A 144,179-nucleotide genomic window follows, 5' to 3' on the forward strand; every position below is an offset into this window, starting at 1 on the left:
TGATAAATTGGAGTACGTATACGATACAGCACCACAACATGATGTAAATTTAATAATTGGAGATGTAAATGCCAAAATAGGAAAAGAAGACATTTTTAGAAAAACAATTGGCAAAGAAAGTTTACACTGTGAAAGTAATGTTAATGGACTACGTATAATAGACTTTGCCGTAAGTCAAACAATGGTGGTTAAAAATACTCAGCTACAAAGAAAAAACATAAAGAAGGAAACCTGGATTTCACTAGATGGGGAGACAAAAATCCAGATAGATCATGTGATAATAGATGACAGACACTCATCAGATATAACAGATATCAGTAGCTGCAGAGGGGCAGATTGTGGATCTGACCACTTTCTAGTCAGAATCAAATATAGACAAAGAATCGCCTGTTATAGAAATAGTAAAGGAAAGAAACAGGAAAAATATGTTACAACGAAGGTAATAAAAGATAAAAGATAGAGTGTAAGATATAAAGAGACATTAAAGAAGAGATTGGATTAGAAGGAAGAGGAATGGCAAGATTCTGATATAGAGGGAAGATGGAAAGCAATAAGAGACAGCATTCAACAACCTGCATAAAAGGTACTGGGTAAGAAGAATGCAAGAGAAGAAACGATTGGTGGGATGAGGAATGCTATAAAGCTATAAAAGAAAGAAAGGACGCAACATTAAAGACTATAAACAGAAATACAAAAGGAAATAGACAAGTGTTCAAAGAGAAGAGAAGTTTGGCCGATAAAATGTGCAGAAGAATGAAATGAGAGTACGACAAGCAAAAATTAGTAGAGATAGAAACAACATGGAAAGTTAAGGAAAAGAGAGATTACTTCTTGAAACTGAAAGAAGAGAAGAAAGGATTTCAACCTAGAGTTGCATTTTGCAAAGATAAGGAGTGCAATCTGATAGGAGATAAGGAAGGTATTTTGAACAGATGGGCAGAGTACTTTAGTGAACGTTTGAATGGAGATAAGAATGAACTAGATAAGGAGAATGAGGATATGGGAGATAGAGTGGAAAAAAGAACCTTGAGGATGGAAGAGGAAGATGAAGCTGACATGGAAATGGAAGAGACTACTAAAGATTTGATTAAGCCCCCTTCAAGGCAAGAGGTTAAAGAAGCAATTAGAGAACTAGCAAACAATAAAGACTTAGGTGACGATATTATAAATGCAGAACTATTGAACTTAGGAGGGAACATTGTAGTGGATAAATTAGAAGAACTATACAAACAAATATGGGAAGAAGAAAGAATGCCACAACAATGGGGAAGAGGAATTATATGTTCAATACATAAAAGTAAAGACAAAACAGTATGTGAAAACTTCAGAGGTATCACACTCCTCAATATGGCATATAAAGCATTTGCTAAGATACTAGTCGGGAGACTCACACCACTAGCTGAAAAGATGATTGGAGATTATCAATGTGGTTTTAGGAGAAATAGGTCAACTACAGATCAAATTTATTCAATTAGAATGATAATGGAAAATGCTATGAATACAATATAGACCTGCATCAACTTTTCATAGACTTCAGACAGGCATATGACAGCGTCAAGAGAAACAGACTCCTAAAAATCATGAAAGAAATGAAAAATACCAATGAAATTATTTAAATTAACAGGAATGACATTAAGCAATACAACAAATAAGGTAAAGATTGAAGGAGAACTTTCAAGAGATTTCCAAATAGAGAGAGGAGTGAAACAAGGAGATGTTATGTTAACCCTGTTATTCAATATAACATTGGAAAAGGCAATTAGACATTTAAGCATAAATCCAGGAGGTTCAATCTTTAACAGGATGAGTCAGTGCCTAGCTTATGCAGTTGATATTGATCTCATATCACGAAAAAAACAAAAACAGAACTAAATAACGAATTTAAAAACTAGTAGAGAATGCAGAGAATATTGGATTACTAATCAATGTACAAAAGACTAAATACATGCTTGAATCAAGAAAAGAGACCACAGCTTATGAAAGAACGAAAAAAGGTAGGAGATAAAGAATTTGAAAAATGTGATAAGTTTAAGTACTTAGGATCTATAATAAACAAAACAAACAATGTATCTGAGGCAATTAGGGCAAGAATAGCTGCAGTCAATAGATGTTCACTGGGACTCAAGAAAGTCTTCTCCTCCAAAGATATAAGCAGAAAAAACCAGATTAATATATACAAAACAAAACAATTGTACGCCCAGTAGTGACATATGGGTCAGAAACTTGGACGTTAGTGGAAAAGGACGAGGAGTTGCTAAGAGGATGGGAGCGGAAGATTTTGAGAAGAATTTTTGGGCCGGTGAGAGAGGAGGAGTTTTGGTGGATGAGAACAAACGATGAAATACAAGAACTATATAATAATTCAGATATTGTAACAGAGATCAAGTGTGGACGAATTAGATGGCTGGGACATGTATGGCGAATGGAAGATTGTAGAGTGCCAAAGACGGTGTTAACAGGAGGACCAGGTGGAAGAAGAGGAAAAGGAAGACCTAGAAAAAGATGGCTCGAAGATATAGAGGGAGACCTGAGAAAACTGAAAGTCCGGAGAAGGAGGAGGAAGGCGATGGATCGAGACGACTGGAGGCTCGTCGTGGAGGAGGCCAAGGCACTGCAAGAGCTGTAGCGGCAAGGAGTAAGTAAGTAAGCCAGAAATAATTTTGATAAAAATGTTGTATTATTATGATTTTCAGAGCCTAAAAAGCATTTTAATTCTGACATTTCGCCTATAGGATTCGTGTTCAATGCTGATACTCGTTTGAAACTCATTTTCTTTACAGACCAAACCAGAGATGATTTTCATAAGATTGTTGTATTTTTATGCTTTTCAGAGCGTGAAAAGGGTTTTAATTCTGACATTTCGACTATAGGATCAAAACTTGATTTTTCGATAAATTCACGTTCAATTCTAGTACTCGTTTGAAACTCATTTTCTCTACAGACCAAGCCAGAGATGATTTTCTTTAAAATGTTGAATTGTTATGCTTTTCAGAGCCTGAAAAGCGTTGTAATTATGACATTTCAACCTTAGGATCAAAACTTGATTTTTCGAGAAATTCACGTTCAATTCTAGTACTCGTTTGAAACTCATTTTCTTCACAGACCAAGCCAGAGATGATTTTCTTTAGAATGTTGAATTATTATGCTTCTCAGAGCCTGAAAATGCGTTTTAATTCTGACATTTCGACTATAGGATGAAAACTTGATTTTTCGATTAATTCACGTTCAATTCTAGTACTCCTTTGAAATTCATTTTCTCTACAGACCAAGCCAGAGTTGATTTTCATTAAAATGTTTAATTATTATGCTTTTCAGAACCTGAAAAGAGTTTTAATTCTGACATTTGGATAATAGGATGAATACTTGATTTTTCGGGAAATTCGTGTTCAATGCTGTTATTCGTTTGAAACTCATTTTCTCTACATAACATGCCAGATATGATTTTCTTAGAAATGTTGTATGATTATGTTTTTCAGAGTCTGAAAAGCGTTTTATTTCTTACATATCGTGTATAGGTTAAAAACTTGATATTTGAAAAATTCGTGTTCAAGTCTGATATTCGCTTGAAACTCTTTCTCACTATAGGCCAAGCCAGAGAAGATTTTCTTGTAAGGCCGACACCCTTACCTTGTAAAAGAACAATCTGATGAGAAGCCAATAGGCGAGCCTCGAAACGATGGCTTTATAAGAAAACGACAAGGACAGACCAGGAACCTGAGAACGGTCAATAAATAAAGGACAATTAGTATCGCAACATGGAATGTACGCACCTTAAAGAAACCAGGGGCACTGAGAGTAGTTAAAGAAATTGCTGAGAAATATGGGATCAATATAATGGCAGTGCAAGAGAAAAGGTGGAAAGGACAGTCCACTTTCAGGTCAGAAAACGACATAGTGTTCAACAGTGGTGGAAACGGAAAGAAATATGGAACAGGGTTTATCGTAGATAAGAAAACGAAGAATGCTATAATAGACTTCACACCAATAAATGAGAGAATATGCACCATGAGGGTCAAAGGGAGACTGTTTAATATCACAGCAATCTGTGTTTATTCATCAAATGAAGAGACTGATGACGAGACCAAAGATAAGTTTTATGATAAATTGGAGTACGTATACGATACAGCACCACAACATGATGTAAATTTAATAATTGGAGATGTAAATGCCAAAATAGGAAAAGAAGACATTTTTAGAAAAACAATTGGCAAAGAAAGTTTACACAGTGAAAGTAATGTTAATGGACTACGTATAATAGACTTTGCCGTAAGTCAAACAATGGTGGTTAAAAGTACTCAGCTACAAAGAAAAAACATAAAGAAGGAAACCTGGATTTCACTAGATGGGGAGACAAAAATCCAGATAGATCATGTGATAATAGATGACAGACACTCATCAGATATAACAGATATCAGTAGCTGCAGAGGGGCAGATTGTGGATCTGACCACTTTCTAGTCAGAATCAAATATAGACAAAGAATCGCCTGTTATAGAAATAGTAAAGGAAAGAAACAGGAAAAATATGTTACAACGAAGGTAATAAAAGATAAAAGATAGAGTGTAAGATATAAAGAGACATTAAAGAAGAGATTGGATTAGAAGGAAGAGGAATGGCAAGATTCTGATATAGAGGGAAGATGGAAAGCAATAAGAGACAGCATTCAACAACCTGCATAAAAGGTACTGGGTAAGAAGAATGCAAGAGAAGAAACGATTGGTGGGATGAGGAATGCTATAAAGCTATAAAAGAAAGAAAGGACGCAACATTAAAGACTATAAACAGAAATACAAAAGGAAATAGACAAGTGTTCAAAGAGAAGAGAAGTTTGGCCGATAAAATGTGCAGAAGAATGAAATGAGAGTACGACAAGCAAAAATTAGTAGAGATAGAAACAACATGGAAAGTTAAGGAAAAGAGAGATTACTTCTTGAAACTGAAAGAAGAGAAGAAAGGATTTCAACCTAGAGTTGCATTTTGCAAAGATAAGGAGTGCAATCTGATAGGAGATAAGGAAGGTATTTTGAACAGATGGGCAGAGTACTTTAGTGAACGTTTGAATGGAGATAAGAATGAACTAGATAAGGAGAATGAGGATATGGGAGATAGAGTGGAAAAAAGAACCTTGAGGATGGAAGAGGAAGATGAAGCTGACATGGAAATGGAAGAGACTACTAAAGATTTGATTAAGCCCCCTTCAAGGCAAGAGGTTAAAGAAGCAATTAGAGAACTAGCAAACAATAAAGACTTAGGTGACGATATTATAAATGCAGAACTATTGAACTTAGGAGGGAACATTGTAGTGGATAAATTAGAAGAACTATACAAACAAATATGGGAAGAAGAAAGAATGCCACAACAATGGGGAAGAGGAATTATATGTTCAATACATAAAAGTAAAGACAAAACAGTATGTGAAAACTTCAGAGGTATCACACTCCTCAATATGGCATATAAAGCATTTGCTAAGATACTAGTCGGGAGACTCACACCACTAGCTGAAAAGATGATTGGAGATTATCAATGTGGTTTTAGGAGAAATAGGTCAACTACAGATCAAATTTATTCAATTAGAATGATAATGGAAAATGCTATGAATACAATATAGACCTGCATCAACTTTTCATAGACTTCAGACAGGCATATGACAGCGTCAAGAGAAACAGACTCCTAAAAATCATGAAAGAAATGAAAAATACCAATGAAATTATTTAAATTAACAGGAATGACATTAAGCAATACAACAAATAAGGTAAAGATTGAAGGAGAACTTTCAAGAGATTTCCAAATAGAGAGAGGAGTGAAACAAGGAGATGTTATGTTAACCCTGTTATTCAATATAACATTGGAAAAGGCAATTAGACATTTAAGCATAAATCCAGGAGGTTCAATCTTTAACAGGATGAGTCAGTGCCTAGCTTATGCAGTTGATATTGATCTCATATCACGAAAAAAACAAAAACAGAACTAAATAACGAATTTAAAAACTAGTAGAGAATGCAGAGAATATTGGATTACTAATCAATGTACAAAAGACTAAATACATGCTTGAATCAAGAAAAGAGACCACAGCTTATGAAAGAACGAAAAAAGGTAGGAGATAAAGAATTTGAAAAATGTGATAAGTTTAAGTACTTAGGATCTATAATAAACAAAACAAACAATGTATCTGAGGCAATTAGGGCAAGAATAGCTGCAGTCAATAGATGTTCACTGGGACTCAAGAAAGTCTTCTCCTCCAAAGATATAAGCAGAAAAAACCAGATTAATATATACAAAACAAAACAATTGTACGCCCAGTAGTGACATATGGGTCAGAAACTTGGACGTTAGTGGAAAAGGACGAGGAGTTGCTAAGAGGATGGGAGCGGAAGATTTTGAGAAGAATTTTTGGGCCGGTGAGAGAGGAGGAGTTTTGGTGGATGAGAACAAACGATGAAATACAAGAACTATATAATAATTCAGATATTGTAACAGAGATCAAGTGTGGACGAATTAGATGGCTGGGACATGTATGGCGAATGGAAGATTGTAGAGTGCCAAAGACGGTGTTAACAGGAGGACCAGGTGGAAGAAGAGGAAAAGGAAGACCTAGAAAAAGATGGCTCGAAGATATAGAGGGAGACCTGAGAAAACTGAAAGTCCGGAGAAGGAGGAGGAAGGCGATGGATCGAGACGACTGGAGGCTCGTCGTGGAGGAGGCCAAGGCACTGCAAGAGCTGTAGCGGCAAGGAGTAAGTAAGTAAGCCAGAAATAATTTTGATAAAAATGTTGTATTATTATGATTTTCAGAGCCTAAAAAGCATTTTAATTCTGACATTTCGCCTATAGGATTCGTGTTCAATGCTGATACTCGTTTGAAACTCATTTTCTTTACAGACCAAACCAGAGATGATTTTCATAAGATTGTTGTATTTTTATGCTTTTCAGAGCGTGAAAAGGGTTTTAATTCTGACATTTCGACTATAGGATCAAAACTTGATTTTTCGATAAATTCACGTTCAATTCTAGTACTCGTTTGAAACTCATTTTCTCTACAGACCAAGCCAGAGATGATTTTCTTTAAAATGTTGAATTGTTATGCTTTTCAGAGCCTGAAAAGCGTTGTAATTATGACATTTCAACCTTAGGATCAAAACTTGATTTTTCGAGAAATTCACGTTCAATTCTAGTACTCGTTTGAAACTCATTTTCTTCACAGACCAAGCCAGAGATGATTTTCTTTAGAATGTTGAATTATTATGCTTCTCAGAGCCTGAAAATGCGTTTTAATTCTGACATTTCGACTATAGGATGAAAACTTGATTTTTCGATTAATTCACGTTCAATTCTAGTACTGCTTTGAAATTCATTTTCTCTACAGACCAAGCCAGAGTTGATTTTCATTAAAATGTTTAATTATTATGCTTTTCAGAACCTGAAAAGAGTTTTAATTCTGACATTTGGATAATAGGATGAATACTTGATTTTTCGGGAAATTCGTGTTCAATGCTGATATTCGTTTGAAACTCATTTTCTCTACATAACATGCCAGATATGATTTTCTTAGAAATGTTGTATGATTATGTTTTTCAGAGTCTGAAAAGCGTTTTATTTCTCACATATCGTGTATAGGTTAAAAACTTGATATTTGAAAAATTCGTGTTCAAGTCTGATATTCGCTTGAAACTCTTTCTCACTATAGGCCAAGCCAGAGAAGATTTTCTTGTAAGGCCGACACCCTTACCTTGTAAAAGAACAATCTGATGAGAAGCCAATAGGCGAGCCTCGAAACGATGGCTTTATAAGAAAACGACAAGGACAGACCAGGAACCTGAGAACGGTCAATAAATAAAGGACAATTAGTATCGCAACATGGAATGTACGCACCTTAAAGAAACCAGAGGCACTGAGAGTAGTTAAAGAATTTGCTGAGAAATATGAGATCAATATAATGGCAGTGCAAGAGAAAAGGTGGAAAGGACAGTCCACTTTCAGGTCAGAAAACTACATAGTGTTCAACAGTGGTGGAAACGGAAAGAAATATGGAACAGGGTTTATCGTAGATAAGAAAACGAAGAATGCTATAATAGACTTCACACCAATAAATGAGAGAATATGCACCATGAGGGTCAAAGGGTCACAGCAATCTGTGTTTATTCATCAAATGAAGAGACTGATGACGAGACCAAAGATAAGTTTTATGATAAATTGGAGTACGTATACGATACAGCACCACAACATGATGTAAATTTAATAATTGGAGATGTAAATGCCAAAATAGGAAAAGAAGACATTTTTAGAAAAACAATTGGCAAAGAAAGTTTACACTGTGAAAGTAATGTTAATGGACTACGTATAATAGACTTTGCCGTAAGTCAAACAATGGTGGTTAAAAATACTCAGCTACAAAGAAAAAACATAAAGAAGGAAACCTGGATTTCACTAGATGGGGAGACAAAAATCCAGATAGATCATGTGATAATAGATGACAGACACTCATCAGATATAACAGATATCAGTAGCTGCAGAGGGGCAGATTGTGGATCTGACCACTTTCTAGTCAGAATCAAATATAGACAAAGAATCGCCTGTTATAGAAATAGTAAAGGAAAGAAACAGGAAAAATATGTTACAACGAAGGTAATAAAAGATAAAAGATAGAGTGTAAGATATAAAGAGACATTAAAGAAGAGATTGGATTAGAAGGAAGAGGAATGGCAAGATTCTGATATAGAGGGAAGATGGAAAGCAATAAGAGACAGCATTCAACAACCTGCATAAAAGGTACTGGGTAAGAAGAATGCAAGAGAAGAAACGATTGGTGGGATGAGGAATGCTATAAAGCTATAAAAGAAAGAAAGGACGCAACATTAAAGACTATAAACAGAAATACAAAAGGAAATAGACAAGTGTTCAAAGAGAAGAGAAGTTTGGCCGATAAAATGTGCAGAAGAATGAAATGAGAGTACGACAAGCAAAAATTAGTAGAGATAGAAACGACATGGAAAGTTAAGGAAAAGAGAGATTACTTCTTGAAACTGAAAGAAGAGAAGAAAGGATTTCAACCTAGAGTTGCATTTTGCAAAGATAAGGAGTGCAATCTGATAGGAGATAAGGAAGGTATTTTGAACAGATGGGCAGAGTACTTTAGTGAACGTTTGAATGGAGATAAGAATGAACTAGATAAGGAGAATGAGGATATGGGAGATAGAGTGGAAAAAAGAACCTTGAGGATGGAAGAGGAAGATGAAGCTGACATGGAAATGGAAGAGACTACTAAAGATTTGATTAAGCCCCCTTCAAGGCAAGAGGTTAAAGAAGCAATTAGAGAACTAGCAAACAATAAAGACTTAGGTGACGATATTATAAATGCAGAACTATTGAACTTAGGAGGGAACATTGTAGTGGATAAATTAGAAGAACTATACAAACAAATATGGGAAGAAGAAAGAATGCCACAACAATGGGGAAGAGGAATTATATGTTCAATACATAAAAGTAAAGACAAAACAGTATGTGAAAACTTCAGAGGTATCACACTCCTCAATATGGCATATAAAGCATTTGCTAAGATACTAGTCGGGAGACTCACACCACTAGCTGAAAAGATGATTGGAGAATATCAATGTGGTTTTAGGAGAAATAGGTCAACTACAGATCAAATTTATTCAATTAGAATGATAATGGAAAATGCTATGAATACAATATAGACCTGCATCAACTTTTCATAGACTTCAGACAGGCATATGACAGCGTCAAGAGAAACAGACTCCTAAAAATCATGAAAGAAATGAAAATACCAATGAAATTATTTAAATTAACAGGAATGACATTAAGCAATACAACAAATAAGGTAAAGATTGAAGGAGAACTTTCAAGAGATTTCCAAATAGAGAGAGGAGTGAAACAAGGAGATGTTATGTCAACCCTGTTATTCAATACAACATTGGAAAAGGCAATTAGACATTTAAGCATAAATCCAGGAGGTACAATCTTTAACAGGATGAGTCAGTGCCTAGCTTATGCAGTTGATATTGATCTCATATCACGAAAAAAACAAAAACAGAACTAAATAACGAGTTTAATAACTATTAGAGAATGCAGAGAATATTGGATTACTAATAAATGAACAAAAGACTAAATACATGCTTGAATCAAGAAAAGAGACCACAGCTTATGAAAGAACGAAAAAGGTAGGAGATAAAGAATTTGAAAAATGTGATAAGTTTAAGTACTTAGGATCGATAATAAACAAAACAAACAATGTATCTGAGGCAATTAGGGCAAGAATAGTTGCAGGCAATAGATGTTCACTGGGACTCAAGAAAGTCTTCTCCTCCAAAGATATAAGCAGAAAAAAACAGATTAATATATACAAAACAATTGTACGCCCAGTAGGGTCAGAAACTTGGACGTTAGTGGAAAAGGACGAAGAGTTGCTAAGAGGATGGGAGCGGAAGATTTTGAGAAGAATTTTTGGGCCGGTGAGAGAGGAGGAGTTTTGGTGGATGAGAACAAACGATGAAATACAAGAACTATATAATAATTCTGATATTGTAACAGAGATCAAGTGTGGACGAATTAGATGGCTGGGACATGTATGGCGAATGGAAGATTGTAGAGTGCCAAAGACGGTGTTAACAAGAGGACCAGGTGGAAGAAGAGGAAAAGGAAGACCTAGAAAAAGATTGCTCGAAGATATAGAGGGAGACCTGAGAAAACTGGGAGTCCGGAGAAGGAGGAGGAAGGCGATGGATAGAGACGACTGGAGGCTCGTCGTGGAGGAGGCCAAGGCACTGCAAGAGCTGTAGCGGCAAGGAGTAAGTAAGTAAGCCAGAAATAATTTTGATAAAAATGTTGTATTATTATGATTTTCAGAGCCTAAAAAGCATTTTAATTCTGACATTTCGCCTATAGGATTCGTGTTCAATGCTGATACTCGTTTGAAACTCATTTTCTTTACAGACCAAACCAGAGATAATTTTCCTAATAATGTTGTATTTTTATGCTTTTCAGAGCGTGAAAAGGGTTTTAATTCTGACATTTCGACTATAGGATCAAAACTTGATTTTTCGATAAATTCACTTTCAATTCTAGTACTCGTTTGAAACTCATTTTCTCTACAAACCAAGCCAGAGATGATTTTCTTTAAAATGTTGAATTATTATGCTTTTCAGAGCCTGAAAAACGTTGTAATTATGACACTTCAACCTTAGGATCAAAACTTGATTTTTCGAGAAATTCACGTTCAATTCTAGTACTCGTTTGAAACTAATTTTCTTCACAGACCAAGCCAGAGATGATTTTCTTTAGAATGTTGAATTATTATGCTTCTCAGAGCCTGAAAATGCGTTTTAATTCTGACATTTCGACTATAGGATGAAAACTTGATTTTTCGATTAATTCACGTTCAATTCTAGTACTCCTTTGAAATTCATTTTCTCTACAGACCAAGCCAGAGTTGATTTTCATTAAAATGTTTAATTATTACGCTTTTCAGAACCTGAAAAGAGTTTTAATTCTGACATTTGGATAATAGGATGAATACTTGATTTTTCGGGAAATTCGTGTTCAATGCTGATATTCGTTTGAAACTCATTTTCTCTACATAACATGCCAGATATGATTTTCTTAGAAATGTTGTATGATTATGTTTTTCAGAGTCTGAAAAGCGTTTTATTTCTGACATATCGTGTATAGGTTAAAAACTTGATATTTGAAAAATTCGTGTTCAAGTCTGATATTCGCTTGAAACTCTTTCTCACTATAGGCCAAGCCAGATAAGATTTTCTTGGAAGGCCGACACCCTTACCTTGTAAAAGAACAATCTGATGAGAAGCCAATAGGCGAGCCTCGAAACGATGGATTTATAAGAAAAAAGACAAGGACAGACCAGGAACATGAGAACGGTCAATAAAGAAAGGACAATTAGTATCGCAACATGGAATGTACGCAACTTAAAGAAACCAGGGGCACTGAGAGTAGTTAGAAAAATTGCTGAGAAATATGGAATCAATATAATGGCAGTGCAAGAGAAAAGGTGGAAAGGACAGTCCACTTTCAGGTCAGAAAACGACATAGTGTTCAACAGTGGTGGAAACGGAAAGAAATATGGAACAGGGTTTATCGTAGATAAGGAAACGAAGAATGCTATAATAGACTTCACACCAATAAATGAGAGAATATGCACCATGAGGGTCAAAGGGAGACTGTTTAATATCACAGCAATCTGTGTTTATTCATCAAATGAAGAGACTGATGACGAGACGAAAGATAAGTTTTATGATAAATTGGAGTAGGTATACGATACAGCACCACAACATGTTGTAAATTTAATAATTGGAGATGTAAATGCCAAAATAGGAAAAGAAGACATTTTTAGAAAAACAATTGGCAAAGAAAGTTTACACAGTGAAAGTAATGATAATGGACTACGTATAATAGACTTTGCCGTAAGTCAAACAATGGTGGTTAAAAGTACTCAGCTACAAAGAAAAAACATAAACAAGGAAACCTGGATTTCACCAGATGGGGAGACAAAAATCCAGATAGATCATGTGATAATAGATGACAGACACTCATCAGATATAACAGATATCAGTAGCTGCAGAGGGGCAGATTGTGGATCTGACCACTTTCTAGTCAGAATCAAATATAGACAAAGAATCGCCTGTTATAGAAATAGTAAAGGAAAGAAACAGGAAAAATATGTTACAACGAAGGTAATAAAAGATAAAAGATAGAGTGTAAGATATAAAGAGACAGTAAAGAAGAGATTGGAAGAGAAGGAAGAGGAATGGCAAGATTCTGATATAGAGGGAAGATGGAAAGCAATAAGAGACAGCATTCAACAAGCTGCATAAAAAGTTCTGGGTAAGAAGAATGGAAGAGAAGAAACGATTGGTGGGATGAGGAATGCTATAAAGCTATAAAAGAAAGAAAGGACGCAACGTTAAAGACTATAAACAGAAATACAAAAGGAAATAGATAAGTGTTCAAAGAGAAGAGAAGTGTATCCGATAAAATGTGCAGAAGAAAGAAAAGAGAGTACTACAAGCAAAAATTAGTAGAGATAGAAACGACTTGGAAAGTTAAGGAAAAGAGAGATTACTTCTTGAAACTGAAAGAAGAGAAGAAAGGATTTCAACCTAGAGTTGCATTTTGCAAAGACAAGGAGTGCAATCTGATAGGAGATAAGGAAGGTATTTTGAACAGATGGGCAGAGTACTTTAGTGAACGTTTGAATGGAGATAAGAATGAACTAGATAAGGAGAATGAGGATATGGGAGATAGAGTGGGAAAAAGAACCTTGAGGATGGAAGAGGAAGATGAAGCTGACATGGAAATGGAAGAGACTACTAAAGATTTGATTAAGCCCCTTCAAGGCAAGAGGTTAAAGAAGCAATTAGAGAACTAGCAAACAATAAAGACCTAGGTGACGATAATATAAATGCAGAACTATTGAACTTAGGAGGGAACATTGTAGTGGATAAATTAGAAGAACTATACAAACAAATATTGGAAGAAGAAAGAATGCCACAACAATGGGGAAGAGGAATTATATGTTCAATACATAAAAGTAAAGACAAAACAGTATGTGAAAACTTCAGAGGTATCACACTCCTCAATATGGCATATAAAGCATCTGCTAAGATACTAGTCGGGAGACTCACACCACTAGCTGAAAAGATGATTGGAGAATATCAATGTGGTTTTAGGAGAAATAGGTCAACTACAGATCAAATTTATTCAATTAGAATGATAATGGAAAATGCTATGAATACAATATAGACCTGCATCAACTTTTCATAGACTTCAGACAGGCATATGACAGCGTCAAGAGAAACAGACTCCTAAAAATCATGAAAGAAATGAAAATACCAATGAAATTATTTAAATTAACAGGAATGACATTAAGCAATACAACAAATAAGGTAAAGATTGAAGGAGAACTTTCAAGAGATTTCCAAATAGAGAGAGGAGTGAAACAAGGAGATGTTATGTCAACCCTGTTATTCAATACAACATTGGAAAAGGCAATTAGACATTTAAGCATAAATCCAGGAGGTACAATCTTTAACAGGATGAGTCAGTGCCTAGCTTATGCAGTTGATATTGATCTCATATCACGAAAAAAACAAAAACAGAACTAAATAACGAGTTTAATAACTATTAGAGAATGCAGAGAATATTGGATTACTAATAAATGAACAAAAGACTAAATACATGCTTGAATCAAGAAAAGAGACCACAGCTTATGAAAGAACGAAAAAGGTAGGAGATAAAGAATTTGAAAAATGTGATAAGTTTAAGTACTTAGGATCGATAATAAACAAAACAAACAATGTATCTGAGGCAATTAGGGCAAGAATAGTTGCAGGCAATAGATGTTCACTGGGACTCAAGAAAGTCTTCTCCTCCAAAGATATAAGCAGAAAAAAACAGATTAATATATACAAAACAATTGTACGCCCAGTAGGGTCAGAAACTTGGACGTTAGTGGAAAAGGACGAAGAGTTGCTAAGAGGATGGGAGCGGAAGATTTTGAGAAGAATTTTTGGGCCGGTGAGAGAGGAGGAGTTTTGGTGGATGAGAACAAACGATGAAATACAAGAACTATATAATAATTCTGATATTGTAACAGAGATCAAGTGTGGACGAATTAGATGGCTGGGACATGTATGGCGAATGGAAGATTGTAGAGTGCCAAAGACGGTGTTAACAAGAGGACCAGGTGGAAGAAGAGGAAAAGGAAGACCTAGAAAAAGATGGCTCAAAGATATAGAGGGAGACCTGAGAAAACTGGGAGTCCGGAGAAGGAGGAGGAAGGCGATGGATAGAGACGACTGGAGGCTCGTCGTGGAGGAGGCCAAGGCACTGCAAGAGCTGTAGCGGCAAGGAGTAAGTAAGTAAGCCAGAAATAATTTTGATAAAAATGTTGTATTATTATGATTTTCAGAGCCTAAAAAGCATTTTAATTCTGACATTTCGCCTATAGGATTCGTGTTCAATGCTGATACTCGTTTGAAACTCATTTTCTTTACAGACCAAACCAGAGATAATTTTCCTAAGAATGTTGTATTTTTATGCTTTTCAGAGCGTGAAAAGGGTTTTAATTCTGACATTTCGACTATAGGATCAAAACTTGATTTTTCGATAAATTCACTTTCAATTCTAGTACTCGTTTGAAACTCATTTTCTCTACAAACCAAGCCAGAGATGATTTTCTTTAAAATGTTGAATTATTATGCTTTTCAGAGCCTGAAAAACGTTGTAATTATGACACTTCAACCTTAGGATGAAAACTTGATTTTTCGAGAAATTCACGTTCAATTCTAGTACTCGTTTGAAACTCATTTTCTTCACAGACCAAGCCAGAGATGATTTTCTTTAGAATGTTGAATTATTATGCTTCTCAGAGCCTGAAAATGCGTTTTAATTCTGACATTTCGACTATAGGATGAAAACTTGATTTTTCGATTAATTCACGTTCAATTCTAGTACTCCTTTGAAATTCATTTTCTCTACAGACCAAGCCAGAGTTGATTTTCATTAAAATGTTTAATTATTACGCTTTTCAGAACCTGAAAAGAGTTTTAATTCTGACATTTGGATAATAGGATGAATACTTGATTTTTCGGGAAATTCGTGTTCAATGCTGATATTCGTTTGAAACTCATTTTCTCTACATAACATGCCAGATATGATTTTCTTAGAAATGTTGTATGATTATGTTTTTCAGAGTCTGAAAAGCGTTTTATTTCTGACATATCGTGTATAGGTTAAAAACTTGATATTTGAAAAATTCGTGTTCAAGTCTGATATTCGCTTGAAACTCTTTCTCACTATAGGCCAAGCCAGATAAGATTTTCTTGGAAGGCCGACACCCTTACCTTGTAAAAGAACAATCTGATGAGAAGCCAATAGGCGAGCCTCGAAACGATGGATTTATAAGAAAAAAGACAAGGACAGACCAGGAACATGAGAACGGTCAATAAAGAAAGGACAATTAGTATCGCAACATGGAATGTACGCAACTTAAAGAAACCAGGGGCACTGAGAGTAGTTAGAAAAATTGCTGAGAAATATGGAATCAATATAATGGCAGTGCAAGAGAAAAGGTGGAAACGACAGTCCACTTTCAGGTCAGAAAACGACATAGTGTTCAACAGTGGTGGAAACGGAAAGAAATATGGAACAGGGTTTATCGTAGATAAGAAAATGAAGAATGCTATAATAGACTTCACACCAATAAATGAGAGAATATGCACCATGAGGGTCAAAGGGAGACTGTTTAATATTACAGCAATCTGTGTTTATTCATCAAATGAAGAGACTGATGACGAGACGAAAGATAAGTTTTATGATAAATTGGAGTAGGTATACGATACAGCACCACAACATGTTGTAAATTTAATAATTGGAGATGTAAATGCCAAAATAGGAAAAGAAGACATTTTTAGAAAAACAATTGGCAAAGAAAGTTTACACAGTGAAAGTAATGTTAATGGACTACGTATAATAGACTTTGCCGTAAGTCAAACAATGGTGGTTAAAAGTACTCAGCTACAAAGAAAAAACATAAAGAAGGAAACCTGGATTTCACCTGATAGGGAGACAAAAATCCAGATAGATCATGTGATAATAGATGACAGACACTCATCAGATATAACAGATATCAGTAGCTGCAGAGGGGCAGATTGTGGATCTGACCACTTTCTAGTCAGAATCAAATATAGACAAAGAATCGCCTGTTATAGAAATATTAAAGGAAAGAAACAGGAAAAATATGTTACAACGAAAGTAATAAAAGATAAAAGATAGAGTGTAAGATATAAAGAGACATTTAAGAAGAGATTGGATTAGAAGGAAGAGGAATGGCAAGATTCTGATATAGAGGGAAGATGGAAAGCAATAAGAGACAGCATTCAACAACCTGCATAAAAGGTACTGGGTAAGAAGAATGCAAGAGAAGAAACGATTGGTGGGATGAGGAATGCTATAAAGCTATAAAAGAAAGAAAGGACGCAACATTAAAGACTATAAACAGAAATACAAAAGGAAATAGACAAGTGTTCAAAGAGAAGAGAAGTTTGGCCGATAAAATGTGCAGAAGAATGAAAAGAGAGTACGACAAGCAAAAATTAGTAGAGATAGAAACGACATGGAAAGTTAAGGAAAAGAGAGATTACTTCTTGAAACTGAAAGAAGAGAAGAAAGGATTTCAACCTAGAGTTGCATTTTGCAAAGATAAGGAGTGCAATCTGATAAGAGATAAGGAAGGTATTTTGAACAGATGGGCAGAGTACTTTAGTGAACGTTTGAATGGAGATAAGAATGAACTAGATAAGGAGAATGAGGATATGGGAGATAGAGTGGAAAAAAGAACCTTGAGGATGGAAGAGGAAGATGAAGCTGACATGGAAATGGAAGAGACTACTAAAGATTTGATTAAGCCCCCTTCAAGGCAAGAGGTTAAAGAAGCAATTAGAGAACTAGCAAACAATAAAGACTTAGGTGACGATATTATAAAAGCAGAACTATTGAACTTAGGAGGGAACATTGTAGTGGATAAATTAGAACAACTATACAAACAAATATGGGAAGAAGAAAGAATGCCACAACAATGGGGAAGAGGAATTATATGTTCAATACATAAAAGTAAAGACAAAACAGTATGTGAAAACTTCAGAGGTATCACACTCCTCAATATGGCATATAAAGCATTTGCTAAGATACTAGTCGGGAGACTCACACCACTAGCTGAAAAGATGATTGGAGAATATCAATGTGGTTTTAGGAGAAATAGGTCAACTACAGATCAAATTTATTCAATTAGAATGATAATGGAAAATGCTATGAATACAATATAGACCTGCATCAACTTTTCATAGACTTTAGACAGGCATATGACAGCGTCAAGAGAAACAGACTCCTAAAAAACATGAAAGAAATGAAAATACCAATGAAATTATTTAAATTAACAGGAATGACATTAAGCAATACAACAAATAAGGTAAAGATTGAAGGAGAACTTTCAAGAGATTTGCAAATAGAGAGAGGAGTGAAACAAGGAGATGTTATGTCAACCCTGTTATTCAATATAACATTGGAAAAGGCAATTAGACATTTAAGCATAAATCCAGGAGGTTCAATCTTTAACAGGATGAGTCAGTGCCTAGCTTATGCAGTTGATATTGATCTCATATCACGAAAAAAACAAAAACAGAACTAAATAACGAATTTAAAAACTAGTAGAGAATGCAGAGAATATTGGATTACTAATCAATGTACAAAAGACTAAATACATGCTTGAATCAAGAAAAGAGATCACAGCTTATGAAAGAACGAAAAAGGTAGGAGATAAAGAATTTGAAAAATGTGATAAGTTTAAGTACTTAGGATCTATAATAAACAAAACAAACAATGTATCTGAGGAAAGTAAGGCAAGAATAGCTGCAGTCAATAGATGTTCACTTGGACTCAAGAAAGTCTTCTCCTCCAAAGATATAAGCAGAAAAAACCAGATTAATATATACAAAACAATTGTACGCCCAGTAGTGACATATGGGTCAGAAACTTGGACGTTAGTGGAAAAGGACGAGGAGTTGCTTAGAGGATGGGAGCGGAAGATTTTGAGAAGAATTTTTGGGCCGGTGAGAGAGGAGGAGTTTTGGTGGATGAGAACAAACGATGAAATACAAGAACTATATAATAATTCAGATATTGTAACAGAGATCAAGTGTGGACGAATTAGATGGCTGGGACATGTATGGCGAATGGAAGATTGTAGAGTGCCAAAGACGGTGTTAACAGGAGGACCAGGTGGAAGAAGAGGAAAAGGAAGACCTAGAAAAAGATGGCTCGTAGATATAGAGGGAGACCTGAGAAAACTGGGAGTCCGGAGAAGGAGGAGGAAGGCGATGGATCGAGACGACTGGAGGCTCGTCGTGGAGGAGGCCAAGGCACTGCAAGAGCTGTAGCGGCAAGGAGTAAGTAAGTAAGACAGAAATAATTTTGATAAAAATGTTGTATTATTATGATTTTCAGAGCCTAAAAAGCATTTTAATTCTGACATTTCGCCTATAGGATTCGTGTTCAATGCTGATACTCGTTTGAAACTCATTTTCTATACAGACCAAACCAGAGATGATTTTCATAAGATTGTTGTATTTTTATGCTTTTCAGAGCGTGAAAAGGGTTTTAATTCTGACATTTCGACTATAGGATCAAAACTTGATTTTTCGATAAATTCACGTTCAATTCTAGTACTCGTTTGAAACTCATTTTCTCTACAGACCAAGCCAGAGATGAATTTCTTTAAAATGTTGAATTGTTATGCTTTTCAGAGCCTGAAAAGCGTTGTAATTATGACATTTCAACCTTAGGATCAAAACTTGATTTTTCGAGAAATTCACGTTCAATTCTAGTACTCGTTTGAAACTCATTTTCTTCACAGATCAATCCAGAGATGATTTTCTTTAGAATGTTGAATTATTATGCTTCTCAGAGCCTGAAAATGCGTTTTAATTCTGACATTTCGACTATAGGATGAAAACTTGATTTTTCGATTAATTCACGTTCAATTCTAGTACTCCTTTGAAATTCATTTTCTCTACAGACCAAGCCAGAGTTGATTTTCATTAAAATGTTTAATTATTACGCTTTTCAGAACCTGAAAAGAGTTTTAATTCTGACATTTGGATAATAGGATGAATACTTGATTTTTCGGGAAATTCGTGTTCAATGCTGATATTCGTTTGAAACTCATTTTCTCTACATAACATGCCAGATATGATTTTCTTAGAAATGTTGTATGATTATGTTTTTCAGAGTCTGAAAAGCGTTTTATTTCTGACATATCGTGTATAGGTTAAAAACTTGATATTTGAAAAATTCGTGTTCAAGTCTGATATTCGCTTGAAACTCTTTCTCACTATAGGCCAAGCCAGATAAGATTTTCTTGTAAGGCCGACACCCTTACCTTGTAAAAGAACAATCTGATGAGAAGCCAATAGGCGAGCCTCGAAACGATGGATTTATAAGAAAAAAGACAAGGACAGACCAGGAACATGAGAACGGTCAATAAAGAAAGGACAATTAGTATCGCAACATGGAATGTACGCAACTTAAAGAAACCAGGGGCACTGAGAGTAGTTAGAAAAATTGCTGAGAAATATGGAATCAATATAATGGCAGTGCAAGAGAAAAGGTGGAAAGGACAGTCCACTTTCAGGTCAGAAAACGACATAGTGTTCAACAGTGGTGGAAACGGAAAGAAATATGGAACAGGGTTTATCGTAGATAAGAAAACGAAGAATGCTATAATAGACTTCACACCAATAAATGAGAGAATATGCACCATGAGGGTCAAAGGGAGACTGTTTAATATCACAGCAATCTGTGTTTATTCATCAAATGAAGAGACTGATGACGAGACGAAAGATAAGTTTTATGATAAATTGGAGTAGGTATACGATACAGCACCACAACATGTTGTAAATTTAATAATTGGTGATGTAAATGCCAAAATAGGAAAATAAGACATTTTTAGAAAAACAATTGGCAAAGAAAGTTTACACAGTGAAAGTAATGATAATGGACTACGTATAATAGACTTTGCCGTAAGTCAAACAATGGTGGTTAAAAGTACTCAGCTACAAAGAAAAAACATAAAGAAGGAAACCTGGATTTCACCAGATGGGGAGACAAAAATCCAGATAGATCATGTGATAATAGATGACAGACACTCATCAGATATAACAGATATCAGTAGCTGCAGAGGGGCAGATTGTGGATCTGACCACTTTCTAGTCAGAATCAAATATAGACAAAGAATCGCCTGTTATAGAAATAGTAAAGGAAAGAAACAGGAAAAATATGTTACAACGAAAGTAATAAAAGATAAAAGATAGAGTGTAAGATATAAAGAGACATTTAAGAAGAGATTGGATTAGAAGGAAGAGGAATGGCAAGATTCTGATATAGAGGGAAGATGGAAAGCAATAAGAGACAGCATTCAACAACCTGCATAAAAGGTACTGGGTAAGAAGAATGCAAGAGAAGAAACGATTGGTGGGATGAGGAATGCTATAAAGCTATAAAAGAAAGAAAGGACGCAACATTAAAGACTATAAACAGAAATACAAAAGGAAATAGACAAGTGTTCAAAGAGAAGAGAAGTTTGGCCGATAAAATGTGCAGAAGAATGAAATGAGAGTACGACAAGCAAAAATTAGTAGAGATAGAAACGACATGGAAAGTTAAGGAAAAGAGAGATTACTTCTTGAAACTGAAAGAAGAGAAGAAAGGATTTCAACCTAGAGTTGCATTTTGCAAAGATAAGGAGTGCAATCTGATAGGAGATAAGGAAGGTATTTTGAACAGATGGGCAGAGTACTTTAGTGAACGTTTGAATGGAGATAAGACTGAACTAGATAAGGAGAATGAGGATATGGGAGATAGAGTGGAAAAAAGAACCTTGAGGATGGAAGAGGAAGATGAAGCTGACATGGAAATGGAAGAGACTACTAAAGATTTGATTAAGCCCCCTTCAAGGCAAGAGGTTAAAGAAGCAATTAGAGAACTAACAAACAATAAAGACTTAGGTGACGATATTATAAAAGCAGAACTATTGAACTTAGGAGGGAACATTGTAGTGGATAAATTAGAACAACTATACAAACAAATATGGGAAGAAGAAAGAATGCCACAACAATGGGGAAGAGGAATTATATGTTCAATACATAAAAGTAAAGACAAAACAGTATGTGAAAACTTCAGAGGTATCACACTCCTCAATATGGCATATAAAGCATTTGCTAAGATACTAGTCGGGAGACTCACACCACTAGCTGAAAAGATGATTGGAGAATATCAATGTGGTTTTAGGAGAAATAGGTCAACTACAGATCAAATTTATTCAATTAGAATGATAATGGAAAATGCTATGAATACAATATAGACCTGCATCAACTTTTCATAGACTTTAGACAGGCATATGACAGCGTCAAGAGAAACAGACTCCTAAAAAACATGAAAGAAATGAAAATACCAATGAAATAATTTAAATTAACAGGAATGACATTAAGCAATACAACAAATAAGGTAAAGATTGAAGGAGAACTTTCAAGAGATTTGCAAATAGAGAGAGGAGTGAAACAAGGAGATGTTATGTCAACCCTGTTATTCAATATAACATTGGAAAAGGCAATTAGACATTTAAGCATAAATCCAGGAGGTTCAATCTTTAACAGGATGAGTCAGTGCCTAGCTTATGCAGTTGATATTGATCTCATATCACGAAAAAAACAAAAACAGAACTAAATAACGAATTTAAAAACTAGTAGAGAATGCAGAGAATATTGGATTACTAATCAATGTACAAAAGACTAAATACATGCTTGAATCAAGAAAAGAGATCACAGCTTATGAAAGAACGAAAAAGGTAGGAGATAAAGAATTTGAAAAATGTGATAAGTTTAAGTACTTAGGATCTATAATAAACAAAACAAACAATGTATCTGAGGAAAGTAAGGCAAGAATAGCTGCAGTCAATAGATGTTCACTTGGACTCAAGAAAGTCTTCTCCTCCAAAGATATAAGCAGAAAAAACCAGATTAATATATACAAAACAATTGTACGCCCAGTAGTGACATATGGGTCAGAAACTTGGACGTTAGTGGAAAAGGACGAGGAGTTGCTTAAAGGATGGGAGCGGAAGATTTTGAGAAGAATTTTTGGGCCGGTGAGAGAGGAGGAGTTTTGGTGGATGAGAACAAACGATGAAATACAAGAACTATATAATAATTCAGATATTGTAACAGAGATCAAGTGTGGACGAATTAGATGGCTGGGACATGTATGGCGAATGGAAGATTGTAGAGTGCCAAAGACGGTGTTAACAGGAGGACCAGGTGGAAGAAGAGGAAAAGGAAGACCTAGAAAAAGATGGCTCGTAGATATAGAGGGAGACCTGAGAAAACTGGGAGTCCGGAGAAGGAGGAGGAAGGCGATGGATCGAGACGACTGGAGGCTCGTCGTGGAGGAGGCCAAGGCACTGCAAGAGCTGTAGCGGCAAGGAGTAAGTAAGTAAGACAGAAATAATTTTGATAAAAATGTTGTATTATTATGATTTTCAGAGCCTAAAAAGCATTTTAATTCTGACATTTCGCCTATAGGATTCGTGTTCAATGCTGATACTCGTTTGAAACTCATTTTCTATACAGACCAAACCAGAGATGATTTTCATAAGATTGTTGTATTTTTATGCTTTTCAGAGCGTGAAAAGGGTTTTAATTCTGACATTTCGACTATAGGATCAAAACTTGATTTTTCGATAAATTCACGTTCAATTCTAGTACTCGTTTGAAACTCATTTTCTCTACAGACCAAGCCAGAGATGAATTTCTTTAAAATGTTGAATTGTTATGCTTTTCAGAGCCTGAAAAGCGTTGTAATTATGACATTTCAACCTTAGGATCAAAACTTGATTTTTCGAGAAATTCACGTTCAATTCTAGTACTCGTTTGAAACTCATTTTCTTCACAGATCAATCCAGAGATGATTTTCTTTAGAATGTTGAATTATTATGCTTCTCAGAGCCTGAAAATGCGTTTTAATTCTGACATTTCGACTATAGGATGAAAACTTGATTTTTCGATTAATTCACGTTCAATTCTAGTACTCCTTTGAAATTCATTTTCTCTACAGACCAAGCCAGAGTTGATTTTCATTAAAATGTTTAATTATTACGCTTTTCAGAACCTGAAAAGAGTTTTAATTCTGACATTTGGATAATAGGATGAATACTTGATTTTTCGGGAAATTCGTGTTCAATGCTGATATTCGTTTGAAACTCATTTTCTCTACATAACATGCCAGATATGATTTTCTTAGAAATGTTGTATGATTATGTTTTTCAGAGTCTGAAAAGCGTTTTATTTCTGACATATCGTGTATAGGTTAAAAACTTGATATTTGAAAAATTCGTGTTCAAGTCTGATATTCGCTTGAAACTCTTTCTCACTATAGGCCAAGCCAGATAAGATTTTCTTGGAAGGCCGACACCCTTACCTTGTAAAAGAACAATCTGATGAGAAGCGAATAGGCGAGCCTCGAAACGATGGATTTATAAGAAAAAAGACAAGGACAGACCAGGAACATGAGAACGGTCAATAAAGAAAGGACAATTAGTATCGCAACATGGAATGTACGCAACTTAAAGAAACCAGGGGCACTGAGAGTAGTTAGAAAAATTGCTGAGAAATATGGAATCAATATAATGGCAGTGCAAGAGAAAAGGTGGAAAGGACAGTCCACTTTCAGGTCAGAAAACGACATAGTGTTCAACAGTGGTGGAAACGGAAAGAAATATGGAACAGGGTTTATCGTAGATAAGAAAACGAAGAATGCTATAATAGACTTCACACCAATAAATGAGAGAATATGCACCATGAGGGTCAAAGGGAGACTGTTTAATATCACAGCAATCTGTGTTTATTCATCAAATGAAGAGACTGATGACGAGACGAAAGATAAGTTTTATGATAAATTGGAGTAGGTATACGATACAGCACCACAACATGTTGTAAATTTAATAATTGGTGATGTAAATGCCAAAATAGGAAAATAAGACATTTTTAGAAAAACAATTGGCAAAGAAAGTTTACACAGTGAAAGTAATGATAATGGACTACGTATAATAGACTTTGCCGTAAGTCAAACAATGGTGGTTAAAAGTACTCAGCTACAAAGAAAAAACATAAAGAAGGAAACCTGGATTTCACCAGATGGGGAGACAAAAATCCAGATAGATCATGTGATAATAGATGACAGACACTCATCAGATATAACAGATATCAGTAGCTGCAGAGGGGCAGATTGTGGATCTGACCACTTTCTAGTCAGAATCAAATATAGACAAAGAATCGCCTGTTATAGAAATAGTAAAGGAAAGAAACAGGAAAAATATGTTACAACGAAAGTAATAAAAGATAAAAGATAGAGTGTAAGATATAAAGAGACATTTAAGAAGAGATTGGATTAGAAGGAAGAGGAATGGCAAGATTCTGATATAGAGGGAAGATGGAAAGCAATAAGAGACAGCATTCAACAACCTGCATAAAAGGTACTGGGTAAGAAGAATGCAAGAGAAGAAACGATTGGTGGGATGAGGAATGCTATAAAGCTATAAAAGAAAGAAAGGACGCAACATTAAAGACTATAAACAGAAATACAAAAGGAAATAGACAAGTGTTCAAAGAGAAGAGAAGTTTGGCCGATAAAATGTGCAGAAGAATGAAATGAGAGTACGACAAGCAAAAATTAGTAGAGATAGAAACGACATGGAAAGTTAAGGAAAAGAGAGATTACTTCTTGAAACTGAAAGAAGAGAAGAAAGGATTTCAACCTAGAGTTGCATTTTGCAAAGATAAGGAGTGCAATCTGATAGGAGATAAGGAAGGTATTTTGAACAGATGGGCAGAGTACTTTAGTGAACGTTTGAATGGAGATAAGAATGAACTAGATAAGGAGAATGAGGATATGGGAGATAGAGTGGAAAAAAGAACCTTGAGGATGGAAGAGGAAGATGAAGCTGACATGGAAATGGAAGAGACTACTAAAGATTTGATTAAGCCCCCTTCAAGGCAAGAGGTTAAAGAAGCAATTAGAGAACTAGCAAACAATAAAGACTTAGGTGACGATATTATAAATGCAGAACTATTGAACTTAGGAGGTAACATTGTAGTGGATAAATTAGAACAACTATACAAACAAATATGGGAAGAAGAAAGAATGCCACAACAATGGGGAAGAGGAATTATATGTTCAATACATAAAAGTAAAGACAAAACAGTATGTGAAAACTTCAGAGGTATCACACTCCTCAATATGGCATATAAAGCATTTGCTAAGATACTAGTCGGGAGACTCACACCACTAGCTGAAAAGATGATTGGAGATTATCAATGTGGTTTTAGGAGAAATAGGTCAACTACAGATCAAATTTATTCAATTAGAATGATAATGGAAAATGCTATGAATACAATATAGACCTGCATCAACTTTTCATAGACTTCAGACAGGCATATGACAGCGTCAAGAGAAACAGACTCCTAAAAATCATGAAAGAAATGAAAATACCAATGAAATTATTTAAATTAACAGGAATGACATTAAGCAATACAACAAATAAGGTAAAGATTGAAGGAGAACTTTCAAGAGATTTCCAAATAGAGAGAGGAGTGAAACAAGGAGATGTTATGTCAACCCTGTTATTCAATATAACATTGGAAAAGGCAATTAGACATTTAAGCATAAATCCAGGAGGTTCAATCTTTAACAGGATGAGTCAGTGCCTAGCTTATGCAGTTGATATTGATCTCATATCACGAAAAAAACAAAAACAGAACTAAATAACAATTTAAAAACTAGTAGAGAATGCAGAGAATATTGGATTACTAATCAATGTACAAAAGACTAAATACATGCTTGAATCAAGAAAAGAGACCACAGCTTATGAAAGAACGAAAAAAGGTAGGAGATAAAGAATTTGAAAAATGTGATAAGTTTAAGTACTTAGGATCTATAATAAACAAAACAAACAATGTATCTGAGGAAAGTAAGGCAAGAATAGCTGCAGTCAATAGATGTTCACTGGGACTCAAGAAAGTCTTCTCCTTTAAAAGATATAAGCAGAAAAAACCAGATTAATATATACAAAACAAAACAATTGTACGCCCAGTAGTGACATATGGGTCAGAAACTTGGACGTTAGTGGAAAAGGACGAGGAGTTGCTAAGAGGATGGGAGCGGAAGATTTTGAGAAGAATTTTTGGGCCGGTGAGAGAGGAGGAGTTTTGGTGGATGAGAACAAACGATGAAATACAAGAACTATATAATAATTCAGATATTGTAACAGAGATCAAGTGTGGACGAATTAGATGGCTGGGACATGTATGGCGAATGGAAGATTGTAGAGTGCCAAAGACGGTGTTAACAGGAGGACCAGGTGGAAGAAGAGGAAAAGGAAGACCTAGAAAAAGATGGCTCGAAGATATAGAGGGAGACCTGAGAAAACTGAAAGTCCGGAGAAGGAGGAGGAAGGCGATGGATCGAGACGACTGGAGGCTCGTCGTGGAGGAGGCCAAGGCACTGCAAGAGCTGTAGCGGCAAGGAGTAAGTAAGTAAGCCAGAAATAATTTTGATAAAAATGTTGTATTATTATGATTTTCAGAGCCTAAAAAGCATTTTAATTCTGACATTTCGCCTATAGGATTCGTGTTCAATGCTCATACTCGTTTGAAACTCATTTTCTTTACAGACCAAACCAGAGATGATATTCCTAAGAATGTTGTATTTTTATGTTTTTCAGAGCGTGAAAAGGGTTTTAAATCTGACATTTCGACTATAGGATCAAAACTTGATTTTTCGATAAATTCACTTTCAATTCTAGTACTCGTTTGAAACTCATTTTCTCTACAAACCAAGCCAGAGATGATTTTCTTTAAAATGTTGAATTATTATGCTTTTCAGAGCCTGAAAAACGTTGTAATTATGACACTTCAACCTTAGGATCAAAACTTGATTTTTCGAGAAATTCACGTTCAATTCTAGTACTCGTTTGAAACTAATTTTCTTCACAGACCAAGCCAGAGATGATTTTCTTTAGAATGTTGAATTATTATGCTTCTCAGAGCCTGAAAATGCGTTTTAATTCTGACATTTCGACTATAGGATGAAAACTTGATTTTTCGATTAATTCACGTTCAATTCTAGTACTCCTTTGAAATTCATTTTCTCTACAGACCAAGCCAGAGTTGATTTTCATTAAAATGTTTAATTATTATGCTTTTCAGAACCTGAAAAGAGTTTTAATTCTGACATTTGGATAATAGGATGAATACTTGATTTTTCGGGAAATTCGTGTTCAATGCTGTTATTCGTTTGAAACTCATTTTCTCTACATAACATGCCAGATATGATTTTCTTAGAAATGTTGTATGATTATGTTTTTCAGAGTCTGAAAAGCGTTTTATTTCTCACATATCGTGTATAGGTTAAAAACTTGATATTTGAAAAATTCGTGTTCAAGTCTGATATTCGCTTGAAACTCTTTCTCACTATAGGCCAAGCCAGAGAAGATTTTCTTGTAAGGCCGACACCCTTACCTTGTAAAAGAACAATCTGATGAGAAGCCAATAGGCGAGCCTCGAAACGATGGCTTTATAAGAAAACGACAAGGACAGACCAGGAACCTGAGAACGGTCAATAAATAAAGGACAATTAGTATCGCAACATGGAATGTACGCACCTTAAAGAAACCAGGGGCACTGAGAGTAGTTAAAGAAATTGCTGAGAAATATGGGATCAATATAATGGCAGTGCAAGAGAAAAGGTGGAAAGGACAGTCCACTTTCAGGTCAGAAAACGACATAGTGTTCAACAGTGGTGGAAACGGAAAGAAATATGGAACAGGGTTTATCGTTGATAAGAAAACGAAGAATGCTATAATAGACTTCACACCAATAAATGAGAGAATATGCACCATGAGGGTCAAAGGGAGACTGTTTAATATCACAGCAATCTGTGTTTATTCATCAAATGAAGAGACTGATGACGAGACCAAAGATAAGTTTTATGATAAATTGGAGTACGTATACGATACAGCACCACAACATGATGTAAATTTAATAATTGGAGATGTAAATGCCAAAATAGGAAAAGAAGACATTTTTAGAAAAACAATTGGCAAAGAAAGTTTACACAGTGAAAGTAATGTTAATGGACTACGTATAATAGACTTTGCCGTAAGTCAAACAATGGTGGTTAAAAGTACTCAGCTACAAAGAAAAAACATAAAGAAGGAAACCTGGATTTCACTAGATGGGGAGACAAAAATCCAGATAGATCATGTGATAATAGATGACAGACACTCATCAGATATAACAGATATCAGTAGCTGCAGAGGGGCAGATTGTGGATCTGACCACTTTCTAGTCAGAATCAAATATAGACAAAGAATCGCCTGTTATAGAAATAGTAAAGGAAAGAAACAGGAAAAATATGTTACAACGAAGGTAATAAAAGATAAAAGATAGAGTGTAAGATATAAAGAGACATTAAAGAAGAGATTGGATTAGAAGGAAGAGGAATGGCAAGATTCTGATATAGAGGGAAGATGGAAAGCAATAAGAGACAGCATTCAACAACCTGCATAAAAGGTACTGGGTAAGAAGAATGCAAGAGAAGAAACGATTGGTGGGATGAGGAATGCTATAAAGCTATAAAAGAAAGAAAGGACGCAACATTAAAGACTATAAACAGAAATACAAAAGGAAATAGACAAGTGTTCAAAGAGAAGAGAAGTTTGGCCGATAAAATGTGCAGAAGAATGAAATGAGAGTACGACAAGCAAAAATTAGTAGAGATAGAAACAACATGGAAAGTTAAGGAAAAGAGAGATTACTTCTTGAAACTGAAAGAAGAGAAGAAAGGATTTCAACCTAGAGTTGCATTTTGCAAAGATAAGGAGTGCAATCTGATAGGAGATAAGGAAGGTATTTTGAACAGATGGGCAGAGTACTTTAGTGAACGTTTGAATGGAGATAAGAATGAACTAGATAAGGAGAATGAGGATATGGGAGATAGAGTGGAAAAAAGAACCTTGAGGATGGAAGAGGAAGATGAAGCTGACATGGAAATGGAAGAGACTACTAAAGATTTGATTAAGCCCCCTTCAAGGCAAGAGGTTAAAGAAGCAATTAGAGAACTAGCAAACAATAAAGACTTAGGTGACGATATTATAAATGCAGAACTATTGAACTTAGGAGGGAACATTGTAGTGGATAAATTAGAAGAACTATACAAACAAATATGGGAAGAAGAAAGAATGCCACAACAATGGGGAAGAGGAATTATATGTTCAATACATAAAAGTAAAGACAAAACAGTATGTGAAAACTTCAGAGGTATCACACTCCTCAATATGGCATATAAAGCATTTGCTAAGATACTAGTCGGGAGACTCACACCACTAGCTGAAAAGATGATTGGAGATTATCAATGTGGTTTTAGGAGAAATAGGTCAACTACAGATCAAATTTATTCAATTAGAATGATAATGGAAAATGCTATGAATACAATATAGACCTGCATCAACTTTTCATAGACTTCAGACAGGCATATGACAGCGTCAAGAGAAACAGACTCCTAAAAATCATGAAAGAAATGAAAATACCAATGAAATTATTTAAATTAACAGGAATGACATTAAGCAATACAACAAATAAGGTAAAGATTGAAGGAGAACTTTCAAGAGATTTCCAAATAGAGAGAGGAGTGAAACAAGGAGATGTTATGTCAACCCTGTTATTCAATATAACATTGGAAAAGGCAATTAGACATTTAAGCATAAATCCAGGAGGTTCAATCTTTAACAGGATGAGTCAGTGCCTAGCTTATGCAGTTGATATTGATCTCATATCACGAAAAAAACAAAAACAGAACTAAATAACGAATTTAAAAACTAGTAGAGAATGCAGAGAATATTGGATTACTAATCAATGTACAAAAGACTAAATACATGCTTGAATCAAGAAAAGAGACCACAGCTTATGAAAGAACGAAAAAAGGTAGGAGATAAAGAATTTGAAAAATGTGATAAGTTTAAGTACTTAGGATCTATAATAAACAAAACAAACAATGTATCTGAGGAAAGTAAGGCAAGAATAGCTGCAGTCAATAGATGTTCACTGGGACTCAAGAAAGTCTTCTCCTTTAAAAGATATAAGCAGAAAAAACCAGATTAATATATACAAAACAAAACAATTGTACGCCCAGTAGTGACATATGGGTCAGAAACTTGGACGTTAGTGGAAAAGGACGAGGAGTTGCTAAGAGGATGGGAGCGGAAGATTTTGAGAAGAATTTTTGGGCCGGTGAGAGAGGAGGAGTTTTGGTGGATGAGAACAAACGATGAAATACAAGAACTATATAATAATTCAGATATTGTAACAGAGATCAAGTGTGGACGAATTAGATGGCTGGGACATGTATGGCGAATGGAAGATTGTAGAGTGCCAAAGACGGTGTTAACAGGAGGACCAGGTGGAAGAAGAGGAAAAGGAAGACCTAGAAAAAGATGGCTCGAAGATATAGAGGGAGACCTGAGAAAACTGAAAGTCCGGAGAAGGAGGAGGAAGGCAATGGATCGAGACGACTGGAGGCTCGTCGTGGAGGAGGCCAAGGCACTGCAAGAGCTGTAGCGGCAAGGAGTAAGTAAGTAAGCCAGAAATAATTTTGATAAAAATGTTGTATTATTATGATTTTCAGAGCATAAAATGCATTTTAATTCTGACATTTCGCCTATAGGATTCGTGTTCAATGCTCATACTCGTTTGAAACTCATTTTCTTTACAGACCAAACCAGAGATGATATTCCTAAGAATGTTGTATTTTTATGCTTTTCAGAGCGTGAAAAGGGTTTTAAATCTGACATTTCGACTATAGGATCAAAACTTGATTTTTCGATAAATTCACTTTCAATTCTAGTACTCGTTTGAAACTCATTTTCTCTACAAACCAAGCCAGAGATGATTTTCTTTAAAATGTTGAATTATTATGCTTTTCAGAGCCTGAAAAACGTTGTAATTATGACACTTCAACCTTAGGATCAAAACTTGATTTTTCGAGAAATTCACGTTCAATTCTAGTACTCGTTTGAAACTAATTTTCTTCACAGACCAAGCCAGAGATGATTTTCTTTAGAATGTTGAATTATTATGCTTCTCAGAGCCTGAAAATGCGTTTTAATTCTGACATTTCGACTATAGGATGAAAACTTGATTTTTCGATTAATTCACGTTCAATTCTAGTACTCCTTTGAAATTCATTTTCTCTACAGACCAAGCCAGAGTTGATTTTCATTAAAATGTTTAATTATTACGCTTTTCAGAACCTGAAAAGAGTTTTAATTCTGACATTTGGATAATAGGATGAATACTTGATTTTTCGGGAAATTCGTGTTCAATGCTGATATTCGTTTGAAACTCATTTTCTCTACATAACATGCCAGATATGATTTTCTTAGAAATGTTGTATGATTATGTTTTTCAGAGTCTGAAAAGCGTTTTATTTCTGACATATCGTGTATAGGTTAAAAACTTGATATTTGAAAAATTCGTGTTCAAGTCTGATATTCGCTTGAAACTCTTTCTCACTATAGGCCAAGCCAGATAAGATTTTCTTGGAAGGCCGACACCCTTACCTTGTAAAAGAACAATCTGATGAGAAGCCAATAGGCGAGCCTCGAAACGATGGATTTATAAGAAAAAAGACAAGGACAGACCAGGAACATGAGAACGGTCAATAAATAAAGGACAATTAGTATCGCAACATGGAATGTACGCAACTTAAAGAAACCAGGGGCACTGAGAGTAGTTAGAAAAATTGCTGAGAAATATGGAATCAATATAATGGCAGTGCAAGAGAAAAGGTGGAAAGGACAGTCCACTTTCAGGTCAGAAAACGACATAGTGTTCAACAGTGGTGGAAACGGAAAGAAATATGGAACAGGGTTTATCGTAGATAAGAAAACGAAGAATGCTATAATAGACTTCACACCAATAAATGAGAGAATATGCACCATGAGGGTCAAAGGGAGACTGTTTAATATCACAGCAATCTGTGTTTATTCATCAAATGAAGAGACTGATTAGGAGACGAAAGATAAGTTTTATGATAAATTGGAGTAGGTATACGATACAGCACCACAACATGTTGTAAATTTAATAATTGGTGATGTAAATGCCAAAATAGGAAAAGAAGACATTTTTAGAAAAACAATTGGCAAAGAAAGTTTACACAGTGAAAGTAATGATAATGGACTACGTATAATAGACTTTGCCGTAAGTCAAACAATGGTGGTTAAAAGTACTCAGCTACAAAGAAAAAACATAAAGAAGGAAACCTGGATTTCACCAGATGGGGAGACAAAAATCCAGATAGATCATGTGATAATAGATGACAGACACTCATCAGATATAACAGATATCAGTAGCTGCAGAGGGGCAGATTGTGGATCTGACCACTTTCTAGTCAGAATCAAATATAGACAAAGAATCGCCTGTTATAGAAATAGTAAAGGAAAGAAACAGGAAAAATATGTTACAACGAAAGTAATAAAAGATAAAAGATAGAGTGTAAGATATAAAGAGACATTTAAGAAGAGATTGGATTAGAAGGAAGAGGAATGGCAAGATTCTGATATAGAGGGAAGATGGAAAGCAATAAGAGACAGCATTCAACAACCTGCATAAAAGGTACTGGGTAAGAAGAATGCAAGAGAAGAAACGATTGGTGGGATGAGGAATGCTATAAAGCTATAAAAGAAAGAAAGGACGCAACATTAAAGACTATAAACAGAAATACAAAAGGAAATAGACAAGTGTTCAAAGAGAAGAGAAGTTTGGCCGATAAAATGTGCAGAAGAATGAAATGAGAGTACGACAAGCAAAAATTAGTAGAGATAGAAACGACATGGAAAGTTAAGGAAAAGAGAGATTACTTCTTGAAACTGAAAGAAGAGAAGAAAGGATTTCAACCTAGAGTTGCATTTTGCAAAGATAAGGAGTGCAATCTGATAGGAGATAAGGAAGGTATTTTGAACAGATGGGCAGAGTACTTTAGTGAACGTTTGAATGGAGATAAGAATGAACTAGATAAGGAGAATGAGGATATGGGAGATAGAGTGGAAAAAAGAACCTTGAGGATGGAAGAGGAAGATGAAGCTGACATGGAAATGGAAGAGACTACTAAAGATTTGATTAAGCCCCCTTCAAGGCAAGAGGTTAAAGAAGCAATTAGAGAACTAGCAAACAATAAAGACTTAGGTGACGATATTATAAATGCAGAACTATTGAACTTAGGAGGGAACATTGTAGTGGATAAATTAGAAGAACTATACAAACAAATATGGGAAGAAGAAAGAATGCCACAACAATGGGGAAGAGGAATTATATGTTCAATACATAAAAGTAAAGACAAAACAGTATGTGAAAACTTCAGAGGTATCACACTCCTCAATATGGCATATAAAGCATTTGCTAAGATACTAGTCGGGAGACTCACACCACTAGCTGAAAAGATGATTGGAGATTATCAATGTGGTTTTAGGAGAAATAGGTCAACTACAGATCAAATTTATTCAATTAGAATGATAATGGAAAATGCTATGAATACAATATAGACCTGCATCAACTTTTCATAGACTTCAGACAGGCATATGACAGCGTCAAGAGAAACAGACTCCTAAAAATCATGAAAGAAATGAAAATACCAATGAAATTATTTAAATTAACAGGAATGACATTAAGCAATACAACAAATAAGGTAAAGATTGAAGGAGAACTTTCAAGAGATTTCCAAATAGAGAGAGGAGTGAAACAAGGAGATGTTATGTCAACCCTGTTATTCAATATAACATTGGAAAAGGCAATTAGACATTTAAGCATAAATCCAGGAGGTTCAATCTTTAACAGGATGAGTCAGTGCCTAGCTTATGCAGTTGATATTGATCTCATATCACGAAAAAAACAAAAACAGAACTAAATAACGAATTTAAAAACTAGTAGAGAATGCAGAGAATATTGGATTACTAATCAATGTACAAAAGACTAAATACATGCTTGAATCAAGAAAAGAGACCACAGCTTATGAAAGAACGAAAAAAGGTAGGAGATAAAGAATTTGAAAAATGTGATAAGTTTAAGTACTTAGGATCTATAATAAACAAAACAAACAATGTATCTGAGGAAAGTAAGGCAAGAATAGCTGCAGTCAATAGATGTTCACTGGGACTCAAGAAAGTCTTCTCCTTTAAAAGATATAAGCAGAAAAAACCAGATTAATATATACAAAACAAAACAATTGTACGCCCAGTAGTGACATATGGGTCAGAAACTTGGACGTTAGTGGAAAAGGACGAGGAGTTGCTAAGAGGATGGGAGCGGAAGATTTTGAGAAGAATTTTTGGGCCGGTGAGAGAGGAGGAGTTTTGGTGGATGAGAACAAACGATGAAATACAAGAACTATATAATAATTCAGATATTGTAACAGAGATCAAGTGTGGACGAATTAGATGGCTGGGACATGTATGGCGAATGGAAGATTGTAGAGTGCCAAAGACGGTGTTAACAGGAGGACCAGGTGGAAGAAGAGGAAAAGGAAGACCTAGAAAAAGATGGCTCGAAGATATAGAGGGAGACCTGAGAAAACTGAAAGTCCGGAGAAGGAGGAGGAAGGCGATGGATCGAGACGACTGGAGGCTCGTCGTGGAGGAGGCCAAGGCACTGCAAGAGCTGTAGCGGCAAGGAGTAAGTAAGTAAGCCAGAAATAATTTTGATAAAAATGTTGTATTATTATGATTTTCAGAGCCTAAAAAGCATTTTAATTCTGACATTTCGCCTATAGGATTCGTGTTCAATGCTGATACTCGTTTGAAACTCATTTTCTTTACAGACCAAACCAGAGATGATTTTCATAAGATTGTTGTATTTTTATGCTTTTCAGAGCGTGAAAAGGGTTTTAATTCTGACATTTCGACTATAGGATCAAAACTTGATTTTTCGATAAATTCACTTTCAATTCTAGTACTCGTTTGAAACTCATTTTCTCTACAAACCAAGCCAGAGATGATTTTCTTTAAAATGTTGAATTATTATGCTTTTCAGAGCCTGAAAAACGTTGTAATTATGACACTTCAACCTTAGGATCAAAACTTGATTTTTCGAGAAATTCACGTTCAATTCTAGTACTCGTTTGAAACTAATTTTCTTCACAGACCAAGCCAGAGATGATTTTCTTTAGAATGTTGAATTATTATGCTTCTCAGAGCCTGAAAATGCGTTTTAATTCTGACATTTCGACTATAGGATGAAAACTTGATTTTTCGATTAATTCACGTTCAATTCTAGTACTCCTTTGAAATTCATTTTCTCTACAGACCAAGCCAGAGTTGATTTTCATTAAAATGTTTAATTATTATGCTTTTCAGAACCTGAAAAGAATTTTAATTCTGACATTTGGATAATAGGATGAATACTTGATTTTTCGGGAAATTCGTGTTCAATGCTGTTATTCGTTTGAAACTCATTTTCTCTACATAACATGCCAGATATGATTTTCTTAGAAATGTTGTATGATTATGTTTTTCAGAGTCTGAAAAGCGTTTTATTTCTCACATATCGTGTATAGGTTAAAAACTTGATATTTGAAAAATTCGTGTTCAAGTCTGATATTCGCTTGAAACTCTTTCTCACTATAGGCCAAGCCAGAGAAGATTTTCTTGTAAGGCCGACACCCTTACCTTGTAAAAGAACAATCTGATGAGAAGCCAATAGGCGAGCCTCGAAACGATGGCTTTATAAGAAAACGACAAGGACAGACCAGGAACCTGAGAACGGTCAATAAATAAAGGACAATTAGTATCGCAACATGGAATGTACGCACCTTAAAGAAACCAGGGGCACTGAGAGTAGTTAAAGAAATTGCTGAGAAATATGGGATCAATATAATGGCAGTGCAAGAGAAAAGGTGGAAAGGACAGTCCACTTTCAGGTCAGAAAACGACATAGTGTTCAACAGTGGTGGAAACGGAAAGAAATATGGAACAGGGTTTATCGTTGATAAGAAAACGAAGAATGCTATAATAGACTTCACACCAATAAATGAGAGAATATGCACCATGAGGGTCAAAGGGAGACTGTTTAATATCACAGCAATCTGTGTTTATTCATCAAATGAAGAGACTGATGACGAGACCAAAGATAAGTTTTATGATAAATTGGAGTACGTATACGATACAGCACCACAACATGATGTAAATTTAATAATTGGAGATGTAAATGCCAAAATAGGAAAAGAAGACATTTTTAGAAAAACAATTGGCAAAGAAAGTTTACACAGTGAAAGTAATGTTAACGGACTACGTATAATAGACTTTGCCGTAAGTCAAACAATGGTGGTTAAAAGTACTCAGCTACAAAGAAAAAACATAAAGAAGGAAACCTGGATTTCACTAGATGGGGAGACAAAAATCCAGATAGATCATGTGATAATAGATGACAGACACTCATCAGATATAACAGATATCAGTAGCTGCAGAGGGGCAGATTGTGGATCTGACCACTTTCTAGTCAGAATCAAATATAGACAAAGAATCGCCTGTTATAGAAATAGTAAAGGAAAGAAACAGGAAAAATATGTTACAACGAAGGTAATAAAAGATAAAAGATAGAGTGTAAGATATAAAGAGACATTAAAGAAGAGATTGGATTAGAAGGAAGAGGAATGGCAAGATTCTGATATAGAGGGAAGATGGAAAGCAATAAGAGACAGCATTCAACAACCTGCATAAAAGGTACTGGGTAAGAAGAATGCAAGAGAAGAAACGATTGGTGGGATGAGGAATGCTATAAAGCTATAAAAGAAAGAAAGGACGCAACATTAAAGACTATAAACAGAAATACAAAAGGAAATAGACAAGTGTTCAAAGAGAAGAGAAGTTTGGCCGATAAAATGTGCAGAAGAATGAAATGAGAGTACGACAAGCAAAAATTAGTAGAGATAGAAACGACATGGAAAGTTAAGGAAAAGAGAGATTACTTCTTGAAACTGAAAGAAGAGAAGAAAGGATTTCAACCTAGAGTTGCATTTTGCAAAGATAAGGAGTGCAATCTGATAGGAGATAAGGAAGGTATTTTGAACAGATGGGCAGAGTACTTTAGTGAACGTTTGAATGGAGATAAGAATGAACTAGATAAGGAGAATGAGGATATGGGAGATAGAGTGGAAAAAAGAACCTTGAGGATGGAAGAGGAAGATGAAGCTGACATGGAAATGGAAGAGACTACTAAAGATTTGATTAAGCCCCCTTCAAGGCAAGAGGTTAAAGAAGCAATTAGAGAACTAGCAAACAATAAAGACTTAGGTGACGATATTATAAATGCAGAACTATTGAACTTAGGAGGGAACATTGTAGTGGATAAATTAGAAGAACTATACAAACAAATATGGGAAGAAGAAAGAATGCCACAACAATGGGGAAGAGGAATTATATGTTCAATACATAAAAGTAAAGACAAAACAGTATGTGAAAACTTCAGAGGTATCACACTCCTCAATATGGCATATAAAGCATTTGCTAAGATACTAGTCGGGAGACTCACACCACTAGCTGAAAAGATGATTGGAGATTATCAATGTGGTTTTAGGAGAAATAGGTCAACTACAGATCAAATTTATTCAATTAGAATGATAATGGAAAATGCTATGAATACAATATAGACCTGCATCAACTTTTCATAGACTTCAGACAGGCATATGACAGCGTCAAGAGAAACAGACTCCTAAAAATCATGAAAGAAATGAAAATACCAATGAAATTATTTAAATTAACAGGAATGACATTAAGCAATACAACAAATAAGGTAAAGATTGAAGGAGAACTTTCAAGAGATTTCCAAATAGAGAGAGGAGTGAAACAAGGAGATGTTATGTCAACCCTGTTATTCAATATAACATTGGAAAAGGCAATTAGACATTTAAGCATAAATCCAGGAGGTTCAATCTTTAACAGGATGAGTCAGTGCCTAGCTTATGCAGTTGATATTGATCTCATATCACGAAAAAAACAAAAACAGAACTAAATAACGAATTTAAAAACTAGTAGAGAATGCAGAGAATATTGGATTACTAATCAATGTACAAAAGACTAAATACATGCTTGAATCAAGAAAAGAGACCACAGCTTATGAAAGAACGAAAAAAGGTAGGAGATAAAGAATTTGAAAAATGTGATAAGTTTAAGTACTTAGGATCTATAATAAACAAAACAAACAATGTATCTGAGGAAAGTAAGGCAAGAATAGCTGCAGTCAATAGATGTTCACTGGGACTCAAGAAAGTCTTCTCCTTTAAAAGATATAAGCAGAAAAAACCAGATTAATATATACAAAACAAAACAATTGTACGCCCAGTAGTGACATATGGGTCAGAAACTTGGACGTTAGTGGAAAAGGACGAGGAGTTGCTAAGAGGATGGGAGCGGAAGATTTTGAGAAGAATTTTTGGGCCGGTGAGAGAGGAGGAGTTTTGGTGGATGAGAACAAACGATGAAATACAAGAACTATATAATAATTCAGATATTGTAACAGAGATCAAGTGTGGACGAATTAGATGGCTGGGACATGTATGGCGAATGGAAGATTGTAGAGTGCCAAAGACGGTGTTAACAGGAGGACCAGGTGGAAGAAGAGGAAAAGGAAGACCTAGAAAAAGATGGCTCGAAGATATAGAGGGAGACCTGAGAAAACTGAAAGTCCGGAGAAGGAGGAGGAAGGCGATGGATCGAGACGACTGGAGGCTCGTCGTGGAGGAGGCCAAGGCACTGCAAGAGCTGTAGCGGCAAGGAGTAAGTAAGTAAGCCAGAAATAATTTTGATAAAAATGTTGTATTATTATGATTTTCAGAGCCTAAAAAGCATTTTAATTCTGACATTTCGCCTATAGGATTCGTGTTCAATGCTGATACTCGTTTGAAACTCATTTTCTTTACAGACCAAACCAGAGATGATTTTCATAAGATTGTTGTATTTTTATGCTTTTCAGAGCGTGAAAAGGGTTTTAATTCTGACATTTCGACTATAGGATCAAAACTTGATTTTTCGATAAATTCACGTTCAATTCTAGTACTCGTTTGAAACTCATTTTCTCTACAGACCAAGCCAGAGATGATTTTCTTTAAAATGTTGAATTGTTATGCTTTTCAGAGCCTGAAAAGCGTTGTAATTATGACATTTCAACCTTAGGATCAAAACTTGATTTTTCGAGAAATTCACGTTCAATTCTAGTACTCGTTTGAAACTCATTTTCTTCACAGACCAAGCCAGAGATGATTTTCTTTAGAATGTTGAATTATTATGCTTCTCAGAGCCTGAAAATGCGTTTTAATTCTGACATTTCGACTATAGGATGAAAACTTGATTTTTCGATTAATTCACGTTCAATTCTAGTACTCCTTTGAAATTCATTTTCTCTACAGACCAAGCCAGAGTTGATTTTCATTAAAATGTTTAATTATTATGCTTTTCAGAACCTGAAAAGAGTTTTAATTCTGACATTTGGATAATAGGATGAATACTTGATTTTTCGGGAAATTCGTGTTCAATGCTGTTATTCGTTTGAAACTCATTTTCTCTACATAACATGCCAGATATGATTTTCTTAGAAATGTTGTATGATTATGTTTTTCAGAGTCTGAAAAGCGTTTTATTTCTTACATATCGTGTATAGGTTAAAAACTTGATATTTGAAAAATTCGTGTTCAAGTCTGATATTCGCTTGAAACTCTTTCTCACTATAGGCCAAGCCAGAGAAGATTTTCTTGTAAGGCCGACACCCTTACCTTGTAAAAGAACAATCTGATGAGAAGCCAATAGGCGAGCCTCGAAACGATGGCTTTATAAGAAAACGACAAGGACAGACCAGGAACCTGAGAACGGTCAATAAATAAAGGACAATTAGTATCGCAACATGGAATGTACGCACCTTAAAGAAACCAGGGGCACTGAGAGTAGTTAAAGAAATTGCTGAGAAATATGGGATCAATATAATGGCAGTGCAAGAGAAAAGGTGGAAAGGACAGTCCACTTTCAAGTCAGAAAACGACATAGTGTTCAACAGTGGTGGAAACGGAAAGAAATATGGAACAGGGTTTATCGTAGATAAGAAAACGAAGAATGCTATAATAGACTTCACACCAATAAATGAGAGAATATGCACCATGAGGGTCAAAGGGAGACTGTTTAATATCACAGCAATCTGTGTTTATTCATCAAATGAAGAGACTGATGACGAGACCAAAGATAAGTTTTATGATAAATTGGAGTACGTATACGATACAGCACCACAACATGATGTAAATTTAATAATTGGAGATGTAAATGCCAAAATAGGAAAAGAAGACATTTTTAGAAAAACCATTGGCAAAGAAAGTTTACACAGTGAAAGTAATGTTAACGGACTACGTATAATAGACTTTGCCGTAAGTCAAACAATGGTGGTTAAAAGTACTCAGCTACAAAGAAAAAACATAAAGAAGGAAACCTGGATTTCACTAGATGGGGAGACAAAAATCCAGATAGATCATGTGATAATAGATGACAGACACTCATCAGATATAACAGATATCAGTAGCTGCAGAGGGGCAGATTGTGGATCTGACCACTTTCTAGTCAGAATCAAATATAGACAAAGAATCGCCTGTTATAGAAATAGTAAAGGAAAGAAACAGGAAAAATATGTTACAACGAAGGTAATAAAAGATAAAAGATAGAGTGTAAGATATAAAGAGACATTAAAGAAGAGATTGGATTAGAAGGAAGAGGAATGGCAAGATTCTGATATAGAGGGAAGATGGAAAGCAATAAGAGACAGCATTCAACAACCTGCATAAAAGGTACTGGGTAAGAAGAATGCAAGAGAAGAAACGATTGGTGGGATGAGGAATGCTATAAAGCTATAAAAGAAAGAAAGGACGCAACATTAAAGACTATAAACAGAAATACAAAAGGAAATAGACAAGTGTTCAAAGAGAAGAGAAGTTTGGCCGATAAAATGTGCAGAAGAATGAAATGAGAGTACGACAAGCAAAAATTAGTAGAGATAGAAACGACATGGAAAGTTAAGGAAAAGAGAGATTACTTCTTGAAACTGAAAGAAGAGAAGAAAGGATTTCAACCTAGAGTTGCATTTTGCAAAGATAAGGAGTGCAATCTGATAGGAGATAAGGAAGGTATTTTGAACAGATGGGCAGAGTACTTTAGTGAACGTTTGAATGGAGATAAGAATGAACTAGATAAGGAGAATGAGGATATGGGAGATAGAGTGGAAAAAAGAACCTTGAGGATGGAAGAGGAAGATGAAGCTGACATGGAAATGGAAGAGACTACTAAAGATTTGATTAAGCCCCCTTCAAGGCAAGAGGTTAAAGAAGCAATTAGAGAACTAGCAAACAATAAAGACTTAGGTGACGATATTATAAATGCAGAACTATTGAACTTAGGAGGGAACATTGTAGTGGATAAATTAGAAGAACTATACAAACAAATATGGGAAGAAGAAAGAATGCCACAACAATGGGGAAGAGGAATTATATGTTCAATACATAAAAGTAAAGACAAAACAGTATGTGAAAACTTCAGAGGTATCACACTCCTCAATATGGCATATAAAGCATTTGCTAAGATACTAGTCGGGAGACTCACACCACTAGCTGAAAAGATGATTGGAGATTATCAATGTGGTTTTAGGAGAAATAGGTCAACTACAGATCAAATTTATTCAATTAGAATGATAATGGAAAATGCTATGAATACAATATAGACCTGCATCAACTTTTCATAGACTTCAGACAGGCATATGACAGCGTCAAGAGAAACAGACTCCTAAAAATCATGAAAGAAATGAAAAATACCAATGAAATTATTTAAATTAACAGGAATGACATTAAGCAATACAACAAATAAGGTAAAGATTGAAGGAGAACTTTCAAGAGATTTCCAAATAGAGAGAGGAGTGAAACAAGGAGATGTTATGTCAACCCTGTTATTCAATATAACATTGGAAAAGGCAATTAGACATTTAAGCATAAATCCAGGAGGTTCAATCTTTAACAGGATGAGTCAGTGCCTAGCTTATGCAGTTGATATTGATCTCATATCACGAAAAAAACAAAAACAGAACTAAATAACGAATTTAAAAACTAGTAGAGAATGCAGAGAATATTGGATTACTAATCTATGTACAAAAGACTAAATACATGCTTGAATCAAGAAAAGAGACCACAGCTTATGAAAGAACGAAAAAAGGTAGGAGATAAAGAATTTGAAAAATGTGATAAGTTTAAGTACTTAGGATCTATAATAAACAAAACAAACAATGTATCTGAGGAAAGTAAGGCAAGAATAGCTGCAGTCAATAGATGTTCACTGGGACTCAAGAAAGTCTTCTCCTTTAAAAGATATAAGCAGAAAAAACCAGATTAATATATACAAAACAAAACAATTGTACGCCCAGTAGTGACATATGGGTCAGAAACTTGGACGTTAGTGGAAAAGGACGAGGAGTTGCTAAGAGGATGGGAGCGGAAGATTTTGAGAAGAATTTTTGGGCCGGTGAGAGAGGAGGAGTTTTGGTGGATGAGAACAAACGATGAAATACAAGAACTATATAATAATTCAGATATTGTAACAGAGATCAAGTGTGGACGAATTAGATGGCTGGGACATGTATGGCGAATGGAAGATTGTAGAGTGCCAAAGACGGTGTTAACAGGAGGACCAGGTGGAAGAAGAGGAAAAGGAAGACCTAGAAAAAGATGGCTCGAAGATATAGAGGGAGACCTGAGAAAACTGAAAGTCCGGAGAAGGAGGAGGAAGGCGATGGATCGAGACGACTGGAGGCTCGTCGTGGAGGAGGCCAAGGCACTGCAAGAGCTGTAGCGGCAAGGAGTAAGTAAGTAAGCCAGAAATAATTTTGATAAAAATGTTGTATTATTATGATTTTCAGAGCCTAAAAAGCATTTTAATTCTGACATTTCGCCTATAGGATTCGTGTTCAATGCTGATACTCGTTTGAAACTCATTTTCTTTACAGACCAAACCAGAGATGATTTTCATAAGATTGTTGTATTTTTATGCTTTTCAGAGCGTGAAAAGGGTTTTAATTCTGACATTTCGACTATAGGATCAAAACTTGATTTTTCGATAAATTCACGTTCAATTCTAGTACTCGTTTGAAACTCATTTTCTCTACAGACCAAGCCAGAGATGATTTTCTTTAAAATGTTGAATTGTTATGGTTTTCAGAGCCTGAAAAGCGTTGTAATTATGACATTTCAACCTTAGGATCAAAACTTGATTTTTCGAGAAATTCACGTTCAATTCTAGTACTCGTTTGAAACTCATTTTCTTCACAGACCAAGCCAGAGATGATTTTCTTTAGAATGTTGAATTATTATGCTTCTCAGAGCCTGAAAATGCGTTTTAATTCTGACATTTCGACTATAGGATGAAAACTTGATTTTTCGATTAATTCACGTTCAATTCTAGTACTGCTTTGAAATTCATTTTCTCTACAGACCAAGCCAGAGTTGATTTTCATTAAAATGTTTAATTATTATGCTTTTCAGAACCTGAAAAGAGTTTTAATTCTGACATTTGGATAATAGGATGAATACTTGATTTTTCGGGAAATTTGTGTTCAATGCTGATATTCGTTTGAAACTCATTTTCTCTACATAACATGCCAGATATGATTTTCTTAGAAATGTTGTATGATTATGTTTTTCAGAGTCTGAAAAGCGTTTTATTTCTGACATATCGTGTATAGGTTAAAAACTTGATATTTGAAAAATTCGTGTTCAAGTCTGATATTCGCTTGAAACTCTTTCTCACTATAGGCCAAGCCAGAGAAGATTTTCTTGTAAGGCCGACACCCTTACCTTGTAAAAGAACAATCTGATGAGAAGCCAATAGGCGAGCCTCGAAACGATGGCTTTATAAGAAAACGACAAGGACAGACCAGGAACCTGAGAACGGTCAATAAATAAAGGACAATTAGTATCGCAACATGGAATGTACGCACCTTAAAGAAACCAGAGGCACTGAGAGTAGTTAAAGAATTTGCTGAGAAATATGAGATCAATATAATGGCAGTGCAAGAGAAAAGGTGGAAAGGACAGTCCACTTTCAGGTCAGAAAACTACATAGTGTTCAACAGTGGTGGAAACGGAAAGAAATATGGAACAGGGTTTATCGTAGATAAGAAAACGAAGAATGCTATAATAGACTTCACACCAATAAATGAGAGAATATGCACCATAAGGGTCAAAGGGTCACAGCAATCTGTGTTTATTCATCAAATGAAGAGACTGATGACGAGACCAAAGATAAGTTTTATGATAAATTGGAGTACGTATACGATACAGCACCACAACATGATGTAAATTTAATAATTGGAGATGTAAATGCCAAAATAGGAAAAGAAGACATTTTTAGAAAAACAATTGGCAAAGAAAGTTTACACAGTGAAAGTAATGTTAATGGACTACGTATAATAGACTTTGCCGTAAGTCAAACAATGGTGGTTAAAAATACTCAGCTACAAAGAAAAAACATAAAGAAGGAAACCTGGATTTCACTAGATGGGGAGACAAAAATCCAGATAGATCATGTGATAATAGATGACAGACACTCATCAGATATAACAGATATCAGTAGCTGCAGAGGGGCAGATTGTGGATCTGACCACTTTCTATTCAGAATCAAATATAGACAAAGAATCGCCTGTTATAGAAATAGTAAAGGAAAGAAACAGGAAAAATATGTTACAACGAAGGTAATAAAAGATAAAAGATAGAGTGTAAGATATAAAGAGACATTAAAGAAGAGATTGGATTAGAAGGAAGAGGAATGGCAAGATTCTGATATAGAGGGAAGATGGAAAGCAATAAGAGACAGCATTCAACAACCTGCATAAAAGGTACTGGGTAAGAAGAATGCAAGAGAAGAAACGATTGGTGGGATGAGGAATGCTATAAAGCTATAAAAGAAAGAAAGGACGCAACATTAAAGACTATAAACAGAAATACAAAAGGAAATAGACAAGTGTTCAAAGAGAAGAGAAGTTTGGCCGATAAAATGTGCAGAAGAATGAAATGAGAGTACGACAAGCAAAAATTAGTAGAGATAGAAACGACATGGAAAGTTAAGGAAAAGAGAGATTACTTCTTGAAACTGAAAGAAGAGAAGAAAGGATTTCAACCTAGAGTTGCATTTTGCAAAGATAAGGAGTGCAATCTGATAGGAGATAAGGAAGGTATTTTGAACAGATGGGCAGAGTACTTTAGTGAACGTTTGAATGGAGATAAGAATGAACTAGATAAGGAGAATGAGGATATGGGAGATAGAGTGGAAAAAAGAACCTTGAGGATGGAAGAGGAAGATGAAGCTGACATGGAAATGGAAGAGACTACTAAAGATTTGATTAAGCCCCCTTCAAGGCAAGAGGTTAAAGAAGCAATTAGAGAACTAGCAAACAATAAAGACTTAGGTGACGATATTATAAATGCAGAACTATTGAACTTAGGAGGGAACATTGTAGTGGATAAATTAGAAGAACTATACAAACAAATATGGGAAGAAGAAAGAATGCCACAACAATGGGGAAGAGGAATTATATGTTCAATACATAAAAGTAAAGACAAAACAGTATGTGAAAACTTCAGAGGTATCACACTCCTCAATATGGCATATAAAGCATTTGCTAAGATACTAGTCGGGAGACTCACACCACTAGCTGAAAAGATGATTGGAGAATATCAATGTGGTTTTAGGAGAAATAAGTCAACTACAGATCAAATTTTTTTCAATTAGAATGATAATGGAAAAATGCTATGAATACAATATAGACCTGCATCATCTTTTCATAGACTTCAGACAGGCATATGACAGCGTCAAGAGAAACAGACTCCTAAAAATCATGAAAGAAATGAAAATACCAATGAAATTATTTAAATTAACAGGAATGACATTAAGCAATACAACAAATAAGGTAAAGATTGAAGGAGAACTTTCAAGAGATTTCCAAATAGAGAGAGGAGTGAAACAAGGAGATGTTATGTCAACCCTGTTATTCAATATAGCATTGGAAAAGGCAATTAGACATTTAAGCATAAATCCAGGAGGTACAATCTTTAACAGGATGAGTCAGTGCCTAGCTTATGCAGTTGATATTGATCTCATATCATGAAAAAAACAAAAACAGAACTAAATAACGAGTTTAAAAAACTAGAAGAGAATGCAGAGAATATAGGATTACAAATCAATGTACAAAAGACTAAATACATGCTTGCATCAAGAAAAGAGACCACAGCTAATGAAAGAACGAAAAAGGAAGGAGATAAAGAATTTGAAAAATGTGATAACTTTAAGTACCTAGGATCGATAATAAACAAAACAAACATTGTATCTGAGGAAATTAGGGCAAGAATAGTTGCAGGCAATAGATGTTCACTGGGACTCAAGAAAATCTTCTCCTCCAAAGATATAAGCAGAAAAAACCAGATTAATATATACAAAACAATTGTACGCCCAGTAGGGTCAGAAACTTGGACGTTAGTGGAAAAGGACGAAGAGTTGCTAAGAGGATGGGAGCGGAAGATTTTGAGAAGAATTTTTGGGCCGGTGAGAGAGGAGGAGTTTTGGTGGATGAGAACAAACGATGAAATACAAGAACTATATAATAATTCAGATATTGTAACAGAGATCAAGTGTGGACGAATTAGATGGCTGGGACATGTATGGCGAATGGAAGATTGTAGAGTGCCAAAGACGGTGTTAACAGGAGGACCAGGTGGAAGAAGAGGAAAAGGAAGACCTAGAAAAAGATGGCTCGAAGATATAGAGGGAGACCTGAGAAAACTGGGAGTCCGGAGAAGGAGGAGGAAGGCGATGGATCGAGACGACTAGAGGCTCGTCGTGGAGGAGGCCAAGGTACTGCAAGAGCTGTAGCGGCAAGGAGTAAGTAAGTAAGCCAGAAATAATTTTGATAAAAATGTCGTATTATTATGATTTTCAGAGCCTAAAAAGCATTTTAATTCTGACATTTCGCCTATAGGATTCGTGTTCAATGCTGATACTCGTTTGAAACTCATTTTCTTTACAGACCAAACCAGAGATGATTTTCATAAGAATGTTGTATTTTTATGCTTTTCAGAGCGTGCAAAGGGTTTTAATTCTGACATTTCAACTATAGGATCAAAACTTGATTTTTCGATAAATTCACGTTCAATTCTAGTACTCGTTTGAAACTCATTTTCTCTACAGACCAAGCCAGAGATGATTCTCTTTAAAATGTTGAATTATTATGCTTTTCAGAGCTTGAAAAGCGTTGTAATTATGACACTTCAACCTTAGGATGAAAACTTGATTTTTCGAGAAATTCACGTTTAATTCTAGTACTCGTTTGAAACTCATTTTCTTCACAGACCAAACCAGAGATGATTTTCTTTAGAATGTTGAATTATTATGCTTATCAGAGCCTGAAAAGCGTTTTAATTCTGATATTTCGACTATAGGATGAAAACTTGATTTTTCGATAAATTCACATTCAATTCTAGTACTCCTTTGAAATTCATTTTCTCTACAGACCAAGCCAAAGTTGATTTTCATTAAAATGTTTAATTATTATGCTTTTCAGAACCTGAAAAGCGTTTTAATTCTGACATTTGGATAATAGGATGAATACTTGATTTTTCGGGAAATTCGTGTTCAGTGCTGATATTCGTTTGAAACTCATTTTCTCTACATAACAAGCCAGATATGATTTTCTTAGAAATGTTGTATGATTATGTTTATCAGAGTCTGAAAAGCGTTTTATTTCTGACATATCGTGTATAGGTTAAAAACTTGATATTTGAAAAATTCGTGTTCAAGTCTGATATTCGCTTGAAACTCTTTCTTACTATAGGCCAAGCCAGAGAAGATTTTCTTGTAAGGCCGACACCCTTACCTTGTAAAAGAACAATCTGATGAGAAGCCAATAGGCGAGCCTCGAAACGATGGATTTATAAGAAAACGACAAGGACAGACCAGGAACCTGAGAACGGTCAATAAAGAAAGGACAATTAGTATCGCAACATGGAATGTACGCACCTTAAAGAAACCAGGGGCACTGAGAGTAGTTAAAGAAATTGCTGAGAAATATGGGATCAATATAATGGCAGTGCAAGAGAAAAGGTGGAAAGGACAGTCCAGTTTCAGGTCAGAAAACGACATAGTGTTCAACAGTGGTGGAAACGGAAAGAAATATGGAACAGGGATTATCGTAGATAAGAAAACGAAGAATGCTATAATAGACTTCACACCAATAAATGAGAGAATATGCACCATGAGGGTCAAAGGGAGACTGTTTAATATCACAGCAATCTGTGTTTATTCATCAAAAGAAGAGACTGATGACGAGACCAAAGATAAGTTTTATGATAAATTGGAGTACGTATACGATACAGCACCACAACATGATGTAAATTTAATAATTGGAGATGTAAATGCCAAAATAGGAAGAGAAGACATTTTTAGAAAAACAATTCGCAAAGAAAGTTTACACAGTGAAAGTAATGATAATGGACTACCTATAATAGACTTTGCCGTTGGTGGTTAAAAGTACTCAGCTACAAAGAAAAAACATAAAGAAGGAAACCTAGATTTCACGAGATGGGGAGACAAAAAACCAGATAGATCATGTGATAATAGATGACAGACACTCATCAGATATAACAGATATCAGTAGCTGCAGAGGGGCAGATTGTGGATCTGACCACTTTCTAGTCAGAATCAAATATAGACAAAGAATCGCCTGTTATAGAAATAGTAAAGGAAAGAAACAGGAAAAATATGTTACAACGAAGGTAATAAAAGATAAAAGATAGAGTGTAAGATATAAAGAGACAGTAAAGAAGAGATTGGAAGAGAAGGAAGAGGAATGGCAAGATTCTGATATAGAGGGAAGATGGAAAGCAATAAGAGACAGCATTCAACAAGCTGCATAAAAAGTTCTGGGTAAGAAGAATGCAAGAGAAGAAACGATTGGTGGGATGAGGAATGCTATAAAGCTATAAAAGAAAGAAAGGACGCAACGTTAAAGACTATAAACAGAAATACAAAAGGAAATAGATAAGTGTTCAAAGAGAAGAGAAGTGTATCCGATAAAATGTGCAGAAGAAAGAAAAGAGAGTACTACAAGCAAAAATTAGTAGAGATAGAAACGACTTGGAAAGTTAAGGAAAAGAGAGATTACTTCTTGAAACTGAAAGAAGAGAAGAAAGGATTTCAACCTAGAGTTGCATTTTGCAAAGACAAGGAGTGCAATCTGATAGGAGATAAGGAAGGTATTTTGAACAGATGGGCAGAGTACTTTAGTGAACGTTTGAATGGAGATAAGAATGAACTAGATAAGGAGAATGAGGATATGGGAGATAGAGTGGAAAAAAGAACCTTGAGGATGGAAGAGGAAGATGAAGCTGACATGGAAATGGAAGAGACTACTAAAGATTTGATTAAGCCCCTTCAAGGCAAGAGGTTAAAGAAGCAATTAGAGAACTAGCAAACAATAAAGACCTAGGTGACGATAATATAAATGCAGAACTATTGAACTTAGGAGGGAACATTGTAGTGGATAAATTAGAAGAACTATACAAACAAATATTGGAAGAAGAAAGAATGCCACAACAATGGGGAAGAGGAATTATATGTTCAATACATAAAAGTAAAGACAAAACAGTATGTGAAAACTTCAGAGGTATCACACTCCTCAATATGGCATATAAAGCATCTGCTAAGATACTAGTCGGGAGACTCACACCACTAGCTGAAAAGATGATTGGAGAATATCAATGTGGTTTTAGGAGAAATAGGTCAACTACAGATCAAATTTATTCAATTAGAATGATAATGGAAAATGCTATGAATACAATATAGACCTGCATCAACTTTTCATAGACTTCAGACAGGCATATGACAGCGTCAAGAGAAACAGACTCCTAAAAATCATGAAAGAAATGAAAATACCAATGAAATTATTTAAATTAACAGGAATGACATTAAGCAATACAACAAATAAGGTAAAGATTGAAGGAGAACTTTCAAGAGATTTCCAAATAGAGAGAGGAGTGAAACAAGGAGATGTTATGTCAACCCTGTTATTCAATACAACATTGGAAAAGGCAATTAGACATTTAAGCATAAATCCAGGAGGTACAATCTTTAACAGGATGAGTCAGTGCCTAGCTTATGCAGTTGATATTGATCTCATATCACGAAAAAAACAAAAACAGAACTAAATAACGAGTTTAATAACTATTAGAGAATGCAGAGAATATTGGATTACTAATAAATGAACAAAAGACTAAATACATGCTTGAATCAAGAAAAGAGACCACAGCTTATGAAAGAACGAAAAAGGTAGGAGATAAAGAATTTGAAAAATGTGATAAGTTTAAGTACTTAGGATCGATAATAAACAAAACAAACAATGTATCTGAGGCAATTAGGGCAAGAATAGTTGCAGGCAATAGATGTTCACTGGGACTCAAGAAAGTCTTCTCCTCCAAAGATATAAGCAGAAAAAAACAGATTAATATATACAAAACAATTGTACGCCCAGTAGGGTCAGAAACTTGGACGTTAGTGGAAAAGGACGAAGAGTTGCTAAGAGGATGGGAGCGGAAGATTTTGAGAAGAATTTTTGGGCCGGTGAGAGAGGAGGAGTTTTGGTGGATGAGAACAAACGATGAAATACAAGAACTATATAATAATTCTGATATTGTAACAGAGATCAAGTGTGGACGAATTAGATGGCTGGGACATGTATGGCGAATGGAAGATTGTAGAGTGCCAAAGACGGTGTTAACAAGAGGACCAGGTGGAAGAAGAGGAAAAGGAAGACCTAGAAAAAGATTGCTCGAAGATATAGAGGGAGACCTGAGAAAACTGGGAGTCCGGAGAAGGAGGAGGAAGGCGATGGATAGAGACGACTGGAGGCTCGTCGTGGAGGAGGCCAAGGCACTGCAAGAGCTGTAGCGGCAAGGAGTAAGTAAGTAAGCCAGAAATAATTTTGATAAAAATGTTGTATTATTATGATTTTCAGAGCCTAAAAAGCATTTTAATTCTGACATTTCGCCTATAGGATTCGTGTTCAATGCTGATACTCGTTTCAAACTCATTTTCTTTACAGACCAAACCAGAGATAATTTTCCTAAGAATGTTGTATTTTTATGCTTTTCAGAGCGTGAAAAGGGTTTTAATTCTGACATTTCGACTATAGGATCAAAACTTGATTTTTCGATAAATTCACTTTCAATTCTAGTACTCGTTTGAAACTCATTTTCTCTACAAACCAAGCCAGAGATGATTTTCTTTAAAATGTTGAATTATTATGCTTTTCAGAGCCTGAAAAACGTTGTAATTATGACACTTCAACCTTAGGATCAAAACTTGATTTTTCGAGAAATTCACGTTCAATTCTAGTACTCGTTTGAAACTAATTTTCTTCACAGACCAAGCCAGAGATGATTTTCTTTAGAATGTTGAATTATTATGCTTCTCAGAGCCTGAAAATGCGTTTTAATTCTGACATTTCGACTATAGGATGAAAACTTGATTTTTCGATTAATTCACGTTCAATTCTAGTACTCCTTTGAAATTCATTTTCTCTACAGACCAAGCCAGAGTTGATTTTCATTAAAATGTTTAATTATTACGCTTTTCAGAACCTGAAAAGAGTTTTAATTCTGACATTTGGATAATAGGATGAATACTTGATTTTTCGGGAAATTCGTGTTCAATGCTGATATTCGTTTGAAACTCATTTTCTCTACATAACATGCCAGATATGATTTTCTTAGAAATGTTGTATGATTATGTTTTTCAGAGTCTGAAAAGCGTTTTATTTCTGACATATCGTGTATAGGTTAAAAACTTGATATTTGAAAAATTCGTGTTCAAGTCTGATATTCGCTTGAAACTCTTTCTCACTATAGGCCAAGCCAGATAAGATTTTCTTGGAAGGCCGACACCCTTACCTTGTAAAAGAACAATCTGATGAGAAGCCAATAGGCGAGCCTCGAAACGATGGATTTATAAGAAAAAAGACAAGGACAGACCAGGAACATGAGAACGGTCAATAAAGAAAGGACAATTAGTATCGCAACATGGAATGTACGCAACTTAAAGAAACCAGGGGCACTGAGAGTAGTTAGAAAAATTGCTGAGAAATATGGAATCAATATAATGGCAGTGCAAGAGAAAAGGTGGAAAGGACAGTCCACTTTCAGGTCAGAAAACGACATAGTGTTCAACAGTGGTGGAAACGGAAAGAAATATGGAACAGGGTTTATCGTAGATAAGGAAACGAAGAATGCTATAATAGACTTCACACCAATAAATGAGAGAATATGCACCATGAGGGTCAAAGGGAGACTGTTTAATATCACAGCAATCTGTGTTTATTCATCAAATGAAGAGACTGATGACGAGACGAAAGATAAGTTTTATGATAAATTGGAGTAGGTATACGATACAGCACCACAACATGTTGTAAATTTAATAATTGGAGATGTAAATGCCAAAATAGGAAAAGAAGACATTTTTAGAAAAACAATTGGCAAAGAAAGTTTACACAGTGAAAGTAATGATAATGGACTACGTATAATAGACTTTGCCGTAAGTCAAACAATGGTGGTTAAAAGTACTCAGCTACAAAGAAAAAACATAAAGAAGGAAACCTGGATTTCACCAGATGGGGAGACAAAAATCCAGATAGATCATGTGATAATAGATGACAGACACTCATCAGATATAACAGATATCAGTAGCTGCAGAGGGGCAGATTGTGGATCTGACCACTTTCTAGTCAGAATCAAATATAGACAAAGAATCGCCTGTTATAGAAATAGTAAAGGAAAGAAACAGGAAAAATATGTTACAACGAAGGTAATAAAAGATAAAAGATAGAGTGTAAGATATAAAGAGACAGTAAAGAAGAGATTGGAAGAGAAGGAAGAGGAATGGCAAGATTCTGATATAGAGGGAAGATGGAAAGCAATAAGAGACAGCATTCAACAAGCTGCATAAAAAGTTCTGGGTAAGAAGAATGCAAGAGAAGAAACGATTGGTGGGATGAGGAATGCTATAAAGCTATAAAAGAAAGAAAGGACGCAACGTTAAAGACTATAAACAGAAATACAAAAGGAAATAGATAAGTGTTCAAAGAGAAGAGAAGTGTATCCGATAAAATGTGCAGAAGAAAGAAAAGAGAGTACTACAAGCAAAAATTAGTAGAGATAGAAACGACTTGGAAAGTTAAGGAAAAGAGAGATTACTTCTTGAAACTGAAAGAAGAGAAGAAAGGATTTCAACCTAGAGTTGCATTTTGCAAAGACAAGGAGTGCAATCTGATAGGAGATAAGGAAGGTATTTTGAACAGATGGGCAGAGTACTTTAGTGAACGTTTGAATGGAGATAAGAATGAACTAGATAAGGAGAATGAGGATATGGGAGATAGAGTGGGAAAAAGAACCTTGAGGATGGAAGAGGAAGATGAAGCTGACATGGAAATGGAAGAGACTACTAAAGATTTGATTAAGCCCCTTCAAGGCAAGAGGTTAAAGAAGCAATTAGAGAACTAGCAAACAATAAAGACCTAGGTGACGATAATATAAATGCAGAACTATTGAACTTAGGAGGGAACATTGTAGTGGATAAATTAGAAGAACCATACAAACAAATATTGGAAGAAGAAAGAATGCCACAACAATGGGGAAGAGGAATTATATGTTCAATACATAAAAGTAAAGACAAAACAGTATGTGAAAACTTCAGAGGTATCACACTCCTCAATATGGCATATAAAGCATTTGCTAAGATACTAGTCGGGAGACTCACACCACTAGCTGAAAAGATGATTGGAGAATATCAATGTGGTTTTAGGAGAAATAGGTCAACTACAGATCAAATTTATTCAATTAGAATGATAATGGAAAATGCTATGAATACAATATAGACCTGCATCAACTTTTCATAGACTTCAGACAGGCATATGACAGCGTCAAGAGAAACAGACTCCTAAAAATCATGAAAGAAATGAAAATACCAATGAAATTATTTAAATTAACAGGAATGACATTAAGCAATACAACAAATAAGGTAAAGATTGAAGGAGAACTTTCAAGAGATTTCCAAATAGAGAGAGGAGTGAAACAAGGAGATGTTATGTCAACCCTGTTATTCAATACAACATTGGAAAAGGCAATTAGACATTTAAGCATAAATCCAGGAGGTACAATCTTTAACAGGATGAGTCAGTGCCTAGCTTATGCAGTTGATATTGATCTCATATCACGAAAAAAACAAAAACAGAACTAAATAACGAGTTTAATAACTATTAGAGAATGCAGAGAATATTGGATTACTAATAAATGAACAAAAGACTAAATACATGCTTGAATCAAGAAAAGAGACCACAGCTTATGAAAGAACGAAAAAGGTAGGAGATAAAGAATTTGAAAAATGTGATAAGTTTAAGTACTTAGGATCGATAATAAACAAAACAAACAATGTATCTGAGGCAATTAGGGCAAGAATAGTTGCAGGCAATAGATGTTCACTGGGACTCAAGAAAGTCTTCTCCTCCAAAGATATAAGCAGAAAAAAACAGATTAATATATACAAAACAATTGTACGCCCAGTAGGGTCAGAAACTTGGACGTTAGTGGAAAAGGACGAAGAGTTGCTAAGAGGATGGGAGCGGAAGATTTTGAGAAGAATTTTTGGGCCGGTGAGAGAGGAGGAGTTTTGGTGGATGAGAACAAACGATGAAATACAAGAACTATATAATAATTCTGATATTGTAACAGAGATCAAGTGTGGACGAATTAGATGGCTGGGACATGTATGGCGAATGGAAGATTGTAGAGTGCCAAAGACGGTGTTAACAAGAGGACCAGGTGGAAGAAGAGGAACAGGAAGACCTAGAAAAAGATGGCTCGAAGATATAGAGGGAGACCTGAGAAAACTGGGAGTCCGGAGAAGGAGGAGGAAGGCGATGGATAGAGACGACTGGAGGCTCGTCGTGGAGGAGGTCAAGGCACTGCAAGAGCTGTAGCGGCAAGGAGTAAGTAAGTAAGCCAGAAATAATTTTGATAAAAATGTTGTATTATTATGATTTTCAGAGCCTAAAAAGCATTTTAATTCTGACATTTCGCCTATAGGATTCGTGTTCAATGCTGATACTCGTTTGAAACTCATTTTCTTTACAGACCAAACCAGAGATAATTTTCCTAAGAATGTTGTATTTTTATGCTTTTCAGAGCGTGAAAAGGGTTTTAATTCTGACATTTCGACTATAGGATCAAAACTTGATTTTTCGATTAATTCACTTTCAATTCTAGTACTCGTTTGAAACTCATTTTCTCTACAAACCAAGCCAAAGATGATTTTCTTTAAAATGTTGAATTATTATGCTTTTCAGAGCCTGAAAAACGTTGTAATTATGACACTTCAACCTTAGGATCAAAACTTGATTTTTCGAGAAATTCACGTTCAATTCTAGTACTCGTTTGAAACTCATTTTCTTCACAGACCAAGCCAGAGATGATTTTCTTTAGAATGTTGAATTATTATGCTTCTCAGAGCCTGAAAATGCGTTTTAATTCTGACATTTCGACTATAGGATGAAAACTTGATTTTTCGATTAATTCACGTTCAATTCTAGTACTCCTTTGAAATTCATTTTCTCTACAGACCAAGCCAGAGTTGATTTTCATTAAAATGTTTAATTATTACGCTTTTCAGAACCTGAAAAGAGTTTTAATTCTGACATTTGGATAATAGGATGAATACTTGATTTTTCGGGAAATTCGTGTTCAATGCTGATATTCGTTTGAAACTCATTTTCTCTACATAACATGCCAGATATGATTTTCTTAGAAATGTTGTATGATTATGTTTTTCAGAGTCTGAAAAGCGTTTTATTTCTGACATATCGTGTATAGGTTAAAAACTTGATATTTGAAAAATTCGTGTTCAAGTCTGATATTCGCTTGAAACTCTTTCTCACTATAGGCCAAGCCAGATAAGATTTTCTTGGAAGGCCGACACCCTTACCTTGTAAAAGAACAATCTGATGAGAAGCCAATAGGCGAGCCTCGAAACGATGGATTTATAAGAAAAAAGACAAGGACAGACCAGGAACATGAGAACGGTCAATAAAGAAAGGACAATTAGTATCGCAACATGGAATGTACGCAACTTAAAGAAACCAGGGGCACTGAGAGTAGTTAGAAAAATTGCTGAGAAATATGGAATCAATATAATGGCAGTGCAAGAGAAAAGGTGGAAACGACAGTCCACTTTCAGGTCAGAAAACGACATAGTGTTCAACAGTGGTGGAAACGGAAAGAAATATGGAACAGGGTTTATCGTAGATAAGAAAATGAAGAATGCTATAATAGACTTCACACCAATAAATGAGAGAATATGCACCATGAGGGTCAAAGGGAGACTGTTTAATATCACAGCAATCTGTGTTTATTCATCAAATGAAGAGACTGATGACGAGACGAAAGATAAGTTTTATGATAAATTGGAGTAGGTATACGATACAGCACCACAACATGTTGTAAATTTAATAATTGGAGATGTAAATGCCAAAATAGGAAAAGAAGACATTTTTAGAAAAACAATTGGCAAAGAAAGTTTACACAGTGAAAGTAATGTTAATGGACTACGTATAATAGACTTTGCCGTAAGTCAAACAATGGTGGTTAAAAGTACTCAGCTACAAAGAAAAAACATAAAGAAGGAAACCTGGATTTCACCTGATAGGGAGACAAAAATCTAGATAGATCATGTGATAATAGATGACAGACACTCATCAGATATAACAGATATCAGTAGCTGCAGAGGGGCAGATTGTGGATCTGACCACTTTCTAGTCAGAATCAAATATAGACAAAGAATCGCCTGTTATAGAAATAGTAAAGGAAAGAAACAGGAAAAATATGTTACAACGAAAGTAATAAAAGATAAAAGATAGAGTGTAAGATATAAAGAGACATTTAAGAAGAGATTGGATTAGAAGGAAGAGGAATGGCAAGATTCTGATGTAGAGGGAAGATGGAAAGCAATAAGAGACAGCATTCAACAACCTGCATAAAAGGTACTGGGTAAGAAGAATGCAAGAGAAGAAACGATTGGTGGGATGAGGAATGCTATAAAGCTATAAAAGAAAGAAAGGACGCAACATTAAAGACTATAAACAGAAATACAAAAGGAAATAGACAAGTGTTCAAAGAGAAGAGAAGTTTGGCCGATAAAATGTGCAGAAGAATGAAAAGAGAGTACGACAAGCAAAAATTAGTAGAGATAGAAACGACATGGAAAGTTAAGGAAAAGAGAGATTACTTCTTGAAACTGAAAGAAGAGAAGAAAGGATTTCAACCTAGAGTTGCATTTTGCAAAGATAAGGAGTGCAATCTGATAAGAGATAAGGAATGTATTTTGAACAGATGGGCAGAGTACTTTAGTGAACGTTTGAATGGAGATAAGAATGAACTAGATAAGGAGAATGAGGATATGGGAGATAGAGTGGAAAAAAGAACCTTGAGGATGGAAGAGGAAGATGAAGCTGACATGGAAATGGAAGAGACTACTAAAGATTTGATTAAGCCCCCTTCAAGGCAAGAGGTTAAAGAAGCAATTAGAGAACTAGCAAACAATAAAGACTTAGGTGACGATATTATAAAAGCAGAACTATTGAACTTAGGAGGGAACATTGTAGTGGATAAATTAGAACAACTATACAAACAAATATGGGAAGAAGAAAGAATGCCACAACAATGGGGAAGAGGAATTATATGTTCAATACATAAAAGTAAAGACAAAACAGTATGTGAAAACTTCAGAGGTATCACACTCCTCAATATGGCATATAAAGCATTTGCTAAGATACTAGTCGGGAGACTCACACCACTAGCTGAAAAGATGATTGGAGAATATCAATGTGGTTTTAGGAGAAATAGGTCAACTACAGATCAAATTTATTCAATTAGAATGATAATGGAAAATGCTATGAATACAATATAGACCTGCATCAACTTTTCATAGACTTTAGACAGGCATATGACAGCGTCAAGAGAAACAGACTCCTAAAAATCATGAAAAAAATGAAAATACCAATGAAATTATTTAAATTAACAGGAATGACATTAAGCAATACAACAAATAAGGTAAAGATTGAAGGAGAACTTTCAAGAGATTTGCAAATAGAGAGAGGAGTGAAACAAGGAGATGTTATGTCAACCCTGTTATTCAATATAACATTGGAAAAGGCAATTAGACATTTAAGCATAAATCCAGGAGGTTCAATCTTTAACAGGATGAGTCAGTGCCTAGCTTATGCAGTTGATATTGATCTCATATCACGAAAAAAACAAAAACAGAACTAAATAACGAATTTAAAAACTAGTAGAGAATGCAGAGAATATTGGATTACTAATCAATGTACAAAAGACTAAATACATGCTTGAATCAAGAAAAGAGATCACAGCTTATGAAAGAACGAAAAAGGTAGGAGATAAAGAATTTGAAAAATGTGATAAGTTTAAGTACTTAGGATCTATAATAAACAAAACAAACAATGTATCTGAGGAAAGTAAGGCAAGAATAGCTGCAGTCAATAGATGTTCACTTGGACTCAAGAAAGTCTTCTCCTCCAAAGATATAAGCAGAAAAAACCAGATTAATATATACAAAACAATTGTACGCCCAGTAGTGACATATGGGTCAGAAACTTGGACGTTAGTGGAAAAGGACGAGGAGTTGCTTAGAGGATGGGAGCGGAAGATTTTGAGAAGAATTTTTGGGCCGGTGAGAGAGGAGGAGTTTTGGTGGATGAGAACAAACGATGAAATACAAGAACTATATAATAATTCAGATATTGTAACAGAGATCAAGTGTGGACGAATTAGATGGCTGGGACATGTATGGCGAATGGAAGATTGTAGAGTGCCAAAGACGGTGTTAACAGGAGGACCAGGTGGAAGAAGAGGAAAAGGAAGACCTAGAAAAAGATGGCTCGAAGATATAGAGGGAGACCTGAGAAAACTGGGAGTCCGGAGAAGGAGGAGGAAGGCGATGGATCGAGACGACTGGAGGCTCGTCGTGGAGGAGGCCAAGGCACTGCAAGAGCTGTAGCGGCAAGGAGTAAGTAAGTAAGACAGAAATAATTTTGATAAAAATGTTGTATTATTATGATTTTCAGAGCCTAAAAAGCATTTTAATTCTGACATTTCGCCTATAGGATTCGTGTTCAATGCTGATACTCGTTTGAAACTCATTTTCTATACAGACCAAACCAGAGATGATTTTCATAAGATTGTTGTATTTTTATGCTTTTCAGAGCGTGAAAAGGGTTTTAATTCTGACATTTCGACTATAGGATCAAAACTTGATTTTTCGATAAATTCACGTTCAATTCTAGTACTCGTTTGAAACTCATTTTCTCTACAGACCAAGCCAGAGATGAATTTCTTTAAAATGTTGAATTGTTATGCTTTTCAGAGCCTGAAAAGCGTTGTAATTATGACATTTCAACCTTAGGATCAAAACTTGATTTTTCGAGAAATTCACGTTCAATTCTAGTACTCGTTTGAAACTCATTTTCTTCACAGATCAATCCAGAGATGATTTTCTTTAAAATGTTGAATTATTATGCTTCTCAGAGCCTGAAAAGCGTTTTAATTCTGACATTTCGACTATAGGATGAAAACTTGATTTTTCGATTAATTCACGTTCAATTCTAGTACTCCTTTGAAATTCATTTTCTCTACAGACCAAGCCAGAGTTGATTTTCATTAAAATGTTGAATTATTATGCTTTTCAGAACGTGAAAAGAGTTTTAATTCTGACATTTGGATAATAGGATGAATACTTGATTTTTCGGGAAATTCGTGTTCAATGCTGATATTCGTTTGAAACTCATTTTCTCTACATAACAAGCCAGATATGATTTTCTTAGAAATGTTGTATGATTATGTTTATCAGAGTCTGAAAAGCGTTTTATTTCTCACATATCGTGTATAGGTTAAAAACTTGATATTTGAAAAATTCGTGTTCAAGTCTGATATTCGCTTGAAACTCTTTCTCACTATAGGCCAAGCCAAAGAAGATTTTCTTGTAAGGCCGACACCCTTACCTTGTAAAAGAACAATCTGATGAGAAGCCAATAGGCGAGCCTCGAAACGATGGATTTATAAGAAAACGACAAGGACAGACCAGGAACCTGAGAACGGTCAATAAAGAAAGGACAATTAGTATCGCAACATGGAATGTACGCACCTTAAAGAAACCAGGGGCACTGAGAGTAGTTAAAGAAATTGCTGAGAAATATGGGATCAATATAATGGCAGTGCAAGAGAAAAGGTGGAAAGGACAGTCCAGTTTCAGGTCAGAAAACGACATAGTGTTCAACAGTGGTGGAAACGGAAAGAAATATGGAACAGGGATTATCGTAGATAAGAAAACGAAGAATGCTATAATAGACTTCACACCAATAAATGAGAGAATATGCACCATGAGGGTCAAAGGGAGACTGTTTAATATCACAGCAATCTGTGTTTATTCATCAAAAGAAGAGACTGATGACGAGACCAAAGATAAGTTTTATGATAAATTGGAGTACGTATACGATACAGCACCACAACATGATGTAAATTTAATAATTGGAGATGTAAATGCCAAAATAGGAAAAGAAGACATTTTTAGAAAAACAATTCGCAAAGAAAGTTTACACAGTGAAAGTAATGATAATGGACTACCTATAATAGACTTTGCCGTTGGTGGTTAAAAGTACTCAGCTACAAAGAAAAAACATAAAGAAGGAAACCTAGATTTCACGAGATGGGGAGACAAAAAACCAGATAGATCATGTGATAATAGATGACAGACACTCATCAGATATAACAGATATCAGTAGCTGCAGAGGGGCAGATTGTGGATCTGACCACTTTCTAGTCAGAATCAAATATAGACAAAGAATCGCCTGTTATAGAAATAGTAAAGGAAAGAAACAGGAAAAATATGTTACAACGAAGGTAATAAAAGATAAAAGATAGAGTGTAAGATATAAAGAGACAGTAAAGAAGAGATTGGAAGAGAAGGAAGAGGAATGGCAAGATTCTGATATAGAGGGAAGATGGAAAGCAATAAGAGACAGCATTCAACAAGCTGCATAAAAAGTTCTGGGTAAGAAGAATGCAAGAGAAGAAACGATTGGTGGGATGAGGAATGCTATAAAGCTATAAAAGAAAGAAAGGACGCAACGTTAAAGACTATAAACAGAAATACAAAAGGAAATAGATAAGTGTTCAAAGAGAAGAGAAGTGTATCCGATAAAATGTGCAGAAGAAAGAAAAGAGAGTACTACAAGCAAAAATTAGTAGAGATAGAAACGACTTGGAAAGTTAAGGAAAAGAGAGATTACTTCTTGAAACTGAAAGAAGAGAAGAAAGGATTTCAACCTAGAGTTGCATTTTGCAAAGACAAGGAGTGCAATCTGATAGGAGATAAGGAAGGTATTTTGAACAGATGGGCAGAGTACTTTAGTGAACGTTTGAATGGAGATAAGAATGAACTAGATAAGGAGAATGAGGATATGGGAGATAGAGTGGAAAAAAGAACCTTGAGGATGGAAGAGGAAGATGAAGCTGACATGGAAATGGAAGAGACTACTAAAGATTTGATTAAGCCCCTTCAAGGCAAGAGGTTAAAGAAGCAATTAGAGAACTAGCAAACAATAAAGACCTAGGTGACGATAATATAAATGCAGAACTATTGAACTTAGGAGGGAACATTGTAGTGGATAAATTAGAAGAACTATACAAACAAATATTGGAAGAAGAAAGAATGCCACAACAATGGGGAAGAGGAATTATATGTTCAATACATAAAAGTAAAGACAAAACAGTATGTGAAAACTTCAGAGGTATCACACTCCTCAATATGGCATATAAAGCATCTGCTAAGATACTAGTCGGGAGACTCACACCACTAGCTGAAAAGATGATTGGAGAATATCAATGTGGTTTTAGGAGAAATAGGTCAACTACAGATCAAATTTATTCAATTAGAATGATAATGGAAAATGCTATGAATACAATATAGACCTGCATCAACTTTTCATAGACTTCAGACAGGCATATGACAGCGTCAAGAGAAACAGACTCCTAAAAATCATGAAAGAAATGAAAATACCAATGAAATTATTTAAATTAACAGGAATGACATTAAGCAATACAACAAATAAGGTAAAGATTGAAGGAGAACTTTCAAGAGATTTCCAAATAGAGAGAGGAGTGAAACAAGGAGATGTTATGTCAACCCTGTTATTCAATACAACATTGGAAAAGGCAATTAGACATTTAAGCATAAATCCAGGAGGTACAATCTTTAACAGGATGAGTCAGTGCCTAGCTTATGCAGTTGATATTGATCTCATATCACGAAAAAAACAAAAACAGAACTAAATAACGAGTTTAATAACTATTAGAGAATGCAGAGAATATTGGATTACTAATAAATGAACAAAAGACTAAATACATGCTTGAATCAAGAAAAGAGACCACAGCTTATGAAAGAACGAAAAAGGTAGGAGATAAAGAATTTGAAAAATGTGATAAGTTTAAGTACTTAGGATCGATAATAAACAAAACAAACAATGTATCTGAGGCAATTAGGGCAAGAATAGTTGCAGGCAATAGATGTTCACTGGGACTCAAGAAGGTCTTTTCCTCCAAAGATATAAGCAGAAAAAAACAGATTAATATATACAAAACAATTGTACGCCCAGTAGGGTCAGAAACTTGGACGTTAGTGGAAAAGGACGAAGAGTTGCTAAGAGGATGGGAGCGGAAGATTTTGAGAAGAATTTTTGGGCCGGTGAGAGAGGAGGAGTTTTGGTGGATGAGAACAAACGATGAAATACAAGAACTATATAATAATTCTGATATTGTAACAGAGATCAAGTGTGGACGAATTAGATGGCTGGGACATGTATGGCGAATGGAAGATTGTAGAGTGCCAAAGACGGTGTTAACAAGAGGACCAGGTGGAAGAAGAGGAAAAGGAAGACCTAGAAAAAGATTGCTCGAAGATATAGAGGGAGACCTGAGAAAACTGGGAGTCCGGAGAAGGAGGAGGAAAGCGATGGATAGAGACGACTGGAGGCTCGTCGTGGAGGAGGCCAAGGCACTGCAAGAGCTGTAGCGGCAAGGAGTAAGTAAGTAAGCCAGAAATAATTTTGATAAAAATGTTGTATTATTATGATTTTCAGAGCCTAAAAAGCATTTTAATTCTGACATTTCGCCTATAGGATTCGTGTTCAATGCTGATACTCGTTTCAAACTCATTTTCTTTACAGACCAAACCAGAGATAATTTTCCTAAGAATGTTGTATTTTTATGCTTTTCAGAGCGTGAAAAGGGTTTTAATTCTGACATTTCGACTATAGGATCAAAACTTGATTTTTCGATAAATTCACTTTCAATTCTAGTAGTCGTTTGAAACTCATTTTCTCTACAAACCAAGCCAGAGATGATTTTCTTTAAAATGTTGAATTATTATGCTTTTCAGAGCCTGAAAAACGTTGTAATTATGACACTTCAACCTTAGGATCAAAACTTGATTTTTCGAGAAATTCACGTTCAATTCTAGTACTCGTTTGAAACTAATTTTCTTCACAGACCAAGCCAGAGATGATTTTCTTTAGAATGTTGAATTATTATGCTTCTCAGAGCCTGAAAATGCGTTTTAATTCTGACATTTCGACTATAGGATGAAAACTTGATTTTTCGATTAATTCACGTTCAATTCTAGTACTCCTTTGAAATTCATTTTCTCTACAGACCAAGCCAGAGTTGATTTTCATTAAAATGTTTAATTATTACGCTTTTCAGAACCTGAAAAGAGTTTTAATTCTGACATTTGGATAATAGGATGAATACTTGATTTTTCGGGAAATTCGTGTTCAATGCTGATATTCGTTTGAAACTCATTTTCTCTACATAACATGCCAGATATGATTTTCTTAGAAATGTTGTATGATTATGTTTTTCAGAGTCTGAAAAGCGTTTTATTTCTGACATATCGTGTATAGGTTAAAAACTTGATATTTGAAAAATTCGTGTTCAAGTCTGATATTCGCTTGAAACTCTTTCTCACTATAGGCCAAGCCAGATAAGATTTTCTTGGAAGGCAAACACCCTTACCTTGTAAAAGAACAATCTGATGAGAAGCCAATAGGCGAGCCTCGAAACGATGGATTTATAAGAAAAAAGACAAGGACAGACCAGGAACATGAGAACGGTCAATAAAGAAAGGACAATTAGTATCGCAACATGGAATGTACGCAACTTAAAGAAACCAGGGGCACTGAGAGTAGTTAGAAAAATTGCTGAGAAATATGGAATCAATATAATGGCAGTGCAAGAGAAAAGGTGGAAAGGACAGTCCACTTTCAGGTCAGAAAACGACATAGTGTTCAACAGTGGTGGAAACGGAAAGAAATATGGAACAGGGTTTATCGTAGATAAGGAAACGAAGAATGCTATAATAGACTTCACACCAATAAATGAGAGAATATGCACCATGAGGGTCAAAGGGAGACTGTTTAATATCACAGCAATCTGTGTTTATTCATCAAATGAAGAGACTGATGACGAGACGAAAGATAAGTTTTATGATAAATTGGAGTAGGTATACGATACAGCACCACAACATGTTGTAAATTTAATAATTGGAGATGTAAATGCCAAAATAGGAAAAGAAGACATTTTTAGAAAAACAATTGGCAAAGAAAGTTTACACAGTGAAAGTAATGATAATGGACTACGTATAATAGACTTTGCCGTAAGTCAAACAATGGTGGTTAAAAGTACTCAGCTACAAAGAAAAAACATAAAGAAGGAAACCTGGATTTCACCAGATGGGGAGACAAAAATCCAGATAGATCATGTGATAATAGATGACAGACACTCATCAGATATAACAGATATCAGTAGCTGCAGAGGGGCAGATTGTGGATCTGACCACTTTCTAGTCAGAATCAAATATAGACAAAGAATCGCCTGTTATAGAAATAGTAAAGGAAAGAAACAGGAAAAATATGTTACAACGAAGGTAATAAAAGATAAAAGATAGAGTGTAAGATATAAAGAGACAGTAAAGAAGAGATTGGAAGAGAAGGAAGAGGAATGGCAAGATTCTGATATAGAGGGAAGATGGAAAGCAATAAGAGACAGCATTCAACAAGCTGCATAAAAAGTTCTGGGTAAGAAGAATGCAAGAGAAGAAACGATTGGTGGGATGAGGAATGCTATAAAGCTATAAAAGAAAGAAAGGACGCAACGTTAAAGACTATAAACAGAAATACAAAAGGAAATAGATAAGTGTTCAAAGAGAAGAGAAGTGTATCCGATAAAATGTGCAGAAGAAAGAAAAGAGAGTACTACAAGCAAAAATTAGTAGAGATAGAAACGACTTGGAAAGTTAAGGAAAAGAGAGATTACTTCTTGAAACTGAAAGAAGAGAAGAAAGGATTTCAACCTAGAGTTGCATTTTGCAAAGACAAGGAGTGCAATCTGATAGGAGATAAGGAAGGTATTTTGAACAGATGGGCAGAGTACTTTAGTGAACGTTTGAATGGAGATAAGAATGAACTAGATAAGGAGAATGAGGATATGGGAGATAGAGTGGGAAAAAGAACCTTGAGGATGGAAGAGGAAGATGAAGCTGACATGGAAATGGAAGAGACTACTAAAGATTTGATTAAGCCCCTTCAAGGCAAGAGGTTAAAGAAGCAATTAGAGAACTAGCAAACAATAAAGACCTAGGTGACGATAATATAAATGCAGAACTATTGAACTTAGGAGGGAACATTGTAGTGGATAAATTAGAAGAACCATACAAACAAATATTGGAAGAAGAAAGAATGCCACAACAATGGGGAAGAGGAATTATATGTTCAATACATAAAAGTAAAGACAAAACAGTATGTGAAAACTTCAGAGGTATCACACTCCTCAATATGGCATATAAAGCATTTGCTAAGATACTAGTCGGGAGACTCACACCACTAGCTGAAAAGATGATTGGAGAATATCAATGTGGTTTTAGGAGAAATAGGTCAACTACAGATCAAATTTATTCAATTAGAATGATAATGGAAAATGCTATGAATACAATATAGACCTGCATCAACTTTTCATAGACTTCAGACAGGCATATGACAGCGTCAAGAGAAACAGACTCCTAAAAATCATGAAAGAAATGAAAATACCAATGAAATTATTTAAATTAACAGGAATGACATTAAGCAATACAACAAATAAGGTAAAGATTGAAGGAGAACTTTCAAGAGATTTCCAAATAGAGAGAGGAGTGAAACAAGGAGATGTTATGTCAACCCTGTTATTCAATACAACATTGGAAAAGGCAATTAGACATTTAAGCATAAATCCAGGAGGTACAATCTTTAACAGGATGAGTCAGTGCCTAGCTTATGCAGTTGATATTGATCTCATATCACGAAAAAAACAAAAACAGAACTAAATAACGAGTTTAATAACTATTAGAGAATGCAGAGAATATTGGATTACTAATAAATGAACAAAAGACTAAATACATGCTTGAATCAAGAAAAGAGACCACAGCTTATGAAAGAACGAAAAAGGTAGGAGATAAAGAATTTGAAAAATGTGATAAGTTTAAGTACTTAGGATCGATAATAAACAAAACAAACAATGTATCTGAGGCAATTAGGGCAAGAATAGTTGCAGGCAATAGATGTTCACTGGGACTCAAGAAAGTCTTCTCCTCCAAAGATATAAGCAGAAAAAAACAGATTAATATATACAAAACAATTGTACGCCCAGTAGGGTCAGAAACTTGGACGTTAGTGGAAAAGGACGAAGAGTTGCTAAGAGGATGGGAGCGGAAGATTTTGAGAAGAATTTTTGGGCCGGTGAGAGAGGAGGAGTTTTGGTGGATGAGAACAAACGATGAAATACAAGAACTATATAATAATTCTGATATTGTAACAGAGATCAAGTGTGGACGAATTAGATGGCTGGGACATGTATGGCGAATGGAAGATTGTAGAGTGCCAAAGACGGTGTTAACAAGAGGACCAGGTGGAAGAAGAGGAACAGGAAGACCTAGAAAAAGATGGCTCGAAGATATAGAGGGAGACCTGAGAAAACTGGGAGTCCGGAGAAGGAGGAGGAAGGCGATGGATAGAGACGACTGGAGGCTTGTCGTGGAGGAGGTCAAGGCACTGCAAGAGCTGTAGCGGCAAGGAGTAAGTAAGTAAGCCAGAAATAATTTTGATAAAAATGTTGTATTATTATGATTTTCAGAGCCTAAAAAGCATTTTAATTCTGACATTTCGCCTATAGGATTCGTGTTCAATGCTGATACTCGTTTGAAACTCATTTTCTTTACAGACCAAACCAGAGATAATTTTCCTAAGAATGTTGTATTTTTATGCTTTTCAGAGCGTGAAAAGGGTTTTAATTCTGACATTTCGACTATAGGATCAAAACTTGATTTTTCGATAAATTCACTTTCAATTCTAGTACTCGTTTGAAACTCATTTTCTCTACAAACCAAGCCAAAGATGATTTTCTTTAAAATGTTGAATTATTATGCTTTTCAGAGCCTGAAAAACGTTGTAATTATGACACTTCAACCTTAGGATCAAAACTTGATTTTTCGAGAAATTCACGTTCAATTCTAGTACTCGTTTGAAACTCATTTTCTTCACAGACCAAGCCAGAGATGATTTTCTTTAGAATGTTGAATTATTATGCTTCTCAGAGCCTGAAAATGCGTTTTAATTCTGACATTTCGACTATAGGATGAAAACTTGATTTTTCGATTAATTCACGTTCAATTCTAGTACTCCTTTGAAATTCATTTTCTCTACAGACCAAGCCAGAGTTGATTTTCATTAAAATGTTTAATTATTACGCTTTTCAGAACCTGAAAAGAGTTTTAATTCTGACATTTGGATAATAGGATGAATACTTGATTTTTCGGGAAATTCGTGTTCAATGCTGATATTCGTTTGAAACTCATTTTCTCTACATAACATGCCAGATATGATTTTCTTAGAAATGTTGTATGATTATGTTTTTCAGAGTCTGAAAAGCGTTTTATTTCTGACATATCGTGTATAGGTTAAAAACTTGATATTTGAAAAATTCGTGTTCAAGTCTGATATTCGCTTGAAACTCTTTCTCACTATAGGCCAAGCCAGATAAGATTTTCTTGGAATGCCGACACCCTTACCTTGTAAAAGAACAATCTGATGAGAAGCCAATAGGCGAGCCTCGAAACGATGGATTTATAAGAAAAAAGACAAGGACAGACCAGGAACATGAGAACGGTCAATAAAGAAAGGACAATTAGTATCGCAACATGGAATGTACGCAACTTAAAGAAACCAGGGGCACTGAGAGTAGTTAGAAAAATTGCTGAGAAATATGGAATCAATATAATGGCAGTGCAAGAGAAAAGGTGGAAACGACAGTCCACTTTCAGGTCAGAAAACGACATAGTGTTCAACAGTGGTGGAAACGGAAAGAAATATGGAACAGGGTTTATCGTAGATAAGAAAATGAAGAATGCTATAATAGACTTCACACCAATAAATGAGAGAATATGCACCATGAGGGTCAAAGGGAGACTGTTTAATATCACAGCAATCTGTGTTTATTCATCAAATGAAGAGACTGATGACGAGACGAAAGATAAGTTTTATGATAAATTGGAGTAGGTATACGATACAGCACCACAACATGTTGTAAATTTAATAATTGGAGATGTAAATGCCAAAATAGGAAAAGAAGACATTTTTAGAAAAACAATTGGCAAAGAAAGTTTACACAGTGAAAGTAATGTTAATGGACTACGTATAATAGACTTTGCCGTAAGTCAAACAATGGTGGTTAAAAGTACTCAGCTACAAAGAAAAAACATAAAGAAGGAAACCTGGATTTCACCTGATAGGGAGACAAAAATCTAGATAGATCATGTGATAATAGATGACAGACACTCATCAGATATAACAGATATCAGTAGCTGCAGAGGGGCAGATTGTGGATCTGACCACTTTCTAGTCAGAATCAAATATAGACAAAGAATCGCCTGTTATAGAAATAGTAAAGGAAAGAAACAGGAAAAATATGTTACAACGAAAGTAATAAAAGATAAAAGATAGAGTGTAAGATATAAAGAGACATTTAAGAAGAGATTGGATTAGAAGGAAGAGGAATGGCAAGATTCTGATATAGAGGGAAGATGGAAAGCAATAAGAGACAGCATTCAACAACCTGCATAAAAGGTACTGGGTAAGAAGAATGCAAGAGAAGAAACGATTGGTGGGATGAGGAATGCTATAAAGCTATAAAAGAAAGAAAGGACGCAACATTAAAGACTATAAACAGAAATACAAAAGGAAATAGACAAGTGTTCAAAGAGAAGAGAAGTTTGGCCGATAAAATGTGCAGAAGAATGAAAAGAGAGTACGACAAGCAAAAATTAGTAGAGATAGAAACGACATGGAAAGTTAAGGAAAAGAGAGATTACTTCTTGAAACTGAAAGAAGAGAAGAAAGGATTTCAACCTAGAGTTGCATTTTGCAAAGATAAGGAGTGCAATCTGATAAGAGATAAGGAATGTATTTTGAACAGATGGGCAGAGTACTTTAGTGAACGTTTGAATGGAGATAAGAATGAACTAGATAAGGAGAATGAGGATATGGGAGATAGAGTGGAAAAAAGAACCTTGAGGATGGAAGAGGAAGATGAAGCTGACATGGAAATGGAAGAGACTACTAAAGATTTGATTAAGCCCCCTTCAAGGCAAGAGGTTAAAGAAGCAATTAGAGAACTAGCAAACAATAAAGACTTAGGTGACGATATTATAAAAGCAGAACTATTGAACTTAGGAGGGAACATTGTAGTGGATAAATTAGAACAACTATACAAACAAATATGGGAAGAAGAAAGAATGCCACAACAATGGGGAAGAGGAATTATATGTTCAATACATAAAAGTAAAGACAAAACAGTATGTGAAAACTTCAGAGGTATCACACTCCTCAATATGGCATATAAAGCATTTGCTAAGATACTAGTCGGGAGACTCACACCACTAGCTGAAAAGATGATTGGAGAATATCAATGTGGTTTTAGGAGAAATAGGTCAACTACAGATCAAATTTATTCAATTAGAATGATAATGGAAAATGCTATGAATACAATATAGACCTGCATCAACTTTTCATAGACTTTAGACAGGCATATGACAGCGTCAAGAGAAACAGACTCCTAAAAATCATGAAAAAAATGAAAATACCAATGAAATTATTTAAATTAACAGGAATGACATTAAGCAATACAACAAATAAGGTAAAGATTGAAGGAGAACTTTCAAGAGATTTGCAAATAGAGAGAGGAGTGAAACAAGGAGATGTTATGTCAACCCTGTTATTCAATATAACATTGGAAAAGGCAATTAGACATTTAAGCATAAATCCAGGAGGTTCAATCTTTAACAGGATGAGTCAGTGCCTAGCTTATGCAGTTGATATTGATCTCATATCACGAAAAAAACAAAAACAGAACTAAATAACGAATTTAAAAACTAGTAGAGAATGCAGAGAATATTGGATTACTAATCAATGTACAAAAGACTAAATACATGCTTGAATCAAGAAAAGAGATCACAGCTTATGAAAGAACGAAAAAGGTAGGAGATAAAGAATTTGAAAAATGTGATAAGTTTAAGTACTTAGGATCTATAATAAACAAAACAAACAATGTATCTGAGGAAAGTAAGGCAAGAATAGCTGCAGTCAATAGATGTTCACTTGGACTCAAGAAAGTCTTCTCCTCCAAAGATATAAGCAGAAAAAACCAGATTAATATATACAAAACAATTGTACGCCCAGTAGTGACATATGGGTCAGAAACTTGGACGTTAGTGGAAAAGGACGAGGAGTTGCTTAGAGGATGGGAGCGGAAGATTTTGAGAAGAATTTTTGGGCCGGTGAGAGAGGAGGAGTTTTGGTGGATGAGAACAAACGATGAAATACAAGAACTATATAATAATTCAGATATTGTAACAGAGATCAAGTGTGGACGAATTAGATGGCTGGGACATGTATGGCGAATGGAAGATTGTAGAGTGCCAAAGACGGTGTTAACAGGAGGACCAGGTGGAAGAAGAGGAAAAGGAAGACCTAGAAAAAGATGGCTCGAAGATATAGAGGGAGACCTGAGAAAACTGGGAGTCCGGAGAAGGAGGAGGAAGGCGATGGATCGAGACGACTGGAGGCTCGTCGTGGAGGAGGCCAAGGCACTGCAAGAGCTGTAGCGGCAAGGAGTAAGTAAGTAAGACAGAAATAATTTTGATAAAAATGTTGTATTATTATGATTTTCAGAGCCTAAAAAGCATTTTAATTCTGACATTTCGCCAATAGGATTCGTGTTCAATGCTGATACTCGTTTGAAACTCATTTTCTATACAGACCAAACCAGAGATGATTTTCATAAGATTGTTGTATTTTTATGCTTTTCAGAGCGTGAAAAGGGTTTTAATTCTGACATTTCGACTATAGGATCAAAACTTGATTTTTCGATAAATTCACGTTCAATTCTAGTACTCGTTTGAAACTCATTTTCTCTACAGACCAAGCCAGAGATGAATTTCTTTAAAATGTTGAATTGTTATGCTTTTCAGAGCCTGAAAAGCGTTGTAATTATGACATTTCAACCTTAGGATCAAAACTTGATTTTTCGAGAAATTCACGTTCAATTCTAGTACTCGTTTGAAACTCATTTTCTTCACAGATCAATCCAGAGATGATTTTCTTTAAAATGTTGAATTATTATGCTTCTCAGAGCCTGAAAAGCGTTTTAATTCTGACATTTCGACTATAGGATGAAAACTTGATTTTTCGATAAATTCACGTTCAATTCTAGTACTCCTTTGAAATTCATTTTCTCTACAGACCAAGCCAGAGTTGATTTTCATTAAAATGTTGAATTATTATGCTTTTCAGAACGTGAAAAGAGTTTTAATTCTGACATTTGAATAATACGAGGAATACTTGATTTTTCGGGAAATTCGTGTTCAATGCTGATATTCGTTTGAAACTCATTTTCTCTACATAACAAGCCAAATATGATTTTCTTAGAAATGTTGTATGATTATGTTTTTCAGAGTCTGAAAAGCGTTTTATTTCTGACATATCGTGTATAGGTTAAAAACTAGATATTTGAAAAATTCGTGTTCAAGTCTGATATTCGCTTGAAACTCTTTCTCACTATAGGCCAAGCCAGAGAAGATTTTCTTGTAAGGCCGACACCCTTACCTTGTAAAAGAACAATCTGATGAGAAGCCAATAGGCGAGCCTCGAAACGATGGCTTTATAAGAAAACGACAAGGACAGACCAGGAACCTGAGAACGGTCAATAAATAAAGGACAATTAGTATCGCAACATGGAATGTACGCACCTTAAAGAAACCAGGGGCACTGAGAGTAGTTAAAGAAATTGCTGAGAAATATGGGATCAATATAATGGCAGTGCAAGAGAAAAGGTGGAAAGGACAGTCCACTTTCAGGTCAGAAAACGACATAGTGTTCAACAGTGGTGGAAACGGAAAGAAATATGGAACAGGGTTTATCGTAGATAAGAAAACGAAGAATGCTATAATAGACTTCACACCAATAAATGAGAGAATATGCACCATGAGGGTCAAAGGGAGACTGTTTAATATCACAGCAATCTGTGTTTATTCATCAAATGAAGAGACTGATGACGAGACCAAAGATAAGTTTTATGATAAATTGGAGGACGTATACGATACAGCACCACAACATGATGTAAATTTAATAATTGGAGATGTAAATGCCAAAATAGGAAAAGAAGACATTTTTAGAAAAACAATTGGCAAAGAAAGTTTACACAGTGAAAGTAATGTTAATGGACTACGTATAATAGACTTTGCCGTAAGTCAAACAATGGTGGTTAAAAGTACTCAGCTACAAAGAAAAAACATAAAGAAGGAAACCTGGATTTCACCTGATAGGGAGACAAAAATCTAGATAGATCATGTGATAATAGATGACAGACACTCATCAGATATAACAGATATCAGTAGCTGCAGAGGGGCAGATTGTGGATCTGACCACTTTCTAGTCAGAATCAAATATAGACAAAGAATCGCCTGTTATAGAAATAGTAAAGGAAAGAAACAGGAAAAATATGTTACAACGAAGGTAATAAAAGATAAAAGATAGAGTGTAAGATATAAAGAGACATTAAAGAAGAGATTGGATTAGAAGGAAGAGGAATGGCAAGATTCTGATATAGAGGGAAGATGGAAAGCAATAAGAGACAGCATTCAACAACCTGCATAAAAGGTACTGGGTAAGAAGAATGCAAGAGAAGAAACGATTGGTGGGATGAGGAATGCTATAAAGCTATAAAAGAAAGAAAGGACGCAACATTAAAGACTATAAACAGAAATACAAAAGGAAATAGACAAGTGTTCAAAGAGAAGAGAAGTTTGGCCGATAAAATGTGCAGAAGAATGAAATGAGAGTACGACAAGCAAAAATTAGTAGAGATAGAAACGACATGGAAAGTTAAGGAAAAGAGAGATTACTTCTTGAAACTGAAAGAAGAGAAGAAAGGATTTCAACCTAGAGTTGCATTTTGCAAAGATAAGGAGTGCAATCTGATAGGAGATAAGGAAGGTATTTTGAACAGATGGGCAGAGTACTTTAGTGAACGTTTGAATGGAGATAAGAATGAACTAGATAAGGAGAATGAGGATATGGGAGATAGAGTGGAAAAAAGAACCTTGAGGATGGAAGAGGAAGATGAAGCTGACATGGAAATGGAAGAGACTACTAAAGATTTGATTAAGCCCCCTTCAAGGCAAGAGGTTAAAGAAGCAATTAGAGAACTAGCAAACAATAAAGACTTAGGTGACGATATTATAAATGCAGAACTATTGAACTTAGGAGGGAACATTGTAGTGGATAAATTAGAACAACTATACAAACAAATATGGGAAGAAGAAAGAATGCCACAACAATGGGGAAGAGGAATTATATGTTCAATACATAAAAGTAAAGACAAAACAGTATGTGAAAACTTCAGAGGTATCACACTCCTCAATATGGCATATAAAGCATTTGCTAAGATACTAGTCGGGAGACTCACACCACTAGCTGAAAAGATGATTGGAGATTATCAATGTGGTTTTAGGAGAAATAGGTCAACTACAGATCAAATTTATTCAATTAGAATGATAATGGAAAATGCTATGAATACAATATAGACCTGCATCAACTTTTCATAGACTTCAGACAGGCATATGACAGCGTCAAGAGAAACAGACTCCTAAAAATCATGAAAGAAATGAAAAATACCAATGAAATTATTTAAATTAACAGGAATGACATTAAGCAATACAACAAATAAGGTAAAGATTGAAGGAGAACTTTCAAGAGATTTCCAAATAGAGAGAGGAGTGAAACAAGGAGATGTTATGTCAACCCTGTTATTCAATATAACATTGGAAAAGGCAATTAGACATTTAAGCATAAATCCAGGAGGTTCAATCTTTAACAGGATGAGTCAGTGCCTAGCTTATGCAGTTGATATTGATCTCATATCACGAAAAAAACAAAAACAGAACTAAATAACGAATTTAAAAACTAGTAGAGAATGCAGAGAATATTGGATTACTAATCTATGTACAAAAGACTAAATACATGCTTGAATCAAGAAAAGAGACCACAGCTTATGAAAGAACGAAAAAAGGTAGGAGATAAAGAATTTGAAAAATGTGATAAGTTTAAGTACTTAGGATCTATAATAAACAAAACAAACAATGTATCTGAGGAAAGTAAGGCAAGAATAGCTGCAGTCAATAGATGTTCACTGGGACTCAAGAAAGTCTTCTCCTCCAAAGATATAAGCAGAAAAAACCAGATTAATATATACAAAACAAAACAATTGTACGCCCAGTAGTGACATATGGGTCAGAAACTTGGACGTTAGTGGAAAAGGACGAGGAGTTGCTAAGAGGATGGGAGCGGAAGATTTTGAGAAGAATTTTTGGGCCGGTGAGAGAGGAGGAGTTTTGGTGGATGAGAACAAACGATGAAATACAAGAACTATATAATAATTCAGATATTGTAACAGAGATCAAGTGTGGACGAATTAGATGGCTGGGACATGTATGGCGAATGGAAGATTGTAGAGTGCCAAAGACGGTGTTAACAGGAGGACCAGGTGGAAGAAGAGGAAAAGGAAGACCTAGAAAAAGATGGCTCGAAGATATAGAGGGAGACCTGAGAAAACTGAAAGTCCGGAGAAGGAGGAGGAAGGCAATGGATCGAGACGACTGGAGGCTCGTCGTGGAGGAGGCCAAGGCACTGCAAGAGCTGTAGCGGCAAGGAGTAAGTAAGTAAGCCAGAAATAATTTTGATAAAAATGTTGTATTATTATGATTTTCAGAGCATAAAAAGCATTTTAATTCTGACATTTCGCCTATAGGATTCGTGTTCAATGCTCATACTCGTTTGAAACTCATTTTCTTTACAGACCAAACCAGAGATGATATTCCTAAGAATGTTGTATTTTTATGCTTTTCAGAGCGTGAAAAGGGTTTTAAATCTGACATTTCGACTATAGGATCAAAACTTGATTTTTCGATAAATTCACTTTCAATTCTAGTACTCGTTTGAAACTCATTTTCTCTACAAACCAAACCAGAGATGATTTTCTTTAAAATGTTGAATTATTATGCTTTTCAGAGCCTGAAAAACGTTGTAATTATGACACTTCAACCTTAGGATCAAAACTTGATTTTTCGAGAAATTCACGTTCAATTCTAGTACTCGTTTGAAACTAATTTTCTTCACAGACCAAGCCAGAGATGATTTTCTTTAGAATGTTGAATTATTATGCTTCTCAGAGCCTGAAAATGCGTTTTAATTCTGACATTTCGACTATAGGATGAAAACTTGATTTTTCGATTAATTCACGTTCAATTCTAGTACTCCTTTGAAATTCATTTTCTCTACAGACCAAGCCAGAGTTGATTTTCATTAAAATGTTTAATTATTACGCTTTTCAGAACCTGAAAAGAGTTTTAATTCTGACATTTGGATAATAGGATGAATACTTGATTTTTCGGGAAATTCGTGTTCAATGCTGATATTCGTTTGAAACTCATTTTCTCTACATAACATGCCAGATATGATTTTCTTAGAAATGTTGTATGATTATGTTTTTCAGAGTCTGAAAAGCGTTTTATTTCTGACATATCGTGTATAGGTTAAAAACTTGATATTTGAAAAATTCGTGTTCAAGTCTGATATTCGCTTGAAACTCTTTCTCACTATAGGCCAAACCAGATAAGATTTTCTTGGAAGGCCGACACCCTTACCTTGTAAAAGAACAATCTGATGAGAAGCCAATAGGCGAGCCTCGAAACGATGGATTTATAAGAAAAAAGACAAGGACAGACCAGGAACATGAGAACGGTCAATAAAGAAAGGACAATTAGTATCGCAACATGGAATGTACGCAACTTAAAGAAACCAGGGGCACTGAGAGTAGTTAGAAAAATTGCTGAGAAATATGGAATCAATATAATGGCAGTGCAAGAGAAAAGGTGGAAAGGACAGTCCACTTTCAGGTCAGAAAACGACATAGTGTTCAACAGTGGTGGAAACGGAAAGAAATATGGAACAGGGTTTATCGTAGATAAGAAAACGAAGAATGCTATAATAGACTTCACACCAATAAATGAGAGAATATGCACCATGAGGGTCAAAGGGAGACTGTTTAATATCACAGCAATCTGTGTTTATTCATCAAATGAAGAGACTGATTAGGAGACGAAAGATAAGTTTTATGATAAATTGGAGTAGGTATACGATACAGCACCACAACATGTTGTAAATTTAATAATTGGTGATGTAAATGCCAAAATAGGAAAAGAAGACATTTTTAGAAAAACAATTGGCAAAGAAAGTTTACACAGTGAAAGTAATGATAATGGACTACGTATAATAGACTTTGCCGTAAGTCAAACAATGGTGGTTAAAAGTACTCAGCTACAAAGAAAAAACATAAAGAAGGAAACCTGGATTTCACCAGATGGGGAGACAAAAATCCAGATAGATCATGTGATAATAGATGACAGACACTCATCAGATATAACAGATATCAGTAGCTGCAGAGGGGCAGATTGTGGATCTGACCACTTTCTAGTCAGAATCAAATATAGACAAAGAATCGCCTGTTATAGAAATAGTAAAGGAAAGAAACAGGAAAAATATGTTACAACGAAAGTAATAAAAGATAAAAGATAGAGTGTAAGATATAAAGAGACATTTAAGAAGAGATTGGATTAGAAGGAAGAGGAATGGCAAGATTCTGATATAGAGGGAAGATGGAAAGCAATAAGAGACAGCATTCAACAACCTGCATAAAAGGTACTGGGTAAGAAGAATGCAAGAGAAGAAACGATTGGTGGGATGAGGAATGCTATAAAGCTATAAAAGAAAGAAAGGACGCAACATTAAAGACTATAAACAGAAATACAAAAGGAAATAGACAAGTGTTCAAAGAGAAGAGAAGTTTGGCCGATAAAATGTGCAGAAGAATGAAAAGAGAGTACGACAAGCAAAAATTAGTAGAGATAGAAACGACATGGAAAGTTAAGGAAAAGAGAGATTACTTCTTGAAACTGAAAGAAGAGAAGAAAGGATTTCAACCTAGAGTTGCATTTTGCAAAGATAAGGATTGCAATCTGATAGGAGATAAGGAAGGTATTTTGATCAGATGGGCAGAGTACTTTAGTGAACGTTTGAATGGAGATAAGAATGAACTAGATAAGGAGAATGAGGATATGGGAGATAGAGTGGAAAAAAGAACCTTGAGGATGGAAGAGGAAGATGAAGCTGACATGGAAATGGAAGAGACTACTAAAGATTTGATTAAGCCCCCTTCAAGGCAAGAGGTTAAAGAAGCAATTAGAGAACTAGCAAACAATAAAGACTTAGGTGACGATATTATAAAAGCAGAACTATTGAACTTAGGAGGGAACATTGTAGTGGATAAATTAGAACAACTATACAAACAAATATGGGAAGAAGAAAGAATGCCACAACAATGGGGAAGAGGAATTATATGTTCAATACATAAAAGTAAAGACAAAACAGTATGTGAAAACTTCAGAGGTATCACACTCCTCAATATGGCATATAAAGCATTTGCTAAGATACTAGTCGGGAGACTCACACCACTAGCTGAAAAGATGATTGGAGAATATCAATGTGGTTTTAGGAGAAATAGGTCAACTACAGATCAAATTTATTCAATTAGAATGATAATGGAAAATGCTATGAATACAATATAGACCTGCATCAACTTTTCATAGACTTTAGACAGGCATATGACAGCGTCAAGAGAAACAGACTCCTAAAAATCATGAAAGAAATGAAAATACCAATGAAATTATTTAAATTAACAGGAATGACATTAAGCAATACAACAAATAAGGTAAAGATTGAAGGAGAACTTTCAAGAGATTTCCAAATAGAGAGAGGAGTGAAACAAGGAGATGTTATGTCAACCCTGTTATTCAATACAACATTGGAAAAGGCAATTAGACATTTAAGCATAAATCCAGGAGGTACAATCTTTAACAGGATGAGTCAGTGCCTAGCTTATGCAGTTGATATTGATCTCATATCACGAAAAAAACAAAAACAGAACTAAATAACGAGTTTAATAACTATTAGAGAATGCAGAGAATATTGGATTACTAATAAATGAACAAAAGACTAAATACATGCTTGAATCAAGAAAAGAGACCACAGCTTATGAAAGAACGAAAAAAGGTAGGAGATAAAGAATTTGAAAAATGTGATAAGTTTAAGTACTTAGGATCTATAATAAACAAAACAAACAATGTATCTGAGGAAAGTAAGGCAAGAATAGCTGCAGTCAATAGATGTTCACTGGGACTCAAGAAAGTCTTCTCCTCCAAAGATATAAGCAGAAAAAACCAGATTAATATATACAAAACAAAACAATTGTACGCCCAGTAGTGACATATGGGTCAGAAACTTGGACGTTAGTGGAAAAGGACGAGGAGTTGCTAAGAGGATGGGAGCGGAAGATTTTGAGAAGAATTTTTGGGCCGGTGAGAGAGGAGGAGTTTTGGTGGATGAGAACAAACGATGAAATACAAGAACTATATAATAATTCAGATATTGTAACAGAGATCAAGTGTGGACGAATTAGATGGCTGGGACATGTATGGCGAATGGAAGATTGTAGAGTGCCAAAGACGGTGTTAACAGGAGGACCAGGTGGAAGAAGAGGAAAAGGAAGACCTAGAAAAAGATGGCTCGAAGATATAGAGGGAGACCTGAGAAAACTGAAAGTCCGGAGAAGGAGGAGGAAGGCAATGGATCGAGACGACTGGAGGCTCGTCGTGGAGGAGGCCAAGGCACTGCAAGAGCTGTAGCGGCAAGGAGTAAGTAAGTAAGCCAGAAATAATTTTGATAAAAATGTTGTATTATTATGATTTTCAGAGCATAAAAAGCATTTTAATTCTGACATTTCGCCTATAGGATTCGTGTTCAATGCTCATACTCGTTTGAAACTCATTTTCTTTACAGACCAAACCAGAGATGATATTCCTAAGAATGTTGTATTTTTATGCTTTTCAGAGCGTGAAAAGGGTTTTAAATCTGACATTTCGACTATAGGATCAAAACTTGATTTTTCGATAAATTCACTTTCAATTCTAGTACTCGTTTGAAACTCATTTTCTCTACAAACCAAACCAGAGATGATTTTCTTTAAAATGTTGAATTATTATGCTTTTCAGAGCCTGAAAAACGTTGTAATTATGACACTTCAACCTTAGGATCAAAACTTGATTTTTCGAGAAATTCACGTTCAATTCTAGTACTCGTTTGAAACTAATTTTCTTCACAGACCAAGCCAGAGATGATTTTCTTTAGAATGTTGAATTATTATGCTTCTCAGAGCCTGAAAATGCGTTTTAATTCTGACATTTCGACTATAGGATGAAAACTTGATTTTTCGATTAATTCACGTTCAATTCTAGTACTCCTTTGAAATTCATTTTCTCTACAGACCAAGCCAGAGTTGATTTTCATTAAAATGTTTAATTATTACGCTTTTCAGAACCTGAAAAGAGTTTTAATTCTGACATTTGGATAATAGGATGAATACTTGATTTTTCGGGAAATTCGTGTTCAATGCTGATATTCGTTTGAAACTCATTTTCTCTACATAACATGCCAGATATGATTTTCTTAGAAATGTTGTATGATTATGTTTTTCAGAGTCTGAAAAGCGTTTTATTTCTGACATATCGTGTATAGGTTAAATCTTGATATTTGAAAAATTCGTGTTCAAGTCTGATATTCGCTTGAAACTCTTTCTCACTATAGGCCAAGCCAGATAAGATTTTCTTGGAAGGCCGACACCCTTACCTTGTAAAAGAACAATCTGATGAGAAGCCAATAGGCGAGCCTCGAAACGATGGATTTATAAGAAAAAAGACAAGGACAGACCAGGAACATGAGAACGGTCAATAAAGAAAGGACAATTAGTATCGCAACATGGAATGTACGCAACTTAAAGAAACCAGGGGCACTGAGAGTAGTTAGAAAAATTGCTGAGAAATATGGAATCAATATAATGGCAGTGCAAGAGAAAAGGTGGAAAGGACAGTCCACTTTCAGGTCAGAAAACGACATAGTGTTCAACAGTGGTGGAAACGGAAAGAAATATGGAACAGGGTTTATCGTAGATAAGAAAACGAAGAATGCTATAATAGACTTCACACCAATAAATGAGAGAATATGCACCATGAGGGTCAAAGGGAGACTGTTTAATATCACAGCAATCTGTGTTTATTCATCAAATGAAGAGACTGATTAGGAGACGAAAGATAAGTTTTATGATAAATTGGAGTAGGTATACGATACAGCACCACAACATGTTGTAAATTTAATAATTGGTGATGTAAATGCCAAAATAGGAAAAGAAGACATTTTTAGAAAAACAATTGGCAAAGAAAGTTTACACAGTGAAAGTAATGATAATGGACTACGTATAATAGACTTTGCCGTAAGTCAAACAATGGTGGTTAAAAGTACTCAGCTACAAAGAAAAAACATAAAGAAGGAAACCTGGATTTCACCAGATGGGGAGACAAAAATCCAGATAGATCATGTGATAATAGATGACAGACACTCATCAGATATAACAGATATCAGTAGCTGCAGAGGGGCAGATTGTGGATCTGACCACTTTCTAGTCAGAATCAAATATAGACAAAGAATCGCCTGTTATAGAAATAGTAAAGGAAAGAAACAGGAAAAATATGTTACAACGAAAGTAATAAAAGATAAAAGATAGAGTGTAAGATATAAAGAGACATTTAAGAAGAGATTGGATTAGAAGGAAGAGGAATGGCAAGATTCTGATATAGAGGGAAGATGGAAAGCAATAAGAGACAGCATTCAACAACCTGCATAAAAGGTACTGGGTAAGAAGAATGCAAGAGAAGAAACGATTGGTGGGATGAGGAATGCTATAAAGCTATAAAAGAAAGAAAGGACGCAACATTAAAGACTATAAACAGAAATACAAAAGGAAATAGACAAGTGTTCAAAGAGAAGAGAAGTTTGGCCGATAAAATGTGCAGAAGAATGAAAAGAGAGTACGACAAGCAAAAATTAGTAGAGATAGAAACGACATGGAAAGTTAAGGAAAAGAGAGATTACTTCTTGAAACTGAAAGAAGAGAAGAAAGGATTTCAACCTAGAGTTGCATTTTGCAAAGATAAGGAGTGCAATCTGATAAGAGATAAGGAAGGTATTTTGAACAGATGGGCAGAGTACTTTAGTGAACGTTTGAATGGAGATAAGAATGAACTAGATAAGGAGAATGAGGATATGGGAGATAGAGTGGAAAAAAGAACCTTGAGGATGGAAGAGGAAGATGAAGCTGACATGGAAATGGAAGAGACTACTAAAGATTTGATTAAGCCCCCTTCAAGGCAAGAGGTTAAAGAAGCAATTAGAGAACTAGCAAACAATAAAGACTTAGGTGACGATATTATAAAAGCAGAACTATTGAACTTAGGAGGGAACATTGTAGTGGATAAATTAGAACAACTATACAAACAAATATGGGAAGAAGAAAGAATGCCACAACAATGGGGAAGAGGAATTATATGTTCAATACATAAAAGTAAAGACAAAACAGTATGTGAAAACTTCAGAGGTATCACACTCCTCAATATGGCATATAAAGCATTTGCTAAGATACTAGTCGGGAGACTCACACCACTAGCTGAAAAGATGATTGGAGAATATCAATGTGGTTTTAGGAGAAATAGGTCAACTACAGATCAAATTTATTCAATTAGAATGATAATGGAAAATGCTATGAATACAATATAGACCTGCATCAACTTTTCATAGACTTTAGACAGGCATATGACAGCGTCAAGAGAAACAGACTCCTAAAAATCATGAAAGAAATGAAAATACCAATGAAATTATTTAAATTAACAGGAATGACATTAAGCAATACAACAAATAAGGTAAAGATTGAAGGAGAACTTTCAAGAGATTTGCAAATAGAGAGAGGAGTGAAACAAGGAGATGTTATGTCAACCCTGTTATTCAATATAACATTGGAAAAGGCAATTAGACATTTAAGCATAAATCCAGGAGGTTCAATCTTTAACAGGATGAGTCAGTGCCTAGCTTATGCAGTTGATATTGATCTCATATCACGAAAAAAACAAAAACAGAACTAAATAACGAATTTAAAAACTAGTAGAGAATGCAGAGAATATTGGATTACTAATCAATGTACAAAAGACTAAATACATGCTTGAATCAAGAAAAGAGATCACAGCTTATGAAAGAACGAAAAAGGTAGGAGATAAAGAATTTGAAAAATGTGATAAGTTTAAGTACTTAGGATCTATAATAAACAAAACAAACAATGTATCTGAGGAAAGTAAGGCAAGAATAGCTGCAGTCAATAGATGTTCACTTGGACTCAAGAAAGTCTTCTCCTCCAAAGATATAAGCAGAAAAAACCAGATTAATATATACAAAACAATTGTACGCCCAGTAGTGACATATGGGTCAGAAACTTGGACGTTAGTGGAAAAGGACGAGGAGTTGCTTAGAGGATGGGAGCGGAAGATTTTGAGAAGAATTTTTGGGCCGGTGAGAGAGGAGGAGTTTTGGTGGATGAGAACAAACGATGAAATACAAGAACTATATAATAATTCAGATATTGTAACAGAGATCAAGTGTGGACGAATTAGATGGCTGGGACATGTATGGCGAATGGAAGATTGTAGAGTGCCAAAGACGGTGTTAACAGGAGGACCAGGTGGAAGAAGAGGAAAAGGAAGACCTAGAAAAAGATGGCTCGAAGATATAGAGGGAGACCTGAGAAAACTGGGAGTCCGGAGAAGGAGGAGGAAGGCGATGGATCGAGACGACTGGAGGCTCGTCGTGGAGGAGGCCAAGGCACTGCAAGAGCTGTAGCGGCAAGGAGTAAGTAAGTAAGCCAGAAATAATTTTGATAAAAATGTTGTATTATTATGATTTTCAGAGCCTAAAAAGCATTTTAATTCTGACATTTCGCCTATAGGATTCGTGTTCAATGCTGATACTCGTTTGAAACTCATTTTCTATACAGACCAAACCAGAGATGATTTTCATAAGATTGTTGTATTTTTATGCTTTTCAGAGCGTGAAAAGGGTTTTAATTCTGACATTTCGACTATAGGATCAAAACTTGATTTTTCGATAAATTCACGTTCAATTCTAGTACTCGTTTGAAACTCATTTTCTCTACAGACCAAGCCAGAGATGAATTTCTTTAAAATGTTGAATTGTTATGCTTTTCAGAGAATGAAAAGCGTTGTAATTATGACATTTCAACCTTAGGATCAAAACTTGATTTTTCGAGAAATTCACGTTCAATTCTAGTACTCGTTTGAAACTCATTTTCTTCACAGATCAATCCAGAGATGATTTTCTTTAAAATGTTGAATTATTAAGCTTCTCAGAGCCTGAAAAGCGTTTTAATTATGACATTTCGACTATAGGATGAAAACTTGATTTTTCGATAAATTCACGTTCAATTCTAGTACTCCTTTGAAATTCATTTTCTCTACAGACCAAGCCAGAGTTGATTTTCATTAAAATGTTGAATTATTATGCTTTTCAGAACGTGAAAAGAGTTTTAATTCTGACATTTGAATAATACGAGGAATACTTGATTTTTCGGGAAATTCGTGTTCAATGCTGATATTCGTTTGAAACTCATTTTCTCTACATAACAAGCCAAATATGATTTTCTTAGAAATGTTGTATGATTATGTTTTTCAGAGTCTGAAAAGCGTTTTATTTCTGACATATCGTGTATAGGTTAAAAACTAGATATTTGAAAAATTCGTGTTCAAGTCTGATATTCGCTTGAAACTCTTTCTCACTATAGGCCAAGCCAGAGAAGATTTTCTTGTAAGGCCGACACCCTTACCTTGTAAAAGAACAATCTGATGAGAAGCCAATAGGCGAGCCTCGAAACGATGGCTTTATAAGAAAACGACAAGGACAGACCAGGAACCTGAGAACGGTCAATAAATAAAGGACAATTAGTATCGCAACATGGAATGTACGCACCTTAAAGAAACCAGGGGCACTGAGAGTAGTTAAAGAAATTGCTGAGAAATATGGGATCAATATAATGGCAGTGCAAGAGAAAAGGTGGAAAGGACAGTCCACTTTCAGGTCAGAAAACGACATAGTGTTCAACAGTGGTGGAAACGGAAAGAAATATGGAACAGGGTTTATCGTAGATAAGAAAACGAAGAATGCTATAATAGACTTCACACCAATAAATGAGAGAATATGCACCATGAGGGTCAAAGGGAGACTGTTTAATATCACAGCAATCTGTGTTTATTCATCAAATGAAGAGACTGATTAGGAGACGAAAGATAAGTTTTATGATAAATTGGAGTAGGTATACGATACAGCACCACAACATGTTGTAAATTTAATAATTGGTGATGTAAATGCCAAAATAGGAAAAGAAGACATTTTTAGAAAAACAATTGGCAAAGAAAGTTTACACAGTGAAAGTAATGATAATGGACTACGTATAATAGACTTTGCCGTAAGTCAAACAATGGTGGTTAAAAGTACTCAGCTACAAAGAAAAAACATAAAGAAGGAAACCTGGATTTCACCAGATGGGGAGACAAAAATCCAGATAGATCATGTGATAATAGATGACAGACACTCATCAGATATAACAGATATCAGTAGCTGCAGAGGGGCAGATTGTGGATCTGACCACTTTCTAGTCAGAATCAAATATAGACAAAGAATCGCCTGTTATAGAAATAGTAAAGGAAAGAAACAGGAAAAATATGTTACAACGAAAGTAATAAAAGATAAAAGATAGAGTGTAAGATATAAAGAGACATTTAAGAAGAGATTGGATTAGAAGGAAGAGGAATGGCAAGATTCTGATATAGAGGGAAGATGGAAAGCAATAAGAGACAGCATTCAACAACCTGCATAAAAGGTACTGGGTAAGAAGAATGCAAGAGAAGAAACGATTGGTGGGATGAGGAATGCTATAAAGCTATAAAAGAAAGAAAGGACGCAACATTAAAGACTATAAACAGAAATACAAAAGGAAATAGACAAGTGTTCAAAGAGAAGAGAAGTTTGGCCGATAAAATGTGCAGAAGAATGAAAAGAGAGTACGACAAGCAAAAATTAGTAGAGATAGAAACGACATGGAAAGTTAAGGAAAAGAGAGATTACTTCTTGAAACTGAAAGAAGAGAAGAAAGGATTTCAACCTAGAGTTGCATTTTGCAAAGATAAGGAGTGCAATCTGATAAGAGATAAGGAAGGTATTTTGAACAGATGGGCAGAGTACTTTAGTGAACGTTTGAATGGAGATAAGAATGAACTAGATAAGGAGAATGAGGATATGGGAGATAGAGTGGAAAAAAGAACCTTGAGGATGGAAGAGGAAGATGAAGCTGACATGGAAATGGAAGAGACTACTAAAGATTTGATTAAGCCCCCTTCAAGGCAAGAGGTTAAAGAAGCAATTAGAGAACTAGCAAACAATAAAGACTTAGGTGACGATATTATAAAAGCAGAACTATTGAACTTAGGAGGGAACATTGTAGTGGATAAATTAGAACAACTATACAAACAAATATGGGAAGAAGAAAGAATGCCACAACAATGGGGAAGAGGAATTATATGTTCAATACATAAAAGTAAAGACAAAACAGTATGTGAAAACTTCAGAGGTATCACACTCCTCAATATGGCATATAAAGCATTTGCTAAGATACTAGTCGGGAGACTCACACCACTAGCTGAAAAGATGATTGGAGAATATCAATGTGGTTTTAGGAGAAATAGGTCAACTACAGATCAAATTTATTCAATTAGAATGATAATGGAAAATGCTATGAATACAATATAGACCTGCATCAACTTTTCATAGACTTTAGACAGGCATATGACAGCGTCAAGAGAAACAGACTCCTAAAAATCATGAAAGAAATGAAAATACCAATGAAATTATTTAAATTAACAGGAATGACTACATAACCTAGACTACGAAATGGCATCGTTTCCGTTGAATTTGGTGAAAGTGCTACTGAGGCGTCAACCTGTAGTAGCATTTTTGAATTCGTTATTACGAAAAACTGAATCGGATTCAAAACTTTTTAAAGGTTGTTCAAAACTATACAAAACCCATAGATCATCCTGGCATAGGAGTTTTTCGAATTCAAGACAAGTGCTGCTATAGTAGCATTTTTGAATTTGAATTTTTGAAGTTGTCCTTGGGATTCAAAACTTTCTGAAGGTTGTTCAAAACGATACATAACCTAGACTACGAAATGGCATCGTTTCCGTTGAATTTGGTGAAAGTGCTACTGAGGCGTCAACCTGTAGTAGCATTTTTGAATTCGTTATTACGAAAAACTGAATCGTATTCAAAAGTTTTAAAAGGTTGTTCAAAACTATACAAAACCCATAGATCATCCTGGCATAGGAATTTTTCGAATTCAAAACAAGTGCTGCTATAGTAGCATGTTTGAATTTGAATTTTTGAAGTTGTCCTTCGGATTCAAAACTTTCTGAAGGTTGTTCAAAACGATACATAACCTAGACTACGAAATGGCATCGTTTCCGTTGAATTTGGTGAAAGTGCTACTGAGGCGTCAACCTGTAGTAGCTTTTTTGAATTCGTTATTACGAAAAACTGAATCGGATTCAAAACTTTTAAAATTTTGTTCAAAACTATACAAAACCCATAGATCATCCTGGCATAGGAATTTTTCGAATTCAAAACAAGTGCTGCTATAGTTGCATTTTTGAATTTGAATTTTTGAAGTTGTCCTTCGGATTCAAAACTTTCTGAAGGTTGTTCAAAACGATACATAACCTAGAGTACGAAATGGCATCGTTTCCGTTGAATTTGGTGAAAGTGCTACTGAGGCGTCAACCTGTAGTAGCATTTTTGAATTCGTTATTACGAAAAACTTAATCGGATTCAAAACTTTTTAAAGGTTGTTCAAAACTATACAAAACCCATAGATCATCCTGGCATAGGAATTTTTCGAATTCAAAACAAGTGCTGCTATAGTAGCATTTTTGAATTTGAATTTTTGAAGTTGTCCTTCGGATTCAAAACTTTCTGAAGGTTGTTCAAAACTATACATAACCTAGACTACGAAATGGCATCGTTTCCGTTGAATTTGGTGAAAGTGCTACTGAGGCGTCAACCTGTAGTAGCATTTTTGAATTCGTTATTACGAAAAACTGAATCGGATTCAAAACATTTTAAAGGTTGTTCAAAACTATACAAAACCCATAGATCATCCTGGTATAGGAATTTTTCGAATTCAAAACAAGTGCTGCTATAGGAGCATTTTTGAATTTGAATTTTTGAAGTTGTCCTTCGGATTCAAAACTTCTGAAGGTTGTTCAAAACGATACATAACCTAGCCTACGAAATGGCATCGTTTCAGTTGAATTTGGTGAAAGTGCTACTGAGGCGTCAACCTGTAGTAGTATTTTTGAATTCGTTATTACGAAAAACTGAATCGGATTCAAAACTTTTTAAAGGTTGTTCAAAATTATACAAAACCCATAGATCATCCTGGCATAGGAATTTTTCGAATTCAAAACAAGTGCTTCTATAGTAGCATTTTTGAATTTGAATTTTTGAAGTTGTCCTTCGGATTCAAAACTTCTGAAGGTTGTTCAAAACGATACATAACCTAGACTAGGAAATGGCATCGTTTCCGTTGAATTTGGTGAAAGTGCTACTGAGGCGTCAACCTGTAGTAGCATTTTTGAATTCGTTATTACGAAAAACTGAATCGGATTCAAAACTTTTTAAAGGTTGTTCAAAACTATACAAAACCCATAGATCATCCTGGCATAGGAATTTTTCGAATTCAAAACAAGTGCTGCTATAGTAGCATTTTTGAATTTGAATTTTTGAAGTTGTCCTTCGGATTCAAAACTTCTGAAGGTTGTTCAAAACGATACATAACCTAGACTACGAAATGGCATCGTTTCCGTTGAATTTGGTGAAAGTGCTACTGAGGCGTCAACCTGTAGTAGCATTTTTGAATTCGTTATTACGAAAAACTGAATCGGATTCAAAACTTTTTAAAGGTTGTTCAAAACTATACAAAACCCATAGATCATCCTGGCACAGGAATTTTTCGAATTCAAAACAAGTGCTGCTATAGTAGCATTTTTGAATTTGAATTTTTGAAGTTGTCCTTCGGATTCAGAACTTTCTGAAGGTTGTTCAAAACGATACATAACCTAGACTACGAAATGGCATCGTTTCCGTTGAATTTGGTGAAAGTGCTACTGAGGCGTCAACCTGTAGTAGCATTTTTGAATTCGTTATCACGAAAAACTTAATCGGATTCAAAACTTTTTAAAGGTTGTTCAAAACTATACAAAACCCATAGATCATCCTGGCATAGGAATTTTTCGAATTCAAAACAAGTGCTGCTATAGTAGCATTTTTGAATTTGAATTTTTGAAGTTGTCCTTCGGATTCAAAACTTCTGAAGGTTGTTCAAAACGATACATAACCTAGACTACGAAATGGCATCGTTTCCGTTGAATTTGGTGAAAGTGCTACTGAGGCGTCAACCTGTAGTAGCATTTTTGAATTCGTTATTACGAAAAACTTAATCGGATTCAAAACTTTTTAAAGGTTGTTCAAAACTATACAAAACCCATAGATCATCCTGGCATAGGAGTTTTTCGAATTCAAGACAAGTGCTGCTATAGTAGCATTTTTTAATTTGAATTTTTGAAGTTGTCCTTCGGATTCAAAACTTTCTGAAGGTTGTTCAAAACGATACATAACGTAGACTACGAAATGGCATCGTTTCCGTTGAATTTGGTGAAAGTGCTACTGAGGCTTCAACCTGTAGTAGCATTTTTGAATTCGTTATTACGAAAAACTTAATCGGATTCAAAACTTTTTAAAGGTTGTTCAAAACTATACAAAACCCACAGATCATCCTGGCATAGGAATTTTTCGAATTCAAAACAAGTGCTGCTATAGTAGCATGTTTGAATTTGAATTTTTGAAGTTGTCCTTCGGATTCAAAACTTTCTGAAGGTTGTTCAAAACGATACATAACCTAGACTACGAAATGGCATCGTTTCCGTTGAATTTGGTGAAAGTGCTACTGAGGCTTCAACCTGTAGTAGCATTTTTGAATTCGTTATTACGAAAAACTTAATCGGATTCAAAACTTTTTAAAGGTTGTTCAAAACTATACAAAACCCATAGATCATCATGGCAAGGAATTTTTCGAATTCAAAACAAGTGCTGCTATAGTAGCATTTTTGAATTTGAATTTTTGAAGTTGTCCTTCGGATTCAAAACTTTTTGAAGGTTGTTCAAAACGATACATAACCTAGACTAAGAAATGGCATCGTTTCCGTTGAATTTGGTGAAAGTGCTACTGAGGCGTCAACCTGTAGTAGCATTTTTGAATTCGTTATTACGAAAAACTGAATCGGATTCAAAACTTTTTAAAGGTTGTTCAAAACCATACAAAACCCATAGATCATCCTGGCATAGGAATTTTTCGAATTCAAAACAAGTGCTGCTATAGTAGCATTTTTGAATTTGAATTTTTGAAGTTGTCCTTCGGATTCAAAACTTTCTGAAGGTTGCTCAAAACGATACATAACCTAGACTACGAAATGGCATCGGTTCCGTTGAATTTGGTGAAAGTGCTACTGAGGCGTCAACCTGTAGTAGCATTTTTGAATTCGTTATTACGAAAAACTGAATCGGATTCAAAACTTTTTAAAGGTTGTTCAAAACTATACAAAACCCATAGATCATCCTGGCATAGGAATTTTTCGAATTCAAAACAAGTGCTGCTATAGTAGCATTTTTGAATTTGAATTTTTGAAGTTGTCCTTCGGATTCAAAACTTCTGAAGGTTGTTCAAAACGATACATAACCTAGACTACGAAATGGCATCGTTTCCGTTGAATTTGGTGAAAGTGCTACTGAGGCGTCAACCTGTAGTAGCATTTTTGAATTCGTTATTACGAAAAACTGAATCGGATTCAAAACTTTTTAAAGGTTGTTCAAAATTATACAAAACCCATAGATCATCCTGGCATAGGAATTTTTCGAATTCAAAACAAGTGCTGCTATAGTAGCATTTTTGAATTTGAATTTTTGAAGTTGTCCTTCGGATTCAAAACTTTCTGAAGTTAAAGGTTGGTCAAAACTATACAAAACCCATAGATCATCATGGCAAGGAATTTTTCGAATTCAAAACAAGTGCTGCTATAGTAGCATTTTTGAATTTGAATTTTTGAAGTTGTCCTTCGGATTCAAAACTTTTTGAAGGTTGTTCAAAACGATACATAACCTAGACCAAGAAATGGCATCGTTTCCGTTGAATTTGGTGAAAGTGCTACTGAGGCGTCAACCTGTAGTAGCATTTTTGAATTCGTTATTACGAAAAACTGAATCGGATTCAAAACTTTTTAAAGGTTGTTCAAAACCATACAAAACCCATAGATCATCCTGGCATAGGAATTTTTCGAATTCAAAACAAGTGCTGCTATAGTAGCATTTTTGAATTTGAATTTTTGAAGTTGTCCTTCGGATTCAAAACTTTCTGAAGGTTGTTCAAAAAGATACATAACCTAGACTACGAAATGGCATCGTTTCCGTTGAATTTGGTGAAAGTGCTACTGAGGCGTCAACCTGTAGTAGCATTTTTGAATTCGTTATTACGAAAAACTGAATCGGATTCAAAACTTTTTAAAGGTTGTTCAAAACTATACAAAACCCATAGATCATCCTGGCATAGGAATTTTTCGAATTCAAAACAAGTGCTGCTATAGTAGCATTTTTGAATTTGAATTTTTGAAGTTGTCCTTCGGATTCAAAACTTTCTGAAGGTTGTTCAAAACGATACATAACCTAGACTACGAAATGGCATCGGTTCCGTTGAATTTGGTGAAAGTGCTACTGAGGCGTCAACCTGTAGTAGCATTTTTGAATTCGTTATTACGAAAAACTGAATCGGATTCAAAACTTTTTAAAGGTTGTTCAAAACTATACAAAACCCATAGATCATCCTGGCATAGGAATTTTTCGAATTCAAAACAAGTGCTGCTATAGTAGCATTTTTGAATTTGAATTTTTGAAGTTGTCCTTCGGATTCAAAACTTCTGAAGGTTGTTCAAAACGATACATAACCTAGACTACGAAATGGCATCGTTTCCGTTGAATTTGGTGAAAGTGCTACTGAGGCGTCAACCTGTAGTAGCATTTTTGAATTCGTTATTACGAAAAACTGAATCGGATTCAAAACTTTTTAAAGGTTGTTCAAAACTATACAAAACCCATAGATCATCCTGGCATAGGAATTTTTCGAATTCAAAACAAGTGCTGCTATAGTAGCATTTTTGAATTTGAATTTTTGAAGTTGTCCTTCGGATTCAAAACTTTCTGAAGGTTGTTCAAAACGATACATAACCTAGACTACGAAATGGCATCGTTTCCGTTGAATTTGGTGAAAGTGCTACTGAGGCGTCAACCTGTAGTAGCATTTTTGAATTCGTTATTACGAAAAACTGAATCGGATTCAAAACTTTTAAAAGGTTGTTCAAAACTATACAAAACCCATAGATCATCCTGGCATAGGAATTTTTCGAATTCAAAACAAGTGCTGCTATAGTAGCATTTTTGAATTTGAATTTTTGAAGTTGTCCTTCGGATTCAAAACTTTCTGAAGGTTGTTCAAAACGATACATAACCTAGACTACGAAATGGCATCGTTTCCGTTGAATTTGGAGAAAGTGCTACTGAGGCTTCAACCTGTAGTAGCATTTTTGAATTCGTTATTACGAAAAACTTAATCGGATTCAAAACTTTTTAAAGGTTGTTCAAAACTATACAAAACCCACAGATCATCCTGGCATAGGAATTTTTCGAATTCAAAACAAGTGCTGCTATAGTAGGATTTTTGAATTTGAATTTTTGAAGTTGTCCTTCGGATTCAAAACTTTCTGAAGGTTGTTCAAAACGATACATAACCTAGACTACGAAATGGCATCGTTTCCGTTGAATTTGGTGAAAGTGCTACTGAGGCGTCAACCTGTAGTAGCATTTTTGAATTCGTTATTACGATAAACTGAATCGGATTCAAAACTTTTTAAAGGTTGTTCAAAACTATACAAAACCCATAGATCATCCTGGCATAGGAATTTTTCGAATTCAAAACAAGTGCTGCTATAGTAGCATATTTGAATTTGAATTTTTGAAGTTGTCCTTCGGATTCAAAACTTTCTGAAGGTTGTTCAAAAAGATACATAACCTAGACTACGAAATGGCATCGTTTCCGTTGAATTTGGTGAAAGTGCTACTGAGGCGTCAACCTGTAGTAGCATTTTTGAATTCGTTATTACGAAAAACTGAATCGGATTCAAAACTTTTAAAAGGTTGTTCAAAACTATACAAAACCCATAGATCATCCTGGCATAGGAATTTTTCGAATTCAAAACAAGTGCTGCTATAGTAGCATTTTTGAATTTGAATTTTTGAAGTTGTCCTTCGGATTCAAAACTTTCTGAAGGTTGTTCAAAACGATACATAACCTAGACTACGAAATGGCATCGTTTCCGTTGAATTTGGTGAAAGTGCTACTGAGGCGTCAACCTGTAGTAGCATTTTTGAATTCGTTATTACGAAAAACTGAATCGGATTCAAAACTTTTTAAAGGTTGTTCAAAACTATACAAAACCCATAGATCATCCTGGCATAGGAATTTTTCGAATTCAAAACAAGTGCTGCTATAGGAGCATTTTTGAATTTGAATTTTTGAAGTTGTCCTTCGGATTCAAAACTTTCTGAAGGTTGTTCAAAACGATACATAACCTAGACTACGAAATGGCATCGTTTCCGTTGAATTTGGTGAAAGTGCTACTGAGGCGTCAACCTGTAGTAGCATTTTTGAATTCGTTATTACGAAAAACTGAATCGGATTCAAAACTTTTTAAAGGTTGTTCAAAACCATACAAAACCCGTAGATCATCCTGGCATAGGAATTTTTCGAATTCAAAACAAGTGCTGCTATAGTAGCATTTTTGAATTTGAATTTTTGAAGTTGTCCTTCGGATTCAAAACTTTCTGAAGGTTGTTCAAAACGATACATAACCTAGACTACGAAATGGCATCGTTTCCGTTGAATTTGGTGAAAGTGCTACTGAGGCGTCAACCTGTAGTAGCATTTTTGAATTCGTTATTACGAAAAACTGAATCGGATTCAAAACTTTTTAAAGGTTGCTCAAAACTATACAAAACCCATAGATCATCCTGGCATAGGAATTTTTCGAATTCAAAACAAGTGCTGCTATAGTAGCATTTTTGAATTTGAATTTTTGAAGTTGTCCTTCGGATTCAAAACTTCTGAAGGTTGTTCAAAACGATACATAACCTAGACTACGAAATGGCATCGTTTCCGTTGAATTTGGTGAAAGTCCTACTGAGGCGTCAACCTGTAGTAGCATTTTTGAATTCGTTATTACGAAAAACTGAATCGGATTCAAAACTTTTTAAAGGTTGTTCAAAACTATACAAAACCCATAGATCATCCTGGCATAGGAGTTTTTCGAATTCAAGACAAGTGCTGCTATAGTAGCATTTTTGAATTTGAATTTTAGAAGTTGTCCTTCGGATTCAAAACTTTCTGAAGGTTGTTCAAAACGATACATAACCTAGACTACGAAATGGCATCGTTTCCGTTGAATTTGGTGAAAGTGCTACTGAGGCGTCAACCTGTAGTAGCATTTTTGAATTCGTTATTACGAAAAACTGAATCGGATTCAAAACTTTTAAAAGGTTGTTCAAAACTATACAAAACCCACAGATCATCCTGGCATAGGAATTTTTCGAATTCAAAACAAGTGCTGCTATAGTAGCATGTTTGAATTTGAATTTTTGAAGTTGTCCTTCGGATTCAAAACTTTCTGAAGGTTGTTCAAAACGATACATAACCTAGACTACGAAATGGCATCGTTTCCGTTGAATTTGGTGAAAGTGCTACTGAGGCGTCAACCTGTAGTAGCATTTTTGAATTCGTTATTACGAAAAACTGAATCGGATTCAAAACTTTTAAAAGGTTGTTCAAAACTATACAAAACCCATAGATCATCCTGGCATAGGAATTTTTCGAATTCAAAACAAGTGCTGCTATAGTAGCATTTTTGAATTTGAATTTTTGAAGTTGTCCTTCGGATTCAAAACTTTCTGAAGGTTGTTCAAAACGATACATAACCTAGACTACGAAATGGCATCGTTTCCGTTGAATTTGGTGAAAGTGCTACTGAGGCTTCAACCTGTAGTAGCATTTTTGAATTCGTTATTACGAAAAACTTAATCGGATTCAAAACTTTTTAAAGCTTGTTCAAAACTATACAAAACCCACAGATCATCCTGGCATAGGAATTTTTCGAATTCAAAACAAGTGCTGCTATAGTAGCATTTTTGAATTTGAATTTTTGAAGTTGTCCTTCGGATTCAAAACTTTCTGAAGGTTGTTCAAAACGATACATAACCTAGACTACGAAATGGCATCGTTTCCGTTGAATTTGGTGAAAGTGCTACTGAGGCGTCAACCTGTAGTAGCATTTTTGAATTCGTTATTACGAAAAACTTAATCGGATTCAAAACTTTTTAAAGGTTGTTCAAAACTATACAAAACCCATAGATCATCCTGGCATAGGAATTTTTCGAATTCAAAACAAGTGCTGCTATAGTAGCATATTTGAATTTGAATTTTTGAAGTTGTCCTTCGGATTCAAAACTTTCTGAAGGTTGTTCAAAAAGATACATAACCTAGACTACGAAATGGCATCGTTTCCGTTGAATTTGGTGAAAGTGCTACTGAGGCGTCAACCTGTAGTAGCATTTTTGAATTCGTTATTACGAAAAACTGAATCGGATTCAAAACTTTTAAAAGGTTGTTCAAAACTATACAAAACCCATAGATCATCCTGGCATAGGAATTTTTCGAATTCAAAACAAGTGCTGCTATAGTAGCATTTTGAATTTGAATTTTTGAAGTTGTCCTTCGGATTCAAAACTTTCTGAAGGTTGTTCAAAACGATACATAACCTAGACTACGAAATGGCATCGTTTCCGTTGAATTTGGTGAAAGTGCTACTGAGGCGTCAACCTGTAGTAGCATTTTTGAATTCGTTATTACGAAAAACTTAATCGGATTCAAAACTTTTTAAAGGTTGTTCAAAACTATACAAAACCCATAGATCATCCTGGCATAGGAGTTTTTCGAATTCAAGACAAGTGCTGCTATAGTAGCATTTTTTAATTTGAATTTTTGAAGTTGTCCTTCGGATTCAAAACTTTCTGAAGGTTGTTCAAAACGATACATAACCTAGACTACGAAATGGCATCGTTTCCGTTGAATTTGGTGAAAGTGCTACTGAGGCTTCAACCTGTAGTAGCATTTTTGAATTCGTTATTACGAAAAACTTAATCGGATTCAAAACTTTTTAAAGGTTGTTCAAAACTATACAAAACCCACAGATCATCCTGGCATAGGAATTTTTCGAATTCAAAACAAGTGCTGCTATAGTAGCATGTTTGAATTTGAATTTTTGAAGTTGTCCTTCGGATTCAAAACTTTCTGAAGGTTGTTCAAAACGATACATAACCTAGACTACGAAATGGCATCGTTTCCGTTGAATTTGGTGAAAGTGCTACTGAGGCTTCAACCTGTAGTAGCATTTTTGAATTCGTTATTACGAAAAACTTAATCGGATTCAAAACTTTTTAAAGGTTGTTCAAAACTATACAAAACCCATAGATCATCATGGCAAGGAATTTTTCGAATTCAAAACAAGTGCTGCTATAGTAGCATTTTTGAATTTGAATTTTTGAAGTTGTCCTTCGGATTCAAAACTTTTTGAAGGTTGTTCGAAACGATACATAACCTAGACTAAGAAATGGCATCGTTTCCGTTGAATTTGGTGAAAGTGCTACTGAGGCGTCAACCTGTAGTAGCATTTTTGAATTCGTTATTACGAAAAACTGAATCGGATTCAAAACTTTTTAAAGGTTGTTCAAAACCATACAAAACCCATAGATCATCCTGGCATAGGAATTTTTCGAATTCAAAACAAGTGCTGCTATAGTAGCATTTTTGAATTTGAATTTTTGAAGTTGTCCTTCGGATTCAAAACTTTCTGAAGGTTGCTCAAAACGATACATAACCTAGACTACGAAATGGCATCGGTTCCGTTGAATTTGGTGAAAGTGCTACTGAGGCGTCAACCTGTAGTAGCATTTTTGAATTCGTTATTACGAAAAACTGAATCGGATTCAAAACTTTTTAAAGGTTGTTCAAAACTATACAAAACCCATAGATCATCCTGGCATAGGAATTTTTCGAATTCAAAACAAGTGCTGCTATAGTAGCATTTTTGAATTTGAATTTTTGAAGTTGTCCTTCGGATTCAAAACTTCTGAAGGTTGTTCAAAACGATACATAACCTAGACTACGAAATGGCATCGTTTCCGTTGAATTTGGTGAAAGTGCTACTGAGGCGTCAACCTGTAGTAGCATTTTTGAATTCGTTATTACGAAAAACTGAATCGGATTCAAAACTTTTTAAAGGTTGTTCAAAATTATACAAAACCCATAGATCATCCTGGCATAGGAATTTTTCGAATTCAAAACAAGTGCTGCTATAGTAGCATTTTTGAATTTGAATTTTTGAAGTTGTCCTTCGGATTCAAAACTTTCTGAAGTTAAAGGTTGGTCAAAACTATACAAAACCCATAGATCATCATGGCAAGGAATTTTTCGAATTCAAAACAAGTGCTGCTATAGTAGCATTTTTGAATTTGAATTTTTGAAGTTGTCCTTCGGATTCAAAACTTTTTGAAGGTTGTTCAAAACGATACATAACCTAGACCAAGAAATGGCATCGTTTCCGTTGAATTTGGTGAAAGTGCTACTGAGGCGTCAACCTGTAGTAGCATTTTTGAATTCGTTATTACGAAAAACTGAATCGGATTCAAAACTTTTTAAAGGTTGTTCAAAACCATACAAAACCCATAGATCATCCTGGCATAGGAATTTTTCGAATTCAAAACAAGTGCTGCTATAGTAGCATTTTTGAATTTGAATTTTTGAAGTTGTCCTTCGGATTCAAAACTTTCTGAAGGTTGTTCAAAAAGATACATAACCTAGACTACGAAATGGCATCGTTTCCGTTGAATTTGGTGAAAGTGCTACTGAGGCGTCAACCTGTAGTAGCATTTTTGAATTCGTTATTACGAAAAACTGAATCGGATTCAAAACTTTTTAAAGGTTGTTCAAAACTATACAAAACCCATAGATCATCCTGGCATAGGAATTTTTCGAATTCAAAACAAGTGCTGCTATAGTAGCATTTTTGAATTTGAATTTTTGAAGTTGTCCTTCGGATTCAAAACTTTCTGAAGGTTGTTCAAAACGATACATAACCTAGACTACGAAATGGCATCGGTTCCGTTGAATTTGGTGAAAGTGCTACTGAGGCGTCAACCTGTAGTAGCATTTTTGAATTCGTTATTACGAAAAACTGAATCGGATTCAAAACTTTTTAAAGGTTGTTCAAAACTATACAAAACCCATAGATCATCCTGGCATAGGAATTTTTCGAATTCAAAACAAGTGCTGCTATAGTAGCATTTTTGAATTTGAATTTTTGAAGTTGTCCTTCGGATTCAAAACTTCTGAAGGTTGTTCAAAACGATACATAACCTAGACTACGAAATGGCATCGTTTCCGTTGAATTTGGTGAAAGTGCTACTGAGGCGTCAACCTGTAGTAGCATTTTTGAATTCGTTATTACGAAAAACTGAATCGGATTCAAAACTTTTTAAAGGTTGTTCAAAACTATACAAAACCCATAGATCATCCTGGCATAGGAATTTTTCGAATTCAAAACAAGTGCTGCTATAGTAGCATTTTTGAATTTGAATTTTTGAAGTTGTCCTTCGGATTCAAAACTTTCTGAAGGTTGTTCAAAACGATACATAACCTAGACTACGAAATGGCATCGTTTCCGTTGAATTTGGTGAAAGTGCTACTGAGGCGTCAACCTGTAGTAGCATTTTTGAATTCGTTATTACGAAAAACTGAATCGGATTCAAAACTTTTAAAAGGTTGTTCAAAACTATACAAAACCCATAGATCATCCTGGCATAGGAATTTTTCGAATTCAAAACAAGTGCTGCTATAGTAGCATTTTTGAATTTGAATTTTTGAAGTTGTCCTTCGGATTCAAAACTTTCTGAAGGTTGTTCAAAACGATACATAACCTAGACTACGAAATGGCATCGTTTCCGTTGAATTTGGAGAAAGTGCTACTGAGGCTTCAACCTGTAGTAGCATTTTTGAATTCGTTATTACGAAAAACTTAATCGGATTCAAAACTTTTTAAAGGTTGTTCAAAACTATACAAAACCCACAGATCATCCTGGCATAGGAATTTTTCGAATTCAAAACAAGTGCTGCTATAGTAGGATTTTTGAATTTGAATTTTTGAAGTTGTCCTTCGGATTCAAAACTTTCTGAAGGTTGTTCAAAACGATACATAACCTAGACTACGAAATGGCATCGTTTCCGTTGAATTTGGTGAAAGTGCTACTGAGGCGTCAACCTGTAGTAGCATTTTTGAATTCGTTATTACGATAAACTGAATCGGATTCAAAACTTTTTAAAGGTTGTTCAAAACTATACAAAACCCATAGATCATCCTGGCATAGGAATTTTTCGAATTCAAAACAAGTGCTGCTATAGTAGCATATTTGAATTTGAATTTTTGAAGTTGTCCTTCGGATTCAAAACTTTCTGAAGGTTGTTCAAAAAGATACATAACCTAGACTACGAAATGGCATCGTTTCCGTTGAATTTGGTGAAAGTGCTACTGAGGCGTCAACCTGTAGTAGCATTTTTGAATTCGTTATTACGAAAAACTGAATCGGATTCAAAACTTTTAAAAGGTTGTTCAAAACTATACAAAACCCATAGATCATCCTGGCATAGGAATTTTTCGAATTCAAAACAAGTGCTGCTATAGTAGCATTTTTGAATTTGAATTTTTGAAGTTGTCCTTCGGATTCAAAACTTTCTGAAGGTTGTTCAAAACGATACATAACCTAGACTACGAAATGGCATCGTTTCCGTTGAATTTGGTGAAAGTGCTACTGAGGCGTCAACCTGTAGTAGCATTTTTGAATTCGTTATTACGAAAAACTTAATCGGATTCAAAACTTTTTAAAGGTTGTTCAAAACTATACAAAACCCATAGATCATCCTGGCATAGGAGTTTTTCGAATTCAAGACAAGTGCTGCTATAGTAGCATTTTTTAATTTGAATTTTTGAAGTTGTCCTTCGGATTCAAAACTTTCTGAAGGTTGTTCAAAACGATACATAACCTAGACTACGAAATGGCATCGTTTCCGTTGAATTTGGTGAAAGTGCTACTGAGGCTTCAACCTGTAGTAGCATTTTTGAATTCGTTATTACGAAAAACTTAATCGGATTCAAAACTTTTTAAAGGTTGTTCAAAACTATACAAAACCCACAGATCATCCTGGCATAGGAATTTTTCGAATTCAAAACAAGTGCTGCTATAGTAGCATGTTTGAATTTGAATTTTTGAAGTTGTCCTTCGGATTCAAAACTTTCTGAAGGTTGTTCAAAACGATACATAACCTAGACTACGAAATGGCATCGTTTCCGTTGAATTTGGTGAAAGTGCTACTGAGGCTTCAACCTGTAGTAGCATTTTTGAATTCGTTATTACGAAAAACTTAATCGGATTCAAAACTTTTTAAAGGTTGTTCAAAACTATACAAAACCCATAGATCATCATGGCAAGGAATTTTTCGAATTCAAAACAAGTGCTGCTATAGTAGCATTTTTGAATTTGAATTTTTGAAGTTGTCCTTCGGATTCAAAACTTTTTGAAGGTTGTTCAAAACGATACATAACCTAGACTAAGAAATGGCATCGTTTCCGTTGAATTTGGTGAAAGTGCTACTGAGGCGTCAACCTGTAGTAGCATTTTTGAATTCGTTATTACGAAAAACTGAATCGGATTCAAAACTTTTTAAAGGTTGTTCAAAACCATACAAAACCCATAGATCATCCTGGCATAGGAATTTTTCGAATTCAAAACAAGTGCTGCTATAGTAGCATTTTTGAATTTGAATTTTTGAAGTTGTCCTTCGGATTCAAAACTTTCTGAAGGTTGCTCAAAACGATACATAACCTAGACTACGAAATGGCATCGGTTCCGTTGAATTTGGTGAAAGTGCTACTGAGGCGTCAACCTGTAGTAGCATTTTTGAATTCGTTATTACGAAAAACTGAATCGGATTCAAAACTTTTTAAAGGTTGTTCAAAACTATACAAAACCCATAGATCATCCTGGCATAGGAATTTTTCGAATTCAAAACAAGTGCTGCTATAGTAGCATTTTTGAATTTGAATTTTTGAAGTTGTCCTTCGGATTCAAAACTTCTGAAGGTTGTTCAAAACGATACATAACCTAGACTACGAAATGGCATCGTTTCCGTTGAATTTGGTGAAAGTGCTACTGAGGCGTCAACCTGTAGTAGCATTTTTGAATTCGTTATTACGAAAAACTGAATCGGATTCAAAACTTTTTAAAGGTTGTTCAAAATTATACAAAACCCATAGATCATCCTGGCATAGGAATTTTTCGAATTCAAAACAAGTGCTGCTATAGTAGCATTTTTGAATTTGAATTTTTGAAGTTGTCCTTCGGATTCAAAACTTTCTGAAGTTAAAGGTTGGTCAAAACTATACAAAACCCATAGATCATCATGGCAAGGAATTTTTCGAATTCAAAACAAGTGCTGCTATAGTAGCATTTTTGAATTTGAATTTTTGAAGTTGTCCTTCGGATTCAAAACTTTTTGAAGGTTGTTCAAAACGATACATAACCTAGACCAAGAAATGGCATCGTTTCCGTTGAATTTGGTGAAAGTGCTACTGAGGCGTCAACCTGTAGTAGCATTTTTGAATTCGTTATTACGAAAAACTGAATCGGATTCAAAACTTTTTAAAGGTTGTTCAAAACCATACAAAACCCATAGATCATCCTGGCATAGGAATTTTTCGAATTCAAAACAAGTGCTGCTATAGTAGCATTTTTGAATTTGAATTTTTGAAGTTGTCCTTCGGATTCAAAACTTTCTGAAGGTTGTTCAAAAAGATACATAACCTAGACTACGAAATGGCATCGTTTCCGTTGAATTTGGTGAAAGTGCTACTGAGGCGTCAACCTGTAGTAGCATTTTTGAATTCGTTATTACGAAAAACTGAATCGGATTCAAAACTTTTTAAAGGTTGTTCAAAACTATACAAAACCCATAGATCATCCTGGCATAGGAATTTTTCGAATTCAAAACAAGTGCTGCTATAGTAGCATTTTTGAATTTGAATTTTTGAAGTTGTCCTTCGGATTCAAAACTTTCTGAAGGTTGTTCAAAACGATACATAACCTAGACTACGAAATGGCATCGGTTCCGTTGAATTTGGTGAAAGTGCTACTGAGGCGTCAACCTGTAGTAGCATTTTTGAATTCGTTATTACGAAAAACTGAATCGGATTCAAAACTTTTTAAAGGTTGTTCAAAACTATACAAAACCCATAGATCATCCTGGCATAGGAATTTTTCGAATTCAAAACAAGTGCTGCTATAGTAGCATTTTTGAATTTGAATTTTTGAAGTTGTCCTTCGGATTCAAAACTTCTGAAGGTTGTTCAAAACGATACATAACCTAGACTACGAAATGGCATCGTTTCCGTTGAATTTGGTGAAAGTGCTACTGAGGCGTCAACCTGTAGTAGCATTTTTGAATTCGTTATTACGAAAAACTGAATCGGATTCAAAACTTTTTAAAGGTTGTTCAAAACTATACAAAACCCATAGATCATCCTGGCATAGGAATTTTTCGAATTCAAAACAAGTGCTGCTATAGTAGCATTTTTGAATTTGAATTTTTGAAGTTGTCCTTCGGATTCAAAACTTTCTGAAGGTTGTTCAAAACGATACATAACCTAGACTACGAAATGGCATCGTTTCCGTTGAATTTGGTGAAAGTGCTACTGAGGCGTCAACCTGTAGTAGCATTTTTGAATTCGTTATTACGAAAAACTGAATCGGATTCAAAACTTTTAAAAGGTTGTTCAAAACTATACAAAACCCATAGATCATCCTGGCATAGGAATTTTTCGAATTCAAAACAAGTGCTGCTAGAGTAGCATTTTTGAATTTGAATTTTTGAAGTTGTCCTTCGGATTCAAAACTTTCTGAAGGTTGTTCAAAACGATACATAACCTAGACTACGAAATGGCATCGTTTCCGTTGAATTTGGAGAAAGTGCTACTGAGGCTTCAACCTGTAGTAGCATTTTTGAATTCGTTATTACGAAAAACTTAATTGGATTCAAAACTTTTTAAAGGTTGTTCAAAACTATACAAAACCCACAGATCATCCTGGCATAGGAATTTTTCGAATTCAAAACAAGTGCTGCTATAGTAGGATTTTTGAATTTGAATTTTTGAAGTTGTCCTTCGGATTCAAAACTTTCTGAAGGTTGTTCAAAACGATACATAACCTAGACTACGAAATGGCATCGTTTCCGTTGAATTTGGTGAAAGTGCTACTGAGGCGTCAACCTGTAGTAGCATTTTTGAATTCGTTATTACGATAAACTGAATCGGATTCAAAACTTTTTAAAGGTTGTTCAAAACTATACAAAACCCATAGATCATCCTGGCATAGGAATTTTTCGAATTCAAAACAAGTGCTGCTATAGTAGCATATTTGAATTTGAATTTTTGAAGTTGTCCTTCGGATTCAAAACTTTCTGAAGGTTGTTCAAAAAGATACATAACCTAGACTACGAAATGGCATCGTTTCCGTTGAATTTGGTGAAAGTGCTACTGAGGCGTCAACCTGTAGTAGCATTTTTGAATTCGTTATTACGAAAAACTGAATCGGATTCAAAACTTTTAAAAGGTTGTTCAAAACTATACAAAACCCATAGATCATCCTGGCATAGGAATTTTTCGAATTCAAAACAAGTGCTGCTATAGTAGCATTTTTGAATTTGAATTTTTGAAGTTGTCCTTCGGATTCAAAACTTTCTGAAGGTTGTTCAAAACGATACATAACCTAGACTACGAAATGGCATCGTTTCCGTTGAATTTGGTGAAAGTGCTACTGAGGCGTCAACCTGTAGTAGCATTTTTGAATTCGTTATTACGAAAAACTGAATCGGATTCAAAACTTTTTAAAGGTTGTTCAAAACTATACAAAACCCATAGATCATCCTGGCATAGGAATTTTTCGAATTCAAAACAAGTGCTGCTATAGGAGCATTTTTGAATTTGAATTTTTGAAGTTGTCCTTCGGATTCAAAACTTTCTGAAGGTTGTTCAAAACGATACATAACCTAGACTACGAAATGGCATCGTTTCCGTTGAATTTGGTGAAAGTGCTACTGAGGCGTCAACCTGTAGTAGCATTTTTGAATTCGTTATTACGAAAAACTGAATCGGATTCAAAACTTTTTAAAGGTTGTTCAAAACCATACAAAACCCGTAGATCATCCTGGCATAGGAATTTTTCGAATTCAAAACAAGTGCTGCTATAGTAGCATTTTTGAATTTGAATTTTTGAAGTTGTCCTTCGGATTCAAAACTTTCTGAAGGTTGTTCAAAACGATACATAACCTAGACTACGAAATGGCATCGTTTCCGTTGAATTTGGTGAAAGTGCTACTGAGGCGTCAACCTGTAGTAGCATTTTTGAATTCGTTATTACGAAAAACTGAATCGGATTCAAAACTTTTTAAAGGTTGCTCAAAACTATACAAAACCCATAGATCATCCTGGCATAGGAATTTTTCGAATTCAAAACAAGTGCTGCTATAGTAGCATTTTTGAATTTGAATTTTTGAAGTTGTCCTTCGGATTCAAAACTTCTGAAGGTTGTTCAAAACGATACATAACCTAGACTACGAAATGGCATCGTTTCCGTTGAATTTGGTGAAAGTCCTACTGAGGCGTCAACCTGTAGTAGCATTTTTGAATTCGTTATTACGAAAAACTGAATCGGATTCAAAACTTTTTAAAGGTTGTTCAAAACTATACAAAACCCATAGATCATCCTGGCATAGGAGTTTTTCGAATTCAAGACAAGTGCTGCTATAGTAGCATTTTTGAATTTGAATTTTTGAAGTTGTCCTTCGGATTCAAAACTTTCTGAAGGTTGTTCAAAACGATACATAACCTAGACTACGAAATGGCATCGTTTCCGTTGAATTTGGTGAAAGTGCTACTGAGGCGTCAACCTGTAGTAGCATTTTTGAATTCGTTATTACGAAAAACTGAATCGGATTCAAAACTTTTAAAAGGTTGTTCAAAACTATACAAAACCCATAGATCATCCTGGCATAGGAATTTTTCGAATTCAAAACAAGTGCTGCTATAGTAGCATTTTTGAATTTGAATTTTTGAAGTTGTCCTTCGGATTCAAAACTTTCTGAAGGTTGTTCAAAACGATACATAACCTAGACTACGAAATGGCATCGTTTCCGTTGAATTTGGTGAAAGTGCTACTGAGGCTTCAACCTGTAGTAGCATTTTTGAATTCGTTATTACGAAAAACTTAATCGGATTCAAAACTTTTTAAAGCTTGTTCAAAACTATACAAAACCCACAGATCATCCTGGCATAGGAATTTTTCGAATTCAAAACAAGTGCTGCTATAGTAGCATTTTTGAATTTGAATTTTTGAAGTTGTCCTTCGGATTCAAAACTTTCTGAAGGTTGTTCAAAACGATACATAACCTAGACTACGAAATGGCATCGTTTCCGTTGAATTTGGTGAAAGTGCTACTGAGGCGTCAACCTGTAGTAGCATTTTTGAATTCGTTATTACGAAAAACTTAATCGGATTCAAAACTTTTTAAAGGTTGTTCAAAACTATACAAAACCCATAGATCATCCTGGCATAGGAATTTTTCGAATTCAAAACAAGTGCTGCTATAGTAGCATATTTGAATTTGAATTTTTGAAGTTGTCCTTCGGATTCAAAACTTTCTGAAGGTTGTTCAAAAAGATACATAACCTAGACTACGAAATGGCATCGTTTCCGTTGAATTTGGTGAAAGTGCTACTGAGGCGTCAACCTGTAGTAGCATTTTTGAATTCGTTATTACGAAAAACTGAATCGGATTCAAAACTTTTAAAAGGTTGTTCAAAACTATACAAAACCCATAGATCATCCTGGCATAGGAATTTTTCGAATTCAAAACAAGTGCTGCTATAGTAGTATTTTGAATTTGAATTTTTGAAGTTGTCCTTCGGATTCAAAACTTTCTGAAGGTTGTTCAAAACGATACATAACCTAGACTACGAAATGGCATCGTTTCCGTTGAATTTGGTTAAAGTGCTACTGAGGCGTCAACCTGTAGTAGCATTTTTGAATTCGTTATTACGAAAAACTGAATCGGATTCAAAACTTTTTAAAGGTTGTTCAAAATTATACAAAACCCATAGATCATCCTGGCATAGGAATTTTTCGAATTCAAAACAAGTGCTGCTATAGGAGCATTTTTGAATTTGAATTTTTGAAGTTGTCCTTCGGATTCAAAACTTTCTGAAGGTTGTTCAAAACGATACATAACCTAGACTACGAAATGGCATCGTTTCCGTTGAATTTGGTGAAAGTGCTACTGAGGCGTCAACCTGTAGTAGCATTTTTGAATTCGTTATTACGAAAAACTGAATCGGATTCAAAACTTTTTAAAGGTTGTTCAAAACCATACAAAACCCGTAGATCATCCTGGCATAGGAATTTTTCGAATTCAAAACAAGTGCTGCTATAGTAGCATTTTTGAATTTGAATTTTTGAAGTTGTCCTTCGGATTCAAAACTTTCTGAAGGTTGTTCAAAACGATACATAACCTAGACTACGAAATGGCATCGTTTCCGTTGAATTTGGTGAAAGTGCTACTGAGGCGTCAACCTGTAGTAGCATTTTTGAATTCGTTATTACGAAAAACTGAATCGGATTCAAAACTTTTTAAAGGTTGCTCAAAACTATACAAAACCCATAGATCATCCTGGCATAGGAATTTTTCGAATTCAAAACAAGTGCTGCTATAGTAGCATTCTTGAATTTGAATTTTTGAAGTTGTCCTTCGGATTCAAAACTTCTGAAGGTTGTTCAAAACGATACATAACCTAGACTACGAAATGGCATAGTTTCCGTTGAATTTGGTGAAAGTGCTACTGAGGCGTCAACCTGTAGTAGCATTTTTGAATTCGTTATTACGAAAAACTTAATCGGATTCAAAACTTTTTAAAGGTTGTTCAAAACTATACAAAACCCATAGATCATCCTGGCATAGGAATTTTTCGAATTCAAAACAAGTGCTGCTATAGTAGCATTTTTGAATTTGAATTTTTGAAGTTGTCCTTCGGATTCAAAACTTTCTGAAGGTTGTTCAAAACGATACATAACCTAGACTACGAAATGGCATCGTTTCCGTTGAATTTGGTGAAAGTGCTACTGAGGCGTCAACCTGTAGTAGCATTTTTGAATTCGTTATTACGAAAAACTGAATCGGATTCAAAACTTTTTAAAGGTTGTTCAAAACTATACAAAACCCATAGATCATCCTGGCATAGGAATTTTTCGAATTCAAAACAAGTGCTGCTATAGTAGCATTTTTGAATTTGAATTTTTGAAGTTGTCCTTCGGATTCAAAACTTTCTGAAGGTTGTTCAAAACGATACATAACCTAGACTACGAAATGGCATCGTTTCCGTTGAATTTGGTGAAAGTGCTACTGAGGCGTCAACCTGTAGTAGCATTTTTGAATTCGTTATTACGAAAAACTGAATCGGATTCAAAACTTTTTAAAGGTTGTTCAAAACTATACAAAACCCATAGATCATCCTGGCATAGGAATTTTTCGAATTCAAAACAAGTGCTGCTATAGTAGCATTTTTGAATTTGAATTTTTGAAGTTGTCCTTCGGATTCAAAACTTTCTGAAGGTTGTTCAAAACGATACATAACCTAGACTACGAAATGGCATCGTTTCCGTTGAATTTGGTGAAAGTGCTACTGAGGCGTCAACCTGTAGTAGCATTTTTGAATTCGTTATTACGAAAAACTGAATCGGATTCAAAACTTTTTAAAGGTTGTTCAAAACTATACAAAACCCGTAGATCATCCTGGCATAGGAATTTTTCGAATTCAAAACAAGTGCTGCTATAGTAGCATTTTTGAATTTGAATTTTTGAAGTTGTCCTTCGGATTCAAAACTTTCTGAAGGTTGTTCAAAACGATACATAACCTAGACTACGAAATGGCATCGTTACCGTTGAATTTGGTGAAAGTGCTACTGAGGCGTCAACCTGTAGTAGCATTTTTGAATTCGTTATTACGATAAACTGAATCGGATTCAAAACTTTTTAAAGGTTGTTCAAAACTATACAAAACCCATAGATCATCCTGGCATAGGAATTTTTCGAATTCAAAACAAGTGCTGCTATAGTAGCATATTTGAATTTGAATTTTTGAAGTTGTCCTTCGGATTCAAAACTTTCTGAAGGTTGTTCAAAAAGATACATAACCTAGACTACGAAATGGCATCGTTTCCGTTGAATTTGGTGAAAGTGCTACTGAGGCGTCAACCTGTAGTAGCATTTTTGAATTCGTTATTACGAAAAACTGAATCGGATTCAAAACTTTTAAAAGGTTGTTCAAAACTATACAAAACCCATAGATCATCCTGGCATAGGAATTTTTCGAATTCAAAACAAGTGCTGCTATAGTAGCATTTTTGAATTTGAATTTTTGAAGTTGTCCTTCGGATTCAAAACTTTCTGAAGGTTGTTCAAAACGATACATAACCTAGACTACGAAATGGCATCGTTTCCGTTGAATTTGGTGAAAGTGCTACTGAGGCGTCAACCTGTAGTAGCATTTTTGAATTCGTTATTACGAAAAACTGAATCGGATTCAAAACTTTTTAAAGGTTGTTCAAAACTATACAAAACCCATAGATCATCCTGGCATAGGAATTTTTCGAATTCAAAACAAGTGCTGCTATAGGAGCATTTTTGAATTTGAATTTTTGAAGTTGTCCTTCGGATTCAAAACTTTCTGAAGGTTGTTCAAAACGATACATAACCTAGACTACGAAATGGCATCGTTTCCGTTGAATTTGGTGAAAGTGCTACTGAGGCGTCAACCTGTAGTAGCATTTTTGAATTCGTTATTACGAAAAACTGAATCGGATTCAAAACTTTTTAAAGGTTGTTCAAAACCATACAAAACCCGTAGATCATCCTGGCATAGGAATTTTTCGAATTCAAAACAAGTGCTGCTATAGTAGCATTTTTGAATTTGAATTTTTGAAGTTGTCCTTCGGATTCAAAACTTTCTGAAGGTTGTTCAAAACGATACATAACCTAGACTACGAAATGGCATCGTTTCCGTTGAATTTGGTGAAAGTGCTACTGAGGCGTCAACCTGTAGTAGCATTTTTGAATTCGTTATTACGAAAAACTGAATCGGATTCAAAACTTTTTAAAGGTTGCTCAAAACTATACAAAACCCATAGATCATCCTGGCATAGGAATTTTTCGAATTCAAAACAAGTGCTGCTATAGTAGCATTTTTGAATTTGAATTTTTGAAGTTGTCCTTCGGATTCAAAACTTCTGAAGGTTGTTCAAAACGATACATAACCTAGACTACGAAATGGCATCGTTTCCGTTGAATTTGGTGAAAGTCCTACTGAGGCGTCAACCTGTAGTAGCATTTTTGAATTCGTTATTACGAAAAACTGAATCGGATTCAAAACTTTTTAAAGGTTGTTCAAAACTATACAAAACCCATAGATCATCCTGGCATAGGAGTTTTTCGAATTCAAGACAAGTGCTGCTATAGTAGCATTTTTGAATTTGAATTTTTGAAGTTGTCCTTCGGATTCAAAACTTTCTGAAGGTTGTTCAAAACGATACATAACCTAGACTACGAAATGGCATCGTTTCCGTTGAATTTGGTGAAAGTGCTACTGAGGCGTCAACCTGTAGTAGCATTTTTGAATTCGTTATTACGAAAAACTGAATCGGATTCAAAACTTTTAAAAGGTTGTTCAAAACTATACAAAACCCATAGATCATCCTGGCATAGGAATTTTTCGAATTCAAAACAAGTGCTGCTATAGTAGCATTTTTGAATTTGAATTTTTGAAGTTGTCCTTCGGATTCAAAACTTTCTGAAGGTTGTTCAAAACGATACATAACCTAGACTACGAAATGGCATCGTTTCCGTTGAATTTGGTGAAAGTGCTACTGAGGCTTCAACCTGTAGTAGCATTTTTGAATTCGTTATTACGAAAAACTTAATCGGATTCAAAACTTTTTAAAGCTTGTTCAAAACTATACAAAACCCACAGATCATCCTGGCATAGGAATTTTTCGAATTCAAAACAAGTGCTGCTATAGTAGCATTTTTGAATTTGAATTTTTGAAGTTGTCCTTCGGATTCAAAACTTTCTGAAGGTTGTTCAAAACGATACATAACCTAGACTACGAAATGGCATCGTTTCCGTTGAATTTGGTGAAAGTGCTACTGAGGCGTCAACCTGTAGTAGCATTTTTGAATTCGTTATTACGAAAAACTTAATCGGATTCAAAACTTTTTAAAGGTTGTTCAAAACTATACAAAACCCATAGATCATCCTGGCATAGGAATTTTTCGAATTCAAAACAAGTGCTGCTATAGTAGCATATTTGAATTTGAATTTTTGAAGTTGTCCTTCGGATTCAAAACTTTCTGAAGGTTGTTCAAAAAGATACATAACCTAGACTACGAAATGGCATCGTTTCCGTTGAATTTGGTGAAAGTGCTACTGAGGCGTCAACCTGTAGTAGCATTTTTGAATTCGTTATTACGAAAAACTGAATCGGATTCAAAACTTTTAAAAGGTTGTTCAAAACTATACAAAACCCATAGATCATCCTGGCATAGGAATTTTTCGAATTCAAAACAAGTGCTGCTATAGTAGTATTTTGAATTTGAATTTTTGAAGTTGTCCTTCGGATTCAAAACTTTCTGAAGGTTGTTCAAAACGATACATAACCTAGACTACGAAATGGCATCGTTTCCGTTGAATTTGGTTAAAGTGCTACTGAGGCGTCAACCTGTAGTAGCATTTTTGAATTCGTTATTACGAAAAACTGAATCGGATTCAAAACTTTTTAAAGGTTGTTCAAAATTATACAAAACCCATAGATCATCCTGGCATAGGAATTTTTCGAATTCAAAACAAGTGCTGCTATAGGAGCATTTTTGAATTTGAATTTTTGAAGTTGTCCTTCGGATTCAAAACTTTCTGAAGGTTGTTCAAAACGATACATAACCTAGACTACGAAATGGCATCGTTTCCGTTGAATTTGGTGAAAGTGCTACTGAGGCGTCAACCTGTAGTAGCATTTTTGAATTCGTTATTACGAAAAACTGAATCGGATTCAAAACTTTTTAAAGGTTGTTCAAAACCATACAAAACCCGTAGATCATCCTGGCATAGGAATTTTTCGAATTCAAAACAAGTGCTGCTATAGTAGCATTTTTGAATTTGAATTTTTGAAGTTGTCCTTCGGATTCAAAACTTTCTGAAGGTTGTTCAAAACGATACATAAACTAGACTACGAAATGGCATCGTTTCCGTTGAATTTGGTGAAAGTGCTACTGAGGCGTCAACCTGTAGTAGCATTTTTGAATTCGTTATTACGAAAAACTGAATCGGATTCAAAACTTTTTAAAGGTTGCTCAAAACTATACAAAACCCATAGATCATCCTGGCATAGGAATTTTTCGAATTCAAAACAAGTGCTGCTATAGTAGCATTCTTGAATTTGAATTTTTGAAGTTGTCCTTCGGATTCAAAACTTCTGAAGGTTGTTCAAAACGATACATAACCTAGACTACGAAATGGCATAGTTTCCGTTGAATTTGGTGAAAGTGCTACTGAGGCGTCAACCTGTAGTAGCATTTTTGAATTCGTTATTACGAAAAACTTAATCGGATTCAAAACTTTTTAAAGGTTGTTCAAAACTATACAAAACCCATAGATCATCCTGGCATAGGAATTTTTCGAATTCAAAACAAGTGCTGCTATAGTAGCATTTTTGAATTTGAATTTTTGAAGTTGTCCTTCGGATTCAAAACTTTCTGAAGGTTGTTCAAAACGATACATAACCTAGACTACGAAATGGCATCGTTTCCGTTGAATTTGGTGAAAGTGCTACTGAGGCGTCAACCTGTAGTAGCATTTTTGAATTCGTTATTACGAAAAACTGAATCGGATTCAAAACTTTTTAAAGGTTGTTCAAAACTATACAAAACCCATAGATCATCCTGGCATAGGAATTTTTCGAATTCAAAACAAGTGCTGCTATAGTAGCATTTTTGAATTTGAATTTTTGAAGTTGTCCTTCGGATTCAAAACTTTCTGAAGGTTGTTCAAAACGATACATAACCTAGACTACGAAATGGCATCGTTTCCGTTGAATTTGGTGAAAGTGCTACTGAGGCGTCAACCTGTAGTAGCATTTTTGAATTCGTTATTACGAAAAACTGAATCGGATTCAAAACTTTTTAAAGGTTGTTCAAAACTATACAAAACCCATAGATCATCCTGGCATAGGAATTTTTCGAATTCAAAACAAGTGCTGCTATAGTAGCATTTTTGAATTTGAATTTTTGAAGTTGTCCTTCGGATTCAAAACTTTCTGAAGGTTGTTCAAAACGATACATAACCTAGACTACGAAATGGCATCGTTTCCGTTGAATTTGGTGAAAGTGCTACTGAGGCGTCAACCTGTAGTAGCATTTTTGAATTCGTTATTACGAAAAACTGAATCGGATTCAAAACTTTTTAAAGGTTGTTCAAAACTATACAAAACCCGTAGATCATCCTGGCATAGGAATTTTTCGAATTCAAAACAAGTGCTGCTATAGTAGCATTTTTGAATTTGAATTTTTGAAGTTGTCCTTCGGATTCAAAACTTTCTGAAGGTTGTTCAAAACGATACATAACCTAGACTACGAAATGGCATCGTTACCGTTGAATTTGGTGAAAGTGCTACTGAGGCGTCAACCTGTAGTAGCATTTTTGATTTCGTTATTACGAAAAACTGAATCGGATTCAAAACTTTTTAAAGGTTGTTCAAAACTATACAAAACCCATAGATCATCCTGGCATAGGAATTTTTCGAATTCAAAACAAGTGCTGCTATAGTATCATTTTTGAATTTGAATTTTTGAAGTTGTCCTTCGGATTCAAAACTTTCTGAAGGTTGTTCAAAACGATACATAACCTAGACTACGAAATGGCATCGTTTCCGTTGAATTTGGTGAAAGTGCTACTGAGGCGTCAACCTGTAGTAGTATTTTTGAATTCGTTATTACGAAAAACTGAATCGGATTCAAAACTTTTTAAAGGTTGTTCAAAACTATACAAAACCCATAGATCATCCTGGCATAGGAATTTTTCGAATTCAAAACAAGTGCTGCTATAGTAGCATTTTTGAATTTGAATTTTTGAAGTTGTCCTTCGGATTCAAAACTTTCTGAAGGTTGTTCAAAACGATACATAACCTAGACTACGAAATGGCATCGTTTCCGTTGAATTTGGTGAAAGTGCTACTGAGGCGTCAACCTGTAATAGCATTTTTGAATTCGTTATTACGAAAAACTGAATCGGATTCAAAACTTTTTAAAGGTTGGTGAAAACTATACAATACCCATAGATCATCATGGCATAGGAATTTTTCGAATTCAAAACAAGTGCTGCTATAGTAGCATTTTTGAATTTGAATTTTTGAAGTTGTACTTCGGATTCAAAACTTTCTGAAGGTTGTTCAAAACGATACATAACCTAGACTACGAAATGGCATCGTTTCCGTTGAATTTGGTGAAAGTGCTACTGAGGCGTCAACCTGTAGTAGCATTTTTGAATTCGTTATTACGAAAAACTTAATCGGATTCAAAACTTTTTAAAGGTTGTTCAAAACTATACAAAACCCATAGATCATCCTGGCATAGGAATTTTTCGAATTCAAAACAAGTGCTGCTATAGTAGCATTTTTGAATTTGAATTTTTGAAGTTGTCCTTCGGATTCAAAACTTCTGAAGGTTGTTCAAAACTATACATAACCTAGACTACGAAATGGCATCGTTTCCGTTGAATTTGGTGAAAGTGCTACTGAGGCGTCAACCTGTAGTAGCATTTTTGAATTCGTTATTACGAAAAACTTAATCGGATTCAAAACTTTTTAAAGGTTGTTCAAAACTATACAAAACCCATAGATCATCCTGGCATAGGAGTTTTTCGAATTCAAGACAAGTGCTGCTATAGTAGTATTTTTGAATTTGAATTTTTGAAGTTGTCCTTCGGATTCAAAACTTTCTGAAGGTTGTTCAAAACGATACATAACCTAGACTACGAAATGGCATCGTTTCCGTTGAATTTGGTGAAAGTGCTACTGAGGCGTCAACCTGTAGTAGCATTTTTGAATTCGTTATTACGAAAAACTGAATCGGATTCAAAAGTTTTAAAAGGTTGTTCAAAACTAGATCATCCTGGCATAGGAATTTTTCGAATTCAAAACAAGTGCTGCTATAGTAGCATGTTTGAATTTGAATTTTTGAAGTTGTCCTTCGGATTCAAAACTTTCTGAAGGTTGTTCAAAACGATACATAACCTAGACTACGAAATGGCATCGTTTCCGTTGAATTTGGTGAAAGTGCTACTGAGGCGTCAACCTGTAGTAGCATTTTTGAATTCGTTATTTCGAAAAACTGAATCGGATTCAAAACTTTTAAAAGGTTGTTCAAAACTATACAAAACCCATAGATCATCCTGGCATCGGAATTTTTCGAATTCAAAACAAGTGCTGCTATAGTAGCATTTTTGAATTTGAATTTTTGAAGTTGTCCTTCGGATTCAGAACTTTCTGAAGGTTGTTCAAAACGATACATAACCTAGACTACGAAATGGCATCGTTTCCGTTGAATTTGGTGAATGTGCTACTGAGGCGTCAACCTGTAGTAGCATTTTTGAATTCGTTATCACGAAAAACTTAATCGGCTTCAAAACTTTTTAAAGGTTGTTCAAAACTATACAAAACCCATAGATCATCCTGGCATAGGAATTTTTCGAATTCAAAACAAGTGCTGCTATAGTAGCATTTTTGAATTTGAATTTTTGAAGTTGTCCTTCGGATTCAAAACTTCTGAAGGTTGTTCAAAACGATACATAACCTAGACTACGAAATGGCATCGTTTCCGTTGAATTTGGTGAAAGTGCTACTGAGGCGTCAACCTGTAGTAGCATTTTTGAATTCGTTATTACGAAAAACTGAATCGGATTCAAAACTTTTTAAAGGTTGTTCAAAACTATGCAAAACCCATAGATCATCCTGGCATAGGAGTTTTTCGAATTCAAGACAAGTGCTGCTATAGTAGCATTTTTGAATTTGAATTTTTGAAGTTGTCCTTCGGATTCAAAACTTTCTGAAGGTTGTTCAAAACGATACATAACGTAGACTACGAAATGGCATCGTTTCCGTTGAATTTGGTGAAAGTGCTACTGAGGCTTCAACCTGTAGTAGCATTTTTGAATTCGTTATTACGAAAAACTTAATCGGACTCAAAACTTTTTAAAGGTTGTTCAAAACTATACAAAACCCACAGATCATTCTGGCATAGGAATTTTTCGAATTCAAAACAAGTGCTGCTATAGTATCATTTTTGAATTTGAATTTTTGAAGTTGTCCTTCGGATTCAAAACTTTCTGAAGGTTGTTCAAAACGATACATAACCTAGACTACGAAATGGCATCGTTTCCGTTGAATTTGGTGAAAGTGCTACTGAGGCTTCAACCTGTAGTAGCATTTTTGAATTCGTTATTACGAAAAACTTAATCGGATTCAAAACTTTTTAAAGGTTGTTCAAAACTATACAAAACCCACAGATCATCCTGGCATAGGAATTTTTCGAATTCAAAACAAGTGCTGCTATAGTAGCATTTTTGAATTTGAATTTTTGAAGTTGTCCTTCGGATTCAAAACTTTCTGAAGGTTGTTCAAAACGATACATAACCTAGACTACGAAATGGCATCGTTTCCGTTGAATTTGGTGAAAGTGCTACTGAGGCGTCAACCTGTAGTAGCATTTTTGAATTCGTTATTACGAAAAACTGAATCGGATTCAAAACTTTTAAAAGGTTGTTCAAAACTATACAAAACCCATAGATCATCCTGGCATAGGAATTTTTCGAATTCAAAACAAGTGCTGCTATAGTAGCATGTTTGAATTTGAATTTTTGAAGTTGTCCTTCGGATTCAAAACTTTCTGAAGGTTGTTCAAAACGATACATAACCTAGACTACGAAATGGCATCGTTTCCGTTGAATTTGGTGAAAGTGCTACTGAGGCGTCAACCTGTAGTAGCATTTTTGAATTCGTTATTACGAAAAACTGAATCGGATTCAAAACTTTTAAAAGGTTGTTCAAAACTATACAAAACCCATAGATCATCCTGGCATAGGAATTTTTCGAATTCAAAACAAGTGCTGCTATAGTAGCATTTTTGAATTTGAATTTTTGAAGTTGTCCTTCGGATTCAAAACTTTCTGAAGGTTGTTCAAAACGATACATAACCTAGACTACGAAATGGCATCGTTTCCGTTGAATTTGGTGAAAGTGCTACTGAGGCGTCAACCTGTAGTAGCATTTTTGAATTCGTTATTACGAAAAACTGAATCGGATTCAAAACTTTTTAAAGGTTGTTCAAAACTATACAAAACCCATAGATCATCCTGGCATAGGAGTTTTTCGAATTCAAGACAAGTGCTGCTATAGTAGCATTTTTGAATTTGAATTTTTGAAGTTGTCCTTCGGATTCAAAACTTTCTGAAGGTTGTTCAAAACGATACATAACCTAGACTACGAAATGGCATCGTTTCCGTTGAATTTGGTGAAAGTGCTACTGAGGCTTCAACCTGTAGTAGCACTTTTGAATTTGTTATTACGAAAAACTTAATCGGATTCAAAACTTTTTAAAGGTTGTTCAAAACTATACAAAACCCGTAGATCATCCTGGCATAGGAATTTTTCGAATTCAAAACAAGTGCTGCTATAGTAGCATTTTTGAATTTGGATTTTTGAAGTTGTCCTTCGGATTCAAAACTTTCTGAAGGTTGTTCAAAACGATACATAACCTAGACTACGAAATGGCATCGTTTCCGTTGAATTTGGTGAAAGTGCTACTGAGGCGTCAACCTGTAGTAGCATTTTTGAATTCGTTATTACGAAAAACTGAATCGGATTCAAAAGTTTTAAAAGGTTGTTCAAAACTATACAAAACCCATAGATCATCCTGGCATAGGAATTTTTCGAATTCAAAACAAGTGCTGCTATAGTAGCATGTTTGAATTTGAATTTTTGAAGTTGTCCTTCGGATTCAAAACTTTCTGAAGGTTGTTCAAAACGATACATAACCTAGACTACGAAATGGCATCGTTTCCGTTGAATTTGGTGAAAGTGCTACTGAGGCGTCAACCTGTAGTAGCATTTTTGAATTCGTTATTACGAAAAACTGAATCGGATTCAAAACTTTTAAAAGGTTGTTCAAAACTATACAAAACCCATAGATCATCCTGGCATCGGAATTTTTCGAATTCAAAACAAGTGCTGCTATAGTAGCATTTTTGAATTTAAATTTTTGAAGTTGTCCTTCGGATTCAGAACTTTCTGAAGGTTGTTCAAAACGATACATAACCTAGACTAGGAAATGGCATCGTTTCCGTTGAATTTGGTGAAAGTGCTACTGAGGCGTCAACCTGTAGTAGCATTTTTGAATTCGTTATCACGAAAAACTTAATCGGATTCAAAACTTTTTAAAGGTTGTTCAAAACTATACAAAACCCATAGATCATCCTGGCATAGGAATTTTTCGAATTCAAAACAAGTGCTGCTATAGTAGCATTTTTGAATTTGAATTTTTGAAGTTGTCCTTCGGATTCAAAACTTCTGAAGGTTGTTCAAAACGATACATAACCTAGACTACGAAATGGCATCGTTTCCGTTGAATTTGGTGAAAATGCTACTGAGGCGTCAACCTGTAGTAGCATTTTTGAATTCGTTATTACGAAAAACTGAATCGGATTCAAAACTTTTTAAAGGTTGTTCAAAACTATGCAAAACCCATAGATCATCCTGGCATAGGAGTTTTTCGAATTCAAGACAAGTGCTGCAATAGTAGCATTTTTGAATTTGAATTTTTGAAGTTGTCCTTCGGATTCAAAACTTTCTGAAGGTTGTTCAAAACGATACATAACGTAGACTACGAAATGGCATCGTTTCCGTTGAATTTGGTGAAAGTGCTACTGAGGCTTCAACCTGTAGTAGCATTTTTGAATTCGTTATTACGAAAAACTGAATCGGATTCAAAACTTTTAAAAGGTTGTTCAAAACTATACAAAACCCATAGATCATCCTGGCATAGGAATTTTTCGAATTCAAAACAAGTGCTGCTATAGTAGCATGTTTGAATTTGAATTTTTGAAGTTGTCCTTCGGATTCAAAACTTTCTGAAGGTTGTTCAAAACGATACATAACCTAGACTACGAAATGGCATCGTTTCCGTTGAATTTGGTGAAAGTGCTACTGAGGCGTCAACCTGTAGTAGCATTTTTGAATTCGTTATTACGAAAAACTGAATCGGATTCAAAACTTTTAAAAGGTTGTTCAAAACTATACAAAACCCATAGATCATCCTGGCATAGGAATTTTTCGAATTCAAAACAAGTGCTGCTATAGTAGCATTTTTGAATTTGAATTTTTGAAGTTGTCCTTCGGATTCAAAACTTTCTGAAGGTTGTTCAAAACGATACATAACCTAGCCTACGAAATGGCATCGTTTCCGTTGAATTTGGTGAAAGTGCTACTGAGGCGTCAACCTGTAGTAGCATTTTTGAATTCGTTATTACGAAAAACTGAATCGGATTCAAAACTTTTTAAAGGTTGTTCAAAACCATACAAAACCCATAGATCATCCTGGCATAGGAATTTTTCGAATTCAAAACAAGTGCTGCTATAGTAGCATGTTTGAATTTGAATTTTTGAAGTTGTCCTTCGGATTCAAAACTTTCTGAAGGTTGTTCAAAACGATACATAACCTAGACTACGAAATGGCATCGTTTCCGTTGAATTTGGTGAAAGTGCTACTGAGGCGTCAACCTGTAGTAGCATTTTTGAATTCGTTATTACGAAAAACTGAATCGGATTCAAAACTTTTAAAAGGTTGTTCAAAACTATACAAAACCCATAGATCATCCTGGCATAAGAGTTTTTCGAATTCAAAACAAGTGCTGCTATAGTATCATTTTTGAATTTAAATTTTTGAAGTTGTCCTTCGGATTCAAAACTTTCTGAAGGTTGTTCAAAACGATACATAACGTAGACTACGAAATGGCATCGTTTCCGTTGAATTTGGTGAAAGTGCTACTGAGGCTTCAACCTGTAGTAGCATTTTTGAATTCGTTATTACGAAAAACTGAATCGGATTCAAAACTTTTTAAAGGTTGTTCAAAACTATACAAAACCCACAGATCATCCTGGCATAGGAATTTTTCGAATTCAAAACAAGTGCTGCTATAGTAGCATGTTTGAATTTGAATTTTTGAAGTTGTCCTTCGGATTCAAAACTTTCTGAAGGTTGTTCAAAACGATACATAACCTAGACTACGAAATGGCATCGTTTCCGTTGAATTTGGTGAAAGTGCTACTGAGGCGTCAACCTGTAGTAGCATTTTTGAATTCGTTATTACGAAAAACTGAATCGGATTCAAAACTTTTAAAAGGTTGTTCAAAACTATACAAAACCCATAGATCATCCTGGCATAGGAATTTTTCGAATTCAAAACAAGTGCTGCTATAGTAGCATTTTTGAATTTGAATTTTTGAAGTTGTCCTTCGGATTCAAAACTTTCTGAAGGTTGTTCAAAACGATACATAACCTAGACTACGAAATGGCATCGTTTCCGTTGAATTTGGTGAAAGTGCTACTGAGGCGTCAACCTGTAGTAGCATTTTTGAATTCGTTATTACGAAAAACTGAATCGGATTCAAAACTTTTTAAAGGTTGTTCAAAACTATACAAAACCCATAGATCATCCTGGCATAGGAGTTTTTCGAATTCAAGACAAGTGCTGCTATAGTAGCATTTTTGAATTTGAATTTTTGAAGTTGTCCTTCGGATTCAAAACTTTCTGAAGGTTGTTCAAAACGATACATAACCTAGACTACGAAATGGCATCGTTTCCGTTGAATTTGGTGAAAGTGCTACTGAGGCTTCAACCTGTAGTAGCATTTTTGAATTTGTTATTACGAAAAACTTAATCGGATTCAAAACTTTTTAAAGGTTGTTCAAAACTATACAAAACCCACAGATCATCCTGGCATAGGAATTTTTCGAATTCAAAACAAGTGCTGCTATAGTATCATTTTTGAATTTGGATTTTTGAAGTTGTCCTTCGGATTCAAAACTTTCTGAAGGTTGTTCAAAACGATACATAACCTAGACTACGAAATGGCATCGTTTCCGTTGAATTTGGTGAAAGTGCTACTGAGGCGTCAACCTGTAGTAGCATTTTTGAATTCGTTATTACGAAAAACTGAATCGGATTCAAAAGTTTTAAAAGGTTGTTCAAAACTATACAAAACCCATAGATCATCCTGGCATAGGAATTTTTCGAATTCAAAACAAGTGCTGCTATAGTAGCATGTTTGAATTTGAATTTTTGAAGTTGTCCTTCGGATTCAAAACTTTCTGAAGGTTGTTCAAAACGATACATAACCTAGACTACGAAATGGCATCGTTTCCGTTGAATTTGGTGAAAGTGCTACTGAGGCGTCAACCTGTAGTAGCATTTTTGAATTCGTTATTACGAAAAACTGAATCGGATTCAAAACCTTTTAAAGGTTGTTCAAAACTATACAAAACCCATAGATCATCCTGGCATAGGAATTTTTCGAATTCAAAACAAGTGCTGCTATAGTAGCATTTTTGAATTTGAATTTTTGAAGTTGTCCTTCGGATTCAAAACTTTCTGAAGGTTGTTCAAAACGATACATAACCTAGACTACGAAATGGCATCGGTTCCGTTGAATTTGGTGAAAGTGCTACTGAGGCGTCAACCTGTAGTAGCATTTTTGAATTCGTTATTACGAAAAACTGAATCGGATTCAAAACTTTTTAAATGTTGTTCAAAACTATACAAAACCCATAGATCATCCTGGCATAGGAATTTTTCCAATTCAAAACAAGTGCTGCTATAGTAGCATTTTTGAATTTGAATTTTTGAAGTTGTCCTTCGGATTCAAAACTTCTGAAGGTTGTTCAAAACGATACATAACCTAGACTACGAAATGGCATCGTTTCCGTTGAATTTGGTGAAAGTGCTACTGAGGCGTCAACCTGTAGTAGCATTTTTGAATTCGTTATTACGAAAAACTGAATCGGATTCAAAACTTTTTAAAGGTTGGTCAAAACTATACAAAACCCATAGATCATCATGGCAAGGAATTTTTCGAATTCAAAACAAGTGCTGCTATAGTAGCATTTTTGAATTTGAATTTTTGAAGTTGTCCTTCGGATTCAAAACTTTCTGAAGGTTGTTCAAAACGATACATAACGTAGACTACGAAATGGCATCGTTTCCGTTGAATTTGGTGAAAGTGCTACTGAGGCTTCAACCTGTAGTAGCATTTTTGAATTCGTTATTACGAAAAACTGAATCGGATTCAAAACTTTTAAAAGGTTGTTCAAAACTATACAAAACCCATAGATCATCCTGGCATAGGAATTTTTCGAATTCAAAACAAGTGCTGCTATAGTAGCATGTTTGAATTTGAATTTTTGAAGTTGTCCTTCGGATTCAAAACTTTCTGAAGGTTGTTCAAAACGATACATAACCTAGACTACGAAATGGCATCGTTTCCGTTGAATTTGGTGAAAGTGCTACTGAGGCGTCAACCTGTAGTAGCATTTTTGAATTCGTTATTACGAAAAACTGAATCGGATTCAAAACTTTTAAAAGGTTGTTCAAAACTATACAAAACCCATAGATCATCCTGGCATAGGAATTTTTCGAATTCAAAACAAGTGCTGCTATAGTAGCATTTTTGAATTTGAATTTTTGAAGTTGTCCTTCGGATTCAAAACTTTCTGAAGGTTGTTCAAAACGATACATAACCTAGCCTACGAAATGGCATCGTTTCCGTTGAATTTGGTGAAAGTGCTACTGAGGCGTCAACCTGTAGTAGCATTTTTGAATTCGTTATTACGAAAAACTGAATCGGATTCAAAACTTTTTAAAGGTTGTTCAAAACCATACAAAACCCATAGATCATCCTGGCATAGGAATTTTTCGAATTCAAAACAAGTGCTGCTATAGTAGCATGTTTGAATTTGAATTTTTGAAGTTGTCCTTCGGATTCAAAACTTTCTGAAGGTTGTTCAAAACGATACATAACCTAGACTACGAAATGGCATCGTTTCCGTTGAATTTGGTGAAAGTGCTACTGAGGCGTCAACCTGTAGTAGCATTTTTGAATTCGTTTTTACGAAAAACTGAATCGGATTCAAAACTTTTAAAAGGTTGTTCAAAACTATACAAAACCCATAGATCATCCTGGCATAAGAGTTTTTCGAATTCAAAACAAGTGCTGCTATAGTATCATTTTTGAATTTAAATTTTTGAAGTTGTCCTTCGGATTCAAAACTTTCTGAAGGTTGTTCAAAACGATACATAACGTAGACTACGAAATGGCATCGTTTCCGTTGAATTTGGTGAAAGTGCTACTGAGGCTTCAACCTGTAGTAGCATTTTTGAATTCGTTATTACGAAAAACTTAATCGGATTCAAAACTTTTTAAAGGTTGTTCAAAACTATACAAAACCCACAGATCATCCTGGCATAGGAATTTTTCGAATTCAAAACAAGTGCTGCTATAGTATCATTTTTGAATTTGAATTTTTGAAGTTGTCCTTCGGATTCAAAACTTTCTGAAGGTTGTTCAAAACGATACATAACCTAGATTACGAAATGGCATCGTTTCCGTTGAATTTGGTGAAAGTGCTACTGAGGCGTCAACCTGTAGTAGCATTTTTGAATTCGTTATTACGAAAAACTGAATCGGATTCAAAAGTTTGAAAAGGTTGTTCAAAACTATACAAAACCCATAGATCATCCTGGCATAGGAATTTTTCGAATTCAAAACAAGTGCTGCTATAGTAGCATTTTTGAATTTGAATTTTTGAAGTTGTCCTTCGGATTCAAAACTTTCTGAAGGTTGTTCAAAACGATACATAACCTAGACTACGAAATGGCATCGTTTCCGTTGAATTTGGTGAAAGTGCTACTGAGGCGTCAACCTGTAGTAGCATTTTTGAATTCGTTATTACGAAAAACTGAATCGGATTCAAAACTTTTTAAAGGTTGGTCAAAACTATACAAAACCCATAGATCATCATGGCATAGGAATTTTTCGAATTCAAAACAAGTGCTGCTATAGTAGCATTTTTGAATTTGAATTTTTGAAGTTGTCCTTCGGATTCGAAACTTTCTGAAGGTTGTTCAAAACGATACATAACCTAGACTACGAAAGGGCATCGTTTCCGTTGAATTTGGTGAAAGTGCTACTGAGGCGTCAACCTGTAGTAGCATTTTTGAATTCGTTATTACGAAAAACTTAATCGGATTCAAAACTTTTTAAAGGTTGTTCAAAACTATACAAAACCCATAGATCATCCTGGCATAGGAATTTTTCGAATTCAAAACAAGTGCTGCTATAGTAGCATTTTTGAATTTGAATTTTTGAAGTTGTCCTTCGGATTCAAAACTTTCTGAAGGTTGTTCAAAACGATTCATAACCTAGACTACGAAATGGCATCGTTTCCGTTGAATTTGGTGAAAGTGCTACTGAGGCGTCAACCTGTAGTAGCATTTTTGATTTCGTTATTACGAAAAACTGAATCGGATTCAAAACTTTTTAAAGGTTGTTCAAAACTATACAAAACCCATAGATCATCCTGGCATAGGAATTTTTCGAATTCAAAACAAGTGCTGCTATAGTATCATTTTTGAATTTGAATTTTTGAAGTTGTCCTTCGGATTCAAAACTTTCTGAAGGTTGTTCAAAACGATACACAACCTAGACTACGAAATGGCATCGTTTCCGTTGAATTTGGTGAAAGTGCTACTGAGGCGTCAACCTGTAGTAGTATTTTTGAATTCGTTATTACGAAAAACTGAATCGGATTCAAAACTTTTTAAAGGTTGTTCAAAACTATACAAAACCCATAGATCATCCTGGCATAGGAATTTTTCGAATTCAAAACAAGTGCTGCTATAGTAGCATTTTTGAATTTGAATTTTTGAAGTTGTCCTTCGGATTCAAAACTTTCTGAAGGTTGTTCAAAACGATACATAACCTAGACTACGAAATGGCATCGTTTCCGTTGAATTTGGTGAAAGTGCTACTGAGGCGTCAACCTGTAATAGCATTTTTGAATTCGTTATTACGAAAAACTTAATCGGATTCAAAACTTTTTAAAGGTTGGTCAAAACTATACAAAACCCATAGATCATCATGGCATAGGAATTTTTCGAATTCAAAACAAGTGCTGCTATAGCAGCATTTTTGAATTTGAATTTTTGAAGTTGTACTTCGGATTCAAAACTTTCTGAAGGTTGTTCAAAACGATACATAACCTAGACTACGAAATGGCATCGTTTCCGTTGAATTTGGTGAAAGTGCTACTGAGGCGTCAACCTGTAGTAGCATTTTTGAATTCGTTATTACGAAAAACTTAATCGGATTCAAAACTTTTTAAAGGTTGTTCAAAACTATACAAAACCCATAGATCATCCTGGCATAGGAATTTTTCGAATCCAAAACAAGTGCTGCTATAGTAGCATTTTTGAATTTGAATTTTTGAAGTTGTCCTTCGGATTCAAAACTTTCTGAAGGTTGTTCAAAACGATACATAACCTAGACTACGAAATGGCATCGTTACCGTTGAATTTGGTGAAAGTGCTACTGAGGCGTCAACCTGTAGTAGCATTTTTGAATTCGTTATTACGAAAAACTGAATCGGATTCAAAACTTTTTAAAGGTTGTTCAAAACTATACAAAACCCATAGATCATCATGGCATAGGAATTTTTCGAATTCAAAACAAGTGCTGCTATAGTAGCATTTTTGAATTTGAATTTTTGAAATTGTCCTTCGGATTCAAAACTTCTGAAGGTTGTTCAAAACGATACATAACCTAGACTACGAAATGGCATCGTTTCCGTTGAATTTGGTGAAAGTGCTACTGAGGCGTCAACCTGTAGTAGCATTTTTGAATTCGTTATTACGAAAAACTTAATCGGATTCAAAACTTTTTAAAGGTTGTTCAAAACTATACAAAACCCATAGATCATCCTGGCATAGGAATTTTTCGAATTCAAAACAAGTGCTGCTATAGTAGCATTTTTGAATTTGAATTTTTGAAGTTGTCCTTCGGATTCAAAACTTTCTGAAGGTTGTTCAAAACGATACATAACCTAGACTACGAAATGGCATCGTTTCCGTTGAATTTGGTGAAAGTGCTACTGAGGCGTCAACCTGTAGTAGCATTTTTGAATTCGTTATTACGAAAAACTGAATCGGATTCAAAACTTTTTAAAGGTTGTTCAAAACTATACAAAACCCATAGATCATCCTGGCATAGGAATTTTTCGAATTCAAAACAAGTGCTGCTATAGTAGCATTTTTGAATTTGAATTTTTGAAGTTGTCCTTCGGATTCAAAACTTCTGAAGGTTGTTCAAAACGATACATAACCTAGACTACGAAATGGCATCGTTTCCGTTGAATTTGGTGAAAGTGCTACTGAGGCGTCAACCTGTAGTAGCATTTTTGAATTCGTTATTACGAAAGACTGAATCGGATTCAAAACTTTTTAAAGGTTATTCAAAACTATACAAAACCCATAGATCATCCTGGCATAGGAATTTTTCGAATTCAAAACAAGTGCTGCTATAGTAGCATTTTTGAATTTGAATTTTTGAAGTTGTCCTTCGGATTAAAAACTTTCTGAAGGTTGTTCAAAACGATACATAACCTAGCCTACGAAATGGCATCGTTTCCGTTGAATTTGGTGAAAGTGCTACTGAGGCGTCAACCTGTAGTAGCATTTTTGAATTCGTTATTACGAAAAACTGAATCGGATTCAAAACTTTTTAAAGGTTGTTCAAAACCATACAAAACCCATAGATCATCCTGGCATAGGAATTTTTCGAATTCAAAACAAGTGCTGCTATAGTAGCATTTTTGAATTTGAATTTTTGAAGTTGTCCTTCGGATTCAAAACTTTCTGAAGGTTGTTCAAAACCATACATAACCTAGACTACGAAATGGCATCGTTTCCGTTGAATTTGGTGAAAGTGCTACTGAGGCGTCAACCTGTAGTAGCATTTTTGAATTCGTTATTACGAAAAACTGAATCGGATTCAAAACTTTTTAAAGGTTGTTCAAAACTATACAAAACCCATAGATCATCCTGGCATAGGAATTTTTCGAATTCAAAACAAGTGCTGCTATAGTAGCATTTTTGAATTTGAATTTTTGAAGTTGTCCTTCGGATTCAAAACTTCTGAAGGTTGTTCAAAACGATACATAACCTAGACTACGAAATGGCATCGTTTCCGTTGAATTTGGTGAAAGTGCTACTGAGGCGTCAACCTGTAGTAGCATTTTTGAATTCGTTATTACGAAAAACTGAATCGGATTCAAAACTTTTTAAAGGTTGTTCAAAACTATACAAAACCCATAGATCATCCTGGCATAGGAATTTTTCGAATTCAAAACAAGTGCTGCTATAGTAGCATTTTTGAATTTGAATTTTTGAAGTTGTCCTTCGGATTCAAAACTTTCTGAAGGTTGTTCAAAACGATACATAACCTAGACTACGAAATGGCATCGTTTCCGTTGAATTTGGTGAAAGTGCTACTGAGGCGTCAACCTGTAGTAGCATTTTTGAATTCGTTATTACGAAAAACTGAATCGGATTCAAAACTTTTTAAAGGTTGTTCAAAACTATACAAAACCCATAGATCATCCTGGCATAGGAATTTTTCGAATTCAAAACAAGTGCTGCTATAGTAGCATTTTTGAATTTGAATTTTTGAAGTTGTCCTTCGGATTCAAAACTTCTGAAGGTTGTTCAAAACGATACATAACTTAGACTACGAAATGGCATCGTTTCCGTTGAATTTGGTGAAAGTGCTACTGAGGCGTCAACCTGTAGTAGCATTTTTGAATTCGTTATTACGAAAAACTGAATCGGATTCAAAACTTTTTAAAGGTTGTTCAAAACTATACAAAACCCATAGATCATCCTGGCATAGGAATTTTTCGAATTCAAAACAAGTGCTGCTATAGTAGCATTTTTGAATTTGAATTTTTGAAGTTGTCCTTCGGATTCAAAACTTTCTGAAGGTTGTTCAAAACGATACATAACCTAGACTACGAAATGGCATCGGTTCCGTTGAATTTGGTGAAAGTGCTACTGAGGCGTCAACCTGTAGTAGCATTTTTGAATTCGTTATTACGAAAAACTGAATCGGATTCAAAACTTTTTAAATGTTGTTCAAAACTATACAAAACCCATAGATCATCCTGGCATAGGAATTTTTCCAATTCAAAACAAGTGCTGCTATAGTAGCATTTTTGAATTTGAATTTTTGAAGTTGTCCTTCGGATTCAAAACTTCTGAAGGTTGTTCAAAACGATACATAACCTAGACTACGAAATGGCATCGTTTCCGTTGAATTTGGTGAAAGTGCTACTGAGGCGTCAACCTGTAGTAGCATTTTTGAATTCGTTATTACGAAAAACTGAATCGGATTCAAAACTTTTTAAAGGTTGGTCAAAACTATACAAAACCCATAGATCATCATGGCAAGGAATTTTTCGAATTCAAAACAAGTGCTGCTATAGTAGCATTTTTGAATTTGAATTTTTGAAGTTGTCCTTCGGATTCAAAACTTTTTTAAGGTTGTTCAAAACGATACATAACCTAGACTACGAAATGGCATCGTTTCCGTTGAATTTGGTGAAAGTGCTACTGAGGCGTCAACCTGTAGTAGCATTTTTGAATTCGTTATTACGAAAAACTGAATCGGATTCAAAAGTTTTAAAAGGTTGTTCAAAACTATACAAAACCCATAGATCATCCTGGCATAGGAATTTTTCGAATTCAAAACAAGTGCTGCTATAGTAGCATTTTTGAATTTGAATTTTTGAAGTTGTCCTTCGGATTCAAAACTTTCTGAAGGTTGTTCAAAACGATACATAACCTAGACTACGTAATGGCATCGTTTCCGTTGAATTTGGTGAAAGTGCTACTGAGGCGTCAACCTGTAGTAGCATTTTTGAATTCGTTATTACGAAAAACTTAATCGGATTCAAAACTTTTTAAAGGTTGGTCAAAACTATACAAAACCCATAGATCATCATGGCATAGGAATTTTTCGAATTCAAAACAAGTGCTGCTATAGTAGCATTTTTGAATTTGAATTTTTGAAGTTGTCCTTCGGATTCAAAACTTTCTGAAGGTTGTTCAAAACGATACATAACCTAGACTACGAAAGGGCATCGTTTCCGTTGAATTTGGTGAAAGTGCTACTGAGGCGTCAACCTGTAGTAGCATTTTTGAATTCGTTATTACGAAAAACTTAATCGGATTCAAAACTTTTTAAAGGTTGTTCAAAACTATACAAAACCCATAGATCATCCTGGCATAGGAATTTTTCGAATTCAAAACAAGTGCTGCTATAGTAGCATTTTTGAATTTGAATTTTTGAAGTTGTCCTTCGGATTCAAAACTTTCTGAAGGTTGTTCAAAACGATTCATAACCTAGACTACGAAATGGCATCGTTTCCGTTGAATTTGGTGAAAGTGCTACTGAGGCGTCAACCTGTAGTAGCATTTTTGATTTCGTTATTACGAAAAACTGAATCGGATTCAAAACTTTTTAAAGGTTGTTCAAAACTATACAAAACCCATAGATCATCCTGGCATAGGAATTTTTCGAATTCAAAACAAGTGCTGCTATAGTATCATTTTTGAATTTGAATTTTTGAAGTTGTCCTTCGGATTCAAAACTTTCTGAAGGTTGTTCAAAACGATACACAACCTAGACTACGAAATGGCATCGTTTCCGTTGAATTTGGTGAAAGTGCTACTGAGGCGTCAACCTGTAGTAGTATTTTTGAATTCGTTATTACGAAAAACTGAATCGGATTCAAAACTTTTTAAAGGTTGTTCAAAACTATACAAAACCCATAGATCATCCTGGCATAGGAATTTTTCGAATTCAAAACAAGTGCTGCTATAGTAGCATTTTTGAATTTGAATTTTTGAAGTTGTCCTTCGGATTCAAAACTTTCTGAAGGTTGTTCAAAACGATACATAACCTAGACTACGAAATGGCATCGTTTCCGTTGAATTTGGTGAAAGTGCTACTGAGGCGTCAACCTATAATAGCATTTTTGAATTCGTTATTACGAAAAACTTAATCGGATTCAAAACTTTTTAAAGGTTGGTCAAAACTATACAAAACCCATAGATCATCATGGCATAGGAATTTTTCGAATTCAAAACAAGTGCTGCTATAGCAGCATTTTTGAATTTGAATTTTTGAAGTTGTACTTCGGATTCAAAACTTTCTGAAGGTTGTTCAAAACGATACATAACCTAGACTACGAAATGGCATCGTTTCCGTTGAATTTGGTGAAAGTGCTACTGAGGCGTCAACCTGTAGTAGCATTTTTGAATTCGTTATTACGAAAAACTTAATCGGATTCAAAACTTTTTAAAGGTTGTTCAAAACTATACAAAACCCATAGATCATCCTGGCATAGGAATTTTTCGAATTCAAAACAAGTGCTGCTATAGTAGCATTTTTGAATTTGAATTTTTGAAGTTGTCCTTCGGATTCAAAACTTTCTGAAGGTTGTTCAAAACGATACATAACCTAGACTACGAAATGGCATCGTTTCCGTTGAATTTGGTGAAAGTGCTACTGAGGCGTCAACCTGTAGTAGCATTTTTGAATTCGTTATTACGAAAGACTGAATCGGATTCAAAACTTTTTAAAGGTTATTCAAAACTATACAAAACCCATAGATCATCCTGGCATAGGAATTTTTCGAATTCAAAACAAGTGCTGCTATAGTAGCATTTTTGAATTTGAATTTTTGAAGTTGTCCTTCGGATTAAAAACTTTCTGAAGGTTGTTCAAAACGATACATAACCTAGCCTACGAAATGGCATCGTTTCCGTTGAATTTGGTGAAAGTGCTACTGAGGCGTCAACCTGTAGTAGCATTTTTGAATTCGTTATTACGAAAAACTGAATCGGATTCAAAACTTTTTAAAGGTTGTTCAAAACCATACAAAACCCATAGATCATCCTGGCATAGGAATTTTTCGAATTCAAAACAAGTGCTGCTATAGTAGCATTTTTGAATTTGAATTTTTGAAGTTGTCCTTCGGATTCAAAACTTTCTGAAGGTTGTTCAAAACCATACATAACCTAGACTACGAAATGGCATCGTTTCCGTTGAATTTGGTGAAAGTGCTACTGAGGCGTCAACCTGTAGTAGCATTTTTGAATTCGTTATTACGAAAAACTGAATCGGATTCAAAACTTTTTAAAGGTTGTTCAAAACTATACAAAACCCATAGATCATCCTGGCATAGGAATTTTTCGAATTCAAAACAAGTGCTGCTATAGTAGCATTTTTGAATTTGAATTTTTGAAGTTGTCCTTCGGATTCAAAACTTCTGAAGGTTGTTCAAAACGATACATAACCTAGACTACGAAATGGCATCGTTTCCGTTGAATTTGGTGAAAGTGCTACTGAGGCGTCAACCTGTAGTAGCATTTTTGAATTCGTTATTACGAAAAACTGAATCGGATTCAAAACTTTTTAAAGGTTGTTCAAAACTATACAAAATCCATAGATCATCCTGGCATAGGAATTTTTCGAATTCAAAACAAGTGCTGCTATAGTAGCATTTTTGAATTTGAATTTTTGAAGTTGTCCTTCGGATTCAAAACTTTCTGAAGGTTGTTCAAAACGATACATAACCTAGACTACGAAATGGCATCGTTTCCGTTGAATTTGGTGAAAGTGCTACTGAGGCGTCAACCTGTAGTAGCATTTTTGAATTCGTTATTACGAAAAACTGAATCGGATTCAAAACTTTTTAAAGGTTGTTCAAAACTATACAAAACCCATAGATCATCCTGGCATAGGAATTTTTCGAATTCAAAACAAGTGCTGCTATAGTAGCATTTTTGAATTTGAATTTTTGAAGTTGTCCTTCGGATTCAAAACTTCTGAAGGTTGTTCAAAACGATACATAACCTAGACTACGAAATGGCATCGTTTCCGTTGAATTTGGTGAAAGTGCTACTGAGGCGTCAACCTGTAGTAGCATTTTTGAATTCGTTATTACGAAAAACTGAATCGGATTCAAAACTTTTTAAAGGTTGTTCAAAACTATACAAAACCCATAGATCATCCTGGCATAGGAATTTTTCGAATTCAAAACAAGTGCTGCTATAGTAGCATTTTTGAATTTGAATTTTTGAAGTTGTCCTTCGGATTCAAAACTTTCTGAAGGTTGTTCAAAACGATACATAACCTAGACTACGAAATGGCATCGGTTCCGTTGAATTTGGTGAAAGTGCTACTGAGGCGTCAACCTGTAGTAGCATTTTTGAATTCGTTATTACGAAAAACTGAATCGGATTCAAAACTTTTTAAATGTTGTTCAAAACTATACAAAACCCATAGATCATCCTGGCATAGGAATTTTTCCAATTCAAAACAAGTGCTGCTATAGTAGCATTTTTGAATTTGAATTTTTGAAGTTGTCCTTCGGATTCAAAACTTCTGAAGGTTGTTCAAAACGATACATAACCTAGACTACGAAATGGCATCGTTTCCGTTGAATTTGGTGAAAGTGCTACTGAGGCGTCAACCTGTAGTAGCATTTTTGAATTCGTTATTACGAAAAACTGAATCGGATTCAAAACTTTTTAAAGGTTGGTCAAAACTATACAAAACCCATAGATCATCATGGCAAGGAATTTTTCGAATTCAAAACAAGTGCTGCTATAGTAGCATTTTTGAATTTGAATTTTTGAAGTTGTCCTTCGGATTCAAAACTTTTTTAAGGTTGTTCAAAACGATACATAACCTAGACTACGAAATGGCATCGTTTCCGTTGAATTTGGTGAAAGTGCTACTGAGGCGTCAACCTGTAGTAGCATTTTTGAATTCGTTATTACGAAAAACTGAATCGGATTCAAAACTTTTTAAAGGTTGTTCAAAACCATACAAAACCCATAGATCATCCTGGCATAGGAATTTTTCGAATTCAAAACAAGTGCTGCTATAGTAGCATTTTTGAATTTGAATTTTTGAAGTTGTCCTTCGGATTCAAAACTTTCTGAAGGTTGTTCAAAACGATACATAACCTAGACTACGAAATGGCATCGTTTCCGTTGAATTTGGTGAAAGTGCTACTGAGGCGTCAACCTGTAGTAGCATTTTTGAATTCGTTATTACGAAAAACTGAATCGGATTCAAAACTTTTTAAAGGTTGTTCAAAACTATACAAAACCCATAGATCATCCTGGCATAGGAATTTTTCGAATTCAAAACAAGTGCTGCTATAGTAGCATTTTTGAATTTGAATTTTTGAAGTTGTCCTTCGGATTCAAAACTTCTGAAGGTTGTTCAAAACGATACATAACCTAGACTACGAAATGGCATCGTTTCCGTTGAATTTGGTGAAAGTGCTACTGAGGCGTCAACCTGTAGTAGCATTTTTGAATTCGTTATTACGAAAAACTTAATCGGATTCAAAACTTTTTAAAGGTTGTTCAAAACTATACAAAACCCATAGATCATCCTGGCATAGGAATTTTTCGAATTCAAAACAAGTGCTGCTATAGTAGCATTTTTGAATTTGAATTTTTGAAGTTGTCCTTCGGATTCAAAACTTTCTGAAGGTTGTTCAAAACGATACATAACCTAGACTACGAAATGGCATCGTTTCCGTTGAATTTGGTGAAAGTGCTACTGAGGCGTCAACCTGTAGTAGCATTTTTGAATTCGTTATTACGAAAAACTGAATCGGATTCAAAACTTTTTAAAGGTTGTTCAAAACTATACAAAACCCATAGATCATCCTGGCATAGGAATTTTTCGAATTCAAAACAAGTGCTGCTATAGTAGCATTTTTGAATTTGAATTTTTGAAGTTGTCCTTCGGATTCAAAACTTCTGAAGGTTGTTCAAAACGATACATAACCTAGACTACGAAATGGCATCGTTTCCGTTGAATTTGGTGAAAGTGCTACTGAGGCGTCAACCTGTAGTAGCATTTTTGAATTCGTTATTACGAAAAACTGAATCGGATTCAAAACTTTTTAAAGGTTGTTCAAAACTATACAAAACCCATAGATCATCCTGGCATAGGAAATTTTCGAATTCAAAACAAGTGCTGCTATAGTAGCATTTTTGAATTTGAATTTTTGAAGTTGTCCTTCGGATTCAAAACTTTCTGAAGGTTGTTCAAAACGATACATAACCTAGACTACGAAATGGCATCGGTTCCGTTGAATTTGGTGAAAGTGCTACTGAGGCGTCAACCTGTAGTAGCATTTTTGAATTCGTTATTACGAAAAACTGAATCGGATTCAAAACTTTTTAAAGGTTGTTCAAAACTATACAAAACCCATAGATCATCCTGGCATAGGAATTTTTCGAATTCAAAACAAGTGCTGCTATAGTAGCATTTTTGAATTTGAATTTTTGAAGTTGTCCTTCGGATTCAAAACTTCTGAAGGTTGTTCAAAACGATACATAACCTAGACTACGAAATGGCATCGTTTCCGTTGAATTTGGTGAAAGTGCTACTGAGGCGTCAACCTGTAGTAGCATTTTTGAATTCGTTATTACGAAAAACTGAATCGGATTCAAAACTTTTTAAAGGTTGTTCAAAACTATACAAAACCCATAGATCATCCTGGCATAGGAATTTTTCGAATTCAAAACAAGTGCTGCTATAGTAGCATTTTTGAATTTGAATTTTTGAAGTTGTCCTTCGGATTCAAAACTTTCTGAAGGTTGTTCAAAACGATACATAACCTAGACTACGAAATGGCATCGTTTCCGTTGAATTTGGTGAAAGTGCTACTGAGGCGTCAACCTGTAGTAGCATTTTTGAATTCGTTATTACGAAAAACTGAATCGGATTCAAAACTTTTTAAAGGTTGTTCAAAACTATACAAAACCCATAGATCATCCTGGCATAGGAATTTTTCGAATTCAAAACAAGTGCTGCTATAGTAGCATTTTTGAATTTGAATTTTTGAAGTTGTCCTTCGGATTCAAAACTTTCTGAAGGTTGTTCAAAACGATACATAACCTAGACTACGAAATGGCATCGTTTCCGTTGAATTTGGTAAAAGTGCTACTGAGGCGTCAACCTGTAGTAGCATTTTTGAATTCGTTATTACGAAAAACTGAATCGGATTCAAAACTTTTTAAAGGTTGTTCAAAACTATACAAAACCCATAGATCATCCTGGCATAGGAATTTTTCGAATTCAAAACAAGTGCTGCTATAGTAGCATTTTTGAATTTGAATTTTTGAAGTTGTCCTTCGGATTCAAAACTTTTTGAAGGTTGTTCAAAACGATACATAACCTAGACTACGAAATGGCATCGTTTCCGTTGAATTTGGTGAAAGTGCTACTGAGGCGTCAACCTGTAGTAGCATTTTTGAATTCGTTATTACGAAAAACTTAATCGGATTCAAAACTTTTTAAAGGTTGTTCAAAACTATACAAAACCCATAGATCATCCTGGCATAGGAATTTTTCGAATTCAAAACAAGTGCTGCTATAGTAGCATTTTTGAATTTGAATTTTTGAAGTTGTCCTTCGGATTCAAAACTTTCTGAAGGTTGTTCAAAACGATACATAACCTAGACTACGAAATGGCATCGTTACCGTTGAATTTGGTGAAAGTGCTACTGAGGCGTCAACCTGTAGTAGCATTTTTGAATTCGTTATTACGAAAAACTGAATCGGATTCAAAACTTTTTAAATGTTGTTCAAAACTATACAAAACCCATAGATCATCATGGCATAGGAATTTTTCGAATTCAAAACAAGTGCTGCTATAGTAGCATTTTTGAATTTGAATTTTTGAAATTGTCCTTCGGATTCAAAACTTTCTGAAGGTTGTTCAAAACGATACATAACCTAGACTACGAAATGGCATCGTTTCCGTTGAATTTGGTGAAAGTGCTACTGAGGCGTCAACCTGTAGTAGCATTTTTGAATTCGTTATCACGAAAAACTTAATCGGATTCAAAACTTTTTAAAGGTTGTTCAAAACTATACAAAACCCATAGATCATCCTGGCATAGGAATTTTTCGAATTCAAAACAAGTGCTGCTATAGTAGCATTTTTGAATTTGAATTTTTGAAGTTGTCCTTCGGATTCAAAACTTTCTGAAGGTTGTTCAAAACGATACATAACCTAGACTACGAAATGGCATCGTTTCCGTTGAATTTGGTGAAAGTGCTACTGAGGCGTCAACCTGTAGTAGCATTTTTGAATTCGTTATTACGAAAAACTGAATCGGATTCAAAACTTTTTAAAGGTTGTTCAAAACTATACAAAACCCATAGATCATCCTGGCATAGGAATTTTTCGAATTCAAAACAAGTGCTGCTATAGTAGCATTTTTGAATTTGAATTTTTGAAGTTGTCCTTCGGATTCAAAACTTTCTGAAGGTTGTTCAAAACGATACATAACCTAGACTACGAAATGGCATCGTTTCCGTTGAATTTGGTAAAAGTGCTACTGAGGCGTCAACCTGTAGTAGCATTTTTGAATTCGTTATTACGAAAAACTTAATCGGATTCAAAACTTTTTAAAGGTTGGTCAAAACTATACAAAACCCATAGATCATCATGGCAATGAATTTTTCGAATTCAAAACAAGTGCTGCTATAGTAGCATTTTTGAATTTGAATTTTTGAAGTTGTCCTTCGGATTCAAAACTTTTTGAAGGTTGTTCAAAACGATACATAACCTAGACTACGAAATGGCATCGTTTCCGTTGAATTTGGTGAAAGTGCTACTGAGGCGTCAACCTGTAGTAGCATTTTTGAATTCGTTATTACGAAAAACTTAATCGGATTCAAAACTTTTTAAAGGTTGTTCAAAACTATACAAAACCCATAGATCATCCTGGCATAGGAATTTTTCGAATTCAAAACAAGTGCTGCTATAGTAGCATTTTTGAATTTGAATTTTTGAAGTTGTCCTTCGGATTCAAAACTTTCTGAAGGTTGTTCAAAACGATACATAACCTAGACTACGAAATGGCATCGTTACCGTTGAATTTGGTGAAAGTGCTACTGAGGCGTCAACCTGTAGTAGCATTTTTGAATTCGTTATTACGAAAAACTGAATCGGATTCAAAACTTTTTAAATGTTGTTCAAAACTATACAAAACCCATAGATCATCATGGCATAGGAATTTTTCGAATTCAAAACAAGTGCTGCTATAGTAGCATTTTTGAATTTGAATTTTTGAAATTGTCCTTCGGATTCAAAACTTTCTGAAGGTTGTTCAAAACGATACATAACCTAGACTACGAAATGGCATCGTTTCCGTTGAATTTGGTGAAAGTGCTACTGAGGCGTCAACCTGTAGTAGCATTTTTGAATTCGTTATCACGAAAAACTTAATCGGATTCAAAACTTTTTAAAGGTTGTTCAAAACTATACAAAACCCATAGATCATCCTGGCATAGGAATTTTTCGAATTCAAAACAAGTGCTGCTATAGTAGCATTTTTGAATTTGAATTTTTGAAGTTGTCCTTCGGATTCAAAACTTCTGAAGGTTGTTCAAAACGATACATAACCTAGACTACGAAATGGCATCGTTTCCGTTGAATTTGGTGAAAGTGCTACTGAGGCGTCAACCTGTAGTAGCATTTTTGAATTCGTTATTACGAAAAACTGAATCGGATTCAAAACTTTTTAAAGGTTGTTCAAAACTATACAAAACCCATAGATCATCCTGGCATAGGAGTTTTTCGAATTCAAGACAAGTGCTGCTATAGTAGCATTTTTGAATTTGAATTTTTGAAGTTGTCCTTCGGATTCAAAACTTTCTGAAGGTTGTTCAAAACGATACATAACCTAGACTACGAAATGGCATCGTTTCCGTTGAATTTGGTGAAAGTGCTACTGAGGCTTCAACCTGTAGTAGCATTTTTGAATTCGTTATTACGAAAAACTTAATCGGATTCAAAACTTTTTAAAGGTTGTTCAAAACTATACAAAACCCACAGATCATCCTGGCATAGGAATTTTTCGAATTCAAAACAAGTGCTGCTATAGTATCATTTTTGAATTTGAATTTTTGAAGTTGTCCTTCGGATTCAAAACTTTCTGAAGGTTGTTCAAAACGATACATAACCTAGACTACGAAATGGCATCGTTTCCGTTGAATTTGGTGAAAGTGCTACTGAGGCGTAGAAACCCACATCGAGAGTTTGCGGAGAAAATAGAGGAGACAGATACTTCGGGAGCAGAAAACTGAGAAATTTGAAAGGTAAGAAAATAGTATGCATGTGTGATATTTATTGACCGGATGATTCTGGAGGCGATACCTGTGGCTGATCCTCGTCTTCTGTCGACGGTGATGGCGGCTGTTCGTTTTCTTGCCCCCGTTCGTTTTCCTGCTCCCTTTCCTCCTCCGTCAGATCTACGACGGGGGACTCCTTCTCTTCCTCCGGTAAAACTTTGGGAGCAGGTGCCTCTTCCTCCGGCAAAACTTGGGGAGCGGGGGAGATTCCTGGAGAACTGTAGGGGTACCAATAAAATCAGGTTGTTGCTTTTACGGTTATTTCGTTCCTGTAATTCTGGAAAACAATATATATATATATATATATATTCATATATATATATATATATATATATATATATATATATATATATATATATATATATATATAGGTTAAAATATATCCTGGTTAGATATCAACCCTGAGAGAACAAAGTTCTTACTTATGTAATGTATATAACAGGAAAAAACACCATACAACGGTTAAAATATATTACGTCAAGTTGTATATGATTTGGAAAAAAAATAATAACTCTGCTTATATTGGTTGAAGGCTGCCGACGAAGTAATTTGTCTGTTCCTGTTCTATTTCTTCTTGTTCCTCCAGGAACCCCTCAACGATCCCGGTGAGCTCTGCATAACTCTCCGCATTAGCAACGCCTATCTGATGCTGGTAGTACGCGTTACGCAGAGCGTCACCATGCGCCATCATCTGTTCCTGAAAGTATATGTGTATTAATATATGATTGTAATTATAGTATGTATAAAATATATAAATAACATATTTTCTATTTATTTTCCAGTTTACAACACTTCCCCTAAACTTCAGTCTGTTATATGGTGACGTAAAAGAGGAAACGGGTGCGGAAGAACGGAAAAATCTATGGAGCAATGTGCATGGAGGACAAGTGGAGAAACATATTGCATGCTACGTAAATTTCTGTGAAGAGAATGGTTTAACCGAAGATCTACTGGGAAAACTGGAAGAAACTTGTCGGGACATGGAGATACGAATAGATACACTTGTAAAAATATTTACGTATATAACCGAAAAAAAGATATACTCCTGTGTTTACTTATTTTATAGAAAATGTACAACGGGCACAATACGTACCTTCACATCTGTCGCTCAGAGTCTGTTTTGAATTGATGGAGGTATTTAAGAGTGTGAGAAATGAAAAAAAAACAACAGAAAATAAAATTGCGGGATTGAAAAAATGGAGGCACGAATGTTGGAGCTTTTGAGAAGAAATGAACGAATACACTAGATTAACATGACTAACACACTAACATGTGTTTGTTCATTCTTCTTTGAGGTACAAATTGTGTCAAGTGTTGTTCACACACACACACACACACACACACACATATATATATACATGAATAAATGTTTTCAAAAATGAGAATAAATATTGGATGTTGTATGGATTGTAAATAAAGTGAAATATTAGTATTTTCACAAAATATGTAAAAGAAATGTATATCCAAAAACCTCTACAAAAATATTGAGTTTAAAGTAAAATTTCAGTGTATATATCAAGAAACATGTACTACAATATCAGTATTTTTCACAAAATGTGTAAAGAAATATCTAAAAACATGTACTAAAATATTGAGTTGAAGTAATAAAACAGTTTGTACTTACAAGTAAATGTTATTATTGTGTCGAAATAAAATAGATGTAATATACTTACAAAATTCTCTCTCTCCATTTCTAGACCGTACTGCTGAAGACGTCGGGAAGAATGAAACCTCTGCAGAAAACTTTCATTCACAATACTTCCTTGTTACATCCTGACACAGATTCTCCAGCGAGAATGTTGCCTTCTATGTGAATATAATGCAAGATCGAAATTATTTCATTGTAAAATATAACATAACCTATTTCTTGGAAATTCCTTCAGTAAATGATGTTTTGAACATGGAGGGACTTATTAAATGTACTATTCTACCACCAAAAACTCTTTTACATCCTGTTTTACCTACAAAAATGTATGGAAAACTGATGTTTGTATTGTGTAAGGAATGTGCTATCAGATAGAAATGTGAAGGTACATGCTGGATTCCGATGAACAGCGTGCACTTTCAGGGACTTGGGTCATCGCCGAGGTACGTAAAGCTTGCTGTTTAGGCTACAAACTGTTGTCGATATCGGAAGTGTGGAAATATGAAACATCCATGTACGACCCTGTCACACAAACTGGAGGACTTTTTGCAGGATATGTCAACACCTTCTTGAAAATAAAACAGGAAGCAAGTGGGTAGCCGTCATACCGTCAGAATGAAGAGGATAAGAAGAAGTAGCTACAGAAATATTTCGATAAGGATGGTATTCTATTGGAAGAAAACAGTATCGAAGTCAATCCTGGAAAACGTACTCTGGCTAAACTCCTTATGGACAAGTTCTGCCAACGGGAAACATTTTTCCCAAACATCTATCACCAGGGAATCGAAAGAGTTTCTCGATAAAATGACAGCCCCCAATGTAATTATCGGAGGAGTCGTATTCATCAATCAGGATACTGATGTAGTGAACTGGAAATATGTTGAAGAGGCTGTCAGTCTGAACAGGAGAGTAAATTTTCCTATCGCAGCCTTCACAACATGCCATGCACGTCTGAAACTGTATGAACGTCTTGAGAATTTGGGTGGCAGGATATTGAGATACAGATTCAGTTATTTACATGGATAGTCCTGAAGTGGAATATCACCCACAGACAGGTGACGCACTAGGAGGACTCACCGATGAAATGACCGATTTTGGTCCCGATAGTTTGTGAACAGTTTGTTTCAGCGGGACCGAAAAGTTACGGCATAAAAATAAGAAAACCATTCTACGAATCACAGTATATCTGTAAAGTGAAAGAAATTACACTGAATACCTCCACATCGGAAATGGATAATTTTGATACAATATGCGACATATGCGACATGATAAACAATGAAAAATTCCTGTTCAATGCTGATATTCGTTTGAAACTCATTTTCTCTACAGACCAAGCAAGAGACGATTTTCATAAAAATGTTGTACTATTATGCTTTCAGAGCCTGAAAAGCGTTTCAATTCTGACATTTCGACTATAGGGTCAAATCTTCACTTTTCGAGAAATTCGCGTTCAATGCTAATACTCGCTTGAAACCCATTTTCTATACAGATCAAGCCAATGATGATTTTCATGAAAATGTTGTATTTTTATGTTTCGCTGAGCCTGAAAAGCGTTTTAATTATGACATTTCATCTATAGGATCAAAACTTGATTTTTCGAAAAATTCGTGTTCAACGCTGATATTCGTTTAAAACTCATTTTCTCTACAGACCAAGCCACAGATGATTTTCATAAAAATGTTGTATTATTATTCTTTTCAGAGCCTAAAAAGCGTTTTAATTCTGACATTTCGACCTTAGGATCAAAACTTTATTTTTCGAGAAATTAGCTTTCAATGCTAATACTCGCTTGAAACTTATTTTCTATACAGACCAAGCCAGAGATGATTTTCATGAAAATATTGTATTATTATGTTTCTCTGAGCCTGAACAGCGTTTTAATCCTGACATTTCGACTATAGGATCAAAACTGATTTTTCGACAAATTTGCGTTCAATGCTAATACTCACTTGAAACTCATTTTCTATACAGACCAAACCAGAGACGATTTTCTTTAAAGTGTTGAATTGTTATGCTTTTCAGAGACTGAAAAGCGTTTTAATATTGACATTTCGACAATCGGATCAAAATTTGATTTTCCGGCAAATTTGAGTTCAATGATAATACTCACTTGAAACTCATTTTCTATACAGACCAAACCAGAGATGATTTTCTTTAAAATGTTGAATTATTATGCTTTTGAGACACTGAAAAACGTTTTAATTATATTTCGACAATACGATCCAAACTTGATGTTTCGAGAAATTCACGTTCAATGCTAGTACTCGTTTGAAACTGATTTTCTCTACAGACCAAGCCAGAGATGATTTTCATTAAAATATTGAATTATTATGCTTTTCAGAGCCTGAAAGCGTCTTAATTCTGACATTTGGACAATAGGATGAATACTTGATTTTTCGAGAAATACGCGTTCAATGCTAATATTGGCTTGAATGTAATTTCTTCTAGAGTCCAAGCCAGAGATGATTTTCATTAAAATGTTATATTATTATGCTTTTCAGAGCCTAAAAGCGTTTTAGGATTAAAACTTGATTTTTCGAAAAATACGCGTTCAAAGCTAATATTCGTTTGAAACTCATTTTCTCTAAAGACCAAGCCAAAGATGATTTTCTTTAAAATGTTCTATTATTATGCATTTCAGAGCCTGAAAGGCGTTATAATACTGACATTTCGTCTGTAGGATCAAAACTTGATTTTTTGAAAAATTCGATTTCAATGCTGATATTCGTTTCAAACTCATTTTCTCTACAGACCAAGCCTGATATGATTTTGATAAAAATGTTGTATTATTATGATTTTCAGAGCCTAAAAAGTGTTTTAATTTTGACATTTCGACTATAGGATTAAAACCTGACTTTTCGGGTAATTCGTGTTCAAAGCTGATATTCGTTTGAAACTCATTTCCTCTACAGACCAAGCCAAAGATGATTTTCTTTAAAATGTAATGACCAATCAGCAGTGGGCATACATGCCCACACACTAATAACCCCAGACCAACCTAAATACAAGGGCCATCAGGTTGGCATCAGAGAAAGCTTGTCAGAGCTATTTTCCCAGAGACTTATACCCCCCTTCAATTAGAGTCATGGGTAATGTTTACCAACCAGTTGTTACACTCGTGGGAGGGGTAGAAGTGCCTTATTTATAAAGAATCAACAATTTTTAGGCTGACAGTAGCCATCTTGAATAACAAAAACCTTGTGCTCCAAATCACATGTTTATTAAATCTTTTATCCTTTATTGAACATCAAAGATAACACTTACCCATTGGTAAAATAATGCCTAATTTACTAAAAGTAAATTCATTTGCAATTATCTGGCATAATTAAGCCAGAAAAGGTGAAAAAACACTTTTGTTTACACTTTTTAAGCAATTGATAACTCTGCCATCTGGTGGGAGAAAGTGGCACTTCTCCCACAGACAAGGAAAGATCTCAGAGGACTCCAGCTGGCCAATGAGAAGCCTTCAAGGCTGTGACGTCACAGAGAAGACTTTCAGATAGCCTATTGTGTTCTGAGCTTGCTATTCAAGCTCACTTGTATTCCAGACCCACCTGTGAAGTTGCTGGCAGAATCCAGTGTGTTAATGGCCGCATGTGGCAGCAACAAAGGATGCATAAGGGAAACAGGGATCTAAGGTCCAGTTATAGTAAACACGGGCCTAAGTGTGTGTGACCAAGTGGGATATTGTGTCCAAAACAGCATTTAATGATCCCAGTGAAAATTTCAGCAATATAGCGAGTTTTTGTGTCCCTCATCCAAAGTGGAAATGAAGACCACATGGTCGGCAGAACTGACGCCATAACAGTATCCATAGGATATCAGCTAATATCCAAGTTGTTCTCAGCCATCCATGCAAGAAAAGCTAGGAAAACTCATCCATCACTCCCCCAAAGCCTTTGTTACACCAAGGAAGCATTGAATCTCCAATTTTTAGTGTTGTGTACCCCAAAATTGCTCATGTGTCGGGATGTAGCTATGAAGGGTGAAGTAGTGTGTGTGTGGTATGAAAATTATAATGTGAAAACGGCTGGTATGTAAGTACAGAATTCTTTTCTATATCTTTTTTGTGTGTTATGTACAGTGAAATGCTCGTGTTTGGTGGTAGCTATGCCACAAG

At 35.0% G+C, this 144,179-nt stretch overlaps 12 protein-coding genes across 12 annotated transcripts; all 12 read left to right on the forward strand.

Annotated features, from left to right (window-relative positions):
• Window positions 1-11,880: 11,880 nt before the first annotated feature.
• LOC145988098 (protein CFDP2-like) lies at window positions 11,881-12,279 on the forward strand. Its single transcript, XM_083122931.1, has one exon. The coding sequence runs from the start codon at window positions 11,881-11,883 to the stop codon at window positions 12,277-12,279; it is 399 nt and encodes a 132-aa protein (XP_082979057.1).
• Window positions 12,280-14,206: 1,927 nt separating this feature from the next.
• LOC145988099 (uncharacterized) lies at window positions 14,207-14,872 on the forward strand. Its single transcript, XM_083122932.1, has one exon. The coding sequence runs from the start codon at window positions 14,207-14,209 to the stop codon at window positions 14,870-14,872; it is 666 nt and encodes a 221-aa protein (XP_082979058.1).
• A 1,089-nt stretch (window positions 14,873-15,961) lies between these two features.
• LOC145988101 (protein CFDP2-like) lies at window positions 15,962-16,360 on the forward strand. Its single transcript, XM_083122933.1, has one exon. The coding sequence runs from the start codon at window positions 15,962-15,964 to the stop codon at window positions 16,358-16,360; it is 399 nt and encodes a 132-aa protein (XP_082979059.1).
• A 3,692-nt stretch (window positions 16,361-20,052) lies between these two features.
• On the forward strand, window positions 20,053-20,451 carry LOC145988102 (protein CFDP2-like). The gene has a single exon (XM_083122934.1). It carries the CDS (start codon window positions 20,053-20,055, stop codon window positions 20,449-20,451), a length of 399 nt encoding a protein of 132 aa, XP_082979060.1.
• Window positions 20,452-46,946: 26,495 nt separating this feature from the next.
• Window positions 46,947-47,570, forward strand: LOC145988103 (uncharacterized). Its single transcript, XM_083122936.1, has one exon. It carries the CDS (start codon window positions 46,947-46,949, stop codon window positions 47,568-47,570), a length of 624 nt encoding a protein of 207 aa, XP_082979062.1.
• A 3,444-nt stretch (window positions 47,571-51,014) lies between these two features.
• On the forward strand, window positions 51,015-51,680 carry LOC145988104 (uncharacterized). The gene has a single exon (XM_083122937.1). It carries the CDS (start codon window positions 51,015-51,017, stop codon window positions 51,678-51,680), a length of 666 nt encoding a protein of 221 aa, XP_082979063.1.
• Window positions 51,681-52,769: 1,089 nt separating this feature from the next.
• Window positions 52,770-53,168, forward strand: LOC145988105 (protein CFDP2-like). The gene has a single exon (XM_083122938.1). The coding sequence runs from the start codon at window positions 52,770-52,772 to the stop codon at window positions 53,166-53,168; it is 399 nt and encodes a 132-aa protein (XP_082979064.1).
• A 1,927-nt stretch (window positions 53,169-55,095) lies between these two features.
• On the forward strand, window positions 55,096-55,761 carry LOC145988107 (uncharacterized). The gene has a single exon (XM_083122939.1). The coding sequence runs from the start codon at window positions 55,096-55,098 to the stop codon at window positions 55,759-55,761; it is 666 nt and encodes a 221-aa protein (XP_082979065.1).
• Window positions 55,762-56,850: 1,089 nt separating this feature from the next.
• Window positions 56,851-57,249, forward strand: LOC145988108 (protein CFDP2-like). Its single transcript, XM_083122940.1, has one exon. The coding sequence runs from the start codon at window positions 56,851-56,853 to the stop codon at window positions 57,247-57,249; it is 399 nt and encodes a 132-aa protein (XP_082979066.1).
• Window positions 57,250-65,009: 7,760 nt separating this feature from the next.
• LOC145988110 (protein CFDP2-like) lies at window positions 65,010-65,408 on the forward strand. Its single transcript, XM_083122941.1, has one exon. The coding sequence runs from the start codon at window positions 65,010-65,012 to the stop codon at window positions 65,406-65,408; it is 399 nt and encodes a 132-aa protein (XP_082979067.1).
• Window positions 65,409-67,335: 1,927 nt separating this feature from the next.
• On the forward strand, window positions 67,336-68,001 carry LOC145988111 (uncharacterized). The gene has a single exon (XM_083122942.1). It carries the CDS (start codon window positions 67,336-67,338, stop codon window positions 67,999-68,001), a length of 666 nt encoding a protein of 221 aa, XP_082979068.1.
• A 1,089-nt stretch (window positions 68,002-69,090) lies between these two features.
• On the forward strand, window positions 69,091-69,489 carry LOC145988112 (protein CFDP2-like). The gene has a single exon (XM_083122943.1). The coding sequence runs from the start codon at window positions 69,091-69,093 to the stop codon at window positions 69,487-69,489; it is 399 nt and encodes a 132-aa protein (XP_082979069.1).
• The last annotated feature ends 74,690 nt before the right edge of the window (window positions 69,490-144,179 follow it).

Source organism: Lepisma saccharinum, chromosome 5 (assembly GCF_977018435.1).
Source record: "Lepisma saccharinum chromosome 5, izLepSacc3.1, whole genome shotgun sequence".
Classification (NCBI taxonomy): Eukaryota; Metazoa; Arthropoda; class Insecta; order Zygentoma; family Lepismatidae; genus Lepisma; species Lepisma saccharinum.

Coding starts and splice junctions, on each gene's coding strand:
- LOC145988105 (XM_083122938.1), top strand. CDS start 52,770: ATGAGAACGGTCAATAAAGAAAGGACAATTAGTATCGCAACATGGAAT.
- LOC145988110 (XM_083122941.1), top strand. CDS start 65,010: ATGAGAACGGTCAATAAAGAAAGGACAATTAGTATCGCAACATGGAAT.
- LOC145988108 (XM_083122940.1), top strand. CDS start 56,851: ATGAGAACGGTCAATAAAGAAAGGACAATTAGTATCGCAACATGGAAT.
- LOC145988111 (XM_083122942.1), top strand. CDS start 67,336: ATGCTTGAATCAAGAAAAGAGACCACAGCTTATGAAAGAACGAAAAAG.
- LOC145988104 (XM_083122937.1), top strand. CDS start 51,015: ATGCTTGAATCAAGAAAAGAGACCACAGCTTATGAAAGAACGAAAAAG.
- LOC145988098 (XM_083122931.1), top strand. CDS start 11,881: ATGAGAACGGTCAATAAAGAAAGGACAATTAGTATCGCAACATGGAAT.
- LOC145988103 (XM_083122936.1), top strand. CDS start 46,947: ATGCTTGCATCAAGAAAAGAGACCACAGCTAATGAAAGAACGAAAAAG.
- LOC145988112 (XM_083122943.1), top strand. CDS start 69,091: ATGAGAACGGTCAATAAAGAAAGGACAATTAGTATCGCAACATGGAAT.
- LOC145988099 (XM_083122932.1), top strand. CDS start 14,207: ATGCTTGAATCAAGAAAAGAGACCACAGCTTATGAAAGAACGAAAAAG.
- LOC145988101 (XM_083122933.1), top strand. CDS start 15,962: ATGAGAACGGTCAATAAAGAAAGGACAATTAGTATCGCAACATGGAAT.
- LOC145988102 (XM_083122934.1), top strand. CDS start 20,053: ATGAGAACGGTCAATAAAGAAAGGACAATTAGTATCGCAACATGGAAT.
- LOC145988107 (XM_083122939.1), top strand. CDS start 55,096: ATGCTTGAATCAAGAAAAGAGACCACAGCTTATGAAAGAACGAAAAAG.